Here is a 144,179-nt window from a genome sequence, read left to right on the forward strand (position 1 = left end):
ATCTATTTTTTATCTGACTATAATATTGAATGTAGAATTATTATGCAATGCAAATTTTAAACCAAAAATTAATAATCAATTAATTGAATTTACAATTTAGGCATAATACCTAAAACTTTTACAGTCTGATGAACTCAAGTTTTCAGTAAATATTACTCATTAAAAAATTACCAAATGAGCTATAAATTACGACAAAAATGTATTTATAGCTACAAATAGATAAAATCTCACAGGACTGAGACATGTGCCTAGGAGTGGTATGTGAGGTCATTTTTAGCCCCTGTTACTACACTCTATAATGGGTCACTTTACAGCCAGGGCAGCTCAGGGCCCCTGCTGTTGGGCTGATGATTAATAAGGTCAATGACACTAGTAATGATAAGCACTGCTCTGTAGTTGTACTAGCTGCTATATTAACATACTGTATTAACACTCGTGCTGCCACTGTTATTGTGCTCTAATAATGTATTTAATACTACCCAGGTTAATTTGGGCCCTTGAGCAAGGCCCTTATCTGACTCTATAGACTCTGTATGTTTATATACAGCTCTGGAAAAAAATAACAAACCACTTCAAATGATGACTTTATTTGATTTTACCAAATTGAAAACCTCTGGAATATAATCAAGAGCAAGATGAATGATCAGAAGCCATCAAACCAATCTGAACTGTTGGATTTTTTGCACCAGGAGTGGCATAAAGTTATCCAAAAGCAGTGTGTAACACTGGTGGAGGGGAACATAAAAACTGTGATTACAAATAGGGTTATTCCACCAAACATTGATTTCTTAAAACGTTATGAATATGAACTTGTTGTCTTTGCATTATTTGAGGTATGAAAGCTCTGTTTCAGCCATTTCTCATTTTCTGAAAATAAATGTTCTAAATGACAATATTTTTATTTGGAATTTGGAAGAAATGTTGTCCGTAGTTTATAGAATAATTTTTTTTTGAGCTTGGTTTGATGGCCTGTGATCATCCATCTTCCTAATGATTATATTCCAGAGGTTTTCAATTTGGTCAAATTAAAGAAATTCATTATTTTAAAGTGGTCTCTTATTTTTCTCAATATAATTTGACTAGGCCACTCCTTAATTCAGCCTTTTTTAGGGGACTAACAGTGCGTGTCCACTGATACTTGCCCTGATGCATCCCATTCATTTCAATGGAAAGAGCCGCCGCATGTCGCGCTGCATGCTGGGTTGCATTACGTTGAGCACAGCCCCACCCTCCAGCAAAAAAGTTCAACAGATCTCACCTTTATTCAAATGAATCCAGCCGCCACGCTGCGTCCAGTCAATCAGGGAACAGCAGGCTGCCACGCCACACACATACGAGCCTCACACACACAGAACAGGCGCATTTCAAACAGGTTTACTGAAAAGGTTTACCAAAATTGGAAATTTTAAACTTATGATAGATCCAAAGAAAAGTGCACGTGGACGCGCACCGTTATGGTGTGCTTCAGATCATCCTGCTGCAGAAACCAATTACACCTGAGATTAAGGTCAGATGTAATAGATGAGCTGTACATCCTTTTGGAGTAAAGTCCCAAAGCCTTAAAATTACCTTGTAACCGTTTCCAGACTGATAGATGTCAGTGACTTTATTTTCTTATATGTTTTTGTATTTCTTCAGATCAGCATAATGTACTGCTTTTTGAGATTCTTTTATCTTAGACGAGATCTATTTAAGTAAATGGTTGCTTTCTTGTCCTTGAGTGAGGGACAGTTAACTAAACAACTCCTTACAGTCAGGGTTCCAGGCTATTCCAAATACACCATAGAACTCATCCAGCTCCTATCCAGACCGAAAAAACCTGTACAAACACATGAATACTGGTCATGGCTTATAGCTGGCCAAGTGACACAGAGTAGCCAAAACACAGTCACCAAAAACAAGCATTTATATTCAATGAGGTACATGTTGTTCTGCCAATCACTGTCAACCGTGATGCCTGAGAACGGAAAAAAACATTCCTAGCAGCTGCAGCAGGACTGAGGGAACAAGTCCCAGCAACTCTCCGGACACTGGCTCATAATTTTCCTAAATGCCTCAGTTCCAAGGAAAAAGTATAATAACTATAATTGCTATATGTTTATTTATGCTATGTGGAGGTTCCTCGGGGTTCTTCGTATTAATTTACAGTAATATATTTGCCAAATCTTTGTAGGTTATTCAAGATGCTCTTCTTGAATGAACATGATTACTGATCACAGAGCTAATATGGCTCCACATTTGAAATTTGATCATTTTTGCATGGCCCATTACCGTTAAATTACAAGCCAGACAGAATGAAAATGTACTGCTGTCAGGATTAAGCAGGGAACAAGGAGAGAACGCAAAGAGCAAACGCAAATGCGAGTATATTTATTTACAACACAAACAAACCATAAAACAAAACTTAAACAACAAAGAAACACTGAGTTAATAAGAAAACACACACAACCTGAACTGATGCAAACACGTACAAGAACCGACAAAGAAGAACGAAAACACATAGACTATAAATACACATGGACCGGAAACACAGGAAAGATTTCATTAATACTACACTGTAACAAATGATGTATTAAATTACTTATATATTAAGGCAACAATTTGCATGGATCTTTTAAAATGAGTTTTATTTAACAAACACAAATAAGTTACATTCCACGAATATGATTTTAAACTAAATTAATGTGATCATGCCTAATTAATTCATTTGGTGTAACTTTTATATACTATTATTAATATTGGTTTGCCTACAACAATTAAATGCACAATGCAAAGTTATTAATGCACTGCAGTAGGAAGTTACACTTTGAAGTAAATAAAATGGTAATATGCTCTCACAGCCTAAAACACTGAGACCAGGCACTCAACCTTTATATAAAATATACCTGAATGCCCAAGAAAAATGGGTGACTGAAGGGGGAGTACAAACCTATTATGCAAATACATGATGCCAGAGGCCAATAGGAAATACATTCATTTCAAGTCAAATATTTACTTACAGCATAAAAATCATAATAATCAGCATAAAAATAATTGTATTCTGGGCATAATAGCATTTGCTTTAATTTAGTTTAAGTTTTTTTACAGTGTATTTTGCACCAATATCATGCTTCACATGGTGCCCCAAAACATTTTTAAAAATATCCTAAAATATCTTCTTAGATGTGTTCAATCCTAGTGAACATTGACATCAAAATTTACATTCAAACATTCTGCAAAATTCTGAACACATGAAACTGCATTCTTTCAGTTTCTCACAAATTTCATAAACAATCATTTATGTAAAGTATCCTAACTTAATGAACAAAATTATTTTACTAAGGAATATTTTTTGTAAAAGTGCATAAGTGAATGTACATTAAAGTTAAGCTACCCCCAAACCTAAAGTGTATGGTCTGACCTTGTACCTTTTATTATCTTTACAGAACTGAAGACTCACTACGCTAATGTCTTAATGTATTGTTAGTACCGTATATATTTTACTATAAGGCGCATTTAAAATCCTTTAATTTTCCCAAAAATAGTCAGTGCACCTTATAATCCAGTGCACCTTATGTATGAATTCAACCAGTCAGGCTATAAGGAGCAGTTAAAGCTAGTCCACTGAAGTGCAGAGTTATACAGGAGTTTCAGAGGTGAGTATTATCGTCCTGTAGCCTGCTGCTAACCCCAACTAGCACTGCTGGAGCAGCATTAACATTAGCTGCTAACCGCGCTAAGCAATAGCTCTTTCTCTGTTCAGAGGCAAGTATATTGGACTGTAGCCTGCGTGTTTACCGTGTTAAAACAAGCTATGTGGGAACAACCACAAGCTAATATTGCTCTGGCTTACCAGAACACTCAGGGTTCCTCGGTGCAGCTAACCCTAATGCTGCTGGACCCAGCCTTAGTGGAAATCTGGAAGCTTACTGTAAAATAAGGAAAGCGCTTTACTCACCCAAATAAACAGATATCAGGAGAAAAATCTGTGCAGATTAACATCCAGTGCTCATTTGACTTATAAGAAAATGTTTTTTTTAAGAATTACATTTGGGCTCTGGGGTTTACCTCAAACTTTTAAATATTTAACATTGAAAGAATAATGATGAATTTAAGATTGATAAATGGCTCACCTTAAGACAATCGCTGAGAAATTAATCATCCTAGTGGGAAGAGTTTCTTCATTTTAGAGTGGAACTGCTGGCATTATATGGTGTGTCAGCGTGTGGTCATGTTGTTTCTGTAATTTGAGATCTGAGGTTTTAAAAGTTCATAGATCATCAAAAACTGTGTGGCGTGTGCTGTTACCCAAGAGTCCACACAATTCAATCTTACCCTGCTTTCAGAAAGAACTTAAATGTGCGGGTTTAATCTAAAAAATAATACTAAGCTACACTTAAACTCAATATTTTAATTTGAACATGATTAAGATTTCATTAATACTACAGTAGACTCCTAATACCACACTGTAACAAATGACAAGTTAAAATGACTTAAGGCAATAGTTTGCATGGATCTTTTTGAATGTGTTTTATTTGAGGAACACATCTAAGCTAACTTTCAGTGACATGATTTTAAACTTAATCAATTTGATCCTGTCTAATTATTTATTAATTCATTGTTGTTCATGCACTGCAGTTCTCAGCATTTATTCTGAATTGTATCATTACCTTACAAAACACTCAAACTGCTAAGCTAAGCTGGTTAGATAACATTAGCACTGTGATCCAAATGTTCAAAACTAAAGCTTATTAGGCTGCATTACTATTACCTATACCCTCCTTGTTCTGTATCTCTATAAATCAAATACATATTAATCTGTCATCTAAGAGCACTACTGCATATTATTTGCACTACTATTACATTCATTAGTCTCTCTGAATTAATCGTGTTTAATGTTAACTGTCAAAGCCTCAGAAATAATATGTTATGGCATGTTATTTGGGTAGCTGGAGCATATATATAAACATTTTTGTTTGAGTTTGATGACAGAACTGATCAACCTGACAAAGCTTGATAACCAAGCTGGTTGACCAGCAAGACCAAGTATGTTGATCAGCATGACCAGTAAGACCAAGCTGGTCAGCTAGAATAATCAACATGGCAAAACATGACCACATGACCAAAAGTAAATGCGAAATACACACTGCTGCTCAGGAGCTATTTAACCAACTAAGTTACCAGTATAGGGTATGTTTTCATCTGAATGATCTTTTCAACTACCATGGCCACAAAAAAATAGCTTAGACCAGCAGGTCTTGAGCTGGATTTTACAAAAAATGTAATAGCTTTTTAACCAACTGGACACAAAGCATCTGCTGTACATATAGCTAGTTTGGATGGAATCAGGATACTTTTAAGTCTCTGTGATGTCTATATAGCTCCATTTTGCACTTTAAAATCCTTTCAAAAAATGTTAGAAAGGATTTTCATTCTTATTTGTTCTGGATCTACCATGTAACAGCTTTTTAGCATGTTTGCTAGTTAGTTTAAAACCAATAATGAGAAATCTATAGAATCACAATCTAACTAACTAACTAACTAACTAAATAAGTATTATTAGAATTAATAATAATAATAATAATAATAATAATATATTATTTTGAATATTTTTAGTATCTCACAATAACAACTTAGTATGTCACACTAAAGACTTTCAAAACAATTACATCTCAAAATATCAACTTAGAATCTCAAAACAATGACTTAGCATCTCAAAATAACGACTTATTCTCTCAAAACATTGATTTAGCATCTCAAATTAACAACTTATTCTTTCAAAATAATGATTTATCATCTCAAAATAACGACTTTGTATCTTAATAAAATGAAGTAGCATTTTAAAATAATGATTTATCTTCTCAAATCAATGAGGTAACATCTCAAAATAATGATTTAGTATTTTTAAATATTGACTTATTCTCTCAAAATAATGACTTAGCATCTCAAAATAACGACTTTGTATCTCAAAAAATGCCTTATTCTCTGAAAATAATGCATTTTCAAATAATGACTTTGTATCACAAAATAACGACAATATCTCAAAATAACGACACAGAATCTCAATATAATGAGATAGCAATTTATAATTTGTGATACACAAATTCAATGCGTGCGTTTTTAATATCGTAATAATATCGGTGGTTATGGAAATGAGCTTCCATACATTTCAGTGGAAAGTGTCCAGTTGTTTCTCCTTGCGGCGTGGGCGTGGCCTGAGCGCGCGGTGTGTCTGTGTGCAGCAGCGTGGTCTGCAGAGGGTTAAATGAGCCTGAGCTGAAGGCGGCGGGCGGGCAGGCAGCAGTTTTGTGGGGGAGTTACCGAGTCTCGGGCTGCAGTAACATCACAGCGCATTCCAGAGCAGCCCAGAGCTGCCAGCGTCTTATTAGGAGCCGGTGGAGGCTGTACGGGAAAAGCAGTCAGCTCGCCCAGCCTGTCATCTAGTTAACGCTACGGTATTATCTGCCCTATCCGCTCCACTGCTTCAGGAGGAGAAATAGGAGAAGAAGGCTATGGTTGGTGGTGAACGTGTTGCTGCTGTTTAACTTGATATTATGGGTGAGTGCGGTGGTTTTCAGCATATTTTTAACTGGATAAGAAACATAACGTGAGCTAAAACGTCTGCATGAATTTAAATGCAGCTAGCTTACTAGCTTAGCTAACTATATATTTAGCTATGGTTGTCAGTTGGGATTTTTAACGGTCATCAAAATTTTGTTAAGATTTAAAATCCGCTATTACCGTTGATTCCGTTATTTTCGTGATTTGAAAGATTTCAACGTCGTTTTTCTCACTTAACGTAACATTCTCGCATTTTTCAGTCCTTTATATCATTAATTATACCTTTTAACAGATGTGACCTGTTGTCATTTTCAGTCTGTTGATTAGTATTTAGCTATTAACCTGAGCGTGACGGCTGCCCCCACCCCCCTCCCCGTTTCTCTGGGGGCTTATTTACATGTCGCACGCTCTCACGCCGACACGAACGCGCGAGCGAGCGTGCTGGTGGGGTGGCCTGTTTTTTGACACCTTCTGTAGCTAGCTAGGTTAGCTATGTTCACGCTCCGGCAGTTTGACGACGTCTATAGACGTTCTCGAGGCGAAACGAGCCATTTTGTTGGACTGAAGAGTGATTGCAGTCGGTGTTCCTACTAGTCGTCACCTCGCGTTGGGAAACGTGTGGGCTGGATTCCATCAGCTGAATACAGACAGTAATGTATTCACTAAAATACAGCTCTGTGTGGCTGTGTACTGGCATGTACTGGAGTTTTCAACTGGAATCATTTTTGAATCAGTTGTGAGTTTGAAGGAATGTCACAGATATCATTTAGCTTAGGAGGGAAATATATATATTTTTCTAAACATGTTCTATTCTGTTTATGTACACTATAAGCCTAAACATGAAGTCTTTGTTGTGTAAAGTAGGATATTCCAGGCTTCAATTACTCAACTACTCTAAGTTGAGCCCTATCTGGACAGGATTAGTTTCTCACGGGGTCCTGGGGTAATTTTCTCTTTTATGAGAGATCCTCATAAGGCTGAATTACCTACTGTTTTTTACTTAACTCCATGGTCCTCCGGTGATTTTAGTCCCGTTCGGATGCACATCTCTAAGTTTCGTCACCTCCCATTTAATAAAATAGTTATTTGTCCACTGCCACACACCGCAATTACACTTTGGGTGCATGTTCCATGAAGATCCACGTAATTACAACAACGAGTGAAATGGAGGAGCTTTTGAACGCGATGTACTGTGACCAAGAAAGCCCAAAATCTTAACAGTACTGCTTTCAATTGCAGTCAGGATGCAAGAGTTTTATCACTGAGTAGAAGTTTGAAATATTTTTTAAAGACGTCCCCCTGAAAAACTAATCCTGTCTGGATAGGGCTTTAGTGAACATTTGTAGGATCTTTGAGTTGTATCATCTTTAATAATAATTGTTGTAACATTGGTGTTAGTTTGGTTTGTTACTACAAGCACCTTGAAGCTTCTTTTCTTTTCATTGGCATTTGGCTTTCCACCTGGCATCCTGGGTGTGTCCCATTGGGATAAAATGGGATAATAAAGATTGTACATCTTTACATATTGAACCTGCCAGAGGAAATCACAATAGATGCAAAATTGCTTTTTCATTTTTTTTTCAGTTTTTCTTAAGTGAAATGCAAGAACGTTATATTTGCATCGTGTTCAGCAGCAGTTTGTGCTCAAAGAATGAGGTCATCAGACTACCTGACTATACTGAATGACCAGGTTATTCCATCAATGGATTTTTTCTTCCCTGATGGCACGGGCAAGATGACAATGCCAGGATTCATATGGCTTGAATTGTGAAAAAGTGGTTCTGGGTGCATGAGACATCATTTACCTTAACCACACTGAGAATTGGGATGTGCTGGAGAAGAGAAACACTTTTTTATGCAGTGGTCAACTCTGCCATCTTTGTTGCAAGATCTCAAAACATACTAATATGTTAGCTAGCTAGGCTAACACACTTACCAGCACTAACAAGCTACTGTGACATGCTAACCATAATGCAGTCTTAGTCTACATAAGAAGCTACTTAGTTGGTCCAGTGTAGTGGGAAACAGGTAGCATCACATTCCATGGTGTAGCAGACCTGGGTCCTTGGGCAAGATTCTTAACAGTGTCAGCCAAATGCCATAAATGTAGACAGCTATATCATTCATTTACATCCTATTCTTAAATATGTTCATCCTTTTCCATTGAAGAAAATTGTCTCAATAATGCAAGCTTTGTCATACTTTTGACATTACTATCCAATTTTTTTTGCCCTTCCTATGCTATCCATATACACAAGGCTGCGTTTTGAGAGTGAAGATGTTCTTTTCAGGAGAACATGTGTACAAACACTTACCTCGTGAATCCAGGTATGATCTCAGTCTTCTGGAATGTGTGTGTGTGCCATTATAGTCCTGGGTCATTAAGACAATACAGGATGTGGAGAAAAAGGAGAAAGAAAGAGAATGGAGGAGAGTAGAGAGAGAGTAGGAGGAGTGAGAAAAAATCATGGCCTTGAAATAACCATAATTATAGCATTTTTCTCCCTTTCCCCACTACCTCACCAGCCTTCGTGTAATGTCTAATGGAGGAAATGCCACTGTAAACTCATTCCACTTCCCTTCGTAAGCCATGCAGACACAGACTAAACGCTCTGTGGAACTTGTGAGCCTTTTGAAGAGAGTTGACTTACAAAAAGTTTAAAGTCATGTATAATGTAAACTTTGCCAGAAATGTCTGAAAAGAAAATTGTTGTTTTCCTGTCCGTGACTCTAGAAATGGTAATGGAGGTGGAGACAAGATTTAACTTTAACCGGAACATGGAGAAATGCCTTTTTTCTGTCCTATTTGTGGGCTGTAGGCATGCAGTTTGATGCGTGTTTAACTGTAAATGTTTTTAAAACGTGTGTTCTTCACGTTTTAGAGAAATAACTACAACATTGAGGCAATTTTTTCTTCTCTCTGCTGGTACAATGTGTGCTGTTTTATTGGAAGCAGATGTTGGCCCTCGACTTCATTTCCCTCCTTCTATTTCTTCAGTTCTGGCTACTCAAGACCGCTTCTTCTGCTAGGCTGTCTCCCTCCCTCTCTCTTCCTCCCACCTTCCCTCCTTCCCTCCCTCTTTCCCTTACTCCCTCCCCCTCTATAAAAGGATGAAAACGAGAGTTCAGCAAGGACAAAAGGAAAAGAGAGTGAAGGTCTCCATTAAGAATATGGATCTCCACAAATGTCTTCTCTTCAGCCCACTTCTCCTTTCTCGCCTTTATCCGTCGGTGGAAGGGTCAGCTATTGTATTTCACTGCAGACATATACAGGTCACTAGAGAAGTCATGGCAGCTCTTTTACGTGGAGAGTGGTATTTCACTGCGGTGGTCACATGCTGAGGTAAATGACCTTTGCTCCGGGTGTTTGTTTGTGTCCCACTTTGCCCCCTCTAGTGAAGAAAAAAGACTTAAATCTGGTCAATCACTTAAAGCTCTGCGTCGCTCCTCAGTCACACACAAAAAAGAGAAAGAAAAGAAAGTTAAGACCAGATGTGGAACCATTTGTTTTCTTCGCTTTAAAGCTGGAATGGAAGATGACACTTGACCCCCATTCCACACGAAACCACACGTGAGGGCTTTCCACTCATAGGCCTGGTTAATTCGAGGAATACTCACTGCCAGTCTATGAGATTTTCTGGTGTTTCCTGGAAGTTACCTGGTGCCCCACCTTGACCGAGTGTCATTACTCCACAGTCACTGAACCCTGAACTATAGCACACAGTGCTAATTCAAACATATGCAGTTAGCACTGCTGATCTTTGTATCAGTGCAAATTGTAGTCATTTGTCAAAGCTCATTCTGCCTCCTGGCTCTGGTAATGATGTTCAACAGGTCCCCATGCTGTTCACCCATTAGGCTGTTTGACCTTAATCCCTTTAAACTGCAAGGACTCATCAACCGTAAGATTAAAAACTGTAGAATATGTGTGAGGCCTCAGTTCAGGGGAAGACAGTTTAACTTTACTTATGATAATTGTTTTGTGTATTTTTCTCTGTCATCCAGCTTTTTGTAGTTTGATCCACCAGAAAATAAATACTTATTATGACAAGGCCTATCACGATAGTTACATTATAATTACTTATCGTACAATAAATGGACATGATCTAAATAATATTTGATAATTATGATAATGTCTATTGTGTTTAATTGTATGTTTGTTCACATATGTAACAGTGAACTGTATTTTAAACAGTCATGCATTACCAGATAAGTGCTTCAGTAACTGCGACATCGTGTGGACTGCACAGTATGGGGAAGAAAAAAGTATATTTATATATTTCCCAAACTACAATAATTGTAATTTTTTTTCATCTTTAAAAGGGTATAATTGCTTTTAATGCTGTTGTCGTTATGTCAGTGGCATTTAATACAGATTTTTTTTTTCATTTAATTTGGAATTCTTCTTAAAAGTGAGTTTTCTAAATGATTAGAACAAAAAATCACTTTAAATCCCTAAATCATAGGTAATATGTTTGGGAAACAGAAAACAAGGTTCTAGTGCTCTTATTTATGTTAGTTTTGATGACTACTAAGGCAAATCTTTACACTGTCTGATTTTATATTTTATAACAAATGTTTTAACACTACCTTAACACCGATTACACCTATAAGACCACACATGATTGTAGCTTAAGGTATCACTGCACTCACACAGTCTTCGACATTCCATAACCTCAAGCATCTACTTACTGCGTGGAGGTTTTTTGTTCCTTAAACATTTCCCATGAGAAAGGATTAACTTAATTTTGTTGTATGTAAAAACAAGGTAAATTCATGGCAATTACATTAAACAACTGTTTTGGAAGTACGCTAATACTGTGCTTATTATCAGTTTTGCAGAAATGATGTTTAATCACTTTATACTTGACTGTAATTGTTCATTAAGTGCAGTGGATACAGAGTAGCCCAGAGTCCATACACTACAATTACATGGTGTTTATGATGGGTAGTTACTGAGTGAGGGGTAGGGGCTTGAAGGGCTTTTACCTTGGCTTTTCTTGGAAATTGCATCACAGATTAGGAATATCAGTATTAACTGCCTGATTGGCAGAGGCCTAATATGTGTGTGATTAGAGATTTGGAAGCAGTACAGTTCACACATTTCACAACAGGTCATCCTGCTCTGTGTGTGAAAAACAGTTGCAGCTTAGTTAAAATTCCATTCCTTTTTCAATTTTTGTACAGATGCATGAACCACTATGGTACAGTTTTCTGGAACTGAAATCTGGCTTATTAAAGATATATATCAAATTCCTCTAAAGTATTGTTAAATATGTTAGAAAAAGATAATGCACTTAAAGAACAACTAAAAAATATAGATTAATATAAATAAATAAATACACACTGATGTAGAAATATTACTTATCAGCTGCAGGTCATCATAACATGCTTGGAGAGAATTTTTGAGTATGTCTTGTTTGTCACGGTGCGTGAAGGAGGGACGAGGAGAGCGGATGCAAATGCGAGAGATTTTATTAAACAATAAACAAAAGACAAAAATAAACAAATAAACTGAAACTAAACTGAAAACAAGAAACACCGGACACAGAGACGCAACCATAACAGGCTAACAAAGCACAAGAACCGACACGAGGGAAAGGGAGCACGGACTATAAATAGTGTAACACACACACACGGGAAACAGAAAACACCTGGGGCTAAGGGGCGGAGTAACAAATGAACACAGGTGAGAACAAGAAACACTGAGGAACACGGATCACGTGGGAGACACACTCACAGTCACAAGCAGAGACAGGCACAGAAAAGGTAAATAAACACAGAAACACGAGAACAGACAGGGACCACGTGACAGAACCCTCCCCTTAACGCGCAACTCCTGGGGCGCGAAAAAACAAACCCCCAGGAGCCGGTCAGGAGAGGGTGGAAACCAAAAAAAAAAAACAGAACACAAGACTAGGCCAGAGAACACGAGAGAGGAGACTGAGCAGAAAACGGGGACTGGACATTACTGGGCAAAGGGACCGGGATGAAAACAGTAAGAGGGACAGAAACAAACACGGTGACAGGGACCGGAACAGAAAAACCACCAGGAACAGAGACTGGAACATAGACAGAGACAGGAACCATGACAGGAAGAGACAGGGGCACGAAAAACATAGATGGGTACCCAGGGCTGGAAAAAGTCTGTGGGGCTAGCCTGGGTACACCACAAGGGGCAAAGTCAGGGGGCCTCAGAGCAGGCCTGGAAAGGCGGGGCCTGGGAGTGGGCGTGGCGGCGGGAGCCACGGGCACAGGAATAGACGCGGTGACCGCTGGTCCGCCGGTGAAGTCCGGCGCGGGGGCGCTGGCCCGCCGGTGAAGTCCGGCGCGGGGGGCGCTGGCCCGCCGGTGAAGTCCGGCGCGGAGGGCGCTGGCCCGCCGGTGAAGTCCGGCGCGGGGAGCGCTGGCCCGCCGGTGAAGTCCGGCGCGGGGAGCGCTGGTCCGCCGGTGAAGTCCGGCGCGGGGAGCGCTGGTCCGCCGCTGAAGTCCGGCGCGGGGAGCGCTGGGTCGCCGCTGAAGTCCGGTGCGGGGAGCGCTGGGACGCCGCTGAAGTCCGGCGCGGGGAGCGCTGGGTCGCCGCTGAAGTCCGGCGCGGGGAGCGCTGGGTCGCCGCTGAAGTCCGGCGCGGAGAGCGCTGGGTCGCCGCTGAAGTCCGGCGCGGAGAGCGCTGGGTCGCCGCTGAAGACCGGCTCGGAGAGCGCTGGGTCGCCGCTGAAGACCGGCTCGGAGAGCGCTGGGTCGCCGGTGAAGATCGGCTCGGAGGGCGCTGGGTCGCCGGTGAAGATCGGCTCGGAGGGTGCTGGGTCGCCGGTGAAGACCGGCTCGGAGGGCGCTGGATCGCCGGTGAAGTCCGGCTCGGGACCGCTCAGGAACCAGGGCGGACAAAGGCATGCGGGAGGCAGAACTGCCCCTGGAGGCAACGGCCGACGGGCTGGTGTAGGGAGGTAATCTCCCTCCTCCTCCTCCGAGCTGGACGCAGGTGTGAGGAAGTCTACATAGTCCCAGAAATAAGACTCCTCACAACCTGCGTCCCTGCCAACACGGTGCGCCCCCCCAAAAAGTGCTCCCCCCTTGAGAGGATCCTCCTCTGGCGAGCGGGAGCGCTGAGAACGCCGCTGCCGTCTTTTCCTCCTCCGGCGCCGGCTAGCTGAGGAGTTAGGAGAAGGCTGCTCCTCCAGCACGCCGCGAGAAAGGGAGGTGCGGCGGATCGCCAATCTGGAACCCAGGTAGACGCCACTCGCTGCATCCATTGTTTGGTCGGTTCTTCTGTCACGGTGCGTGAAGGAGGGACGAGGAGAGCGGATGCAAATGCGAGAGATTTTATTAAACAATAAACAAAAGACAAAAATAAACAAATAAACTGAAACTAAACTGAAAACAAGAAACACCGGACACAGAGACGCAACCATAACAGGCTAACAAAGCACAAGAACCGACACGAGGGAAAGGGAGCACGGACTATAAATAGTGTAACACACACACACGGGAAACAGAAAACACCTGGGGCTAAGGGGCGGAGTAAGAAATGAACACAGGTGAGAACAAGAAACATTGAGGAACACGGATCACGTGGGAGACACACTCACAGTCACAAGCAGAGACAGGCACAGAAAAGGTAAATAAACACAGAAACACGAGAACAGACAGGGACCACGTGACATTGTTAAACCTCTGAGTTTGATTTGCTTTTAATTGTTAGCCTAAATGTAGATCACAGTGGCCAGATCAAAGAAGCTCTCTATAGGCACTTAAGTTTGGAAAGGCATTTACAAAAATAAAACAAACATGCCCTGTGTAGGAAGCCAACTAAACACTTTTAACATTACTAACCAGATACCAATCAAAAGCACATTACTCAGCCTAGTACAGTGAGTATCTGATATTGAAGAGCTAGCAAACACCACTAACCGCACAAAACGTCAAACAGTGCAGTTTAGTTATGTTATGTTTCAGTTATGTTTCTACTGTGAGCAACATTATGCAGATCTGTACAATGATTTGTTAATTCTTTATAGTGTTTTTAAAGTGATTGATTCTAAAAATCAGGCCATCAGAGCAATTTCAGCACAAGAGCAGACCATAAGATGCATAAAGAAGTCAGTTTGAAAAGGTATTTACAAAAATAAAACGATGGTGCCTAGAGAAATATAGCAGAATAAAGATTTTTAACACTACTAACCAGATATCCCTCTCGAGAGTACATCACTCAGCCTAGTACAGTAACTATCTGACATTGCAGAGCTAGCAAACCCCACTAACCATTAACCCAAACAGCACACAGTACAGACCACATTCAACCACCACCAAAAGTACAGTTCAGCATCAGTGAAAAACAAAAGGAGAATCATATGATGGATTGTAAGCAGGCCTTTTCAGCCGTGCTTCCACTTTGAGCAACATGATGCATGATTAGAAGTGATTCTTAAAATAAAGTCGTCCAAGTTCAGCCCAAAAGCAGACCATAAGATGCATAACGAACGCTCAACAGTCCTAAAATATCATCCCAGGACCTACATGTAGTTCTTACCACAACTCTTTCTGTTGTCAAAATACAGCAGAAAGAGGCCGAGCAATTATGATTCTCAAGCAACTCATGCTGTTGAGCTATTTAAAGAGTTCCGGTTTATTTGGTTTATTGCAAACAACTGAATGCGTATAAATTTCGCTAATGAACATAATTGACTTGTGTGGTTTTGGATGCTGTAGTGGAAGCTGAACTGTTAACCCCTTGTGTGCTTTTCCTCCTGCTATTTTGTTTGATCATGTGTCACTTGATGATGGATTGCATGTTTGCTGTGCAGACTCTGCCTATAGATGTTGGCCAATACCTGTCTCAGTGGCATGTGGGTGTCATGGCAACCACCAAGAAGGTGGACTGCATCTGTGGCAGTCGCCTTGCTTTATTTTCTAATTAAAGCCCACATGCCTGTAGATTTCTCTCTGCCAGGGAAGAATGACTAATCACTGACTGGAAATCAACTGGGAGTTCTGGCCAAATCACATACTTGCACCTAAGCTTAGTAAGAACTATTTTAACATGCTGTTTAATGATTCTACTTTATTTTGACTTTTCGTTCCAGATCCAGTAATTGCGCTGTCTATGTGAATTAAGTAGTTGCGAAATGTATAATTGCTGTTGTTTAGAGTATGCGTATCAACTGCAAACGTACTTTAAAAGTAAATAGTAAAAGAAACACAACATAGACAGCTTTCAAGAATATTGCTATTCGTACAATACTCATGTAACACTCATGTATCATGTCAAAAATAGTTGTAATGCAATTTTGTATGATATGATATGGCACACCTCTCAGTTACATTTAGTAAATGTGTAAAACTGTCTATTTGCTGAACTATTACTGTAGCAGTGGTCCACTCTATATATATATATATATATATATATATATATATACATCCATACATACATAGTATTTGTATAACTGAACACAAACAGCCTCACATGTCTTTGTCCCCTTTTAGAAATGTGTACCCGGTGTACCTTGTTGACTACCAAACCCTCATCCCTGGAGATACTTTTTGTACCAAAAAGTTGTCCTCAGAGCCTGGCTTGGGCTTTAGGCGGATTGCACTTTGGCATGCAGCCATGTTTTGATGTGCATGTTTAAAGAGCTCCATTGGCCTGTGTCAAGAAACTGCTGTGGATCCAGGGAAGAGGAAAGATGGTGTTTACTGTACACTCATTGTTCTCGCTGTCCGAAGGTATTCACCGAGTTTGCGGCTCCTGGCCCACCCCCCCTCGCTCGCTCCCCCCTCTCTCTGGCACCGGAGAGTCAGCAAGAGGGGAAGAGAGAGAAAACGAAGAGCTGGAGGTCCTCTCAGGGCAGAAACCAAGCGTAAATATTGATGTTGGTTTTTGAGCTTAGCTTCGTCCAGGAAGTTTTGAAGTCATCTGCACTGGGGCTGGGGGGAGATGGTTTAAAGGTACAGGATGTCTTGTACTCTAAAGAACTTAAGCTAAGGAATGTACAGAACAGCTTGAGGCTATTCTGCTCTCAAGAAGAGGAAGAACTAGGCTACAGGCCCGGAAAACCGCTGCGTGTTCCGTTTGGTATTGTTCAGTCATTATATGGACTGTGTGAACTGTAATGAGATCCTGACAGTATGAGTTGAGACGGCATGGACAACAGCACATTATGAATCAGTGAATAATTTAATCTAAACATTATGTAGTTTATGAAGGCAGTGGCTGGAAGCTAGAGGTGGATTTGTTTTGCAAGCCCAGTTGAATAAAAGTGGATAAGTAAATTAGAGTGTTTGGAAAAGATGACTTTAAGAATTTGAATAGCCTACTTAAATGACTACTTTTTTCCATTTCATTTTTAAATTTTCATTAAATCTTTCAAGAAGATCTTACTTTTCATACGCTGTCATCATCCTCTGCATAATATTTAAAGCCTTTCAAAGACTCACTTTCAAAAAACCTCACTAAAAAAGATGAAAAGGAAGTCTTTGAAAGAATATATATATATAAATGAAACAAGCAGTGTGTTCTGTAGATTTAAAAATAGATATATTTACTATAATAATTTTGATTTCTACTTTTAAAAAGTTCAGTTCTGTTTTACAAATTACAACTTTGGGTTCTAGCATAGTTCTTAATTATTTGTTGAATTTTAATGTACATATGTATGAAAACGTGACAGCCTTTGTGGTTATTTTGTTGGTACCAATAAGTGTCCATGGGCTAAACACCTAGTTGATGCCAAGCCAACTACTTTGCATTCTACTGCACATGCTTCATTTGACTCTTTAGTTGAACGGGGTCTACTGAGCATTTCTGCAGGGGTTTTTACCTGATGATGGTCATGATGGGTATGTTGGGCATGTTGGGTCCTTCTACATCTCAGTCACAATCAGGGTGTAATCATTCTGGCTGCTGCCTTTCCTTATCTGACTGGCATCAGTGTTGTAGGCTACACAGCACGTTGCTGTGTTTATACAGTGTGCTAAGTGTGATTATATGCTGGCCCACACCGATCACATTTGTATTACTGCAAGCTTATATGACTGACAGTAAGGCAGATTTGTAATAGTCATAATCCACATCCCACATCCTAGTTGCTAATTTAAATTAACAAAAAATATAGTGTTTGCCCACTACAATAATGTGATTAATAAACAGCAAGGATAAACAGCAGAACTATTAAAATGGTGAGACTTAATATTTTAAGTTTGTATACATATGAAAAATTAATTATCTAAACTAAAGATGTCTAGTTTGCACAACTGCTGGTTGTTTTCTTTAAAACTCAAAAATCTATTTTTCTCCATTTTTACAGGTGCATTTACCTAGCTGTAAAAGCATTTTATGAATGCTTAATTATTGTATACAATTAAAATGGTGCTTAATTTAGTAGGAAATTAGTGGATTTCACAAGTTTTCTGTATGTTTTATAGATTAAATTGCAGCACCTCATTTGTATTACTGCGTTTCAAAGAAAGTACAAAACCACAGTTTAAAAATATTTTTTGATTACTAAACATTCTAACATCCCAGCAGACATTCTAACAGAGCACAAGGACACTGATTGTCAGTACAGACTCACCCTGCTTAGACTCACCCCTCTCGCTGTCCTGTCTCGCCTCTGTTGGGTGTAAACAAAGCATGCAGATACCATGTGCACACAGCTGGTAGTACACATGCACTGGGTGGCTGATATTAAAATGAGACTTAGTTTAAATGTAATTGTTTTTTCTGAGCTGGATTACACATTGGCACTTGAGGACAGGTCAAAGGCAACATGCTATGGTGAGATAGGTTTGTTAGATGAGTCTCTCTGTCTGAACCTGAGATAGAAAGCCAAGGGAAGTGCTTAGCCATCGTATTGGTATTTTGAGCTGGATTATTCAGACACTTAGCAACAGGTCAGTGTTATCTGACAGCCTAGATAGGGTAAGTCTCTTTGTTTGATATGGTATGTTTTGATATATGTACCTTATTCTGATCTGGAGTTATGAAGCTCAAAATACAGCCTGTAGTCTCCTAGCACAGCATGATTAAAAAAAAATAATAATAATAATAATATAGCCTGCAAATGCTTGTGGGACAGTAGGCTACACTAGCTGATTTAAACCACACATTGTCTGCAGCCTGTAACCTTAAGAGACAGCATCACTGATTTACATTCTTATCTGTTTCAGTCTTTCTGCTTCAGGAGAGTATAGATGAATTCTTAAACCATATGTCTGCTTTGTTCCCACCGCATTCGCATCGTTATGCTTATATGTGCTTTTCCAATCTTGTCGCAGGCTGGTACCGGCTCTCGGGCATTATTTAGGTGCGTGCACTGGCAGTGGGAGTTTTACCAGAAGCAGGTCGTTTTTTTCCTGCTCTGCTTTGTTGACAGCTTTAGAGGATCAGCGCTATCAGACAGATAGATTCCCCCTCAGGACTCCTGCTTAGAATATGGAGAAGAATGAATCAGGCAGAGGAGCATAAATATTCCACAGCTGGCTCCCCTGCCTGCCAGCATGCTGCATTCTTTTGATTTCTTTCATCCTCTCTTCCATTTTTTTCCTTTTTTTTGTTGAGCTTAGAAAGTGGATGTTGACTCCTTGGACGGTTGCTTCTCACGGAGGCCAGCAACACTTGATCTTAGAGCATTTAAGGTGCTTTCACACTAGGGCTGCTACAAACGACTAATTTAGTAGTCGACTAATCTGGTGATTATTTTTCAGATTAGTTGATTAGTCACGATTATTTTTATCATGACCTCCATTTGTGTTTCTTATGGGTGAGGCTCCACATCCAATAATTAATATTTACCTTTGTATTGCACGCTTGAATTGCCTTTGTAACCCGAGATGCCATGTTCACCATTTTCCCTCTAAGTTTTGCTTGTTTTTTTTTGTTGCAGGTGAAAATTTAACAAAAAAGGTATGCATTTATTTGTCGCAGCTGCAAAAAAGCATTAATTGCAAACCGTTCAAAATGAAAATGTACTGTGTTGGGAACATCTGTGGCAACATAAGATATTGGGCTGGTAAAAACTTTTGGCTGGACCTGGCAACACTGGCTGCAGCTTGTGGTAACTCGCTCTAACTGTCTGCTTTCTGTCTATAACTCTAAAGACAATACTTTTAATAGTAACCGAGTTATAGTAACCGAGTTATAGAAACTACGTTTACACATCCAACTTTACTGGTAAGTTTGTAAGCAAAAAAAATGGCAACATGTATGTTTTAGTGTGAAAAGTTCATATTAGGGCTGGACAATATGGGGTTAAAATAATATCACAATATTTCATGGCATTTTCGCAATAATGATACTCTTGGCGATATGACAAAACACTAAATAAAACAAATTATTTCAAAAATACACTACTGCAACAACATAAGAAATGATACTAATAATGCACTCCATATATCTCCATATATCCAGGATTAAAGTAAAACAAATGATACTGGACAGCTGTCTCTAGTAGATATATAATGGGAAATGAGAACAGTGGTACCCTGATGTGATAATTAGGGGTGGGTGATATGGGACAATATTTTAGGGTATAATATCGTTTATGGTATTCAAAAATGTTTGCAGCATTATTGCATACGATACGATTAGTTGTTAGCTGTCTCTAGAATGGAAAATTTCACTATAAACCACTCAGATCCACTTTGGTCAACAGTTAATTGATGCAGAACAGGAAAAGGAAGTTGTGTAAATACAGTGGTATTTATCAGTGTCTGAGAACAGATCAGGTCATCCCCAGCTAAATCCATCCCATCCCAGTCAGTGTGCACTAAGGTCACCACAGCTGTTCTTCTGACTGCCTTATAATAGAATCTTCTACCACTAATGGTCTGGCAGTTCTATTTGCATGCATTGCCAGCTGAAAGTGGGGTCAGGGATGGGCCGCTGGTCTGCAAGGTGGAGGTGATGACAGAGGAAGCATTAATGTTGACAGACAGGGTAAAACGTGTTAGCCTGCCTGAAGCTGTGGGAAACCCGTTTACAGACTGGGAGTGCAAACACGTTGTTAGATAAGGAAAGACTGCTTAGAGTTATGGGAAATTTAGCTGAATGTTTGGGTGGTTAGAGTATATGAGCTCACTGTGGAATTACTGACCTATAAACAAAGCTTCTTCAGACAATGCAGCGCCGCAGGGCCTGTATGGTGTACTGTGTGTCTGTAACTATCATGTGTGCTGTTGGATTAAGATGAGGATTTGAAAATCCTGCTTCTTAAATCGCTTGGGAAACAACTTTCTCTCGTTGCTTATAACTCATAGTGAGACACACTAGACTGAAGGTGAGCAGTGTGGACAAAATGTAGCATGTTTTTAAATGTTTTTGCAATAGAAAAATTAGTTGCACAAAGTATCGAAAGCTTTAAGTGTGGGCTTTAAAATGTGACAAGTATGTTATACTTGTTATACCATAGTTGTGTAGAGTTTTGGTGTGTTACTATATTTTTGGGGACGATATATTGTCACAGAAATTATTGCGTTACACGATATTGTTTTTATTTTAGAGCTACTAAATGACACTGACACTGATGAATGATAACAAAATAGCATAAAAAAACAACTATATACTTTTTGAAGACAGCAAAAATGTAACTATTCACTTATTATAATTACTTAGAAAATTGTATACTTATTTATTCACCTACCACACTGTGTCCTCCACACTGTGTGCATGTTATGGAGTCACAGTTATTGAAGTCTGACTGACTAAAATACTTGTTAACTGTCATATATGTGAACAAACAAACAAAATAAACACAACAGACGATATCAGGATTATCAAAAATTATTGAGGTCATGTTTATTTATTGTACAATATATCGATATTACAATTATTGTGACAGGCCTATCTGCAAGGAGCTAGAGTGGCTGCAGGTTTTCATTCTACACTGTAAAAAAAACGATTCATGGGAGTAGTAAATATAACACAAGTGAATTGTGTAACGTTTACACAAGATGATTGATTAAGCAACTGAATGGGGAATTTTGAGTAAAACAAAAAAAAGTTAAAAAAAATCATTAAAGCCGTTAAAGGGTTGTAGGCCATAAGAACAAGTCGTAATTTCCTTTACTGCAAAGTATAACTTTATGCTGGATAACTTTTTCATTGTAAAGGGAAAATCATCTGGCAAAAGAGTGGCAGGGTGATTTTATCCAGTAATAAGTAGTACAGTGAATACTGGCAATCCTGTTCCTTGTTCCTTTTTTAAACATTATTTGAAATCCCAAAGGAAAGTAAGCTCTGGTTGACAAGACTACACACTGACGGTAATTTAGGGGTAGGGGACATGCCTATTACAGTGAGTCCAAGAAGTATTTGATCCCTTGCTGATTTTCTTCGTTGGCCCACTAATAAAGACATGATCATTCTATACTTTTAATGGTAGATGTATTCTTACATGGAGAGACAGAATATTAAAAAGAAAATCCAGAAAATAAATCTAAGGAATATATATTAATTTATTTGTATTTCATGAAGTGAAATAAGTATTTGATCCCTTAGTATTCATTAGCAGTTCTGGCTTTTACAGACCAGTTAGACACTCCCAATCAACTTGTTACCTGACCTGAAGCCACCTGTTCTCACTAATCACTTGTGTGAAAAACACCTGTCCACAGAATCAGACAGATCACACAGATTTCAAGTCTCCAACATGGGTAAAACCAAAGAGCTGTCACAGGACCTCAGAGTCAGAATTGTTGACCTTCACAAAGTTGGAATGGGCTACAAAAAGATTAGTAAGGTGTTGGATGTGAAAGTAACAACTATTGGTGCAATTATCAGAAAGTTTAAAAAGTATAACATGACAATCAATAGACCTCGGCCCGGTGCTCCAAAGAAGATTTCGCCTCGTGGGGTGGCAATGATGCTGAGACGCTGAGGCGTGCCTCAAGTATGCCAGTGATCATTTGAAAGATGAACCAAGTTATTGGGAGAAGGTTTTGTGGTCAGACGAGACCAAAATTGAACTTTTTGGCCTCAACTCCACCCGCCATGTGTGGAGGAAGAAAAATGCTGCCTATGACCCCAAGAACACTGTGCCCACCGTCAAGCATGGAGGTGGAAGCATAATGTTTTGGGGGTGTTTCTCTGCCAAGCGTACAGGGCTACTTCACCGCATCACTGGGAAGATGGATGGAGCCATGTACCGCACAATCCTGAGGGACAACCTCCTCCCCTCTGCCAGGTATCTGAAAATGGGCCGTGGTTGGGTCTTCCAACATGATAACGACCCTAAACATACAGCAAAGGCAACAAAGGATTGGCTCAAGAAAAATCACATTAAGGTCATGGAGTGGCCCAGCCAGTCGCCAGACCTCAATCCGATCGAAAATCTATGGAGGGAGCTGAAGGTCAGAGTTGCCAAGCGACAGCCCACCAACCTTCATGATTTAGAGAGGATCTGCAAAGAAGAGTGGGCCAAAATTCCCCCTGGTGTGTGTGCTAAACTTGTGGTTAACTACAACAAACGTCTCACCGCTGTGCTTGCAAACAAAGGCTTTGCCACTAAGTATTGAGTGTGTTTGGCAAGAGGGATCAAATACTTATTTTCCTCATTGAAATACAAATTAATTAAAATATATTCTTTAAAATTATATTCTGGATTTTTGTCTTGATATTCTGTCTCTCCATGTTAGAATATATCTACCATTAAAAGTGCAGAAGGATAGTGTCTTTATTAGTGGGCAAACAAAGAAAATCAGCAAGGGATCAAATACTTCTTGGACTCACTGTATGCAAATAAATGATATCAGAAGCCAATAGGTTTGTGTCATGTACTACGAAATGTTAAGTAAACTTTACCTCACGTTAACTTAACATTTTTTTGTGTTTTAACTGTTCAGTTTAGGTAATAGTTACTTAAAATGTGAAGTAAACTCTGCTCAAATAAAGTGAGTGCAAATTGTAACCTCAGTTTTATTAAATAAATTAAATTGAGTATGAGTGATTTTGTTTTTTACAGTGTAGCCAGGTAGAAGCACATGTAGTTGACTAACTGATTAAACCAGCAGAACCAGGTGTGCTGCTGATTGTTTTGGGAAAAAAAAAAAAACAGCAGCCATACCGGCCCTTAACTGATAAGATTGGACCCCCGTTTTGTAGGATATTGTTCTAACGATCTAAACGCATTAATATTTCTTTATGACAGTTAAAATGGCCTTCAAGAAATCATTAACAACTCTAATTCAGATGATAGTTAGTTTTAGATTAGATTAGTTTTTATTTTACTCTACTCTTACTAAAGGCAGTGTTTTTTGTGGGGGTTTTTAACGTTTAACCAGTGGTTCTGGCTTTCGTTCCCCACAGTTATAACTTAGGAACAACAAAGTTTGTCCCTTGCATTGCTTTGCATGTTGCAAATTACAGATTATTAATCTAGGGTGCAATAAAACTTGAAGAGCACAAAGCGGGAGTTAAAGGTCTTTTTTGCACTGTTTGAAAACAGTTTGTAGATGAATCAATGTACCAAATAGCACCAAAAAATGTTTGTAATTCAAATTATGAAGCTACAGTAGTAGTATGACTTTTGCCATGTTCCATCAAAGCTAAACAATGCTGTGTGATGTTCATGTAGGGTCTTCTGCATGTGGCTGTGGATTGATTGTGGAGTCGCTTGTCTGTTCACACCGAAAAATCTAGCCAGATGCTGCCGGTTACAATTATTACCACCCACTGTGCTGTCTACTTTTGGAAATGGAATGTCCCTTCCATCCAGCACTCACTATCAGGCCTTGCCATGAGCACACTGGCCACAGTTTATCCTTACTCCTTACTCCTGCACTCAATATTAATATGAAAATTAACATTGTACATTTATGATAACCTGTGCAGTGCAAAATGTGCAAGGATTTTACATAGTTTATTTAAAAAATACTAACAAAACTATGATTAGTCTATTACCTTTCATTTGTTTTTCATTTTATTTAAGAACCAGAAGTAAAAAAATGAGTAAAATAAAATAATAGCACAATGCACTGAAATCTTAGTTACTCAGTACTTAGTTGCTAGTTTTGTACACAGTTCATGCAATTGCTGCACTCTTTTTACATGTTTTTAATGGAATCTGCAGTTGTTTAGTGTTGTAGAAAACCTGGAGAAACCCATAGCTTACTGAGAAAGTGTACTGTGATGTCATTCAACTTGCTATACATTCATTCAGCCCCCCTTTTACTAGGCCTCCATATTTCCAGCCTCAGTGATGAATGAGTTTGGTCTGATTTTGTTTTGAAGGAAAGCAGCTGAGAAAGGTGAACATATTTATAGACCTCACCTTCATTTCCTGCTCTTGACTAGTGGACATGGGGGGAAAAAAGAGGAAAAATATTCCAAATATTTGCACGAGGGTCCTGTTCTGAGTTGAGCTAGTTTCCTAGATCGAAAAAAAACATGAAAATAGGCGGGTCGTGGTCTAAAGAAGGCTGAACTTATATGGATCCCACATGCAGGGGAAGCTCCAGCTTCCTGTTGCCACATTTTTTTTTTACTGAGGGATGGCTGGAATGCCAAAACTTGTTCCCTTAGGAGAGAGACTGAGGATATTGAGGAATAGTATCTCTGGTTGACTTTGAAAACATGGTCTCATCTACTTTCCCAGCACTTGTCTGACGCTCATATCCAGAACGCATATGAAAATTAGCCATCTAGCTAAATCTGGCACATTTGCATTATGAAATAATGATGTTGATTAATGTGCATTGTCCCTGTTATTTAAATAAATGAATCAAATCAACAACAACATGGGCTTCATGTCTCTGAGCACTGTTCAGTTCCTCCTCCTTTTGTTTAGAGAGCTAAACAAATAATGACCTCAGAATTATTCTGCTTATTACTTTTTTAATCTATAAAACAGTTGGTCTTGCTTTCGTTGGAGTATACTATCCAGGGAACGCTTTCTACAAGATTTTGGACAAGCACGTTAATGAGGTCAGGATGTTGGATGATCACAACCCCATCCCATCCCTAACTGCATAACTGATCCCCCAAGTACTGGGTGGAGCACCATTATTCTAGAGAACACAGTTCCAGTGCTGCACAGCTCAATGCACATTTGTGTCTGTGGCAAATTTGTGCAACCGAAATGTAAGAAATGAAAGCATTCTTTGGAAAGGAAATCTTTGGGTGTCGGTACTTACTAACAGTCTAAAAACATGGAATCAGTACTGACTTTAAATGATTTTAAACTCATTAGCATGCTATAGAGATGTGGAGATACAACAAGGTGACTCAGTGCTTTAAGAATAGCGAACACAAAAAACAACTATACTTCAGTTTATAGTGAGAGAAAAAAGAAAAGAATGAATGCAGCTGTGGCACAGTTAGTCATAGTTCAGAGAATTCAGCACCGCTGAGGTGCGTTCTCATTAAAAATGGCCTTGTTAGGAGTGGAGGAAGTATTTTTTGGAGATAAGCAGGCTGAGTTAAAGCCAGGAGGTTAGGTGGAGTGTAATAAGCAATGAAAGGAGTGTATTTATAGCTCTGCTGGGCAGGCAGTTGTTTTAGGAGAAAGTGCAGGATGTTCATTCAGCTTTTGTTTTTGCACGGCCACTTTTCTTTCTGACATTGCTTATGAGCTCATATGCTGAAGCCTGGTGCAGTGAGTGGGTGATGCTGTGAGGTTCATTGCTGATGGAAAAGTCTGAAGGTTAGCACACAGCGACAAATTGCAGTCGTGTGGAAATGAACAAATCTTTTAGATAGTTCATTTAAAATGGATGTGTCCTTGCTTTTCCACTTCCTCAGATAAAAAGCTTTTTAATGCTTTGGGTTGTATAACATTAAAAAGCGAGAAAAAATGTACTGAACGACCTTACTGGGAGTACACTAAGTGTACGATTTGAGGATTTGAGGACGTTGCTCAATATAGTACCCAGTTGGGTCACAATACAAAAGTTGAGCCTGAATATAAAATAATGTACAGTTTGACAATGGAGGCATGCAGGTTCCTGTATCCTTCCCCCTTTCTGCAGAAAATTTGCTCACAGATGTTGCAGCTGGGCCTGTAGATTAGGTGTGGGACAATATATCGATATTGTGATATATTGCATCATTTCATTTGTTGCAAATAGATATGTGGCATCAGATATAAGTATATTTATTGAAACGTAGGCTCTCAACACAGGATCTTCTGCACATACAGTATATATAACTGAGCTGTTAGTTTTCCTCAGATCACTACTACCGGTGATTGACTGTTGTATGCAAATGCTCTCCAATTTATCATCACACCAGTTGTGGAAGTGGGGCAGTGTTTGTCTCCAAAGCGAAGGCCAGATCGAAGCAGTTACCACAAGGCCTTTATTTCATTTCATTTTTTTTCACATTAAGAGATGTTATTTTATTGCAAGGAATGGTTCCTTTTCTCCTAAATTGTTTTACTGACCTTCTCTCTCTCTGTCTCTCTCATTCTGTAGCACACGCATAGCTGGACATGGTCCATTTCTGAGTCAGCCTTTGGTGAGCACACACCAGAGAGGAAAGAAAGAAAGAGAGCTGCTTTCGATCGCCCCGTCACGTGAGGCCGGCCTACCAGCATGTCTGCAGAGGTGGAGTCCAGCACGCCTCCGGCCGAGCAGGCACCCGTGAAAACGCCATCCAAAAAAGAGAAGAAGAAGGGTAGGTGACAGTGTAGAGCTTTTTTTACTGTCCTTTGCACCTATCTGCATCTATCACACACACTTAATATCCTTCAAATTTGACTTTATGATCCTCTCTAATCTGTTGCATCAAAATAGCAATGTGTAACATAGCATAAACCTAAAGGCTGCTAAAACTACTGGGTCTATATGCAGAATGTGCAGCACAGTCAATGTTTTGCATTCTTGAAAACAGCAAAGGTTCTCAGCATTCCTCTGTTTCATTGCCGTGACAGTGTTTTTACAAGTGCCTTTGATAAAATACCAATCAAAATCATGTTAAAGTTAATGAGGTAGTACATTTTAATGACCAACACTCAGCTCCAGTTTGGGTGCCAAATAGGACAGAAAAAATTAAAATCAGAGTTACAGATTATTAAAAAAGCAGCAGTAGCAGACCAACATTTAGTCAACCACAATAAAATATACATAAAAATAATATCGGAGCTCCAGGTAATCCAGCAGACTAAGGCACTTTGCCAATATGATCTAAGGATTGCTGATTTGAATCTTGTAGCATGCTGCTTGCCATCATCAGCTGGAGTCTGAGAGAGTACGATTGGCCTGGCTTTCTTTGGGTGAGTAGATGTCACTCTCTCCCTACGTCACTTCCAATGTAATTTTGGTCAGCACCGGCATCTGTTAGCTGATGCATCAGAGCCAGGTCACTGTGCTTTCCTCCACATCTGTTGTATATCCATTGTATAAACTTAAAAATAAAGGATTAGTTCTGTATTAATGTGCATAGAAACATTTTGGGGTATTTGGCAGGTGTCTTATAGATCTCTAATTGTATTTGCTTCTAATGCAAATGAAGCCATCATTTGGAATTTCTTACTGAATTTCCACATTAACAAAATATACTACATCAACATCAATTTAACATCTGGCAGTGTACTTACTACTACTAATTTTTGGCAGTAATCATGTAGATATAGTATATTTTAATTATGAAGGAAATGAAGCATCACTTTCATCATTACTGAACTGGAATAAAATGATGAAGGGCAATATGAGAGATGACTGAAACAACCTGCACTGTGGAGAAGTTAATTTAATATCTTAAATACTGTGAATAAATATATGTTTATATAAGCATTATGTCTGGTGTTGTTGGGTGTGTTTGTGTGAAATTCCAAAATGTCATGTATGTATGAAGTTTTTTGGGAATATCATTGCGTATGATACAATATGGCACACCCCTAGTGCTGATACTATCAAAACATCAAAATACATTTTACTGCATGTTTGACAGTGCAAGGGTGTGCCAAGGTGTTAGGTTAGCAGCAAGTGATTGGGCCAAAATGTGGGTTTTCACAGATGGTTACGACACTTTCAGGCCGTTTGTTTTTCTAAAGCAGCTTTGCCATTCACGGCTGGGAGGCTTCTAGCCATGTGCTTAGGTCTGGTTTATCTCAACCCCTGTGTTTGTCCTCCTTTTTCTGTTTTTCTTTTTTTCTTCTGGGATTATGGAGTTTCTCGCAGGAGTTCTGGCTTCGTGTTGTGACGTGCCTCCTCCTTCTCCGCAGAAAGGACAAGAACTTTGTGTTAAAGGTTGGCTTTGTGGTTTTTAAAAAGCCATTATTCTGTAAGCGTGTCATTAGAGAGATGGCGACTGGTTGAAAGCGAGCTGCTTCTTCCCAGAGGACAAGTCTAGCTGGGAGCCTGGCCCAGTGTCCACGTCCCCATACTAGCCAACAAAGCCAGGCTGACGCCACAGTAGACGTCCATATAACCGATCCTCTGAAGTAAAACGTGGTTCTCAGTTTGGGATTTTGCCTCAGAACACATCTTTTATCCTTTTTGCTTCTTTGGATGAAAAGCTTCTCTCAGCACTGAGTGGTTTGGTTTAGATCAAATTTAAGGCCAGCAATGATGTACTGACAAACCTTATTGTGACTGAGATTTACTTTGTTAGCCACTTGAAGCTACTGGGGTTGCACATTCTTGAACACTAGCAACCACTGCTCCATAGATTATCAATCACATAATTGTATCGTATAGAACAGGGATTCTTAACTGGGGGGGTCGCAAACCTCCAAAAGGGTTCCTGACATGTAGTTGTAGAAATCAGTAGAAATCTTAGCACAGTTGATCATGTATAAAATGTACTACATTTTTTGCACTTTAAGGCACACCGGATTATAAGGTGCATTTTCAATAAACATCTATTTTCTGGTCTATTTTCATACACAAGGCGCACCGGATTGTAAAGTGCATTATGCAACACTAGTAAGGAACAGGGGTGTCGTCATGTTTTCCTTCTAATTCTGCAGGTTTTGCTGCTGCGTGGAGAACTAAACTAAAACTTATGTATAATGCTGCACTTCAGCAGAGTGGCTTTACTGTTCCTTACAACCTGACTGGTAGAAATCATACACAAGGCGCACCAGATTATAAGGCGCTTTAATTGAAAGTTAATTGTGTGATGCAAGTGTATTTCCAGCCCTTGGCTTGATTTTCAGCATTTACAGGCTAAAATATCTCCAAACCAACAGCTTCCATAAATGTCAGCTTGCTGGCTAGCATCCTGGTAACACTACTCTTTCATGTGAATCCTTTGCAGGTGCTTAATTAAACTGATTAAACTTAATAAACACAGCTGTGCTCCCATCCCTCAGCATGGGTCTTTACTTAAATTGAAAGGAACTGTGCTGCTCTAAAATATTTCCAAACAGACGCCAATATAGTCAAACCAGCAGCTCTCTGTCAGTGTAAGATGTGGAAATGGAATCTGGATCAGTAAAGTTTCTCATGTTAATGTTACAGTGGATTTATGACCCAGTGCAAACTGAAGCCTGGAATATGGATCAGTAAAGTTTCTCAGGTTAACGTTACAGTATATGTTCCTCATTTGTAGTGCATATGAATGGGCACAGTTGTAATGTTTCACAGACCGCCCATTCAGTCTGCTGAATAAGGGACTTTTCTTTTTTTCTCTTTAGTGAGGAAAAAAAAAATTGAGAAGGATTATGTTTTGCCTGGGTACACTTCCAGCTAAATCATGTAATAAGAATAATCCACATTTAAAATTAAAATAAATTAAAATAAGATCAAATGAAGGCAAAACAAGACAGTTTTGAATATGTGCCAGTTTTTCCACAAGTTCTGATCCAACTGTAGATTAAGTCCAACTGTAAATGATGGTTAATGAAGTGGAGGTGATGGATGAACGTGCTAACTCCCACTGACATGCACACTTGGCTCTGGGAGGCGATTAAACCCCCAGTTTCTTGACGTGTTAACATTGCTCAGCGTCTTCAAAAGTAGGTCACGGTGGCCTACAGAACACTAAAGGTCTGTACGCGGCACTCCGCAAGCCTCCTTGACCCAATAGTTCTCTGGATTTATTTTGCTAAGCTAGGCTCTGTGCACAGTGGTATTGTTTGTCTTGCCTGGCTTGCTCATACCAGAGGAGCACACCGGCGATGGATTCCATTACGGCTCTGTTGCTGTTTCCACAATACCTTCCAGCTGTGACTGCGAGGCCTTCTTCACCACGTCTGTTTGTGACCTTCTTCCACAGGCATGAAAATAACCCGAGCGATTCTCACAGTCCCACGCTGAGGAGCCTACGGTGACTCAGGCTATAAAGTGCATCTGGGGAGGGGTTGTTCACACTGCAGTGTATTCCCCATTGAAGCTTCAGGCTTGTGTGACTTGTGGAGTGCAGGGAATGATTTTTAGCTAGATTGTCCTAATGCATGGACCTATGTTCTTATCCAGTGGATAACATTTGCTGTTAATGTTTGATCGTTACTCCGGTCATTGTCTGTGAAGAGTATGGCGTGTTCTCCACATGTCCATGTGGGTTTCCTCTGGGCATTCTGGTTTCTGCAGACTTCCCAAAAACACATGGTATGTGAATTTGCCATAGTAAATTGCCACTAACTAAGAATGAATGGGTGTGTGGTGCCATAGTATACAGAATGGACTGCTATTCTGTATACCAGGGGGTATTCGTGCCTTGTACCTCCCCAGTGATTCCGGTTAGGCTCTGGGCCCACAGCCACCCAGAGCTGGATGGATGGTTGATTGAACTTTGTGTTTTTCTACAGGTCTGTAGTGTTCTATTGTTCTTATTGCCACCCCTTTACACCACTTAACATGTTTGAGTTGTCTTTAGGATCATTATCCTACTGTTGAAGCCAACCCTATTTCTTAACACTTAGCTTTAATATTTTTTCTCTACTGTTTAAATGTTTCCTATGCCAGTGGTTGCAACACAGTCTTCAGGTATAGAGGAAACAGTTGGAAAACAGTCTTCAAGTATAGAGGAACACATGTGGAATAATTTAGTTTTATATTATAGATTATTTTAACTAACCAAATTTATCTTTGAGGACAGATCTGCACACTATTGGTATTTTCTCATTGGCTCCATAAGGTAGAGTCACCTGGAATATTTTTTTTCAGCTCCTTAACGGAGTTTCTCTGCCTCTTTAATTAAACCAAAAAACTAAATCTCAGGAGAGTCTAGTTTAGCCTTGTACTGTGCCAGAAGTAGAAGTCCAGTGTTCCAGGCTAGAAATAAACAGGGGAAAAATCAGTGACTCATACAGTCCTGTGGAAAACAGCCCAGTTTTCCGGTGGCCGTCTACAGCATTCCTTCATGCTTACTATCCCTAATGTTTACCAACCGATCAATGCAGTTTTACTACTGTGTCTGTTCTTAGACTGCTCTGTTCTGTTTTACAACTGTGGTTATTTGTTTAAGCTTTGTACAGAAATTGAATTCAGAGGGAAGGCAGGGCTGTGAGTAGGGTTGCCACCTTTCAGAAATTAAAAAAGGGATACCCACCATGGCTCCTCTGGGCCATGACCACCATGGGCCAACTCCTGTGGGCAAAGGTCTGTTTTATTTTGTGCTGGTGTTTATAGTAAAGGAGTGATCAACATAGCAAGTAGTCATACTGAAAGACTGAAAGCTTGAAATGTTTTTTTTTTTTTTTTTACCAGTGAACACATTCTATTATAAAGTTTAGATTCAATCTTATTCATTCTGTTGGTGTGGAGTGTGTAACAATCAACTTTTGCAATATAAACTAAATACATTTAGAACTAAATGGAACTTTTTAATGCGTAAATATAGGGCCTCTCTTTGAACCCTGGGGACATTTTTCCTTAAATCTGAAATGCCCATATAGTAAATATTTTTTGCCTAATACTACTGTATATTGAATAAATGATTATGATTTAATATTAATGTGTGTGTGACTGACGTGTTTTGGATATATATGGAAAACAGATCAAGTCTCATCCCCCTGGACAAGTCACCAATCCATTGCAGGTCAGACAGACAAACAGACACGTTTTAGAGTCAGTTTACGGAAGTGAAAAATGAATTTACCACCGTGGTGCTATTCTAATCAAGAATTCATCTCAGCAGTGCTATTCTAACCATGAATTTACTTCTAATCATGCATAATTACAATTCACAGCCACCCTGTCTACTCACACATATCGGCTGTGATTGAAATTGCTAGTGTTCCTGTGACAATTCTGCTAAAAGAGTCAGTTACACTGGAACTGTATCAGTTGAATAAGGGGCTCGTTTGTAAGTGGCCGGTGCTGTAAAAGCCTGTCTCTTGTTAACGTCAAAGCACACCTCATATCAGTAGCCCAGCAGGAAACCTCCAAAAAAATGCTCCAAAAAACTGCTGTCTTGGACACAAGCAGCTTAATGGTCACAGGTCAAGCTTTAAATGACGTGTGTGGTGAGGTCACACAGTTGCCCCCTAATGTTTAACTATTTTAAAGCCTCATACCAGCTGCTGGAAGCTATCTAAGGGAGGATCTTAGCTTTAACCCTTTAGAGGTCTAGACTCATTACTAAGCATTTTGCTGTAGTTTGCTGTAACCTTGCAAACTACAACAAAACCTTTTGTTAAAAAACATTAAGCAGACAAGCTTTAAACAGACAAAACCTAACTCAAGTTTCTTTGCAAGCTCTGCTAATTTTATCCTGAATTTGCCTCAGCTCTGCTATCCATTTATCTAGTCATAAATGTTCCTTAGTAGTGCTATTCAAGTAACATGTGGATGGCCTGCTGCTTTTTAAAAAAAAAAAAATCCTAATGTTACAGGAAACACTGCAATATGACTTAAAATATATTAGTCATTGTTTAGTATAAATTATTCTGTCTTTGCATGATTAAATTTAGTTTCCAAATATTTAGTGGATCCAAATAATAAAATTAAGAAATGGAACGAGATAGAAGAACAGATAGACAAGACTTGGGAAGACTTGCAAACTTGGGAACTGTTTCCGTATCACACCACATTGCAACCATTATTTCTAAACCTTCTCATTTGCATTGATTTAAGAGTCTGATTACAGACTTCATTTATTATAATTGGCCATTAACCAGCCTTAAAGCTTTCAGTCTTCCTCCACCGAACAACAACAGAGTCAACAGAGTCAATTGTGTCTGACCTATTCAGATGAAGAGGAAGCGAGTGAAAGAGGCCTGCACATTTGTTGGCGTTTCGTGTTAGTGGGGGTTGTCCTGTGTCCTGGTGCTAACAGGGGGGGAACCTCCAGCCTGCTGGCTCTCTCTGCATGTTGTGAATGTCAATGGCATCTCTTAGCTTTTCCACAGCACGACTAAAGTCTGGGCCCCTGCCTGGAAGTGCCCACTCTTGCTGTGCCTCTCTCCGCCCCTGCCATCTACTCAGGGCCAACAGCCGAGTGTAACACCCTGCCATTGACAGTGAGGAATGGTGGAAAGTTCAGTTCAGCTTAACAAAATGACTCTCTCCTGGTTTTGCAGCAAACCTGATTAATTAAACATATTAATTGGTAATTTATGTAGAGTGTATTCAAGCTTTTAGGTCAAAAACTGTCCAATAAGAGGTTATTTAGGGAAGGCAATGCAGCTCTTCTATGGCATCACTCCAAAGAACCCTTTTGGACGCCTTTATTTTGAGACAAGCTTTGATTGATAGAAAACAGCTAAAAAGCTCAAGAGGCAGAAAAAGAGCAAGTTGTCTTTAAAGAGAAGAGTAATAAAGAGGAGCTTAATAGGGATAATGAATAGGGCCGCACCAAAATTTAAATAATTTAGGGTGAATACTAAACACAATTTATTTGCCAGTTTTCAATCATTTTGACGTTTTTGCCTCTAATAATTAAATAATTAAAGCACCTAAATTAAGTCTGTGTTAATATTTTTATAAGAAATTTACTTCAGCAGTGCATTCCTAATCATGAACTTACTATAGCAGTGCTCTTCTAATCATGAATTTACTTCAGAAGGGCTATTCTAATCATGAATTTACTTCAGAAGTGCCATTCTTATTATGAATTTACCTTTATGGTGCTATTCTAATCATGAATTTCCCTTAACAGGTCTATTCTATTCATGAATTTACCTCAGCAGTGCTATTCTAATCATGAATTTACCTCAGCAGTGCTTTTCTAATCACACATTTCCCTCAGAAGTGCTATTCTAGTATGAATTTACCTTAACAGTGCTATTCTAAACACAATTTACCTCAGAAGTGATATTCTAGTCATGAAGTTACCTCAATAGTGTCCTTCCAATCATACTTTTTCCCTCAGCACTGCTTTTTCTAATAATAAATGCACCTTAATAGTGCATAAAGGTACATGTGGAGAGTGAACAACTTAAATGTTAGAGGAAACACTGCAATATGACTTAAAGTATATTAGTCGTTGTTGGGTATAAATTATTCTGTCTTTGCATGATTAAATTTCCAAACATTCAGTGCAAATAATGAAATTAAGAAATGGAACGAGATAGAAAATCAGATAAAAAAGGTTGTGAAGAAGCAAGATCACATACACAGAGACAGAGAGAAAACAATGGAGCTAAAGCTAACAAAACCTACAGAAGAAGTAGAGTAACTGATGTCAGGGGAGATTAAAAAGAAGAATGGACTCCTCAATCTTCTCCAGAGGATTAGGTTGATAAGAAGGCAAGAAGGAAATGGCAAGATTCAGTCTTAACAGATGACCACCGAGATAATGTGCACTACTAAGAAGAGTGTGAAGAGGACTATCTTAAATTGCTTTAGGCTTCATCATGATAGTGATGTGCTGTGGCAAGCAAGCATCCCTCAAGAGTTTTCCCAACTGGCACGGGAGTAAGAATTAAAGCCATTGTGCCACAGTGTTATTCCTGGCCGTCTCTGAGAATGGATATCCTGACAGCCTGACCACTGTATTCCCACTGCCAGTCATCATAACAGAGCTGTGGATTAATAATGGGCTTTCTGTCACCCACGCTGTTATTAAGTGCTGCGTTTGTGAAGCTTGATTTAATGTTGATGGCTAGAGGAAGTTAAATCACGTTGAGACTTTGAAATGTGAGAACCCTTTTCTGAAGCACAAAAGACTTAATAATGGGTTGTGTTGATTGAGAAAGGCCTGTAATTGCTTTTGACTTGCAAACCTGCTGAAGGGACACTGCTGAGAGCAGTTTTATTCTGATGTATACACACATTACATTAGAATTTCATCTAGCATTGTGTCTAAACTTTTCTTTCACTCAGATTTACTCAGGTATTGAAATTTGATTTTGAAAAAAAAATCATAATGGCATATTCCTGCTGTATCGGTGCCATTTCTGTCCCCAGGATATGTATATGTATAAATGTGCGCACAAAATAACTTTAAAATACATTTTATTATTAAGCATAGTGTCTTGTACATTGACCTAATTGCAAAAGTAAGGTATGTAATCAAAATGTTATTAAAATAATAAAAACTACTTAGAATACTGAAAAAAGAGCATTTGTTACCTGTTCCCTGTTCTCTAACTTCAAACTTTACCATGAAATATAATTATTAAAATCCTTCAGATATGTAATTTGTTTGCATTATTGTGTGACTCCTCTATCTAAGCTTTACGAATATTTTTTTCATAATAAATCAATCAAGCCCCCACTTAAATATTGCTTCTTTTTACCTTTAAACCAAAACAAGCCAATGCTCACAACTATGAATTAGCTCCTGGCTAATATACAGTATCAACTTTTATCTAGTTTATTATCATGATATTACATTATCACTGCAATTTATCTGAATGTTCTAAAAACTACTTAAATTTCTTTATAAACTATAGAAATATTAATTTAAGGCACATTGTTATGCGGTTATTTTTGTTACTTTTACTTTTGGTTATTTTTTTATTATTGAAAAATACAATCAAATCAAGACTACTTATATTGCACTGAATGTAGCGATATACAGTTAAAAAAAACATACTGTAGTTTGGACCCATGTTTGACAGCTGATGTCATATTGTGTGGTTTAGGTCAATGTGTGATCTTTATGTTTTCTTTATCTCTGCTCCAGCTGCATCCAGCCCTGAGAAAACAGACGAGTTCCTGCTGGCCAGGTTCAAAGGTGATGGCGTTCGATACAAGGCCAAGCTAATCGGAGTGGACGATGTGCCTGAGGCCCGAGGGGACAAAATGAGCCAAGACTCTATGATGAAACTGAAGGTTGGTTAAAGGGCAAACATTCATACTTTTTGATGAATCCTGAAAGTACTGAAATAAAAATATACAGCTCTGGAATAAAATAAGAGACCACTTAAATTTTTTATTTATTTTTTCCCTAATTGAAAACCTTGGTTTGATGGCTTCTTCTTGGTTATATTCCAGAAGTTTTCAATTTGGTAAAATTAAAGAAACTCATCCAGAGCTGTATATTATTGTGTCTGGAAGTCAGAGAAAAATATTTTCTGAAATGAGTCTAAATGCAGTGTAAAAATGTTTCTGATAAGTTAACGTAGCAACTTTAGTTTAAGCTGTTTTCTAGCTGGTTCTATATTTGATCATGTGATCATTTGCAGGGCAAGGCGGCGGCTGCTCGCTCTCAGGGCAAACACAAGCAGAGAGTTTGGGTGAACATCTCTCTCTCGGGAATCACTATCACGGACGAGAAAACGGGGGTGAGTGCGCTTCTCTATCCAGAGCTCTTTACTCTACGCTCATTATCATCTCACTTATAGCGAGACATCTCCTGTTGTTTGCTTTAATTGTGTTTAATTATGCATGCTGATTCCTCTGCAGGCAGTGGTGCTGGAACACGCGGTGAATAAGATCTCCTTTATTGCTCGTGACGTGACTGATAATCGAGCGTTCGGCTATGTGTGTGGCGCCGAGGGCCAGCACCAGTTCTTCGCCATTAAAACTGCACAGCAGGTCTGCTGGGGTTCTTTTATTGAGCACAGTTCCTCATCTCTTTCTGCCTCTCTCTCTATTTCTTTTACTCTCTCTCTATCTCTTTCTGTTCCTCTCTCAGTCATTTCCACTTGAAACTTTCCCCCACACACGGACATAGTGTACATATGCGTATATAAATGATTTTGTCACCGTCATAAATTATTTTAGTTCTAAAATTGGTAACTTTATAAAAAAGGCTTAGTGGTATGAAATGATGTAAAGAAAAAAAAGGTTGGCTGTCCAAACAATGTCCAGACAACATTTAAAATAAAATGACAACGCATCATAAACAAGAGTTTTTTTTAAAGTTTCTATTGTTAAGTTAAATCTAAAATAAAAAAAAAACAGAAAGAAAATAATAATTTAAAAATGTAAGTTAAATGATTTTTAAATATTTCTATTGTTTAGTTAAATCTAAAATGAAAGAAAACCAAAAGGAAATAATCATTCAAAAATATTAGTTAAAAGTTTTTTTTTTTAAGTTTCTATTGTTTAGTTAAATCTAAAATGAAAATAAAAACAGAAAGACAATAGTTTTGCAAAAAAAATATGTTTTAACAGTACTTTTGCATGAAACATTAACCATCGGCACACATTTTAAATTAATACCTTAAAAAAGTGTATCTGCAACTGGGTTTTCTATCAACAAACTGTAAAACATTTGTAATTTGTAAGGCTTGCTTGCATATAACATATGTCAGTGCTGCCAAGGCCAATGTCCTCATAATGATGATTAACAAATTATTTGCCCTAACAAACACATACATAAAGACTGTACACAGACACACACTACTCTTTTTTACCTTTTCCTTTTTTAGTTAGCCGTATTATTAAGAGTCTTTGTGCTTCTTTCAGGCGGAGCCTCTCGTCATTGACCTGAAGGATCTCTTTCAGCTCATCTTCAACATGAGGAAAAAAGAAGCAGAGGGCTCAAAGAAGGTACAGGAAGTTTTTTACAATGGAGTACTGCAGCTTTCTCTGTCCACAAAACTGCAGTTATGGCATTATGGGGTTAGAGGCTAATGGCACTTCTGACCTCAGGAAGTCACTTTTATAGTGTCAGTGTTAACAAGACAACTGTAGTGTAGTTATCACGTAATATGACACTGTATTGTCCTACAATGACAAAGAGTAAGAATGAAAGTGAGATGTATGACTGAACTGTCATGTGAAAAAATCAGAAATGGCGTTTTCCTGTAAGAAAAAGGGACACATGTATCTACACCATTTTTGTAAAGGTTTTAGAGGTTTCATAGAGCTTTGGAAAGAAGCATTTTTAAATGTTAAAATAAACGAATATTACTGTCCCTATATGACTGGATAAAATACTGTTCACTGTAATAAATGTGAACAAAAAAAAAATACAAATAAACACAACAGACAATATCGCAATCATTAAACATTACTGAGGTCCATTTTTATTATCGGCAATAATCGATAATGTAATTATTGTCACAGGCCTAGTTGTTTGTTTACAGCACATTCTGATCTCTATCTGATCATTTGATTAAGGTCTTTCATCTACCAAAGTTTTTAGTTGAAGAAAATTATATTTATATCAAATCCATTTATGCAGTGATATAAAATGTGCAGTTCCACATGATGCCTCAATATATTCCTTCCAACCACACCCACACATTTATTGCTCTAAACAAACAGTCTAAATGGATATTTGGGAAGATATTTGGGTTTGTGAACTGCCCGTATTATCAATCTTATAATGTCTTTTTATGAATTTATATACCTGTATATTTGGCTGGACAAGCTTTTTAAGAAGTTTTACTGCTCTTTGCCTTAGTTGGGCAGTTTAGCTGCTAAGTGTATTTGCTTGTATCCAGATTTTTTTGAGTTTGCACAAGTCTAATCCTAAAAGCTTTATTGGCACCAGATACTCAAATAGTCTCATTTGTAGTCAGTTATGTTTACGGCACTCAGTTGTGTAATGCCAGCGTGAGAATTGAGACAGGATTCACATTTTTGTGAATTTCAGAGTTGTTTAACTGACGTACAAGAGTAAATACCCTGTCTGCCTTAAGCTTTTGAGTAACTGTAATGGTAGCAGGTCCCACTAATAGAATAATAAACTGTAGTGCTGTATTCTGTTCTGTTACAGTCTATAGCAGTGGTTCTCAAACATTTTAGACCTTGTACCACCCATGATCAAATGTAATATCCAAGTACCGTATTTTGTAAGGCACACCAGATTATAAGACACACTATCAATAAATGTCTGTTTTCATACATAAAGCACATTAAGCAACACTAGTAGGGATGGCAACATTGAAGTGAGCAAGGTTGTTACCATGTTTCTCTTCTAACGGGGACATTGGGGAAAGTGCACAAGTTAACAAAACTGTAATTCTTAAAAAAAAGAAAAACATTTTCTTTTAAATGAGTGCTGGATGTTAATCTACATAGATTTCTCTTCTGAAAACAGTTTATTTGGGTGTTAAAGCACTTCTGTTTATTTACAGTAAACTTAGAATTTCAGTATTTTGTCCAAGGATGAGCGCTAGCCGCAGTTAGCAGCATAGCCAGCTGCGGTTAGCAGTGCTAATCAGCCCTGGTTAGCAGCGCCAGCCAGCCCGGTTAGCAGTGCTATCCATCCCTGGTTAGCAGAGCTACCCAGCATAGTTAGCAGCATAGCCAGCCCTGGGTAACAGCATAGCCAGCCCTGGTTAACAGCATAGCTAGCCCCAGTTACCAGTGCTACTTAGCTCCGGTTAGCAGCATAGCCTGCCGCGGTTAGCAGCACGAACCAGCCCTGGTTAACAGCATAGCTAGCCCCAGTTACCAGTGCTACTTAGCTCCGGTTAGCAGCATAGCCTGCCGCGGTTAGCAGCACGAACCAGCCCTGGTTAACAGCGCTACCCAGCCCCAATTAGCAATCTGTTATTTTTAGGTTAGGTTTGTCACAGTCAGATATCTCCTAGATTTGCTCTGGTTGCTGTAAACGTTTGTCATCTGTGATCTTTTTGCTGTATTGCTAATTACATTCTGTTTTATCTGCAGGAAGAACCAAATAAAGTGGTAGAGGTAAGTGTAGTTATCTGTCATATTCAATAAATAATAGCAACTAGTGTGAAGTCAAGTGTTTTATAAATGTACAATCATTAATCTTTACTAATTTTAATGATGTTTTAAGCTGTAATAATAAAGTATCTGAATGTGTGTAAATTTTCCTTTCAGAATGGCAATGAAGCTTCACATACCAACAATACAAAAGTGAGTATTTATTCATGACCACAATTTTACCTTTTACAAGACAAAGAAATTAAAGTTTACTATACTGTGGCTTGCAAGTATTCATACCCTTTAAAATGTTCACGAATGAAATGTAATTTATTGATCTATTAAGTGATAGACCAACAGAAAGTTGCATATAATTGTGAAGTGGAACAAAAATGTTACATGGTTTATCATTAAAGTGTTAGAGAACACTAGTGAACAAAAAACATTTGAAGGCAAAGGAACTCATCAGACAGGTCAGAGATAAGGTTGAGGAGGAGTTTAAAGCAGGGTTAGGTTATAAAAACAGATGGACAAATTATTAAAATAATTAAAAAGGTCAAGGGATATAAATACTTTTCTAAGCCACTGTGTACTGTTTAGCATAATACAGTGGATTTAAAGTAGACGTTTACTGAAGAATCAGATTTAAAGATAATTACCACATTGTCTATTCCGTAATCTGCCACAATAACCATCACAGACCACAACTATAATTATCCTAAACAGCAGATTTGAGTCTACAGTATATCTGCAAATGTTGAAGGACACCTTCAGAATGTTATGGTGGCTAAACCGTCTCCATGCTATATACCAGCCACTCTTGCCATGGTGGGCTAAACTAATGACGTTAGCAGACAGGAAGTCGCAAAGCTGTGCCAACAGCAGCTATTCAGACTTCTGTCTCCGTGAGAAGACGTGTTAATGAATCATCTACACTTTAGGCTCACTCCAGCTTCTCTCAGTGTTATCACTGCTTTTGGCTACTTTGTAAGAAGGCGTAGTTGTAGTAGTGTTTTAAAGCATGAGATTGAAAAAATGATTTAAGATTAAAAAAAGGCTATACAGTGGCTTTGCTTTAAACATTTCCCCCTTTTTTTAACTTACAACACAATCTGAAAAGTGTGACATGCAAAAGTATTCAGCCCCCTTTACTCTGAATCTCCTAAATAAAATCATGTGCAGTCAGTTGCCTTCAGAAGTCACTTAGTTATTTTTCTTTCTCATCTCATTTCTCACAGGGTGTTGAACAGCTGGACTTGTTTGGAGACATGTCGACCCCACCAGACTTACACTCTCCCTCGGTAAGACCAGATATAAACAGTATCATCCAACGCACCCCGCTCTGGCTAACGTTATAAACATTCTGTAAGACAAGCATTTTTTTATAATAATACAATGCTGTCCAACTCAGCTTACCCCCTAGAGCAAAATACCTTTGTATCAGTGATTAAAATCTAAATTAACACATATACTCAAACAAAAAAAAAATAAACAGGATTTTAAACATCATATCTTGGAACAAATTCTGAATCCCCCGAAGAATCAAACCTTCATACGAAAGTTATTTTTCCAAAACTGGTTAGTGCACCTTATATTCCGGTGCGCCTTATTTATAAATTTTACAAGTCAGGTTGTAAGGAGCAGTAAAGCCACTCCGCTGAAGTACAGATTTATAGAGGAGTTTCAATTAGTTTCAGGAGTAACATTAGCATTAGCCGCTAAGTGCTATTTCCCCGTTCAGCTGTGAGTATTATTGGCTTGTAGCCTGCTGCTAACCCCAGCTAGCACTGCTAGAGCAGCATTAGCATTAGCTGCTAGGCACGCTAGCTCTTTTGCCTTTTGGAAGTTAGTAAATTGGACTGTAGCCTTCCTGTTTACCATGTTAAAACAAGCTAAGTGGGATGAACCACTAGCTGATATCGCCCTGGAACACTCAGGGTTCCTCAGTGTAGTGCTGTCAGGCTCCCTCAGTGCTCCATCATTATCTAATTAAAGGCAACAAAACCAGCATCTATGAATGTGTTGCTGATCATGCAATAGATTAGACAAGAGTCAGTTCTTATATAAGAGACGAGTCATGTCCCAGATCTGGCCGACACTTGGAATGACTGGGTGTCATAACACAATCACAGCTGGCTACAGTTGGGCCAGTTTATGCAGAAATGCTGAATAAACATTTTACATAATGGTTTGCAAGGGTACCTCATAAAACCAAGGGCTTAAATCAATAAATTATAAACTTAACATGTGACTTCTGCAGCTTTAGCCAACAATACACTCAGCATTGCCATAGCTGACCAGTAAGGGCCTTAACTGTGCTATACTTTCCCCAGAATCATCTGCTTCCTCACTTCATTCTTTTCCAGAACAGCATTTTGAGTTAAATAAATGTTCAAATAAAGTACATAACCGGTACCATTGAGTCTTAGCCCCATCTCTCTTATCAAGCTGTGAAGCTGGCCCTTGTCATAGAGTTTCTGCTCTAATTGACCTCAGCATGAAGGAAATGGGGTCTCTAGGAATAGAGGAGCTTGGCTGAAGCCAAAAATAATAGCACACACTGTAACTTTTACACAAGGCTCAATTGTTGGTGGTGCGGAACAGCTCAGCAGAGGTGCATTCTGCCCTATGAAGCAAGTTTTTCTCATCATGACTGATTGTAAGAACAGTAAGGTGTAAGGTGTAGGCCTATAAGAAAGAGCTCCAGAGGATTTAAGGGTTGTGTCAACTTTCAATATGGAGACATAGAAGAAACAACATCCACAGCAACTGACAGTTTTTGATTAGTAGAACGTTTTCTAGTAGTTCATGTTTTTAGAATGCTCTTTCTGACTAAGTTTTCTTGGAGTTCTTAAATAGTGAATGTTTTTAGTATATTTCTTGTAACGTCACAGTGTTGTCACTTGTGTTGGTGTTGTAATTTTTGGAAATCTTACTTTTAATGCTTCCATAATATTAGTATGTCTAGATCGGACTTTTTTCTAAACTTTCCAGAAAATCTTATTATTTCTGTAATGTTACAAGCTAACTGTACTAGAACATTTTCAAAACTTTACTCTATGTTCTTATACTGTTCTCTGTTATCACTAAACTCTGCAGAAAGTTGGAGCACTATGCACGCTATGCTCCACAGCAACCGCTGACTCCCCTTTGTTATTTTACAAGCTTTCGTTCTCAGTCGTTTTTAATTTGTTATAATATCAGTGACAGTTGACTATGGAATATTTAGTAGTGAGTAGCTTCTGAGAGCGACCCATTCTTTTACTAATGTTTGTAGAAGCAGTCTGCATGACTAAGTGCTTGGTTTTATACACACGTGACCATGAAAGTGACTTCAATTATTTGGATGGGTGAAAGAATACTTTTGGCAATACAGAGTATGAGCATTTTCCAGCCATCATGCTCATGTGAGGCTCACGTGGGTAGACAATGGTCTAAGTGGGTGCCAGGTGGGCTTGTTATCTGAGTTTTAATCATTGTTTTTAGAATGTGTTACTCATTTCTGTTGGTTTTGACCTAGTATCTTGTTTTTCTCCAATGAAATGCAATATCTGAGAGTTCATGCTCAGGTAACAGCATACTCAACACAATATTCGTTCATGGTTGTGAAGTGAATACATTCAGCCATCAGAAGCATGTGCTCTGCTGTGTTTTTTGAGGTAAAAAGTTCCAGTCATGACTGGATATGAGTTTTATAGGGCAACGCTCATTGGTCAGTTGACATAGCATGTCGGTGTCAGTGCTCTCCAGCCATGGAGTGAACATTTCTCTCATCTTGCTGCATGTCTCTGTTGCATTGCTGTGCCTTTTCCAAAAAAACATACTGCATCCATTCGGTTGTTGGGAAACACTTTGCTTATTGTATCACACACAGGGTTTGAAGTATTCTAAACAATAAATAATCCATTCTAATTCTAGAGGTAACAGAACTTGCAAATTTGCAGTGAAATGGTAGCAGAGGGAAATATGGCAAAAAAAATGATAATACTCGAAGATATTTCCATTATAGATCATTTTTAAATTGATATTTTGACACATTGCAAAAATTCACCTACAGACAAAACACTTGTTTGCCACTGACTAAAAACAACCTAGACAACAGTCAATCATAAAAGTCCATTCCTATCTTAGCTACGCAGGTGTGCTCGTTGAACACACACACACACACACACAAATGACTTTACCTCAACAATAAACAGAATAAGGGGTAAAAAAACATTGCTGTTCCCTTAAATGGGCTGCTGGCGTACCTTCACAGCATGAATGTGCAGGTCTGTATCTAGTATCCCTTGCTGAGATGCACCTGCATCTTAAAGTAAATGACAAGTGACACATGGATTGGTTTATTTCACCTTACGCCCAACAACACACTCATGATTAATTTGAAAAAAGTTAGTACGTGCCTTTTGCGCGTTTTAAGCTGTATTTTTGGCACCCTCACGATACCAAAGACACAAAGACACGCCCTAAATCCAGCTGTACAGTGTGCAATTGGCGTGATGCCTATAGATCACTGAAATACGGCCCCTAGACCTATGGCCAATCACATTTCAGGGCATAATATTGTGTTTTTGTAAAGTTTTATTTAAGTTTAGATTTCCTGTTGATGAATACATTCACAAGTGCTTCACTACTAGTAGGCCTCATTCTTTAACATCTCCTAAATGACTAATTATACTGGTTGCTAACTGTGTGTGATGTATATAAGCAAACTGTCCTCGTTGTGAAGAAAATAAATTGCTGTTTGAATAACAGTAAAATAATATATATTTCTTTTCTCTCTTCTCTCAGGAATCTGAGGACATCCTCTTGCTGGATCTGTCCACTGAGATAGACAGCAACCAGAACTGTGTGAAAGGAAACCCTTTTACCGGCTGCTCCTCTTCCTCTGCCCTCAGTGTCCAGTCCAGCCTCTCGCCTGAAAACCCCTTCTCCTCCCAGCACAGCTTCTTCCCCACCCCCAGCCATGACCCCTTCAGCGACGACCCCTTCTCCAAAAACGGCGGCCGCTCAGCGACCGCTGCGCTCAACCACAGCTCCAGTCACTATTTCAACGGCGGCCCTGCCAACGGCGACTCCGACTATCTTGCCCAGCAGTTCGACCAGCTCTCCAACAGGACAGTCATCCAGGCGCTCAGTAACGGCCAGTGGCCACTAGATGCCAGAGCAGCGGAGGTGGACGCCTGGACTCAGAATGGCATACCTGTCAGGGAGCAGAACGGCCATCACGGGACCCCAAACCCGTTTGTAGAGTCTGGGGAGAAGAACCAGCCTGTGCAGAACGGAGTGAAGCACGAGAACGGAGTCAAGCCCGAGCCGGCCACCAAGCAAACCAAGGATTCAGTCATCATAAGCCCACCTCCGCTCAACACGAAAGCTGGCCGGGGCAGGAGGGCTGTTAAGGTGAGAGTGGGACAAAGTTCTTATTAAAGCTTTTAGCTGTGAGAGGCTTTGAGTTGAAGGGATTTTAACATGGTTGAGAGGGTTTTTGTTAAGTGAACAGTGAACAAATATATGTTACATAAGAAAATGTTAAATAAAAACAACACAAAATTCTCTTGTATCATATATCTTGTATAATAAAAATGTATTTTCATAATATTTAAGCATTTATTTACCACAGTTAGTTCCGACCCTGCAATGTGATTGGCTGAGAGTCGTTCTATGAGTGACACAGATCAGAACAGCAGTGCCAATATTACACGTTATAGCACAAACCTCACGTGTATTATTGTGATTATTCCACAGTTCCATTATAGCATGAGAAAATAGGTTTGTTTGGTTATAAAAACCCTGCAAGTTAAAATAGTTGCATTGCTGCTCTATTTGTAGCTGTGCTGTTTGGCTTGTAAGCGCTGCATTGTTGCTAGGTTACCTGTATGTGACGGAATAATAAATGAAGAGCTTCAGGTACAGTGCATTACCGGCTGATAACGGCACTCATAGAACGCCTCTCAGCCAATCACATTGCACTGTTGGAACTGTGGTATAATGTATATTTAATCATTTCAGACCTTTAGTCCTGCAAGCTAGGCCTGTCACAGTAACATTTTATTTGGACAATATATTGTAATAATTGCAATAAGTATCAATATTATTGTGATTGTACCGCACTAATGCACCAATGACACTGTATAATAAGCATAACAAGTTAAAAAAATTGTAAACGCAGGGGTCAGCAATAATTATTAAAGGTTATATGTTGCATGGTAAATCGAAAATGTACTTATTACTGACAATAGGGTAGGTAGGTTGTAAAGAAACAGACAGAAATTATGTTCATAATAAAGGGCATAACAATGATGACACTGTTCAGTATCTTTTGAGGTGCATTTAGGCTCAGTGCAAACTATGGATATGAGTGAAGCCTCCTGTCTATACGCTGCATTCATTAACACAGCTATACTGACAGGATGAAGCAGTTTACACCACTTACACAATTTACTTTTTGTAGTATTAAGTAAATGATGATGATCTCCTCCAGTATGACAGTATTTGCTGTTGGTAGAAATGTTAGAAATGACTCTAAACTGCTCTCTAGTGGATATATTACTTAATGGATGACCCAATATATACTGCCCTCTAGTGGATACATGACTTAATGGATGACCCAATATCTGCATGGTCATCCATGCTGATATTGTTTTTAGGAATTTACTCTGGAAAAAAATAAAAACAATCCAACATTCCATGAAGCCAATAATAATAATAACAATAGTAATAATGCCCAATAAGGGTGTAAAATAAATTATGTTGGGCTGATATAATCTGCCTTTTGTGAATATTTCATGAATATTAAGCAACCATTTGTTTTTTTGAGAACCTAAACTTAACAAAATTAAATATTTGGCTAAATACTGACTAAACACATTTGATTAGTGGTAAATTCATTTTACCACTTAAAGCTCTCTAGATAGAATGCGACAAATAATTTCTCTGCGGTGCAACTCTGAAAGTTTCCTGGAGTTTAACAACAGACACACATTTAGGCCATATTGTAGACCAAGCAGACTTAAAATATGTCATTGTGTGGTATAAAATATTGTCTACTTTTTTTTTTTTTTTACAATTTTTTGCCATTTTCATCTGAATAATTTTGTTTGCTAAATATACGGTGCATCCACCGTATGTTTGTTTTGTAGCAGGCAAGTTGCAACATGACATATAAAATAATTTGCCTAATATAACATTGCACTTCCTGCAATGTGACTAGCATTTATTCATGGGAGGTTACAGTTGCAATCAATCTGTAGATATGATTTAGAAATCTTTATATATCCCTGTTGGGAAATTATCTTGACTGCTGGTACCAGTGCTTTCACTCAGTGTTCTAATACCCTGACTTTTGTTTTAATGCTTCAGTGATTGACAAAGTATAGGTAAGACATTATTCAATGTTTATTAATAAATGTGGTTTTGTGGTCCTAAAGGAATGATTTTTAAATATATATGTATATATACACGAAATACATTTAATTAATCAGTCAGTACGTGTTTGGTCTGTGAAGTGTACATACCACAAATTAGCACAATGTAAACCCCATTAATTAATAAGCACATTATAAACTGTGTCCTCATGCTATTTATTTAAAACAATTTGAGTTGTTGTATAATCTGTATTGTACTGTAATTGTTTAAAACAGAATTTTCGTTTTTCAGATTGTTGGCCTAATTTAAATAAGAAGTTTGTGTGACGCTATTCATTTGAGGGTGATCTTCTCTGCTGCTTGTTAGCTATTATTAGCCATATATTAAGTACAAACTATATGATAACAGTTCTGTCTATTTCTTTGATGTCAAATCCTGTTTTAGTGTTCAGTGATTTTTTAATAGCCAATTACTTTACAAACTTCTCTCTTTTCTCCTCAGTCCCCAACAAACGAACAGGCTGCAGTAGATCCGTTCACTTCCTCCAGCCAGTCAGAATCACCACCATCTCCTCCACAGACAGACAGCACCCCAGCAAACTCCACCCCCTTTTTCAACAAGAGCCCCAGCAGCTCATCAGATGCCATTGCAGGCCTCGGTAAACTCCTCACAACCAGCAGAGATTAATCTTTTGATATTTTCTGTTTGAATGATTTGACCTTTCTGTTAGTCTAGCACTTTGGAAATGGCATTAAAATGTCACGGTTTGTGCGTTCAGGTGGAATGGAGCGTTACGGCTGAATACGTAATTAATATCAGTAGCATCGCCTTTTTTCTCACGTGTGGCGGTGTCTGGTGTTTCTGGATGTTTAAGCACATTATATTCTGCCTCAGTTCATTTTTGTATTGGTTGTGATAGGAATAGTAAAGATGATTTTTATCAGTGTTTCAAAATTTCTGCATAATTAAACAATCTGAAGTGTTAAATGTCTGCAATGGCTACATGAAACAACTGATATGGGTAATACATACATGGTGGAGTAAACATATAAGATAGAAAATATTTTTCTATATTAAGATTTAGCTCCAGTTTACTGTTATAAGCATTGCAATTTGTCCTGGAATTCTCAAAAGAATTTTTATCTTTTTAAAAATGTCACACTCACAGCTTTTTTACATCATGCAAAATGTATGCCTTTAATAAGACAATGAATTTTTCTTTGTAAGATTAAAAAAAATGTCCTACAGTACATGGTTTTTTATTATTTTAAAATTACTTGCATTTTACATCAAACCTAAAGTTATTATGCTTTCAGTTAACAGCTGTGCTGAACTTCTTAAGAATGAATTACTTAAATATACAGTGAATAGCTCTATTTGAGTAATGTTTGTTCCATATTATGGCAAGAACTACTCAACTAAGTAAAAAAAATACTTTAAGAAATGGCCATTCAATCCGAAAAAATTCAAGAACTTTGAAAGTATCCTCAAGTGCAGTCACAAAAACCATTAAAATTGTGAAACAAATGATGAAACTGGCTCTCATCAGGAACACCATAGAGAAAGAGTTAACTTTGTAACAGAACCCCAGATAAGAGAACCAAAATGTATTTTTCTTTGTTTAACACTTTTAAGTCACTACATGATTTCTTATGTTTCCTTCATAACCTGGAAGACTTAAGTATTTATTATTTAGCAACATTAAACTTGTAGCTATGCGCCATTGCAAAACAGAAAAGGAAGTACACGAAATGAATGTAAAAATACAGTAGTACATATATTTTCTCATTTTTTAAAAGTTTCTGTCACTGCTTTCTCTCTACTCCAGGTGGATTGTCTCTTGGACCCCCATCTTCTGTTCCCACTCCTGGTGTAACTCCATGGAGTCAGCCTCTCTCCTCCATCTTGCCCTGCTCAAACAACGTCTCCCAGCCTTTCGTTCAGCCTCCACCCTTATCCACCTCTCCAGTGCCCAACTGGGGTGGCAGTTCTGGTGTTTTTGGGACCTCCTCCACTCAGCAGCTGCCATCCTGGGGCCAGACAGCCACCCCTGTCACTAATGGATCCTGGACCCAGAACTCCACTTTAGGAAATCCTTTCCAGACCAGCATCTTCCCTCCTCCATCTTCAAACCTTATGCCTGGGGGACAGCAGAGCCCTAGCCCACCTCCCCAGATCCCACCTCGAGCCGCACCTGGTAAAGAGCCCCCTAAGATTGACAGTAATGCCTTTGTACACCTGGATCCCTTGGGAGAAAGAGAAAAGAGGGACATCAAGGACATGTTCAAGGATTTCCAAATGGCCAAGCCGCCCAATGCTCCATTGAGGAATGGTGAGATGATTGAGATGAGATGACTGAGTCTGTGCTCAGCAGCTCTGGCTTGTTTAAGCTATTCTGTTGTGGTGAATATGGTCAGTTTACAGGTGTTGATGACTGATGTTGTTTAATGTGAGGTCTTATCTTTACAGAGCCAATAAAAGTTGGTGGCCAGAACCTTTTTGATAACCCTTTTGGAGCTGGTCTGTTTGGAGGGCCAACAACTGCTACAGTAAGTATGATTCTGCTCTATAGTACTGTTTATACACCATGGTCCTGAAACAAAACAAGACTCATATCCGAGAGTACATATGTATATATCTGCCGATGCCAATACCGATATGCCAATATTAATAACTTACTGTATTTTTTTTCGCACATTAAGGTGCACTTAAAATCCCTTCATTTTCCCCAAAATCATCAGTGGGCCTATTCATATTTTACCAGTCATGTTGTAAGGAGCGGTAAAGCCACTTCAGTGAAATACAGCATTAAACAGAAGCTTCAGTTTAGTTCTCCAGCAGTATAAGCATTAGCCCCTAACCACACCAAGTGCTAGCTCTTTCGCCGTCCAAAGGTGAGTATAGCGGACTGTTGCCTGCTTGTTTACCTGGCTTGAACCGCCAGCTAGTCTCGCCCTTACTTACCGAAACATTGTTTCTCAGTGTAGCACTGTCAGGGGGCTAGCACTAGCGGTTAGCTGCTAATGCTAATGCTCTACTTAGTGGAAATCTGGAAATCTTAGCTTAATATAAATAAACAGAAGCGCTTTACTCTCCCAAATAAACAATTTATAGGGGGCACTATTTGACATAATGTTTAACTAACATTCAGTGCTTGTTTAAAAAGGGTTTTTTTAACAATTACAGTTTTGTTTACTTAAATAGCTTAGCTAAGAATAAGAAGAAAGACATGGCAACACAACTGTTCCTTGCTTGTGTTGTTTAAACCAGCCTCAAGTCAGTGGTTTTCATCTTGTGAGCCACCGCCCCCCAGTGGACAACAGTGATACTGCTTGAAGGCTCATTGATTGACTTGGCAGAGTAGAGTCGCATGATTGGCAAATGCCTGAACATGCAGCTCAAGGGTGCTGAAGATCCATGGCTGAGAATTCTGCTACATATAACATGCACATGGTACAGTGTCTAAAACATTTTTTGAGAAAAATAGATTTAGTTTCTTTGGATAGCTTTGCTGCTGAGTTGAGCTAGCCAGAAACATTGCTGTGAATATGTCCACCTCCAAACATTTTACAGCTTTTACAGTTTTTAATATATGATTGTGTTCTTTAAGTTTATCAAGACTAAGTTTCAAGAAAACAGAAAACATTAAATCATTAATTAAATCAGTAAACATGAAAAGACAAGAATGATCATTAAGGACAGGTTTTGTAATCTGTATTTTTGTAAGGTTTTTGTAACGGTTTGCCTGTTCTGTATTTTACAGACTGCTCCTGCCATCAAGGCAGTGGGATCTGATCCCTTCAGAGACCCATTTGGAAACCCCTTTGCATGATGGCTATTCTTGTCCATGTGTCCACAAGGCTCAAGTAAGTCAAGGGAAATTGAGATAACCTCAAAGAAAAACTGAGAAAAGTCCAATTCAAAACATAATTTTCACCCTTTAAACAACATTAGTGAATGGAAAAATGGAAGGAGCATTTTAGTAATACCACATCTGTTTGGGCAGGTGTAAACACTGTGCTTGCATTTAGATATGGATCTTCTTTCTGTAATTACTTTTTCCTGCTCTTTCCCTGACAGATCTGACATTTTAGGACCATAGTACCATTTCTACCACGGTCTCAGACCTTAATTAACTTGTTAGATTATTGTTTACAACATTATTAATTACATATTTAGGTGATGCAAATTCCAAAGCATTATAAACACTTCATGTTGAAAAACTTAATTTTTGAATGTAGTGTCCCTTTCTATCAAATTATTTTACAAATCCCGTTCATGCAGAGCTTGCCATCAGCTGCCAGAGCCCTGAGAGAGCACAATTGGCCTTTTTCTCTCTGGGTGGATAGATGGTGCTCTCCTCCCACATCCCCACTGTGTTAATCAGCACAAGGCGTCTGTGAGCTGATGTATCGGAACCGAATCGCTGCATTTTCCTCCGAGTGTGATGTGATGCTACTCGGTAATGCTGCATCAAAAGCAGTTTGAAAAGAGGGGGTGGCTGACTTCACATGTCTCAAAGGAGGCATGCGCTAGTCTTCACCCTCCTGGTGTTGGGGCATCACTTGTGATAGGGGGAATTGTAATGAGTGGGTTGGCTAATTGGCCTTGTAAATTGGGGAGGAAATTGGATAAAAATTGAAATAAATAAAGAATGTATATGTATTTTACTAATATCATGTCTTCATTATTGGCAGGGGCTCCTTTTGAACCACAAGGCTTTCCCCCAAAAATGCGACCTGTTCCAGAGCAGATCTCCAAGGCCTGGTGCTGCAGCCATCCATTCCTAAAGCTCCCCTTTAAACTCTCTACCCGACCCGATGAAGTAGCACACAGACTCAGACCAACCTACATGCAGTACTTGACTCCATGACCATGTCCTGTCTGGGAGGTAACTGGTAGTGGTTGCTTTGGATTATATGATTATATGGCGCTCTGCTAGTGGTTACCGTAGCCACTGCCAAAAAAGCACAAAGTCCAGCAGAGGAGACGAGTGAGTTCTCATTGCACAAATAAACGGAAGAAGACTTTGTTTGAAGACAAGTGGACAAACAGGAGCATGCCTTACGTCACTCTTTTGTTCTTCAGTGCAGTATTATTCCTTGTTTTTGTGTAATCCTTGTTTTTTTTCCAGATGCTTTATGAGTTTGTGTTTATTTTAAACTGTGGGGTTTATGACAGACATAATCAATGATATAGTAGTGAGATTTCTTCAGATGAGCTGAACTTCCCATTAAACATTAGTCCTTCACATTACTTGGTAATTATTATTATTTAATGATATCTAAATACCAACTGACATGATTTGATTTGATGATGAACTCTGGACTGACAAATAATGTCACCTTGGTTTAAAATGCTTTCCCACCAGTCTGCTCCACATTGGTGACACCTGCACACACACACACTACTGTTCAAAAGTTTGGAATCGCCTGTCATATTCAACATTTTCTTATTTATATACAATGTTTTAGACAATCCAGATATTCATGTTGAAATAAATACCAAAAGAATATTTTATTCAAAATTTCTGTTTGGGAGGGTGTGAACACAGTAATTGCACTCAGATGAGGACATTCTTCCTGTATTTACTTTTTTCTGCTCTGACCCTGACAGATCTAACAAATAAGAGGTGAGAACATTCTCACAGGGTTCGTCGTGATGTTTTTTGGTGTGCTTTGATTTTTCCGGTGTAAAAACAAACCAGACCAGGGGGAATACGTTCGAAGTTTACAAATTGTTCAATGATTTAGCCAATGCAGACTTATACAAAAATTGTGAAAAAACCCAAAGGTGCTTCATACTGCTTCATAAATATGGTTCTTTATTAAATCAAAATGGCTCTTCCATGGCTATTGCACAGCTTCTTTTATCATTCTGGCCACAAAATTCATCCCAGCTAACAGAGAATTCGATATATATTAGAAAGTTTAGATATTTAGATAATTTAAGGTTCCAGAAAGGTTAGTCTGTAACGTTACAGAAATAATGTTCCAGGAATGTTCTGAAAACGTTGTGGCATAATAGTAGTTTGCATCACAGCTTCATTTTTAGAGCGTTTCTCACATAACGTTCCAAACTAGTCGAATAGGGACATTATGGAAACATTAAAAGTAACATTCCCTAACCTCCTAAGACCTGAACAGTTGCATGGCATGCATTTTTTTCTCTTTGCAATTTAGGGCTAATTAGCACCTGATTAGTGTAAAAAAAACAAATATTTATTATCTTTTTACATGATGGAGTTTCTGAGAAGAATGATGTCCACATATGAGGACTTTAGTTTTATATTTCTATAAAACACAATGAAGTCGCAATTAGTGTTTAACTGAAACACATTTTGTGCTTGAACATTTACTGTATTTACAGTTCATTTAAATTTCTGAACAAAAATCTTTGAAATTTTTACGTGCTAAACTTCTGCCACCACTAGGTGACAGTATAATGGCCTCATGAGAGGACAAGAGGCCCTTGTAGAGCAAACATTTTGTGTTGTTGTTTAGACAATCCAAAATGTGATGTCCACACAAATATTGAAACATAGACACATGTGACATTGCAGAGACATTACCAGAACATTAAAAAAAACATTAAATAAAAACAAAATAAATAAGAAACAAGAACATCCTGACAACTTAACAGATTGAACGTTCTAAGAAAGTTTGCTGTAACGTTCAAATTTTTTTTTTTTTACTAACCAAAAATTCTTTGCTGACTACATTGATTCCAAACCATTGAATGGTAGTAAACCCAGTTTCTCACCGCAGCCACGATCTCCATTCACTGCTCTGTTATTCTGTTATTTAATTCAGTGGACTGAGGTGTCCTGTTCCACTCTGTACTCTGTGACTAAGTATTACGAGTCTTAAACTTCTCTATTCTGTATCTCTATTCTCTATTTGTGTTCATTTGTTTTGCACGGACACTTATCAGTCCGAATCCTTCAGGTAGTGCTTGTACGATACAAGGACAAAGCCGACGACTCAGCCTGGGTTTTGCTGCACTGTGTGTCGAGCTGAGCATCGAGACCCATTACAATACTACAATACGATGTTCCACCATGTTACTCTGTCCAGATGACATCAAAAACACGTACGGGAAGAACGGATGCAGCACTGGGAGGTGAAGCGACTGGAGGCCTTCATTAATCACCGGCGTGCTTTCACCTCTGTGACTTTAGGGGTCAAAGAAACGGACGGAAAAGGATCCAGATGATCCATCCACCTGTACTGTACTGGAAGTTGAAGCAGGCCTTGTCATAAAGAGCTATTAGTGTGTTTGGAACTGTGCGTACTGTATTTCTGTGTACATATATAAATATATTTACTCTATTGTGCACTATTGCCATTTATCTTGGATGTTATATAACTGAAGCCAATCAAAACTGTAGTTGTTGCAATAAACTGGAATTTCAGTTAGTGGAATCTGTGGGCTCTAAAAAGTGCTCTATTTATCTGTAACACAATTCCTATTGGAGTATATTCTGATATGCCTTAGAATAAAGTCATGACTGGCTCTGTAATAAAGGTCTGCGTGTCAGTGGTACCGTTCTGAAATTTTCATTGTTTTCATTGTTTTATAACTGAAGTTTAAAAAATTGTTAGCGTTATGTCTGCGGTGTGATTAAACATTTGAAATGTTCTTTGTTAAGAAAACAGTGGAATGAAAAGGTTTGTTCATCCCTGATAATTTTAATGATTTTTCTTTATAAATCATTGGTTGTTTGTTTCAGCAATTTCAGTTAAATATATCATATAACAGAAGACGGAACACAGTGATATTTGAGAAGTGAAATTAAGTTTAGAGGATTTACTGAAAGTGTGCAATAATTCTTTAAATTAAATTAGACAGGTACATACATTTGGAATTGATCAATTCATCAAGGAATTTCGACACAGTGTAAGGGACATTTTCTGTGTTCAATTTTTGTAGTAAAATACAAGGCAACAAAAATGGAGACACTTGTTTTATATTGGACATCAATGGTACATAATTACTGTCACGAAAAAAAAATGCTGTATTTTACTATTTGACATAGTTTAAATTTGCCAGTTATTTTTTCCCATGTCAAAAATCATGATTAATGGACCAATTAAAACATTACGTAGAATATTTTTACATTAACTTGCGTTTATGTAATTTTACTTCATTTAGATGTATTTTATTAAATCTGGTGCAGTTTCATGAACCACCACCAGGAGGCATTACATCGCTAAAATAACCGTTGGTCTTGTTTCAATACTGTGACAGCAGGGTTCATCCATTCATTAATGTATTCGTTTATATATATATAATTAATCCTGTTTGTGTGTGTAGATATATTTATTTATTTACTATATCAAGATTGATATAATAGATATAGATCTAATTCCTCTTTCTAATAGGAACAACAGATTTCGGTGAACCAAGATTAAACACACACACCATTGTTTAACCTGATTTAGCTTGTGGTTTTGAGTTAATTTGTATTTTTTATCAGTTTTTTTATCTGTTTAAAACTTTTAACCACTACTTCTTTAAGCTTAACTCTCAAAGTTGAGGCAACAAATAAAACAGTTTTATTAAGTGAACTTAATGTGATGTTTGGAAACATTTTGTAGCAAAAAAGAATGTGCAAAAATTAAAAATGTTATTAAATTAACCAAAAATTAAAAGTGATGTTTTGGTACATTTTGTGACAAAAAATATTACAAAACATTTTTAAAAAATGTTAATGTTATTAAATAAACCAAAAACTAAATGTGATGTTTTGATACATTTTGTGACAAAAAAGAACATTACTAAAAAAATTAAGTGAACCACAAACTGTGAGAATTTTATACATTTTGTGACAAAAAAGAACATTAAAAAATTAAAGGAATGGTGTAATAATCAGAAAAGTGGTTTGTTGCTTGAGGTCATCGTGCCATAGAGGGTTACATATTATATTGCCTAATTAAAAATATGCATTAAGTGTATGCGCTAAACAAAGCTCTATTTCTGGTCGTGGTTATGGACTTTGTTTAGCGCTGGTTAGGGAAATATTCTCGGTATCTCGGTTCATATGGGCGAGTCATGTTGATAACAGCTGATACACGTGTGTGAATGAATCCGCTGACTGGCCTTGAGTCCCTGCGCATGCGGAGAGCGCGTGTAGTTTTTTTCCTCGGGCGGAGGAGAGGAAATGGGAGCCGCGGAACTACATTACCCATAATCCCGGGCGGTGCTGAGCCGGGCAGTATACCGGCGTGGTTGGTGAGTGTGAGGCAGTGGGGCAGAAATGTGACTGCAGGAGAGACTGTGATATTTCATCACCAACACAGTGAGTGGACCCGGGCTGTAATTTTTCTGTGTGAGGGGATTTAGCGGAGTGTCACCAGCTGTCTGTCTGTCTGTCTCTCTCTCTCTCTGTGTCTGTCTGTGTGTCTCAGCAGTGTGGAGCTGAATCAGTGTGTGGGGTTGGGGCGCTAGGGGTTCACTGTATCACGACTAGCTGATTAGTTTAGTAGTTGTTTATTTAGCTTTAGGGGGAATAAGCTGTAATTTAATGGAGTTTACTGGAGTTGTTGCTGCTTCCTTTTTAGCTGCCAGCAAAATTAATCCTGTTTATAATGTGTATAAATTTAAGTTTGCGGTTTGGTGAAAGCTTTAACGCTACTCAACACCTCCACCTCCTCCTCCACCCTGACGCAGGGGTCACCGGGTCTCAGCCCACGTGTCAGCTGTTCAAACTTCTGTTTTTAAAGTAAAGAAAACTGCTTCTTTTTCACAGTAATAACATTAGTGTTGAATAGACTTTCCAATATCATCAATCCTTTAGACCATATATTGTGCCAGAATAGTTAACTATTAATTATATTATTTTATATTGTCAATTGCTGGTCATGTTATTCCATTCATAAAAACAAAAATGAAAAAAAGCCATGATGAAGCAGTTGCCTAAGGAGCTTAAAAGCTGATATAAGTATTTAAATATACCGTTTTTATATTTGTATTTTAATAAGCTTAAATTATTATTAAATGGTGTGATGAATAATGCATGCGTTTTATTTGTAATTTGCTGTATCTACCGGATGTTTCACCTATTTTTTTTAGTAACAAAAATAATCTTTTATTTAAAAATATTAAACAAATATATATATTTTTTTATTTGAAAGTCTTTAGGTATGCTGAAAATCTATACTTTATTCTATAAACTACGGACAACATTTCTCCCTAATTCCAAATAAAAATATTATTTATTTGCAGAAAATGAGAAATGGCTGAAATAATAAAAAAGATGCAGAGCTTTAAGACCTCAAATAATGCAAATAAAACAAGCTCATATTTATAGTTTTAAGTTTTCAGAGTTCAAAAGTCAATATTTGGTGGAATAACCCTGGTTTTTAATCACAGTTTTTATGCATCTTGGCATGTTCTCCTCCACCAGTCTTACACACTGCTTTTAGATAACTTTATGCCACTCCTGGTGCAAAAAATGCAAGCTTGGTTTGATGGTTGTGATCAAATCAATGAAATGTGCTAATAAAGTTTATCAAAAGTTAGATAAATGTAGCTGAGTTTTTAAGCTTTGTGATAACGTTGATTTGTAATGTCCTTATAGTATTCTACAGTCGGTTGATCGTGTAATTATTGAGACAGACCTGGTGCTGTATTGGAGTGATTGGGGTGGTGTGTTATTATATACAGTGATTGTTAGTTATTGGGTCATTATGTTGGGTCTGCAGCAGTTCATGCAGCTCCTCCCATTAGATACCAGAGAATCTGTAAAAGAGAGGAAAAAACCTACACGAGAAAGTGTTCTGGATCTGTTTAAACACCAGAGCAAAATACATAATTCTACTTTCCAATTAGATAGTAACAATTTTTGCTTATTATTTTAGGCATCCCAAAATCCCCAAAAAAGACTCAATTTGACTGAAAGTTACTGCTTTATTACTTCACATGGTGGCACTATAATCAAATGAAATGGGGGAACCTGTGATGAAGAATATGGGTTGTTAAATTCTGGGAAACTGACAATAATAAATCAATTTTTCTGGTGTTTTCTAATGTAGATTTTTTTTTTATTCTTTTCAGTAACACAGATGTCGTGAAGTATCATAGAGAGTTTTCTTACGATATATATATATATATATATATATATGTGATATATATATGTGATATATATATGTGATATATATATGTGATATATATATGTGATATATATATGTGATATATATATGTGATATATATATGTGATATATATATATATATATATATATATATATATATATATATATATATATATATATATATATATATATATAGCCGAAACAGAGTGATATTGTGATATCATCGTTATCGTGGGTAGGGTATTTTTATTGTTAATAATATTGTATTCTGTGATACCCTATGATTCCCATCTCTAAAGTTTTCTCTTTTTTAGCAGAATACATCATTTTACTTCAGAATCGAATATTTTTACTTATTATTTAGGCACCCTAAAATCTGTAAAACTTATCCCCAATTAGACTTAAAGTTACTGCTTCATTACTACACATGGTGGACCTATAATCAATTGAATAGGGTAATTGTGCAGTAAGGAATATTGGTTTTTAAATTCTGTAAAACTGACACTAATAAATCCATTATTCCTGGCATTTTCTTATTTAGATTAACAGAGATATCCTGAAGTATCATAGTATTTTTAGTAGAATACATCATTCTACTTTACAACTGAATAGTAACTATTTTTACTTATTATTTTAGGCACCCTAAAATCTCAAGTACACTTAAAGTTACTGCTTTATTACTCCACATGGAGGCGCTATAATGAAATGAATTTTGTGAAACTGACACCAATTAATGTATAATTCAGTAACAGATGTTGTAAAGTATCGTAGAAAATTGTCTTGTAATGTATCGAGTATCACAGAATCATAGCGATACTGTGATATCCTTGTTATCGTGGGCAAAGTATCGTTATCATTAATAATATTGTATTCTGAGATGCCCTGTGATTCCCAACCCTAAAGTTTTTTTTTTCAGCAAAATTCATCATTCTAATTTTCAGTTGAATAGTAATTATTTTTAGTTGTTTAGAGTGTCATGCCGTTAAGCTCCATTCACTACATTCATTTAAGACTCATTCAATGGCTCTGTCTATTGATTTCCAGTCATTTTCTGATGTGGGTAGGTGCTCTAGTAACCGGCTCTGTTTATTCACCTCTGAGAGTCAATTTGTTTCGATGTCATGTCCAAGTAAGGCCCTGTGGGTTTAAGTGGTTTTTTTAAATTATTTTTTTAAAGAAAAATTGCACTGTGGTGAACAAAGCTGTAAGATGTAGTATATACTAATGAATGTATTGTGTATGACCAGCATTTAGGAAATTTGCTGTAAAATGTAGTTAGAAATGTAATCTTTATTTCCTCAGGACGATGAGAAGAGCAAGAATCGCCATTAAACCCAACATCAGGCCTGGGGGTCGAAGTGTTACCGGTGGAGAGCAGTCGTCACAAGCCCCCACAGATGGAGCCGTCACAGCTGAGAAAGCAGCCAGACCCTCACTCTCTCCCTCTCCCCAGCCGAGCCCACCGGAGGAAGGGCCGGCCCAGGCAGTGGGTGTTAAAAACACACCCACCTCACCTTCAGAGAAGGCCTCCACTGACCTGTAAGTGCTTACTTTTACTTTTATTAAACATAGACGCCCTAAAATCTTTAAGACTTAAACTTTTTAAATAGCCTTGGTTTCAGAAGAAAAAATAAATAAGCAGGGTATCTTGCTTTTGCTGGAGTAACATTTCTATGAGGATTTGATTGTATGTAGTTACAAGAATCTTAGTGATTATAGGATGTTAGATGATTACCTCTCCACACTCAAAGTACATTGTTTGGTAGGCATATTATTTGATGTTTTTATATAGTATTAAACATGGCAGGAATAGAAGTCAATCATTTCACATATTTCACATCTTTATTTAAATAGCACCTTTCATAATACATACAATGCAGCTCAAAGTGCTTCACAATAAAATAAATAAAACAGAAAATCAGCAAGTAATATAAAACAAATAAAAACAATTAAAAGGCTTATGTTTAAAAAATTAAATTGTCGCTCTCCAATGAAAAACAGGCATCTCCAAAACAGCAACTTTACAGAAGAGAGAAAAAAACTTTTTAACTTTGAATTGAAGTCAATGTAAAAATAATTTATTTCAGGGCATTTTGGAGAATTTCTATTTGTCCTTTCATCAAGAAATTTTGACACAGTGTAAGGGACAGTTGGTTTGTTAAAATTATGTAGTAAACTAAAAAATCAACAAAAATGGAGATACTCGTTTTTCATTGGACAGCAACGAAATACACTTGATTCCCGACTAATATTTATTTTAAAGCATAAAAATCAGAAATCTGCTTCACGAGTCTTCAATATTCTTCTTTTGTGCTTCATCCTGGCAATATTCAGTAAAGCAGCTCCTGATGATCTTAATACATGATTTTAAACATATTCTGTCAGACAGTCTGAGATGTCTGTAGGTGGTACCCCATTAAGACATTTATAAACCAGTAAAATAATTTTTAAATCAATACTGAATGATTTTGGCCAAATATGACCTGCCACTGGTGGTTTTGGTTTCTGATTAAGAAGGTTTATGAGTCTGATAGTCCTTTTCTATTGACAGTACTTTTCTAAAGATACTACAGAGCTGTGTTTGTGCAGTTGCACATCTTTCACGTCACTCTGTTGAAAGTTTTATTTGCTCTACATTTGATCCAGAAGTAATGGAGCGCCCTCCAGTGGCACCACTACCACCCCAGCTCCAGTTCCACAGAGAAGAATGAGGATCTCAGTCACTCCAAAACTTGCTGGACCCAAAGCCACATCCACACCTCGACTGCCTACCAGAGTTCCTCGCTCTGTGCCGCCCACATTACCCAAAGACGCACCTTTACCAGTGCCTAATGCACAGTCTGAGACCCCAGCTCCTGACAATCTGCCTGAACTCAACATCTCAGGCTTCACATCCCCCACAGAAGGACCCGGACAGTCTTCCCATACACATCCACCTTCTTCTCCATGCCTTCCATCAACCTCATCAACCTCTGATCTTTATAAGCCTCTCGCCCATGAGAAAAAGTCATCAGTGGAGTCATCCAGCTCTCCATCCTCTCCACAGCCTGGACAAGTACCTCAGCAACCTCCACACGAGCCAGAACCTCACAAATATCCAACATCAGGATCCGATATGCCTTCTCCCGGCGGGAACCTCTCCTGCTGTGATGTTCCAGGGTCTCCCCAGAAAGGAAATGCAAAGGAATCAGACAAAGAGAGGATCCTGAGGGCCCTTAAACTGAAGGAACTGATGAAGATTGAACGGAGAAAAGATATTAAGGTTAGAGGCTTTTGTCTAGTTTTTCTGACAGTTCTAACAGTTTCACGAGTTAGAGGGTTTGTAGACAGGTGAAGCATGTGGCACCTGTATTTTCAGTCCAACTGCATGATTATTCTCAATTTAAAAACAGATAAGAGTTAAATGCATAAAATGATGACACCTATATGTAGTACCTCTCCTAAATATGCTTATTTTAACGTTTCACCTAATATCAGTTCAATAATAAGTTTCTTTTAAAGTCTCAAAATATCATGTATCATATCATTTGATACTCATAATAACTCATTCTAATTTCTGTGACTGAAATAATAAATGCTCATAAAGTATGAGTATGCTTGATTATGGTATTTTTAAAATAATTCTGTCAGTTTAATGGGATTTATAGGTAAAATAGGTCTGTTAAGTAGAGTTAAGATGAAGACTGTAACCACTAAAGCAGAAAAATATGAGCTCATTATTTACACATGCTCTTAAGTAATGCATTATTATCCCATTACACTTCTGAGAACTTGTTTAAAAAAACATTAAGCATATTAGGAATATTATTTAGGATTTTTAAACATCGCACCACATGACGTGATGGTTGGAAAAAAGGAAAAACACCAAAATTATGGAATTTTATATGTTGTGTGTATTTAAACTTTAAATCTTATCTTAAATCTTATTTCTACTGTTTAATATCAAAAAATACATTGAATAAATGTTAATGCATTTAACTGTTCACTGTTATCTGTTGACTTGTCATTGACCCATATATCAGATTTTTTATTATTATTATTATTTTTTTTTTATTTATTTTTTTTTTTTTCTTTTCATATGGTCACTGTCCAATGCAAAACCTGTATCTCCAAAATAGCAACAGGAGAGAAAGAGAAATCTTTTTTTTACTTTTAATGGAAGTCAGTGTGAGTGACTTGAGTTTAAGTCATTTTGGAAAATGTCTATTGGTCCATTTATAAAAAAAAAAACACAGTGTAAAGTACATAACATAATGTTTTTTTTTTTTGTATTGGACAGCAATAATATTAACAAGGAATTTGCATTAGTTTTTGTAAAAATAATTTAATATTGTTCTATAATGTCACAGTCTCGAGTTGTAATCAAATAAGTTGTACAGTAGTAAGATCTGCACATTTAATTAATATCTGAACAGTGTGGAAGCATATGCTTTCATTTTACATTTGATTGAGTTAAATTTTCATTTTGCTACATTAGAAGGAGAAAAGAGGGTCCCGACGAAAGCAAGAATACATTTCTGCAGACCGCAGTAAGATGACCATGGGTGACCTCATCTACTACCTCCCTAACACCAGTCCTATGAGGTAAGCAACATTTATTACTAAAATAATTCATTTCTAAAAATTAAATCACTCACTTTGGTGATTTTTTGTGTATATTTTCATTTTAGTAAATATAAGATAATCTGGTCACTAACAGGAATTCCACTGTCTGTGAGGGGACTGAAGAAGAGATTGTTGTTCCACCGTCTCCCAAGTAAGTTATGCACCAATAAGAACACATTTACTTAATTTTTTTTTTTACTTAATATATATATATATATTATAAACTACTATTATAAACTACAGACACCATTTCTCCCTAATTCCAAATAAAAATATTGTCATTAAGAGCATTTATTTGCAGAAAATGATAAATAGCTGAAATAACAAAAAAGATGCAGCACTTTCAGACCTCAACTAATGCAAAAAAAAAGGGCATAATTATAAAGTTTTAAGAAACCAATATTTGTTGGAATAACTCTTTTTATATCTTCCTCTTGATTATATTCCAGAAGTTTTCAATTTGGTAAAATCTAAGTAAATTAGTTGATTTTACAACCCCAAATCAGTAAAAGTTGACACACAGTATAAAAATACTAATTAAACAAATGCAGTGTTTATTACAGTCAAACAGGTGTTCATTTTAATTGGAAGATTTTCATTGACCAGTTATACAATAAACAGCAATGAGCACCTACCAAGGAGCAAATGAGAAATAGATCAGTTAAACTGTGAATTGAATTCAAATGAACATGTATATCTGTTTATTTATCTCAATAAATCACTATTTATCTTCATTTTATAGCCTTTTACAACCATGTTGTACAATAAATTAGGTACAGTACAGCTTTGTTGATCTAAGGAAAATGAAATGTGGGGTATTTAATGCTGTTTCTTTATTTTAATTGCGTTAGCATGAAGTAGCATGATTTATATCTAGTTACCTGCAGGTCGCAAAATAAATAGATAGCTAGCTGGCTATAATATTGCTATGACTATGGAGAGCTATGGAGAGCTACTGTGTGCCTGCTTTATTAACCTCTGGTAAATATGTGCACTATAAGACCCTGTGGCGCGGCCTAAGCTTTTGTTCTTAATGGCATTTTTTTCCCCCTAAATTACTTTTATACTTTAAATAGACTTTAAATTTGAAGTATTTTTTTTCACTTTTACTTGAGTAAAAAGCTTGAGTTGATATAAAAGTATAAAATCTTCTCATAAATCTTTCTCATAAAATTTATATTGTAAAGGTTGAATTTCCTGCACCATGTGTAACCGTATGTTCTTTAGATGTAAGAATTGTTTATGCACAGCAAAAATAAACTTTTTTTATTGACATTTTTTCGTAGCTCAGTAACAGATTTGTAGAAAATTCGTAACAAAATACAGTACTTCAGAGTAACAGAGTAAAATTATTATATATTTAAAAATACAAAAACATTCACATTTAACACAAACAAAACAAAAAAAGAAAAAACACCACATCACAGTTAACTGTGTGTAAATTGTGCGTGAATGGGATAGGCTAGTTACACCTTTGGGTTTCCCCAGGCCTGCTTTTTTGTTTTGTTTTTGTTTGATGAATCTCCATTGTCAGCTGCTGGGCAAAAGTGCATATAAGGTTTATTGTTTCCTGAAGGTGATGCGATATTACGTCATTTGTTATGAGAATATGAAACTGGTTTATGCATTTAAAAAAAGAAAAATGGTAATAATTGTTTCCCACATCTTTATTCTTTTTAAATCAACCAATTAATTTATCCTCATGCTTTACCTGGATGCGGAACTGAAGGCAGTAAACAAATTGCATTCTTGTAAAGCATAGCTTTGCGTGCAGCAGCTCAGTTTATAGACACGCCTTACAATAAGCCCAGAGGATCAGGTTTCACACTTCCTCGTTCTTTACAGTTGAATGAGAAGTGAGTCCAAATTAAGTACAGAGAAGACTAAAATAATAACAGAGCGTTTTTTTCAGGTTTTTTCTTGCATCCAGCAGAAAACAAGCAACATCTTATAAAATTTGCCATTCATTACATTGCATGCCCTGCGTTGTGACTATTGCATGCCCTGCGTTGTGACTATTGCACATGTCCATATTGCGCCGATGATGCTGAAGTGATATATTGTGCAGCCCTAGTTTTAAAGCAGCTGGGTCATTATCAGAGTATTGTGCCTTTTGGTCCTCAAAACTTTTCAAAAACTGACTTAATGTTTTTTTATTCTATATCAATGAGCTTAATCACTTATTGTCTGTTTCCTGTGATGTATGTGTCCACCCTGTTTTGGTAAATTGTGATTTTCTTTTTTATATTAATTGTGGTATTATTTTACCACAACAGGTTGGACAGCTTAAGCTTTGTCTAAGCTAAATGGGAGACAAATATAAGTAAATATATAAATAATAAAAATAAGTGAAATTAGTTTTATTAATTGTTGAATATCAGCAGTGTCAGCAGTATCAGCATTCGCTTGAAAACAAAACACTGTATAGTTTTCTTAAAGGGGGGAGGGTTGAAAGAAATATATAAAATATCATTTCTTTTTTTATGTGTTATTCGAATATATATATTCAATTTAACCAGGCGGAACTTTAGACAAAGCAAAAAAGCGCCTGCTATAACTAAACAAAAATATGGACGGGTGTTGTTTTAAAGTAATGGTATCAATCAATAATAAAGTGAAATCTTATTAATCACACATTGTCCTTTTCTTAAGACATTTAAAAAATAATGCAAAACAATTGTAAATAAAAATTATTAATTAAAGTTTTTTATTTGGCAAAGTGGAAATATATCTATTATAGCGGGATTAATCTCTTTAAAAAAACTGTATTAATTACAACAATAATCTTTTATTAATCATGGTTAATATTATGGTTTAAAACATGTAAATCTGGTACTTCTTTGTATTTTGGGAGGAAGACATAAATAAATGTTTAACAGATACTTTATTTTCATGTTTTCTTTATCATAGAAGTAAAAACAACAGTTTCCAGATTAATTGTGTGTGTTAATGCATTAACATGGACATAAATAGTGTGCTAAATCGTACTGTGCAACAATTAGTATAGCTAAAAAAATTGTATTAAAAAAACCCTGTTATCTCATTTTGTGATATTATATATACTGTTTTGCCTATAATATGTTTGCATTTTATATGCATACATTAAATATAATGCACCTTATTTTAGTGGTAGATTTATGTAGTAATTTTCTTGTTTGTTTTATTTTGTTTTACATTATTTAAGCCAAAATCAGGGTCTTGGTAAATTACTGCTGCCGTATTGTTTATTGTATGGAACTCATTTATTTTGCTGCGGTAGTATATTTTTAAAAAGAATTTTTAAATATATATTTTTTTCATATCGCCACTAATGTTAAATATTAGTATTTCACAAAAATTCCCTCAAATATTGTAAGGAAATTTATCATTATAGGGATTTATTGCCCAGCCCTAGTTGACAGCACTATTGTAAAGTGAAGCTTAACATTCTTCTCTATTTTGTTGCTGCCTAATGAAAAAAACATGTATCTCTAAAACAGCAACTATATAGGAGAGAGATACAACCTATTTAACTTTCTATGGAAGTCAATGTGTTTTTTTTCCCCCTCAGGTCTTTTTTTTTTGTCGCTCCCTACACAGTGTAAGGGACATTTTATGTGATCAAAATATGCAGTAAACTAAAAATGCTTGTTTTTCATTGGAGAGCAATGTAATTCAGAGTAAATCTTGAAAAATGTATATGAAATTTGAAAGTATTTTAACCATGCTGCTGACACAAAAGGCGCATCATATTGATATTGACCCAGATACAGGAAAAGCAGCTAATCAGGTAAGATTATTTATTGGTGTGGAATTCTTTGGTTTCAGAACTATTGTGAATATCTTGGATAAAATGAGTCCACTCTTAGTACCAGGAGTACCATTGTGGGTCGTTCGCTGCCATTGTGAAGGTCTCTCCTTGCATTGGTTGGTAAATAGACTTAAAAATGCCTGTTTAAAGCGATCACCAGCAAATGTGTACAGAGCCAAGTTGAAGATTGTGTTGAGAGCTGCCACTGGTCTTGAGATGATATAAACAGCGTGCACCCATTTGCACATCATGCAGCAAGTGCCTGGCATGAGTCTGGTGTATATTCTCAGGGCACGCATCACATGGAAGGGGAAAAAACAAACGGCAAAGCAGATCATAACCAGAACGATCAGCCTCCTGGCTCGAACTCGGCTCCTGCTTTGAGTGTGTGGACCCATCGCTAACACCTTGGCTATCCGCATGTAGCAAATGAATACAATCAATAGGGGCAGTATGAAGCCCAGCACTGTCAGCGCCCAGCTGTACTTCCACACTGTTTCTGGATCGTTGCTGGCCAAGTCCAGACACTGGGTTATGTTGTTCTTGCTTTTCACAGTGGTGAACACATTGAATATGGGTGCGAGTAGACCACCTGCTAAAATCCAGGTCAGAACACAAGCCAGTATGCCCCATCGCCTTTTCTGAATCCTGCAAGCTTGCAGTGGGTGCACTATAGCCACATAGCGGAATATAGCCAGACAGGTGAGGAACAGGATGCTGCCGTACAGATTGAAGTGGAAGCCGAAACGCACAAAGCGACACATGAATTCCCCCAACATCCAGTTGTCGCCTTGGGAATAGTAGTAAGTGAGAAATGGCATGCTGAACATGTACAGGAGGTCAGTGAGTGCCAAGTTGAACATGATGATGCTGCTGCTTTGCCAGGGGCGCACCTTTATCACGTATACCAGTAGTGAAGTCACATTACCCAGTACACCCAGGACAAAAATTGTGCCATACATGAAGGGCAGGTAGTGGTGCTTCATGAGGTCATCGATATTGGTGCAGTTGTCCAGGGAATCGTGGCAAGGTGTTGTTTTATTTGCCATAGTTGTTTTTTCTGGAGCTGGAGAAGGTTAAACACAGAGAGAGTTAGACACAGAGTGAGTGAGACAGTAGCTTAGTAATATATGGCAAACAATTATGTTTTAAAAATTACCACGTTCAATTGCTCTAGCTACAACCAGGCCTGATTACTGACAGACCTGTAGAATCAAGAAATCATTTAAATAGAACCTGTCTGACAACAAAATAAACATAAAAAAAGAAAAAAAGAAAACCACAGTGAGAGCTGTTATTATTATAATAATAATAATAATTATTATTATTACTATTATTTACAAATAGAGAAAACAGAACACATGTATCGGAGGAGGCACTAGTGATAGGGGGATATATAGTGGTAGATTTTTGTTACATTTTTTTTTGTTACTACTGAATAAATGAAACTCTTATTTTTATACTAAATAAAGCTTTACATTTTTTTTTGTTGCAATAGTATATTCTTAAATTCTTTCAAAAATTAAATGTTTTGTCATATCGCCAAGAATGTCCTTATCAGAAATATAGTGATAATATTTTAGGGCCTTATCTCTCACCCCAAGTGTCAATGAATTATTAGTTTGGACATTACTGAACCATTTATCAATGATTATTACTGTCAATTAAAGTACCCTTATTGTAAAGTGTTAACCAGATTCATATCAACAGAACCAACCATCCATTCAACAAGTGTGTATGTATATATATATATATATATATATATATATATATATATATATATATATATATATCCCAGCTCTGGGGGAAAAAAAACTTCAGTTTCTGAATCAGTTTCTCTGATTTAGCTATTTATAAGTATATGTTTATGTAAAATTAACATTTTTGTTTTATTCTGTGAACTACATACATTTCTCCCAAATTCCAAATAAATTGCAGAAAATGAGAAATGGCTGAAATAACAAAAAATTCAGAGCTTTCAGACTTCAAATAATGCAAAGAAAACAAGTTCCTGTTCATAAAGTTTTAAGAGTTCAGAAATCAATATTTGGTGGAATAACCCTGGTCTTTAATCACAGTTTTCATGCATCTTGGCATGTTCTCCTCCACCAGTCTTACACACTGCTTTTGTCTAATTTTATGCCACTCCTGGTGCAAAAAATTCGAGCAGTTCAGCTTGGTTTGATGACTTGTAATCATCCATCTTCCTCTTCCTCCATTTTTATTATTAATTTAATTTACTTTTCTTTAAGTCACTGCTTTTAATTAGATAACATTAATTGAATACAAATGGTGTGGGTTTAAAAATTACTACTCACCTCACTGCCTGATCTTGTGCGGTAATCCTCCTGTGTGTGTGCTGAGTGATAACACTGTCACCTCGGCCGGCTCTCGCATGGTTTCTTTTTCTCTGTGGTTCACTTTCCAATTAAAATGCTGGTCCCGCCCTGAGAACCTCTATTGTTCTACCTTTCCTTAAAATGCTGTGAGGTTTTTCCCGGTAGCATTGTCTCCGGCATTTCTTTTACATGTACGTACAGAAATTTCCCCATTGCTGACTTCCCCCATACAGTGATTATCTAACCAAAGCAAAACTAAACAAATGACTCGTGACACATCTGTGTCATCACTGAACCATCTGATGTATGAGAGAAAAGCATACTTATTAAATAGACCAGGAAAAAAAATACATATGTATGATAAGTCTTCTGGGAAATGCGCTTTAGAATTAATGAGGAGGAGAAGGAGGATGTGAAATATAATATTCAAGCTAATACAGATACAGATTAGGTGCTAAAAACAATGAAGGATTAGGATACAGTTTCTGTTCAGTCACGCAAATAAATGTTAAGGTATAACATTGCATATTTTAAAAAGCACAATTCCCAGAAGTGTTGATCAGACACGACCCTACGCCATAACAGACCCAGTCTGTATGCTTCTTAATACTTTTAAACACATTTGACAAAGACAATAACATTCATTACTCTTGCACTGAAGTTTGTGTTAGAGTTTGGATGAAGGGGATTGGTGTGGTCCTGCTCTTGTAATAATTTGTCTCATGAGTTTTTGTAGACGTCTGAGTACTTGGCAGTTGAGGCACGGACCATGAACATAGTTCGCTATGCTTCTGGATTCTTGTCGAGCCAGTATCAGATGGTAGTGGTTGCTGTGTTCTGCTCAAGCAACTTATAATGTGATTTATTGTGTGTGATTGTGCTTAGGTAAGTGTGTTGTTGCCATAGTTAAAGGAAGTGAGCTTAGATTAAGGAGGGATTCTGTTTGTTCATAGGTTATTTTTTGGTAGGTCTGTTACTTGGCAGTTGAGGCAATGGACCATGAACATAGTGTTAGGCTGTGCTTCTGGATCCTTGTCGAGCCAGTATCAGATTGTGGTGGTTTTGCTATTGTTGTTAGTTGAGTGAGTAGTAGATCCTGGCTGAGCCCTATGCATAACCCCAGCTGTTAGGTGCAGGATTTGTCAATTTCCAGTATTGTATTACTTACTTAGGTAATAGGTAGGTAGAAGTATACAGCTCTGGAAAAATAAAGAGACCACTTCAGTTTCTTAATCAGTTCCTCTGATTTTGCTATTTATAGGTTTATGTTTGAGGAAAATTAACATTGTTGTTTTATTCTATAAACTACAGACACCCCCCCCCCACCCGCCCCCAAAAATACATTTGTCTAAAAGCCATAATGACTATAATGTTATATTAAAATGTTATTTTTTATAATTTTGGGATGCATTAGGCTCCCTGTTTCAGCTGCATGTATGACCGTTTAAAATTTAATTTATTTTTAATAAAATGCAAATGTATAAAAGTTAAACCTTTTAAGACCTTTAAGTTAAACATTTCAAGATCTCGTGTTCTCTTCTCTCTTTCCATACTAGGCTGCATACGTCTGCTAGTTGGAGTGTGTGCAGGTGTAATGGATACACATGTATAAACCAATAGGGTGTTGGAATGGTATATTTAGATTCACTCTGGATAGAGAGATTTATCTGGATATGGGTTTTATAGAACGATAAGAAGTCAAAATGAAAAGAAGCTGAAATGATATAGGACTAACGAGGCTATTTTTAAAATGTAAGGAGTAAAAAGTTCCGATAATTTTGTGAAAATGAGTAGAAGGAAAAATGTGTGATATGGTCACTTTTTAGAGTGGATTAATTTGATTCCAGGTTATATTCAGTCAGAGAGGGAGTGAGAGAGCGCTCAGTCAGAAACTTCACTTCTTCTACACACTTTGTTTTAGCTTACAGTGAATGAGCTACTAAATTCTGAGTTTCCCCTTGTGAAGCCGGATCCTTTTTTTAGAGGCTGTATTTACATTACATTACATTTGGCAGACGCTTTTGTCCAAAGCGACTTACAATAATGAAGTACAAAAGTAATAGGAATTAAGATAACCCATTTTTAGATAGGGCTTAAAGGAGGTCAAAGGGAAAAGGGATAGAGAAGTGAAGGAGGGGAAGAAGGAAATGGGGTTAGAAGTAGTTATTGTGTTAGAGGTGTTAGGAGAGTAAGTGCTCTTTGAAGAGCTCTGTCTTCAGGAGTCTCTTAAAGATAGCGAGAGATTCTCCTGATCTGGTAGTGGAAGGTAGTTTGTTCCACCATTGGGGAACTCTGTATGAGAACAGTCTGGATTGCTTTGTGTGAGTGTTTGGCAAAGCGAGGCGACTCAGGAGTGAGTGCAGGTAGGAAGGAGCCTGTTCTGTCATCACCTTGTAGGCGATTGTAAGAGTTTTGAATTTGATGCGAGCATCAACTGGTAGCCAGTGGAGCTCAATGAGCAGCAGGGTGACATGTGCCCGTTTTGGTTGGTTGAAGACCAGACGTGCTGCTGCATTCTGGATCATTTGGAGTGGTTTTACTACGCAGGCCGGGAGGCCAGTTAGCAGGGCATTGCAGTAGTCGAAGCGTGAGATGACGACCGCTTGTACCAGGAGTTGGGTGGCCTGTTGCGTCAGAAACGGTCTAATTTTCCTGATGTTATAAAGTGCGAAGCGGCAGTATCGAGCAACTGAGGCCACATGGTGCGTGAAGGAGAGCTGGTCATCAACCATGACACCCAGGTTCCTAGCAACCTTTGTTGGTGAGAGAGAGAGAGAGAGAGTCGATGCTTATAGAGAGGTTGTGTTGAAAAAATGGTTTTGCTGGTATGACCAGAAGTTCAGTCTTTGAGAGATTTAATTGAAGGTGATGCTCTTTCATCCAAGAGGATATGTCAGAGAGACACGACGATATCCGTGCAGAGATTGAGTTATCTTCAGGTGAGAATGACAGGTATAGCTGGGTGTCATCAGCAAAGCAATGGTAGGAAAAGCCATTTGAGTGGATAACCTGACCAAGAGAGGCGGTGTATATTGAGAAGAGAAGGGGACCCAGTACCGAACCCTGGGGAACCCCAGTGGATAGGGAGTGGGCTGAGGACAGCTGTCCTTGTCACGACACCTTGAACGAGTGCCCAGTGAGGTATGATCTAAACCATGACAGCACATTGTCTGAGATTCCCATGTTTGAGAGTATAGTTAGGAGGAAGTCGAGTCGTATTTGTGACGTAAGTACGTAAAGACGCGTGACATGGCCAGAAGAATTCCCGCGAAAAGTGACCTGACACCCCAGTTTTCAGAATGAATATATAAGGCTTAGCAGAGAAGGTGGTTCCAGCACACCTGTACCATTAAACACAATATTTTATCCCTTCTTCACTCAGAAATGCTTCTGCTTTCAGTTTAGATACAAAATAATAAGGACTGCCACTTAAGAATATTCAGACATTCAAACTGACATAAAACATTTCTCTAATATTCCAAAAAACCAACATCATAAAGTGAACATTGTGGCCATTCACATTAATGTGCTCCTTTTGCTATTAAAGAAAACATAAAATGTATGTGACCTAGGGTAATACACTATTAATCAGTACTTTATCTTAATCAATATTTAGAATGATCAATCTGTTATCCAGTGATCTCTGGTTATTTTGTTTTGAGTAATTCATATGTAACCGTGGGTAAAAATTCAAATGTGCTGTTTTTACCATGGCTAAGACAGTCTTCAAGGCTTCTTTTTAGAGCTCTCTTTACAAGAACTGTACATTTTAATCAGTTCTTTGTGACTATTTGAGAGATGTGTGAGCTTCACATGTGCTGACTATGTATCTTAACAGGTGGAAACTTGTGTTGCATATTGTGTTGTATATATATAATTGAGGTTGTGCAGATATATTGTTTGATTGTTTGATAAGTTGATAATGTAATTATCGTGACAGGTCTAACATAAAGAATTTGTTTTGCACAGTAAATTTTAAAGTGGCATTTGTATGGAAATTCCTGTTATTATGCAAATTCTTTCTAATCTATCTTCTTCCTAAATGTTAGAACCATAAGCTTCTATTTTGCATACCAATGCAGAAGTATTTTGTGTAATTATCACGGAACTGTTTGCTCTTTTAGTACTTGCTTAATGATGTGTGAACATGTGGAAGTAAAGTAGTTCCTATGTGATTTTATTTTTCTCTCAGGGTCCCAGAGAAAAAAGCTCCAGAGTGGGAGGATGAGGAGGAAGAAGAGGAAGAGGGTGAGGATGAGGGGATGTTGATGCCGAAGGTCAGAGTTGCAGAGGATGGCTCCATTGTTTTGGATGAAGAGAGGTACGTACTACTGTCATGCTACAGTCATTTATAATTTATATGCACTGTATTGGCAAATATTTTCCAGTCACATCCATGGCCACAGGTGTATAAAACCAAGTACCTAGTCATGCAGGCTGCTTCTACAAACATTAGTGAAGGAATGGGCCACTCTCAGGAGCTCAGTGAATTCCAGCGTGGTGTTAGGACGCAGCTCCAGTCCCGAAATTTCCTCACTGCTAAATATTACACAGTCAACTGTCAGTGATATTAACCCTTTGATGCCCAACATATGCACACCCCCTCCAATGCGCAACATGGGTGGTTAACAGGGTGGTTAAGCAGGTAGACCCAAATGCAGACGCCACAGGCAGAGTTTAATTGAAGCATCTTTAATATAACGTTACAAGTTATTATTATTATACTAACTTCTAAAGAAACCCTCAGCCATTCTTGAATTAACATAGAAAATGAATGCGGGTCTTTTTTGACCCATGTGTGCATTAGAGGGGTAGTGATATAAAAAGGGCTTTTATTAAAAAAGTTGAAAAGAATAAAATAAAATAAGGATGTACTATATTTCAAAAACAAGTTAATTGAGGAATACCTTGAATACTGAATGATTAAATTAATTTATTGCAAGATATAGAAAATTAGTACTCATACGGGATATTTGATGTTGCACATCAATGGGTTAAAACACAGTTTCTGATGATCAGTGATTGTGTGGAGAGTTTACAGACAGAAAAATAAAGCATATCAAGAGAAGAAAACACTCTCCTACTGTGAAGCATGGTGGAGGCTCTGTTATGTTCTGGGGCTGCTTTGCTACAACTAGCACAGGATGTCTTGAATCTGTTCAGGGTACAATAAATTCTCAAGACTATCAAGGGATTCTAGAGAGAAATGTGCTGCCCAGTGTCAGAAAACTTGGTATTAGTCGCAGGTCATGGGTCTTGCAACAGGATAATGACCCAAAACACACAGCAAAAAAAAAAACACCCAAGAATGACTAAGAGGTAAAAAAAACACTGGACTATTCTGAAGTGGCATTTTATGAGCCCTGACCTAAATCCTATTGAGCATCTTTGGAAGAAGCTGAAACATACCGTCGGAAAAAAGGCTCACTTCAAACCCGAGACCGCCGGAGCAATTTGCTAATGAGGAGTGCATGGGCCAAAATACCTACTGAAAGAGGTAAAAGAGTCTCGTTGACAATTATGGGAATCGTTTGATTGCAGTGATTGCTTTAAAAGGTTGTGCAACAAAATATTAAGTTAAGGGCACAATCATTTCTGTCCAGGTCTGTTTCATGAGTTTCATTCATTTTTTTTTAAATAGTTCTGTTGAAAAATGGTTGAAAAGCAATGTCTGTCTTTCATTTGTTCATTTTCATAGCATTTTAATTTATTATGACTTTTGTCAGATTCAAGTTATTTCTGAGAAAACTGTGGGTTTTTCTTTCATTAACAGAAGGGTACCAACAATTTTGCCTACATGTGTATGTATATACAGCGTTTGTGCGTTTGTGAGTTTACAGTAAATAGCTTGAAGGTGTGTGATTTGAATGCTTAGTTTGAACTAGTAATAAAGTTTAGATACTTTCTTTTTAGCTACATTAGCATCATTGCTACAGTGTAAACTAAAGAGAGAAACTTTAGACACGTTTAATTGATGACATTTGAGTTAGGAATAGTGATTTAGTGATTTTAACTGATTTAACGTTGAATTCAGTCTGACTGTGCGAGTTCAGAGGACCTCTACAACCAAAGCGGTGGAGAACTCCAGCGCCCAGTTTGAACAAGGATTTACCACAACCTACAGAAGCTTCAGAAACTGGACCCATGTGAAGAGCTGGTCAGTTAGAGGTGGGTTACATCGTTACTCCAGAAAATGTACAGTATGTAATTTGAGTTGTGGTGTTGTTGCTGTTGAACTTTTTTTTGGTCTACTGTTTCTTTTTCTGAGGTCTACTGTTTTGTGTGTTTTAGAAACAGACATGTTCTTCTTGGCCATCAGCATGGTGGGGACTGATTTTTCTCTCATTGGTATGCTGTTACCTCACCGTAGCCGCACAGAGATTAAGGTAACTTTTTGTTGTTGTTGTTCATATTTTAATGTTTTTTTTAATGAGCAGAGTTTTCATTTCAATGTATTTAATGATTTATTGATTTGAGTGTTTTTCATTACAGAACAAATTTAAAAAGGAGGAGAGAGCAAATTCATGGAGAATTGACCAAGCATTCAGTGAGTGATTTTTTTATTACAAGCAAAACATACAAAACAGTTTCAGTTTCAGTTTAAATATCATTAATATTCAAATTCAAATTCAAAACTCTTACAATCGCCTACAAGGTGATGTCAGAACAGGCTCCTTCCTACCTGCACTCACTCCTGAAGGCTTACGCTACCTCCTGGCCGCTGCGCTCCTCCAATGAACGTCGCCTCGCTTTGCCAAACACTCACACAAAGCAATCCAGACTGTTCTCATACAGAGTTCCCCAATGGTGGAACAAACTACCTTCCACTACCAGATCAGGAGAATCTCTCGCTATCTTTAAGAAACTCCTGAAGACAGAGCTCTTCAAAGAGCACTTACTCTCCTAACACCTCTAACACACTAACTACTTCTAACCTCATTTCCTTCTTCCCCTCCTTCACTCCTCTATCCTATTATTCCCCTTTGACCTCCTTTTATCCCTATCTAAAGATGTTTTACCTTTAAACTTATTTTACATTGTACTTGACTATTGTAAGTCGCTTTGGACAAAAGCGTCCGCCAAATGTAATGTAATGTAATGTAATATCATTGCATCCTTAATATGCCATACTTGCAATTATAAGTGAACATAATCGACACTTGAGAGAGGCACATAATTGGGGCACACAATCTGTTTGCCCCTTTGTGTCTCCAAAATGTCTAAACACATCAGATAAGAGACAAGATATTAGTCTTACTTATTGTACATTTTAACATTTTTTCAGCGTTTAAATCCTATGTTTAGTGCGTTCTCTGTCTATGGAGTGATTCAGAAAGCAGAGATTAAGTTTATCGTGAGTTGCTGCTGCACTGAGAGAACAATATTTACTTATGGTCATTGATGGTTTGGAGAGCCATGTCATCTTCTGGTGTTGATCCACTGTGTTTTATCAAGTCTAAAGTCAGTGCAGAGTTTTCCCACAAAATCTTACAGCACTTCATGCTTTTCTCTGCTGACAACTTCTATGTGATGCAGATTTCATTTTCCATCAGGATTTAGCAAACTGCCCACACTGCCAAAAGTACCTATTGGTCTTGTATAGTATTCTAATTTTCTGGGACAGTGACTTTTGAGTTTTCATTGGCTGTAAGCCATAATCAACAATAAAAAAAATGCTTAAAATAGATCACTGTGTGTGTAATACATCTATATAACAGAGGTGTTTCACATTTTGAACTGAATTACCGAAATAAAGTAATTTTTAAATAATATTCTATATTTTGAGAACCACCTGTATCTCAAGCCTTTGACTTGAAATGTGGTGGCATTCTGTTTTTTATACTGAAAATTTTATACTGAAAAAAATCTGTTATCAACAAACGTTTTATCTACTAAATAAAATAAAAAAAACATATAAAGTTAAACCTTATTGATATAAGTCTATGTTTTCATTAAGAGTCATCAAAAAGCTGTTAATTCTTTAAAATATATCTGTTGAATGGGGTTGGCCAGCACAACATGCTACTGATTGCTCATCCTATTTTAATACACCAAATACTTACTGACTTTTTTAATCTTTTTAAATGTTTTCTGAAACAGCGCACCTGCCAAGTCCAAAAATATATAGTAGGCTACATATAATAAATTTAGTTCTTTAAGTGTGTGTGAATGCTAATAATTTTTTTCTGCTCACAAGGAAACAAACGACCGTATGACAGGGAGTTCTTCAGCTTTCTGCTGGAGAAGGTTTTGGCCAAAGACAAAGAAAAGGGAAAATCTGTCAAATTGGTGCTGAATACACCCAAGAAACGCCAAAAAGCCAGAGGTGATACTGTTTTACTACAAACATTTGTATTAATAACAGTACCCTGTTAGCAGTGGGGTTTAAATATCTTCGAGTTACTTGAGGAAAGTGAGCTTCTGTTTATTTTATATCTTCATCCACCAGGAAAGAAAGCTGCAAAGAGTAAAGAACAATGCCTCACTGTTTTCAGTGATGATGAAGACTTTAACATGGAGGATGGAGACCATATGGAAGCAGAAAAGGAAAATGAAGATCTTCCTAATGTGAATGACGCTGAGGCGTCAGTCCCTGCCAAAAAGAAGCGCAAGCGTACAAGAACTGTTGGTGAGGGTACAGACAAGGAGGATTGCTGTGAGGATCAAGACAGCAAGAAAACAAAAAAGAGTAAACGAACCAAGAAGAGCAAAAAAGGTAATAGTTTTCTAATTTTACCCCCCGAGAAACTAATCCTGTCCGGATAGGGCTTTAGACACTTTTATTAGTCGCGGACCTATAAAAAGCTGTTTTGCTGAGATTTTGCTGAGATTTTACTGGGCTGCTTTAAATAAAAGTCAAGAGTCGGAATTTACTTTTAGTCCTTTGAATATCATTCCAGTATAAATCGGTCATAGCATTGTTTAACAAAATGGCAAAAAAAGCCATTATGGAACTGTCAAAGTACTTGTACGTTGTAAGATTTCAGGTTTTGCTTTAGTTTTGTACATTACCCGTTAAAAGGTTTGGAACCTATGCCTCGGTGAGTGTCTTTCAGCAGTACACACTACATGACTGAGTAAACATAGAGTGAGTGCTGATTTGTCCCTGGGCATTGTTTTTTGTTGACAATCCTCAAAAAATGCAACTGAAAGCCCGTTCTAAAATCAAGCAGTGTGAACTAGGCCAAAGCCGATATTTGGACTTCTTTTAAAATCATATCTATTTCATATTATGGGTGTTAAATGGTCTTACAATTACAGTAATATATTTTATCATAATTATTTTTTGCATAATAAATAGTTATTGTGACAGGCCAAATAACAACACGCTCTTGGAAACTTACTTGGCGAAATATGAAAAGGTCTAACATACTCCAGTCCACACCAGCATCAGTCATTTCTGAGACAACACCTTGTGGCAACATCTTGGACCAAGTCTTAGTTTGAACTGTGAAGATAAGATAAGAAGACTTGCAGGATGTACAGGTTTGACAGGTGAAGTGTCAATAAGTCATTGTTTAAGGCTGCTGTTTCATAACTACAGTGAAGGTGGACGCGTCATGGCCAGAGTGATGTAATTGCAGTGGAAATGACAAGGTTTGAGTACCATTGAAAAATGAAAACAGGGCCAGTGTGCGTGAAGACGCAAACATACCTTTATGATTCATTGTCTAAATTTATGCTTTCACACTTTTCAGTCATAAATACCACCACCCACATCCTCTATCAGCCAAATTCAACTAAAGCTTCTTTTCTTTATTGACTACAACAACCAGCTCCATGGTGCTTGTCTGTGTTTAATCAGTGTGTTTTTCTCCTAAAAACTTAAAGAAATAGTGTTTATAGTATTCCAATTCACATATAAAAAGGCTTCTCTTCACTGCACTTGTGAACAATTTTTAAAGTTGCAATATTTACAACCCCAAATTAGGGACAAAGATTGGGACAAAAGTATTCGTACCCCTTGAGATTTTTCACATTTTGTCAGCTTACAACCACAAACCTAGACCTAAGGAAGAATCTGTCCATGGGACAACTGTCTTGCACTCTATAAATCTGGCCTTTATGTTGAAAGAAATACATAAAAAGTGCCATTAGCAGTTTGCCACAAGACACTTTGGGGACAGAGCAAACATGTGGAGACAGGTGTTTGAGTCATATAAGATACAAAGCGCTATGTGTGGCAGAAAAGTAGCACTGCTAATCACCCTAAACACAGCAGCATCATGCTGTGGGGATGCTGAATACTTTTGCATGTCACACGTTTCTTTTATTTGATTCAAATTTTGAAAACCAAGTATAACTTTCATTCCACCTTACACTTATGTGCTACTTTGTGATGGTCTATCTATTCCAATCTCTTCAATACATTTAAGTTTGTGGTTATAAGGTGGCAAAATGTAAAAAAAGTTCAAGGGGCACTTTACAAGTTTTGCAAGCCACTGTGTATTTCAGGCCTGCATAAGCATTTAGTGGTGGCTGAGCGGCTAAAGCACTGCGCAATCAAACACAGGGTTGTGGGTTCAGTACCCAGGTTTGGCCCTTACTGCTCAAGATTATTTTATAAAATCTTAAACACAGTCTGCCTCTAATGCAAAGTTACAGCCAAAAATGCTGAAGAGTGGCCAACACCTATGGGTTAAATAACTAAAATCATACAAAGCCTTTTGTTTATTATTTCAGAAGTGCCCTCTCCTGAAGATGATTCTGAAGGTGTTCATATAGTCGACGACTCTGTTAGTGCTGATAAAGAGAATGAGCCTGACTTGAGTGCATCTGCTCTTAAAAAGAAACGTAAACGCTCGAAGAAGACTGAAGAGGAGAAGCAGGATGAAACACCAGTTGAAGGAAGCAAGAGCAAAAGAAGCAAAAAGTCCCTTAAAGGTGGTGCTTAGTGTTTGACTTTTTTAACTGAACATGTTCAGCATTTACCTGCTTCTTAAAACTTTTCTGAATTTTACAATTTACCAATTGAACTCTTGTGGTAGCTTTCCTGTCATAGAAAATGTTTGTTTTTAATAGTGCCATTAGACATATTTTGACATTTTAGGCTCTAATCAAAATGAACAGAAAATGGGGTTCTGAGTCGTCCAGCGGGCTAAGAGCTGCCACTATGTATGGGAGATCGCTGGAACGAATCTCGTTCATGTAGTTTGCCATCCGCTGCCGGAGCCCTGAGAGAGCACAACTGGCCTTGCTCTCTCTGGGTGGGTAGGTGGAGCTCTTTCCACTCATCACGCCAAAAGGTGATGCTGATCAGCACCAGGAGTCTGTGAGCTGATGTATCTGAGCCGAGTCGCCACGCTTTCCTCCGAGTGTGCTGTGATGCTACTCGGCAATGCTACATCAGCAGCAGTTCAAACTGAGGCAGTGGCTGACTTCACATGTGTCGGAGGAGGCACCTGCTAGTCTTCACCCTCCTGGTGTGTTGGGGCATCACTAGTGATAGGGGGAGTCCTAATGAGTTGGTTGGGTAATTGGCCTTGTAAAATTAGGGAGAATTGGGGGAAAAATTTAATACAAAAAAAAAAAAAAAAAAACAGAAAATAGGAGAGTGTCTTAAGTTTTCCTTTTTATCCGGCTTGAAATTCACAGTTAACGACAGCCTTGAAGATACCACCAGTGCTAATGCAGAAAGCAGCATTGTGGATGACGGTGACTCTGTGACGGTGACTCTGTGGCGTAGACGCTCTCAGAAAGCTGACCTGAAAGAAGACACGCCTTCCACTGAGAAAAGCAGCAGAAAGAAGAAGTCGCAGAAAGGTAAAATTTTTTCAATAGTGATGTCAACGTTAACATGTCAATGCATGTTCCTCATCTGAAAAATTCATCATGACATGTTTTTTGGGGACATAAATAATTGAACCAAGTTTAACACCCAACATCCACCTGTAAATTAAATCAAATCAAATGTATTCTTATAGAGATTTTTACAACTGATACAGAGCAAAGCAGCTGTACAGAAATGTGGTAGCAGGACAGAGAGTCAGACAAAACACTAAATATACCCCTTCACTGAACCTCACTGGAAGAAGAAACCTTGGGATCAACCAAGGCTCATATGTACCTTATACTGTCACATGTACCATCAAGGCTAATATATGAAGGTGGACCCATCCTGAAGCAGCATTACAATTACTCGCTAACCACGCTAACTAGCTCTTACGTTGTTCAGAGGCGAGTATATCAGACTGTAGCCTGCTGCTAACCCTGACTAGCACTACTGGAGCAGCATTAGCCACTAACTCCAGTGCTAACTCTTTCACAGTTCAAAGGTGAGTATTATCTTCTTATAAAAAGTACTATTTAAGAACTACAAATCTCACCCAGCGGCGAGACCAGCAGCGAGACCTGCTGAATTGAAAGGAAAATATGGCATCACCTCTATTTTACTAGTGTTTCGTAATGCGTCTTATAATCCAGTGTGCCCTATAGTGCGAAAAATACAGTAACTAGTAGTTGCTCTTTTTACCCACTCCCTCCTCCTCCTCCTCTTATCTCCCTGTCTCTCACTCTCTCTGTCACAATAGTCAGCACAAACACACACACACACAAACACACACACAAAAACACATTTCTGCTGCTGCTGCGGTCAGGTGTATCTTCAGCACGTGTCATCTGTTGTCTGCTTAATCCACCAGTTTATCTGTTATCGGTTTATCTGTGTATCATTTTAAATGTTTGATATGCAAGCTGCTCTGTGGTAGATTTAATTCTAATTTAAAAAAGCATCAAAACTACTCTGTGATATTATAATAAAGTATGAAAGGCTCTAGTCTGTTTGCCAGGCATACCACACTACATGGAAAGAAAAAACAAATACATTTCAGCATTTTATTTTTTCAGTCATGATTAATTACAGCATATATTTGTTTAATATATTTGACTCATACAATTATTTTTTTAAGGGATTAACACCACTAATATACATTTTATTCTGTTATGTTGATCTTGCAAACATTTTATTTACATTTAAAAATAATTTTTACATCCATTATTAAAAGCTTCAGTCTTGCCAATAATCATAATAATCACAGAATATTGTTGTGATTCATTTTGTGCTTCATTTCAATTGACACCACTAGTCTCCACTTAAAGCAGAATTATGGAGAATTGGTATTTCTTGATCCTGGCCTCCCACTAAAGTAAGGAAATGTAATTCACACACTAAAACACACTCTTTACACATGCATTTCTGGACAAGCTTAAAGATACCAATAAAAAAGAAAGTCAAATTACAGGATTTTACAGTATAAGAATATGAGTCAGGTTATTCATTTTTATGAAGCTGAATGCTTGTTGAGAATAGCATTTAATTAATTGTAATGCTACTCTTTGCTGCTATTATTTCCATCCAAAATTAAAAAGAAAAATCTAATAAATTAAACATTGACCTATTTATGACTGGTCATGTGTAACGATCCTAAACTCTCTAACAGTATTGATCAGATTGCCAAAATCATTGGATGGAATATCTAGAAAGAAGTGTAGTATATGATATCTATTAGCTTTAAGTATCACATAAATGCTTAAACCTAAAAACCCAAACCTTTATGTGTTCAAGTCTGCAGTATATTCCAGTATTCTAGGCCTCATAGTGAAATACAATGTTTGTTGTTTTCTAGTTTGATCATGAGATTATTCAGATGGCTATGATAAGCGAAAGTTCGGGCAAATGTATTTTTATCAGTCCTAGTGAAAAAGATTGTATCTGATTTTTACCGGAACCAGAAGATACTTAAGGATTCAGTATCGGTTTAGAGCCACTCCTAACTATTCTAAATATTCACCGCTTTAGACATGTGAAGGCCTCTGCACACTATTTACTCTCAAACAAATGTAATATGATTTTCTATCTGTTTTATAGATATTATCATGGCCTGTGTTAGGTTATATTTTGGGTGCATCAAATTGTTCAAAATCTCTTGCTATTCTGAAGCATTAGAAGTTCCTTTTATTTCAACAAAGGGGCCTAGCCCAACTCCTGAAAAATAACCTTTCACCATAATCCCCCCTCCACCAAACTTTCAAGTTTCGTTCTTCTGGCAACCGCCAAACTCATCCTTCAGATTGACAGACATGAAGACAATGAAGGTTATAAAAAATGAATTAAATTATTTGGATGAGTGAATGAATACTTTTTAGCAATGTAGGGTATTAAGACGAAAATGAAGCAAGACATAAATGAGAGAGTTTGGTGTGGAAGATAAAATAGAACTTGATAGAATGTCTTTGAGATGCATTAGTTCTTCTCTTCCATCGTTAGTGTCTGACCTCACAAATGTGCTTCTGAAATATCCGTCCAAAATTTTCATAGCCATAACCATCCATGTGGAAAGCCTCCCAGAAAAATTGTAACTGTTATAGCTGCTATGGGTGATCCAACTTAATATTCACTTTAAACCCTATAAATCAAGCTCATATGCGTGTGAAGGCAGATGAGCAGCGAATACCTTTGGCTATATATATAATATTCTGCTAGGAAACCATTTTTAATCACTATAAACTGCACTTTAAAATTCTGTAATTTTCCCAAAAATCCTTAAAACAAGCTACTTGGAATGAGCCGCTAGCTAATATTGCCCTGACTTGCTGAAACGCTCATGGTTCTTCAGTGTAGTGCTGTCAGGCGGCTAGCACTAGTGGTTAGCCGCTAATGCTAATGCTAATGCTGCTGCTGCACCCAGCCTTATTGGAAATCTGGAAATCTAAGCTTACTGAAAATAAATGTAAGTGCTTTACTTCTATTTTTTTTTTATAATGTGGTCTTTTTTTGTTTCTCTTGAAAGGTTTCCTACTAGACCCCCCACCCCCTCACTATTAAAGCTTAACCCCCTACTTAAAAATCTCTATTGGTGACCCTTAATAACAGTATGTTAATCATGTGATTTGAGACACTTCAGGTATGCAGTTAGAGCTCCAGGTTAGTTGTGACAGCATTCACGTTTTAATGAAGACTCTATTTTAACACTTTTCTTTAGGAACAGTCACAAATGAGAGACCTGCAGAAGATGGAGAAGCCAAAGTAGCTGCAGAAGATGGAGAAGCCAAAGTAGCTGCAGAAGATGGAGAAGCCAAAGTAGCTGCAGAAGATGGAGAAGCCAAAGTTGCTGCAGAAGATGGAGAGGTTTCAGAAACGAAAAAGTAACAAAAGTTTCTCATTCTGTCACCAAATTTAAAATTCCACCTTTTTTATGTTTTTTGTTTAACTAGTCTTGATATTATTCTGCATTTTGTTTAGAATGGATACCATCAGTTCAGCTAAAGAGAAGGATAAGGCTCCAAAAAGATCTACCAAGCAACCTAAGAAACCAACACCTAATTTAACTAAAAGGAGAGTTTTGAAGCCTTCTGAATCAGAAACCACAGCCAAAACTGATGAGAAGCTTCAAGAGAGTCAAATTGAAGAGAACAGTGAAGCTGTTGTGGAGGTATGCATCAGTAAAGACGAGGACCTATGTGTTTGTTTGTTTGTGTATGTTTCACTGCATAGATGAATGAATGCATGATGCACGTCAAACCAAATCTATGGTGAGTATAGGTGATGAGAGCTCTCACGGGTAAACTGATGGTCTTTTTGGGTAGGCACAAATAGTAGATGCAGATATCACTGTAAATGAAGATAATCTCTGCTTTTTGCCCCTTGCTGCCGGACTTGGCTGCCCCTTAAGGTGTATGAGGCTCAGCTGGTCAGGAGTTCAGCTCTAACTGTGTTTTCTGAGCTGGATTACTACGCTAAACTATTGACAGACTGAAGTCTATATGTGTGTCCTTAGATTGCTCTGTAGCTAAAAGGATCACTCCTGTCTTTATTTTATTTTTTAATAGATAACTGTAATGTCTGTTTGCCTCAGTCTTGTGTCTTGGAATCCAGTGAAGTGTCACTGCTGTTCAAAACAATCCTAAGATTGGAGTAAACACTGCAATATTAGAGAGAGTCGTTGTTAGGCTAAATATTTGTGGTTTCTAAGTATTTTTCAGAGTATTGTTTTTATTGTCACCACTACACAAACTCACCAGGCACTTTTTCAAGACAGGCTTTCTTCTTTACTATTTGCTGCCCCTCATCCTGATTGGTTGGATTCCCATCAGTAGTTCCTGCCTCCAAAAAGTTCTGATTGGCCTGAGGAGACTAATAAAACTGTTTCATTAAAGAGGCACAACTCTAAACCATAGTTTTTCTATTAATATCTGAAATGTGTTTCTTAGGAGTAATGAAACATACCAGTGCTGCTTAACATTTTTATAATTATTTCCCTTTTTATTTCTGCCTCTGCATCACCCTCTCTTTAACTGTGCTATAGGCGAGGATGATGTGTCTGTGTACTTTGGGACGTAGACACATCACAATATGCAGATCAGTCAATCAATAATACTGCCCCCTGCTGACATCCAACCATCTGTGTCCCACCGCTATCAGAGGCACAGTACTTAGCCCAATCAGCTCTCCCTTCTGCCTTGCCCCTAAACCCATACTTTACCCAGTCCCCCCCAAACTACCTCTTCCGTTTTTTTTTTTTTTTTTTTTAGCTTTTTTCAAATTTGAGCTTAGGGTGAAGTCAGCTAAAATCAAGGGGTTTAGTGCCCCTATAAGAGATCCTGTAAAGATCCTTTCCCACCTATATTTAGACAAATGTTCTAACAATTAATTCTTCTCATTAAACTGTCCTACTAGTTCACCTGTCAGTAATGTTAAAATGTTATGGCTGATTGACGTATATTGTCACAGTCCATTGAAAGACGTATCTCCAAAACAGCAACTTCTCAAAAGATAAATATTTTTTTTTTCAATCTTTATTGGAAGTCAATATAAGAAGAATCATTTTGGAGAATTTCTGTTGGTCCGTTCATCAGGAAATTGTAATTGTGACGCAGTGTAACGTAAAATTCAACAAAAATGGAGATATTTACTGGACAATGATATGCTGCTTGTGTTAATATTGATATGTGCAATATACTGGATATAATGGAGTCATTTATTCAATTAATTCGTTTTTGTAGAGAGAGAGCAGGCCTTTAGACATCGATAAACTTGAGAAACAGGCGGTGGTTCCAGTGGAAAAGACTCCTCCAAGGTATTTGGTCCACTCATACATTCAGCCATGCTGCAACAAAGCGAGTTTATTTATTAGAACAAGTCATTTTTATACGTTTATTGGTCATTGTTTGTTTTTGTTTTTGTTTTTTTGTACAAATTTTATAGGATTGCAAACCTGTCTAGCCCTTCTAAAGTCAGACACAAAAGCAATGAAGAATCTGAGGATCCTCCTGCTCCTCCAGCTGACGGTGAGAGTTCCTCTGGCCAGCAGTTACGGAGGCGAAGAGCAGAAAGAGTGAAGCGCAGTTTGACAACTGAGGAAAAGAAGAAGAAGAAGAAGGGGAAAAGAAAAGCAGTGACGGATCAGGATGAGTCTGAGCATGATCTAGGAGCCTCAGCAGAGGATATGAGGAGTCCAACAGATCTGCTGGAGGAAATGGTTTCTCAAAGATCTGAGGAGACAGAAGATGGGAGCCTCTTGGACGAGGTAAACAAATAGGCCTCTGTGTAGTTTATCATTAGCAGAAGCAGAAAGCAAAAAGGTTCCCTCTCAGATTTCCTCACAGGCAGGGAGAGATGATTAAACCCCAGGTTCAAGTTTATTTATTCAGTCTAATTAACATAAATTAAAGGTGAAATCTAGTATAAAATGGCTTTGTGTTGTAGTGAAACATGATAATGAATACAAACCTTTGTTAAACTGCACACTTAAGTTCACCCCTAACATTCCCAAATACAGTGCTTTTAGCCAGTGCTTCCAGTAGCGTTACAATGCTGTCTAGAGAAAATAAAATATGATTTAATCAGGTTAAGCTAAAATAAGGAACTTGATAAAAAAAAACAATAAAAAATAAATACCAAATATAAATAGTATTATAAAAACAAACTATTTTGAATTAATTAAGAAAAAATAAATCACAATAAAAGCATAAATGAAAAGGCTAAAATTTAAAGCAGTCAAAGAAAAGTAATTTAAAAAATTAAAAAAATAATAGAAGACTAAAACATGAAGTAAGATTATTATAAAGAATATATAAAGAATAGTTTTCTGTCTTATTTTAGATTTTTATTTGTTTAGTTGTTTTTATGGTCCAATGTGAAATAGTTCCAGACTGCGAACTCAAAACTAATAGCATTTATTTGCCCTCTGAGAACTCTCTTCAGTGCTGCTGGCTGGGCAGGATCCATTAATGGCACCTTGACGATAACATTGGGGTGTGCTCTAAATGCTGTGGTTATGATAATGCCTTAGAATTGGATTAGGATTAGACAATGCCGATCTATTGAAACATACTTTGAAATGGCTTAATTAAATGCCGTCATGTCAAAATACTGTGTGGTGTGTTGTGGTGAGCTGAGGAAGTGGATGATTGCTGCTGCAAAATAGGTTAAGTATAAATGTACAGAATTTTCCCCATTTAAAAATACGGTCAACCAAAACCTTTTTGTTTAAAATTTTGTGCTAGAGCTATGAGGCTAATAAAGGCATTTTTTTTTTTTTTTATCTTTTGCAGAACCTGATTGACTTCTCATGTCTTCATCATTTAAACAGTGAGTTCACCCCACTATCAACACACGTCTTTGTGATTTACACATGCTCTTCTTCTAAAATAAAAAAAATAATAATTCTTTCTCATTTTAAGGTCCAGTTTCCCAAAGAAAGCCAATGGTGGTGTTATCTCGTGAAGACGTGTCCATGATCCTTAATGTTGAGAACCCAACAGATGAAGAGGATCCATCTGTGAGTCCACTGGATTTGTCTCTGAACACAGAGCTGTCCTTTCCTCTCCAGTGCAGCAATCTTCTCATGGAGGAGAATGCTGAAGCAGCTCAGGTTAAGCCTGGGGTTGATGAACACGAGAATGCTCCTCAGGAAACACCATCAAGTAGTTTTGCCTTGGAGGAGAAGCAATATGAAGACTTGGGACTAACAGAGCTTTTATCGGTGAGCAGGAAAGGCTTGATCTTAGTCTGTACGCATGATGACATGTTTCTCCAAACCATCACAGATTATGGAAACTTCACACTAGATCTCAAGCAGTTTGGACTGTGTCTCTCTCCACTCTTCCTCCAGACTCTGATCCCTTGTTTTCTAAATGAAATGCAAAATTTACCGATGATCAGTGATGGTTTGGAGAGCCATGTCATCTACTGGTGTTGGTCCACTGTGTTATATCAAGTACAAAGCCAGTACAGTGTTTTCCCGGATTAAATTTTCCAGCAGGACTTGGCACACTGCCCACACTGCCAAAAGTACCAATTGATCTTATATAATATTTAGATTTTTTTTGGGTTTTCATTGGCTGTAAGCCATAATCATTAACAATAAAAAAATTAATGCTTAAAATAGACTATTATATAGATGTATTATACTCTATGTATAATACATCTATATAATATATCGTCGCTGTCCAATGAAAAACAGCAGCTTCACAGGAGAGAGAAAAAGCCTTGTAAACATTCATCAAGAAAATTTGGCACAGTGTGAGAAACATTTTGTCTGTTCAAATTATGTAGTGAACTAAAAATAGACAAAAATGGAGATACGTTTTTTTCATAGGACAGCGACAATATGCTTTTCACATTTTGAAGTGAATTACTAAAATAAACTAACTTTTCAGTGATTTTCTAAATTTGTGAGAGGCACTAGTATTATTATGGATTAATTAAGTTAGTAAGTAATTAACTGTATGAAAATATAAAAGCATTTTATATTACAATAGTGCAGTCTATACTTGCAATCTATACTTCAAATCACAGTTTTTGTTTTTAGTTGATAGTTTACATGTAAATATTGGTGTCAGACAGTGGTTCATTTTGTGTTGTGTCTAAACGCTTACCACTAGATGACAGTGTTATACTCTTGTCTTTAGATTTCACTGTTTTGATTGGATGAAAAAAATATATATATTTTTTTTAATTACCATGACAGTCACAATATGTTGTATTGCTTATTGTATCGCAATATATTGTATATAATCGCAACCCCTGTAATATAATGCATCATATTTTCACAGTTCTTGACAATACACAGCCCTATTAAATTATGTTTCTTTTTTTTTTTCTTTTCTTTTTTTCTTTTTAGGGCTGGCCTGCTAACTCAACTACAGGAAACCTTCCCTCTTTGGCATCAGATGGTAAGATATTTGCACAATATGTCCAAAAATACATACAGTTATGGAAAAAATTATAAGACCACTTTAGTCCCTGAATCAGTTTCTCTGATTTTGCTATTTATAGGTATATGTTTGACTAAAATTAACATTGTTCTTTTATTCTTTAAACTACAGACAACTTTTCTTCCAAATTCCAAATGAAAATATCGCAATTTAAAGCATTTTGTTTTGCAGAAAATGGGAAATAGCTGAAATAATAAAAAGACGTACAGCTCTCAGACCTTAAATAATGCAAAGAAAACCAGTTCATAGGCACTAAATTCATTCAAGTTCAGAAATCAATATTTGGTATAATAACCCTGTTTTTTTAATACAGTTTCATGCATTTTGTCACCAGTCTTACACACTGCTTAACTTTATGCCACTCCTGGTGCAAAGATTCAATCAGTTCAGCTTGGTTTGATGGTTGTGATCATCCATCTTCCTCTTGATTATATTCCATAGGTTTGGAAAATCAAAGCAACTCATTATTTTCAAATGATCTCTTTTTTTTCTAGAGCTGTATATTGCTTGTTTAGTCCCTGCCAATTGAGTAGAACTCCCTGGAGCAGATAACCATGAAACTATTGGTAACCACTAAGCCTTTGGTCTTTTTTTTTTTTTTACAGATGTTCCAACATCAGCAAAGGATCTTAAAGGCTATCCACATGCCGCAGATCTTGAGACCATGCCTTCTAAGTATTCCGTCTACACCAAATCTGAAGCACCTGAGCCTCTTGAAGCTGTGAAACAAGGTGCTTCAATGCCATACCAAGGAACAATGGTGCAATCAAATACCTGTATGATGGAAACCTCAGAAATTAAAGAGCGATCTCAAGAATCTGTTGTGGCAACCTCTAAAGTCATGACAAGATCTCAAGGCTCGGTGAAGATAACACCAGAAATCAAGGAAGTACCTCAAGAGTCTTTTGTGGAAACCTCTAAAATCATTATGAGATCTCGAAGCTCTATAACTGTAACACCGGGAGCCTCTGAAGCTTTGAAGAGCTCCCAGGATTATAATCTGGAAATACCAGAAATTAAACAGGGATCCCAGGAATCTGTTTTGGCAACTTCTGAGGCTTTGAAGAGCTCCCAGGATTATAAACTGGAAATGCCAGAAATTAAACAGGGATCCCAAGAGTCTACTTTGGCAACCTCTGAAGCTTTGAAGAGCTCCCAGGATTATAATCTGGAAATGCCAGAAATTAAACAGGGATCCCAGGAATCTGTTTTGGCAACTTCTGAGGCTTTGAAGAGCTCCCAGGATTATAAACTGGAAATGCCAGAAATTAAACAGGGATCCCAAGAGTCTACTTTGGCAACCTCTGAGGCTTTGAAGAGCTCCCAGGATTATAAACTGGAAATGCCAGAAATTAAACAGGGATCCCAAGAATCTGCTTTGGCATCCCCCCTCTTGACGAGGTCAAGGGGCTCTGTAAAGCTAACACCAGCAATCAAGGAAGCATCTCAAGAGTCTGTTTTCCAGGGTTCTACACTGGAAACACCAGAAATTAAAGAGGGTTCCCAAGAGTGTGTTAAGAAATCAATGGACTTGCAAGCATCTTCACTGGCAACGTCACGAGGGTCTGTTGTGGCAACCACTGCAGTAAAGACTATATCAGAACAGGCTTCAGTGGCTGCGTATTTGGGAAATGAAAGTTCTCAAGAAGAAAAGAAACAAGCCAACATGCCAAGGTGTGTATCTAATCATAATACATTCATTGACAAAGAAATAGTCCCACCCAGAAGAATGTAATGTTATCGGAAAGGAACATAAAGGTTGCCAGAAAATGTAAACTGGTTTGGGCATCTGTTGACATATTATTGAGCAACACATAAAGAAGTAGTGCATTGAATAACTCACGAAACATAGCATTCCATCTCAGTATGAAGAAGTAGAGGTTCCTAACGTTGTCCTACAGTAACTCCTCTCATGCAGCTTGAATATTCTTACACAATTCCTGCTAATGTTGTGGCAAGTGGCAAGTCCAATAGCGTTCAACACATTTTTAATCAGAATAGGCCAGCCTGATGAGGTGGCCATGGCGTAGTATCTGTGTCTTAAATGCAGGCTCTTGAGATGGCAGCAGTATCTGAATGAGCATTGTCCTGTTGTTGGAATAGTGCACCATAATGTGCGTTCAGAAAATGTAGATCCACTGGTTGCCTCATTAAAGAGCCACTAAACCGTAATCCATATTTTTCCCGTAGACACACCACAACATGTAGATCAGTCAATCAATAATACCACCCCCTTTGCTGATGTCCAACTATCTGCATCTCACTGCTAGAAGAGGCCGATCAGCTCTCCCTCTTCCCTAAACTCATACATCACCCAGTGCCCCTCCCAAACGACCCCTCCTATTTTTTTTTTTTTGCGTTTTTTTTTTTTTATTTGAGCTGAGTGTGGAGTCAGCTAAAATCAGGGGGTTTAGTGCCCCTTTAAGAACCTCATAACATTACATTACATAAAATAACATTGGTCTATATTACACATGCCTGTTATGAAATTGCACCCAACGCCATGGCATTTTGCACCTTTGTTGGTTGTCCCCACCATAACCAAAGTGGGACACGTCACTGAAGATGACCCGCCTCCATTTTACGAGTCACTCCATGACGGTCTTGCATGACTACTCAACACGTTTTGGGGTTTCTTATTGGTTGATTTCTTCTGGGCGCACCTATTTTTTGTGTTTTTTTGCTGCCTTTTGTTAAACTATCTATGCCTTATCTTCTACCTTTATCTTCTAGTGCCTCCTCGTCTTCTCTACTTGGTCTCAGCTTAAAAAGGAGCAGGTTCACAAAGCCTAAGCCTAATCTATTTGCCGTGACCTCCAAAATTAGGCACAGTTCTCCAAAACAAACAAGTAAGATATGCGTGAAACATAAACTTAACTCTGTCTGTAAAAAAAAATATATATACACAATCTTCCTGACCAATCCTCTTTGTCTTGACGTTCAGTGTCCTCTGAGAAGATCTTATCTCATAGCACTGATGTGGACTGTGATGTTGAACACTTGAGGAAGAAGATATCTTTCAAAGAACAAGAGAAGAAGGCTCAGCCGTGCTCTGTGAATATGGAATCAGAAGAAACTCCTGTTAGTGCTTTAGTTCCTACTCAAAGTACTGAAGTGGAAAGCAAGCAAGTCTGCAGTGGAAAGCAAGCAACTGATGGTACGTGGAATGTACTGTATCAATTATTGATGTATTAAGAATGCTTTATGTTAAATGTGAAATCATGTTTAATACGGTTAGTTTGTCGTCTATTCATAATTCCATTAATCCATGATGCATCTCCACCAGTCTTTGAGCAGGAGCTTGTCCTCTCCAGTGTTTCCAGTTCTGAAAAAACACATCTTGCGCCTAAAGAAACAGGAACCACTTGTGACGTGGATAGGTATGTACCCTATTTTCTTTAGAACCTCTACAATCTATAAAATTCAGCTATGTTATGTTGCACACACACAGCTTAGTCTAGCTTAGGGCCTGTAGAGTAAAATTGCTAATACAAAAGAATTTGAAAGGTGCTTGAAAGTTTGTGCACCTTTTAGAACTTTCTATATTTCTGCATAAATATGACTTATAACATCATCAGATTCTGAAAGTCTTTAAGTAGATAAAGAGAACAAAAATATTATACTTGGTCATTTATTAAATGAGGAAATTTATCCAATATTGTGAAACAGGGTGGTGGTGGTATCATAGTTTGGACCTGTTTTGCTGCATCTGGCCCAGGGTGGCTTGCCTTTATTGATGGAACAATGGATTCTGAATTATATCAGAGCAATTTAAAGGCATTTAAATACCAGGATATCGGTCCATATACTGTACTAAATCTTAAGAGAAGGTGGGTCATGCAGCAAAACAATGACCTTAAACACACAAGTCGTTTTACCAAAGAATGGTTCAAGAAGAATCAAGTTAATGCTTTGTAATTAAGCTAGAATTAGTTAAGGCACATCATATTTTTCAGTTTTTGGTTTTATTCATAATGTTCTAAGATATAAAAAAAAGTGGATGACTGAAATGCAAAAAGTTTCAGTCATCCAAGTTTATATCAGCATCTCATTACCTTAGATGTTTTTTCCACTATGTTCCAATAGGAGACCATATTGTTCACCTGAAGCAGAAGACCTCCAGAAGTTTTATAGCTGCCCTCTTTCCACACAGTCTGCAGAACAGGAAACCACAGTGCAGATGGTGGATAACACTGAGGTTAGTGACCTACATAAGACCTGCAGCGCTGTATATTTTTAGATTAAATCAAACAGATGTGTTAAAAAGTGTCCTGAATGACTGATTCAAAGTGTCCTGAATGTTTTGTATTCTGTAACAGGACATTTGTACTCCTGCAAAAGTCATCCAGCCAAGTGAACGTGAGCTTATTTACACTTTACACTATTCGCATATGTTTGTAGATGATCTTCTTTGAAACACGTGTGAAAATTGATTTACGTTTTATCTATTCTCAGATGGCAACAGTGGGGAGGAACCCACCTTCATCTTGACTCTGTATGAGATCCCGGTCACTGAGGTCTACCCAGCTACAGCCACTAATAACGACACTGTGATGGTCCCACCTACTTTACCATCTGGTAAGTGGAGAGGAGAGGAAAATTCAATGTCAAAAAATGTTTGCACCCAAAAGGAATTAACCGACAGTAGTGAAACTTGGTGGGTAGTTGTGCCAGACTCTTATGGAGTGACTCAAAATGGTAGCGAGTCATCTTCAGTGATAAGCCCTCTTTTTGTCTTGGTGGAGGTCAAGTTGTCCAGAGATCTAAAGCCCTGCCACTATTATCGAAAGAGATCACTGGTTCGAATCCCAGCTATGCAGCTTGCCATCAGCTGCCGGAGCCCTGAGAGAGCACAATTGGCCTTGCTCTAGGGGGGTAGATGGCCCTCTTTCCCCTCATCACTCTAAAGGGTTGATGTCGATCAGCACAAGGCGTCTGTGAGCTGATGTATCAGAACCAAGTCGCTGCGCTTTCCTCCGAGTGCGCTGTGATGCTACTCAGCAATGCTGCGTCAGCAGCAGTTCGAAGAGAAGTGGTGGCTGACTTCACGTCATTTATTGGAGTAGGCATGTGCTAGTCTTCAACCTCCTGGTGTTGTGGTAGCTGAGTAGCAGATCAGATAAATAAGTGGGACAATTGGCCTAGCTAAATTTGGGAGAACATTTTTTAAATAAATAAATAATAAAAAAAACACACACACACACACATTCAAATAACGTCCCACTGTCAAATCCCACCCTATCCCCTAATATATTAGATAAACTCTCACTCCACTGTAGCTTAGGTGGTACTGTAAATTGTATCTGTAAATTGAAAGTACACTACCGGTCAAAAGTTTTAAAACACCCTCATCCCCTAATGTTTTCCTTTTATTTTTGCCATTTAAGCTCTTCAGGTTCAGCCAATAAGTGGTACAAAATAGGTATTTTTAGTAGTGTCAAAAATTATATATTTTAGTATATTGTAAAAGTACATTGTAAAAAAAAAAAAAAAAAAAAAAATGAAAATCATATATTGTTTAAAAAATGCGTGGGTGATTTTTAGATAACTATTTATTGTTTAACAGCTTACAGATGGTACACAGCAAATTCACACTGAGAAACACTGAGAACTCTGTAACTATTAAAAGTATAAGTATTTTCTTTAGAGAAGTTACAGATGGAGTCAGAGAGTGGTGAGTACTGTTTCCTACACCTTCAAAAGACTCTCGGAAACTGGAGAAAACTGGTACAGGAAGAGTCAGGTCTGGCTGACCCACATGGCAACAGCTTTAGCCTTTAGCTCAGCTTAACATGATTGGACTGAGTCTCAGTTTCATCAGTGAAGAGAATTAGAATAATTAGAAATCTGAGCAGTAATAAAGTAATTGCTAAAATAGGAAAATAAAAAAAGCATCTTGCATGGACCATACAGCACTTCTACTGGACAAAAAAACAACAGGGGTCTCCACTCCACCCCTACATCAAAATATGCAGGAACTCCTTGACAATATTCTATCTGCATGAGATGCTTCATCACAGGATACCATTAGGGACCTCTGCGACTTCATGCTGAGACATCTGGCATGCTCTGTCATACATGCCATGTGTCACACACTACTTTTGTATGTAGCTCAATAAATATGATCAAGAAGTGCCCATATCAGTCTTGAATAATTCTTTTTAAATTATTTATTGTTCCTGGTAACCTTTATCTTCCTTCTGAATAACATTAAAATCTGACACTTCCTTCTGGGTGCAAATTGTTTGCAATTTACAGTCATGTATGATTATATCTTCACTATAACTGGAACAGCTTTATCTTTTAAGTTTATATTTTTAGAAGTGCCTCCACCCCATATCAGCTGATCTCCCACCCACACTTAATAAAAATGCAGGGAGGTCAAAAACCTGAATGGAGAGGTGGGGCTTAGTGAATAGCACAGAGCAGAGGAATATGACCAATCAGATGCCTCTCTGATTCAGTTAAACATTTAAACTGAGAGACAAATCTTCTGTATTTTATCATCAAGGGAGGTAAAGTTGCAGATGCAGCAGAACTGAATAATTTGAAACTACGAAAACTTTTATTTATCTGCTTTAATTTCTTTTTTTTTAAGTTTGTTCTACTCAAATGAAAATGTAAGATAATGGTTGCAAATTAATATTTTAATAATATTTAACCTAAGAAATGTATGTTTGCAGAAATATAATAAAAAAAACAACTAGCTACAAGTGTCTCTTAAAATACTTTGTATAATACTTTTTATAAGTTTTTAGTTAATATGTGTAAACAATTATTGTATTTACCTGTAAATTGTAACTTTTATATGTTTTTTTTTTTCAAACGTTTCTTATTTTGTTGAATTTAGGTAAATTTTTAGTGTTACGTAACACCATGCCTTTCTTATCTCTAGGGATAACATCAAAAAGATTGGCTAAATATTGACTGAAATCTGGCTTCCGATTCAACATTTTGCAATATAATTATCACTTTTTAGGCCAGCTGTCCTGTATACTGTGAACACTGTTGCTTTAAGTTTCATAATAAAAATCTAGGTTAAAGATAGGATCACTTTTTATTCAGTCAGAACGATGCGTTCTGAAGTTGATTTAAGTTTTAAACCTATTTCCGTATTTTTCGCACTATAAGGTGCACCAGATTATAAAAAGCATAAGGAAACACTAGTAAGGAACACGGGTGGCACCATGTTTTCCTTCTAATTCAGCAGGTCTCACCACTGGGTGCGTAACTAAGTAAAAAAAAAAACTAATTCTTAAAAAAAAAAAAAAAAAATCTTTTAAAGTTAAACGAGCACTGGATGTTAATCTACACAGATTTCTCTCCTGAAAACTGTTTATTTGGGTGAGAAAAGCGCTTCTGTTTATTTACAGTAAGCTTAAATTTCCAAATTTCGACTGAGGCTGTATGCCGCAGAATTAACATTAGCATTAGCGGCTAACCGCTAGCGCTGAGAAACACTGAGGAACCCTGAGTGCTCCGGTAAGCCAAGGTGATACTACCTAGCGGTTCGTCCCACGTAGCTTGTTTAAACACGGTAAACATGCAGACTTCAGTTCGATATACTCACCTCTGCACGAGGAAAAAGCTAGAGCTTAGCCCTTTTAGCCGCTAATGCTAATACTGCTCTGGCAGTGCTAGCCGGAGTTTGCAGGCTACAGGCCGATAATACTCACCTTTGAACAGCAAAAGAGATAGAGCTTAGCGCTGTTAGCGGCTAATGCTAATACAACTGAACTGAAACTCCTGTATAAAGCAGTACCTCAGCTGAGTGGCTTTACTGCTCCTTAGTACCCTACCAGTAGAATTATTACATAATGAACAACAGATTATAAAGTCAATTGTCAATTTTTGGGGAAATTAAAAGATTATAAGTGCACCCTATAGTTTGAAAAATACAGTTTTAAACGTAATATTGTGATTTTGAGAATTAATACAGTTTTGTAAGCACAGTATCTGCAGTATCAAGAAACTTGGATATATCAATATTTTTACTTACTTCTAATTTCGAATGTTTAAATGTCCAAAATGCCAGTCTATACTATGCTAGTGGTGCTGGTAAATTACCCAGCTATGGTTAGCAACCTTAGCCATCTGGTTCACTTTGAATGCTGGTGTTCTCTGTACCTGGCAACCCAGGGTAAGGATATCAGACTTGGCTCTGGGGGATTTGCAGTGGGCAGAATCAGAGACTACATCTCGCACAGATTTCTGTGACGTACCACACAGTTCATATGATAAAATACTGGCTGAAGCTCTGTTGTAAGAGTTGCCAGTGCTTAAACTCTGCATGTTTCCTTAATAATTGATGATACATCCTGATCATGTTACTAAAAAATATCATCCTAATGGTATATTAAGGATTAATGTTAATATTGGCATCTTATGTGTTGATTGTAATGGCACTCATTTGTCCCCTGAAAATCAGAACCTGGCGGAGAACTTGCCCAACCAGCCATAACACAAGACAAATCTCAGCAAACCGTAAGACCTCAAGTAAAGAATGAAGCCAGTGAAGATGTGTCAGATGCCTCAAAGGTTGAGAGTAAAGAAGATCCAGAATTGGTTCCACTGCAAACAGAAACAGAAGATATTCTAGATGTTCCAATAAAAGAATCAAAGTCTGAGAGTGAAGATGATCCAGGATTGGCCCCACTCGAGGGTATGGAGCCTCAATATCAGAGCACACCAGTTCTAATCCGGGTTTCAAAATGGTAAGTGAACAGAATGACAGAACGATCATTTTTTTCTGCAGCAATTTTGTTTTACACTGTAAAAATAAAGCTCCATATTGTGATATTCTTGAAAACATTTACTTTATTTACTTTTAATTGTTTGATAGCAGTTTATATGCATGCAATAAATATGCTGCATATTAGTATTGTGGTAGATTTTTGTTATGTTTCTTTATTTTTGTTCCTTTTTTTTGTTTTTACTGAATGTATGAAACAGTTATATTTATACGAAATTAAACTTTAATTGTTGCATTTGAGTATTCTTACATTTAAGAATATTTGAATATTCTTAGTTTAAAATGAAATTTAAAAATGTTTTGTCATATTAGCAAGAATATTGTTCTCGCAAAAGTTCCCTAAAATATTGTGATGTTATTTTAGGACAATATCGCCCACCCTTAAATAACATTTTTTTTTTTTTACTTTGCTTTAGCGTCGCCTCAAAGAGTAAAGTCGATGCTTTACAGTGTAAGGATGTTTCAAAAGATGACACTCCATATGAAGAACCAATAAAGGTATTTTAATTAATAATAATAAAACAATTTATTTCAAATGATGATTATTATTGTTCTGAATTCTTAGTTTTAGCTCTGAGATTTCTCCAGTTCCCTCATTTTCTTCCTCTTCTTCTTCCTCTTCTCCCCCTCATCCTTCTTTTCCTTCTTCTCCTTTTACTTTTGTCCTTTTTTGTTTTTTTCCTTTCTTCCTATCCGCCTTCTTTTTCCTTACCTCATACTTCTCATTTTACTCTTCCTCCCCTTTTTTCCACACTAGTACTAAAATATCTACTTCTCCAAACAAACGTGTTTTTCCTTTTTCCTATTCTAATCAAAATTAAAATCCAACATTTTCTTCAATAGGAGCAAATGACAAATATTCCAAGAGCATTACATTCAACAGCAGTCCAGAGTGACTGTAAAACAACACTACCTGTGAAGAGAAGAGGTGAGGAAATGCAGTTTGTCCTCAGGTGTTCAGTATGTAATGCACTCTTTAATTATACAGTACATTGTCATGACTGTATTTATTCAATCTTTTCTTAAAAGCCAAGATTCAGGTGAAGCCCAGTCTGGTAGAGAGAAAGTCTGTTAGGAAGGAATGCCCTAAACTGCCACAGACCAATTCTCCATCATCAGCCGACCAAGAAACTGAGCTTAAGACAGAGGCTGAGACCTCAGCCAGGCGTGTCCGTAAAGACACTACAGTAAAACATGACCTGGAGTCAAACACCAACATCAATAAAAGCCCCCTACCGACTGCCCACAAAGAGGACAACGAGAAGAGTGCTTTAAGTGTGATGCCAACAACCACAGCTTCATGGTAAGAGCATGTTAGATAGCATGCATCAAATGCTATTGTCCTGTAGAGGTTTACAATAACTATATGGGCTATATGTGTGTTGCCGATATTTTAATGCAGTTCCACACCATAATAACTACTTTATATAACCTGTGTAATAGAATCAAATAAAGGTTTTAGATGATGGAGGATAAAGCCGTATAATTTCTGTGATGCTGAGAACGGATTTGTGCATCAGATACTTAAAACAGGTTTGGATGACATTAGACATAAAAAAACTAAAAATTAGAAAACAAAATCATGAAAATGAAGCAAAATAATTAAATTTAAGTGCAAACCATTTGTAACTTCTATTGTTGCATGTAATGCAGTTTTCCAGCAAATAAAGTTAATCCAAACAGTGAGATGCATGCCTATTATAGATTGTTTCTTAAAAATAACAAAAAAACGGAACAGAATTGTGAAGTATAATTTATAGGCTTGCCTAACATAATAGTTTATAACTTAAATCATATAAAATTGCTCATTCTTGGCTCTAGTCATTAATTAGCCAGACACAGCTTATTCTCCAGTGAAATTAAAACTTAGACCAAAACCAAACCAAAAATCAAATATTTAGATGTTAGAAGTTAGAATAACAAAACATTTTTCATTCATTTTTCACCACATTTAAAAATGAAGTATCCCAAAGTTTTAATAATTTGTCTTGCCTTTTAATAGGAAAAGCTTTTGCAAAACTAAAATAAAATATGTATTTGTAGTACTGCTGTTCTAATCCTACATTTACCTCAGCAGTGCTTCTCCAAGGCACATGTGAGTTTAAATGTATACAGAGAAAGGCTACGTTAACTTGCCAATTTCCGCCAATATTCAGTGCATTACCTTTTGCTTTTTCCACTTCATGATTAATGAGCTAAAGATCACATGATGCATTGCTGATTACAGTTGTTTAAACCCTTGTTATTCGTTTATGTATTTTTTTTTGTTATTTCCACAGTTTTGCTTCTCTGGATTCTGAGGCAGCTGAAGCTGAGGACTGTGAGGGAGTTTCTCACATGCTGTTGGCTGATGTCTTTGTTCCAGTCTCTGAGGAGTTGGGTCATGATTTAAGTCAGGACTGGCAAGTACCTGGAGAAAGTCGTCTTCATGAGGAGAAAGTCAGCCTTCCAAATATTCCAGATGTTCAGTCTAAAAGAACTGAAAAGGTAAGGCCATTTTTAAGGTGTTTTAAGGATTTGTTGTTCTAAATCCATTTGAATTGGAGATGCACTGATTTGGGAATGTTGGGCTGATGTTCAAAATAAATGTATTAATAAAATCAATATAATACAGTCCCCCCAATGTTTTATTTACCTTTTTAAAAAAAATGTAAATTCATTGTAAACATGTACAAAATTTAAAAATAAAACAAACAGACAAAAAAAAATACACACAGGTGAGGTGTAATAGATGATTTATGATAAGAGACTACCCAGGTCCTTCTTAAGAAGGTGTGGTAGGGGCTTGAAGACAGTAAAAGGTGACCAGCATCTATAGAAATTGTCTGTAGAACCTTAATCAGTTTGAAGCACAAGGAGAAAACAAAATCTCTCAAGCAGAGACAATAAGAGTAAAAATAATAATACATACTTCAATAATAAATCACTATTAATAATTAATAATATGTACTTCAGCTCTGCAGCAACAGAGCAAAAACATTGGGATCCAGTTCTTTAGAGCTCCTCTGGGTAGTGCCAATAGGGACCGCAAAATAGCCAGTAGGGGGCATTAAAAGACTGCAGAAAGTGTAGAGTTTATAAACAATGCACAGATGTGTTAAGGCATTTATAGACTTGTATATTTTTTGCATTTGTGGAATCAAATATTATATGCAATATTAAATTGCATATTAAATATCGGACATTTTTTTGACGAATGTCTTTTATTCTTTAGTTTTTGTTATTGTATGTTTAAATTCAGACCATGCATTTTCTCAATTGGATTTACTAAAGGAATTCAATCAAGTGCTTAATTCTCTTTCTTTTTAGGAGGAAAAAACTAAGCATGCAAAGCAAAGACGTGTCAAGACTGGCTCCACAAAAGCAGCAAAGAAACAGAAAGTAGACGTCTTGAACATAAGTGCCACTGAAACGGTAGCAGGTCTCAAAGCCAAAGAGAAATCAGATTCTGAGACTACAGAAGAAGGCTTGCAGACACAGCCGAAGATCATGCCATGCGCTGTAAAGGTCTCAAGATGGTAAGAATACTGCAAATTTTTATATTTTAAAAAATCACTTTGCTGTAAAATCGCTTGAACATTCTAAAATATTGTTAAAATATCAAATTCAGTATTCTATAATGAGAAGAATTACATCATAACATGTGGCCACTCTGTGCTTGGTATGCTGCTAACTGCCATACGAGTCTTGGTGAGTTCAGAGCACCTGCATAATCCATGGTCATATTTGTGTGAAAGGACCTGTACAAGTACTCTACTGCATATAGTCCACATGATGCTTTCAATTTCAAGGAAAGTTCTGTATCTCTCAGCTTGTCCAGAAATGCATGTGTCTGTATTCTTGCCCAGGAGCAAGAATACAGATTCTTACATGATTCTTGTTGCTTTTTTGCATTGAATTGCATACTGTATGCTAGAAAGCAATTCCAATATGAAGACTACTGTGTAGAATTGCTTGTAAATATTTTTTTTTATTATTGAGAGCTACTTTTAAACCTGTTGTTGTTTTTTGGTTACATTCTATAGTACCGACTTCCAGCCAACTGAAACTGAAGGTGTTTCTCGGGTGTTTTTGCCTGACGTATTAGTGCCTGTGTCTGATGAAGAGAGGGAAGATGCAAGTATGGATTTGATGGTAAGACGGGAGATTCCTCTTTGAAAAAGATTTGGAAAACTAAGCAGACTAAGTCGCTGACACTATGACTCTAGTGTCGCAAATCTGAACCCTGGATCATGCACGCATCAACATCCGGAGTCCGAGAGAGCACAATTGGCCATGCCCTCTCTGGGTGGGTAGATGGCACTGCCTCCTCCATCATACATCATTGTAATTCTGGTCAGCACAGGCATCTGTTAGCTGATGTATCAGAGCTGGGGTCTGACATTTTCCTCTAAGGGAGGTGTTGGCTGCATGGTGATGCTGCATCATTGGCAGCTTTTAAAGAGGCAGTGACTGTACTTTACATGATTTAAAGGAGGCATGAATTTGTCTCTTTACCCTCCTAGGGTCTGGAGCATTCATTGCAATGATTGGGGGGTCCTAATGAGTGGGTGGGTTAATGACTCAGCTAAGCTGGGGAGAAAAATTATAAAGGGAAGTAAGTAATAAAGGAATAATAAAGAAATACAGTGATGTCTTATTATTGAATCAAGGACACTAACCTTAACTAAAGCAAGCCAACATCATTGGAGGAAATCTTCGGATCCCCAGCTCTAATACATCAGCTAACAGATGCCTGTGCTGACCAGAAATACAATGGGAATGGTGTGAGAAGGAGCGCATTTGAGGCCTACAGTTCTTTAAATGTTGTTCTTGGTTCTTTGTGACCTCATTAATAAGTTGTCCATCCCCTTTTGGAGTAATTTTGACAGGTTGGTCACTCCTGCTGTTCCATGTTTTCTCCATTTGTGAATAATACTCCCACTGTGGTCCACTTTAGTCCTAAAGCTTCAGAAATGACTTTATAACCTTTTCCAGACTTAGATGATCAATGATTTTGTTTCTCATCTGTTTTTGAATATTTTCAGATTGGGACATAATGTTTAATTGCTTTTTGAGATCTTTTAGCCTACTGGTACTTCATGTTGTCTGGCAGGTTCTATTTAAATGATTCCTTGATTACTTGATCCTTGATAACAAATACCTTTTTATGGCCCTGTATGTCTTCATAATTAGAAAGACCTCTTCCTTTTGATTGTGTCCGTTATAATATATTATACAAAATGTGTTACAGCAGTCAAAACAGACAGAACTTTTCAGTCCACCATCAACTTCATCGAAAAAGAAGTCGATATTGAAGGAGACCAAACCAAAAAGGAAAGAATCCACTACAAGAAAGAAAGGTAAGGATTACAAACGTTGCAATGCCTTGGTTTTTATCCATCTATTCATGCTTGCCTTTGTTTCTTAATGTTATAATCTTTTAAAATTATAATTCTTTAACTTTACAGCTGGCAAATTAATGGGTAAGGTTCCATTTACTAAACAAGATGTCAAGCAAACCAAATCTTCAGAAAGTGACGCACCTGAATCAGAAGACAGTGGTTTAAAGCATCAGCAAACTGCTCCGGGAATGCGCCAGCTAAGGATAACCTCTTGGGTGAAGCAGTCCGACCAGACTGGAACAAAACTAGAAGTACTAGACCTCTCGAAGACCTCCCGAATAGAGACATCAAGTTTACGAACCAAAGATGTGGCTTCCTCTGAAAACGAAGACTCTGTTAAGAAAGAGGAGACCTGTGGAGAAGTTTCTCAGACTGTCCTACTTCCTGCGTCTGAGGACACTGCTGGGGAATCAAGCACCATCACCACCAAGACTTGTAAAGTATGTCACAGTTTTTTGTGCGCATATTGCTTGTTGTATAGTAATTGCTTGTTCATTTAATATGAACATATTTAGGACTTCCTCCTACACTGTGGATTAGTATTGAAGATCTCAAAACTGCAGAACAAGGAACAGACTTGGAATTATGTTGTAAACGAAACAACTAGACAAACAAATATATGTTTTATTTAGGGCTGTCAAATTAACATGTTAGTTTCGATTACTTAATCACAGAAAAAGTAACAATATTAAAAATGAACTCCTGAGGTGCTGTCACTTTTATCCGAGGATCACCAGTTTAAATCCTTGATCATGCTGCTGATCACCATCAGCGGACGGAGTCAGAGAGAGCACAAATTGCCTTTCTCTCTCTGGGTTGGTAGATAGCGCTCTCTGCCCACATCACTCCCAGGGTGATGTTGGTCAGCACATAGCTGATAGCTGATGTATAGCTATGTTTGCTGGCTATCCTGTTCAAAAAGTCCTAATGAGAGAGTTGGGAATTGGCCTTCTAAATGTTGGAGAAAAAGGATTAAAATTTGAAATGCATTTAAAAAAAAAAGAAAAAAAAATGAATGCAGATTAGACACCTTCATTGGTGCCTTCTGACCATATCAGTTCGATTTATGTCAGGTGATTGTGGGGCCTAACTGCTTTTATTTTTATTTACTACATAATTCCTAAGTTCTTACTTTATAGTTATTATATCTTCTATATTAATCTGCAATATAGAAGGTAATATAAAGGAAGAAAAAAACATTGATTGGTAAAGTGTGTCCAAACTTTTGACTGGTACTGAATGTTTTTTTTTTTTTTTACAAATATGTGTTCTAGGAGGAACCATCAGTCTCACAGAAAAATAAAGCACCCGTCACACGGAGAGGTGGGAGGGTTTTCTGATCTCATGGTATTTGATATTAACCCTGATTGACATGTATAAGAAGATGTGAAGGTCCTTCACAGTACTGAGAGCTATTTTTATGTATAATCATATTTTAATATGAGTTTAACTTGATGACAAGATGCAGTTCAGCAGCGATTCGTAACTGGTTAGTCGCAGGCATCTTCTGGTCGTGGACAGCTTTAAAAAAATAAAAAATTAAAATTAAAATAATAATTAATACTCATCTGATTTTGTACTCATCTTTTATATTGTGGGAAAAAGAGACTTTACTGCAGGCAAACTGGATTATAAGGTGCACTAGTAGGGAACAGAGGTGGCACCATGTTTTCCTTCTAAACCCAGCGGCAAGACCTGTAAAGCTAAACTAAGTTAATACTCACCTCTGAATGACAAAAGACCACTTAGCGTGGTTAGCAGCTAATGCTAATGCTGCTCCAGCAGTACTAGACGGGGTTAGGAGCAGGCAACAGGCCAATAATACTCACCTCTGAATGGCGAAAGAGCTAGTGCTTAGCGCTGTTAGTGGCTAATGCTAATGCTACTCCAGAGAGAACTAAACAGAAACTCTTGTATAATGCTGTACTTCAACAGTTGTGGCTCTACTGCTCCTTACAATCTGACTTATAGATCTTACATCTCTTAGATAAGATGCACTGGTTTTGAAGGCGCAATGCCGTATTTTGTGACCTCATTTGTTTGGTGCGGTTTTGATTCCTCCTCAGTTTCTTAAAAAAATGCTCTTAAATTCACTTTGCATGCATATATACGGTATGTTAAAAGGTTTTTTGAAGGTTTGATTGGTTTGTATTCTTCAAAAGTGGGTCACGACGATATGATCATTTGAAAATGTGGGTCCCGGGCTGAGACCAGTTGAGAAACCCCTGCTGTACAGCCCAGTTCTTGTCATCACATTTAAATGTAACCAAGGATAGTAAATAATTATAGCTCTAGACATCTAAGGTATAACCTGCTTTCTTTTTTCTCCACAGCCAAGCTGCAGGTGAAGCCCACAATACCAAAAACTCAAACACGCACTAAAGATAAAGGTGACTCCTCAGAGAGTGATCAACCCAAGTCATCCCAGCCGCCCTCCTCACCCCTCCGGCAGCGCACCAGGGCAGCTTTATTAAAGAAAGAGTTTGAGGAAACATCTAAGAATAAGCCAACAGAAGATGCATTTAAATCAGGCAAAAAGAGTGCTAAAGTCGGCCAGCCTCGTGAAGAAGGACCTTCTTTTGAAGCAGGGGTTTTCTCAGGCTCCTCACCCCCGACTTCCTCAAAAGTAAGGGTCTGTACACGTACATCCCCACCAGAAACTTCTCAACAGGTAAACATAAGGATCGAAAACAACAAAAATCCCTAGTTCCATTTAAAGGACCTGTATTATATGCAGCTCTGGGAGAAATTGAGACCACTTCAGTTTCTGAATCAGTTTCTCTGATTTTCCTATTTATAGGTATATGTTTGAATAAAATTAACATTATTGTTTTATTCTATAAACTACGGACAACTTTTCACCCAAATTCCAAATAAAAATATTGTTATTTAGAGCATTTATTTGCAGCAAATGAAAAATGGCTAAAATAACAAAAAGATGCAGAGCTTTCAGACCTCAAATAATGCAAAGAAAATGAGTTCATATTCATAAAGTTTTAGGAGTACAGAAATCAATATTTGGTTGAATAACCCTGGTTTTTAATCACAATTTTCATGCATCTTGACATGTTCTCCTCCACCAGTCTTACACACTGCTTTTGGATAACTTTACACCACTCCTGGTGCAAAAATGCAAGCATTTTCCTCTTGATTATATTCCAGAGGTTTTTAATTTGGTAAAATTAAAGAAACGTATAATTTGTAAGTGCTGTATTTCTCGCTCTTTAAGATGTGAATAATTTGAATGGCTTATGAAATGTCTTATGTCTCATGTACCAAGTAGATATCACACGCAGGTCAAATGTGTATATTAAACTATTTAGATAAAAAGAACTGGACTGTACATCCTAAATAACAAATCCACAACAAATTGTTTAAAAATAAGGTCCCAATAATGCAAGTGAATGTAAAAAATGCACTCAGATTTCTAAGATCCGATTAAGACCCAATTATAATCTGATAAAAAAATTCCCAGTGCATACCCTTACTCTGATTATTTCAGGAAGTTTGTAGTTTTTTCACATGCTTTTGTGACATTACTGGCTGGTTGTCAAATAGAAATCTGAGCATTTCCTGACTCATTTAAACATCCATTATCTGATTACCCAAATGTATGTGAACACGTTTATCGGATTGCTGCAAAAATATGCTTTTTAGTGATTGTTAGTTTATTAAGGGCATGCAAATACACTCACTGATCCACTGATTCTGTTGGGATCAGCCTGATATCAGTGCTGAGCATCATATCTGTGCTGTTTGTAATTCATATATTAAATGCAGATCCACTCAGTAACCAATGTTGTTTTTGTCCCCTTCCCTTTCCTTTCCTCTACATGAAGCTGAAGACCTCTCCTGGCATAGCACCCAAAGAGGATTCTCCCAAGTCTAGTGATGACACTGAAGATGAACCATCCAGAGTATCTCAGTTCTTCCTCTGTGATATCTTCACTGAAGTGGAGGATGGGGACTAACTGATATACTAACATAAACACTGTGATTTATACACCCTCCACCCCCCCACCCTACATCAACATAAACAGTTACCAAAGCAAGTGTTTCAGTATGTTTAACTGAAGTATTATATTTAATATTTTTATTTGCCATGAAAATGCTGCAGTATTATTTTAAAGATGGTCTATAATTACTAGAAGGTTCTGCTTATTTCTGTTTAGTTACACTTGCTTCATATTTATTTTGCTGTTAGATATTGGAAGCTTTTATTTACAGTTGCCTTATCGATATTATTTTCTCTGTTGGTAAACATTATTAAACTAAAGTATTACGGGTGATTTAATATTGAATGTAATTGAAACAGGGACTGATTTTTTGTTTCTTTTTCCTCAAAGTGCAATGTGCCTAATATTTATGACCATGAATGTGAAACTGTGGTTCCTTGTTATGAAAATTCCTTGTTGCCTTATTTATTTCTTGGTTATTTATTTTTAAACACTGCACTACTACATGCAATATGTGGCACACTTAACTAAACATTAATTTCCTAACGCTTCACATTTTCTCCAGTTTTATTTTGTCACTAAATAATAAATAATGCAATTTTTTGGCTTTTGGAATCCATTATTTGGATTGTATTTCATGTTTTTTGTTGAATAGGGCTATATAAGACTGGGCCTGAAATGTGCGTGCAACATCTCACGAACTGTGATTCATAAAGAAATACTTGCTGTGAAAATGAGCGTATATTTAAGCAAGGTTTGAGGGATGCGTATCCATTCAGAAGATTGCGGAGAGAGCGGGAATTAGTGACATCATGTGGTAAAGCACGGAATTGCAGGTAAATGCGTAAACCTTCCTCACGCATATTAATACATAATGCAGAAATCAAGACTAAAAACGTAAGATTAAAGAAGTTAAAATATATTAAAATATAAATATACTTGTTCAAATATATTTTGTCTGCATGTATAAAGTTTTAATGTGCTCCATATCTTATTCGCCTTTTGTTAGTTAGTTATACTTGTGTATTTCACTTGTAGTTTATTTCAATTTTATTTGTATTATCTGGTTTATTTTATTTTACAATTTAAAATCCAAAGGTGCTATATATAAATATTAGTATTTCTATTATTATTAATATTATTATTATTATTATTATAGCATAAAGATTTTTTTGCGAATGATTGTTTAATGGATCGGTTTAGTTTTCCAGTAGCCATTCTTATTGAACTGTGGGATAAAACCACCAAACTACACCTTCTTCCTCCTCGACCTCCGAAACAAGTTCTTCTACTGCGCAGAGTCCATCATTTCACTTCTTTGTGCTGCATTTTTTTTGGGCGTAAGCTATTTCATGGTTTTGTGCATGCACACACTTTCACTTCAGAAGCTAGGCAGAGTTTTCTAAATGAGGCCCAATATCTGGAGATCATGCTCCCACCAAAACTTGTTTCACCTCTGACTACTCTAAAGTATATCCGTGTCTGGTATAAATAAAAAAAATGACTCTTGCTTGCCCGCTCTAGAGTTTGTAATAGTGACTTTAGCATTGCCCACAGGGGACTAAATGATTGCAAAAGGCATGTTGAGGTGAGTTAATTTAACTATATATAACTGCTAAACTTCAGAAACATTCAGTTTCTGAATCAGTTTATCTGATTTTGCTATTTATAGGTATACGTTTGAGTAAAACAACGGAAAAAGTGAGAAATGGCTGAAATACAAAAAAAGATGCAGAGCTTTCAGAACTCAAACAATGCAAAGAAAACAAGTTTATATAATAAAGTTTAAGAGTTTAGAAATCAATATTTGGTGGAATAACCCTGGTTTTTATTCACAGTTTTTATGCATCTTGGCATGTTCTCCTCCACCAGTCTTAAGGTGCTTGCACACTGAACGCGGTATGCCGCGCGGCATTCCGCTGTGCTGCCGCTCTGCTCTACGCTGGTCAGTTGCGGGTGCGTTGCGCTGCTGCTGACGCCAAGCGTCTCCTGCTGATAATAGGCGGAGTTTTCTAAAACCCATCACCTCTGTGAGCGGTGTTTTGTAGTTTTGAGTCTCTACAGCCTCTGTGGATCTGTATATGTTTCTCAGCCTCAGAACAAAGCTCTGATTCTTCTCTTCCTCCTGTTATCTCTATATGAGTGTAGGGAAGTGATGTACAGCTGAGGGGATTCACTAATCGCTATTATTAGTCTCTCGCGCACGTTTATTGTTGTTTGGACTACAGTTTCTCTCTAGTCGCGTGAGTTCACGTCATGCGTTTTCTGCCGAGGTACCGCTTGCCGCGAGGTCAAAGTTGAACCATGTTGAACTTTGCCCGCGGTAAGCGGTAGCGCGGTGGAGGCGTGGTTATGGGCGGGGAAACGCGCCGCTTTCCGCTCTGCTCCGCGGCAGCGACGCACCGCTCTACCGCTCTAGACACTATTGAATCCTATGGGGGTCAGCGTACCGCGCCGCACCTACCGCGTGCAGTGTGCAAGCACCTTTACACACTGCTTTTAGATAACTTTATGCCACTGGTGCAAATATTTAAGCAGTTCAGCTTGGTTTGATGGCTTGTGGTCATCCATCTTCGTCTTGATTATATTCCAGAGGTTTTTAATTTGGTAAAATAAAATAAAAACTATTGTTAACCCCACTTCTTGCTAGCTAACTGCTTGCTCTGGAACCCTTACTGCACGTGTGTGTCAATCAAGTCTCTTCAGAAACTGGGCGTCAGTTTTTCTGACCGTTTCATTGGATAGACTTTGAAGGGGGCGTGGCTCCACCAACTCGGTCACCCCTCCAGTGGTTCATTCAGTTGGGGGAAACATTGGACGGTTATTTCTTATTGTTAATGAATAAAATGCTAAATTTATAGTGACAAAATGTTAATGCAAGCTCTCAGACCGTCTGTCCCCTTTATCCGGAGCAGGAGCGCTCTGCTGCGGCTCTACCATGCGGATAAAGTCGCCACTCTGGGCTCCCAGGCTGATGTGCAGTCTCCGGTTTACCAGGTAGGCCGAGACGAAAGCCCCGGGCTGGAGTAGCAGCGGCTCGGTGGAGGAGTGCGTCTCTCGCGGGGGGACTGGGATGCCCTTGGCGGCTTGTGCTGCTGATGCTTTCTGTTGACATTTAGCTGAGGAGAATCCTTTAAATATGTTGTAAACGATTAAAGCATTGCATATTACCTCAGGTTGGGTTAAAACTAGATCAATATTGGATATAAAGCAAACATATTTAAACTGTTTTAGCAAGTATTATTTAAGAAGCTGACAGTTGTGTGAGTTAGCTAGCTAACATAGCTAGCTAACGTTATAGTGATCTAAAGCCCTTCACAGAAAAACAACTGCCAAAATGCAGCCATTGGTTTCTTAATTTTTGTATTAAAATACTTTCTTTGTGGAAAAATTAGTTGTTTGTGTCATTTTAAGGTATTTAAAAGCATTCTGACATGTTGATACTTTGCCTGTCACTTTAGGAAAACTATGAACGCATGCAAGCTTTGGTGAAGGAGCTGAAAGAGCGATCAGAGAAGATCAAACTTGGTGAGCATCTTTTATCTAGGTCATATTTATAATAGTAATTAGCTAAGCTATAGAACTAGAATTGTAAGACGTGGCTGATGTTTTTGACGGTGACCTTAAGCAGCAACTTAACCTAACTGTAGTGGTTTGTTTACCCCTGTGATCACCAGCCTGATCCTGGAGAGCAACCTTCATGCAGGTTTCATTACCAACTAGGAGTGTAGCAGTGTGTAGATACCTACTGCAGTCATATTGCAAATACACTAATGCTAAAATGTGGAAAGGCTGTGCTTCCATTGATTGTATAAACACCAGAATTTGGTTGGCAGTCAACAACAACCCACTTCCCACACATTTATTCACCCTAAGCATCCATCCTTTAAAAATCCTTCAATATTCAATCCATCCTTTTAAAATCCTTCATTAGTTGCATGAGCAGTGTTTAGCTTGGTTAGGAGTTTTAATCTGCAAAATGTAACTAAACGTAGCACAAAAAAAGTAAGAAGATTTGTGTTTGGTAGATTATTTCTTTGTTGTAAATATACTATTTGGCCATGTTGCTATTGACGCCTGTTTTGAGCTTCTGGTACCTCAAGTGCTGCCAATCAGATGCCAGTAGCACCTGTGAGCATGGAGCCAGCTACATTGGTCAATGGGTGTCTGCTCCAAGAATAAGCATGCCATGTTTGACTGATCTAGATGGGGCAAACTGGTGAAAAATCAATATGCAGCATTATTTAGAGTGAGCCCCAGTACCATCTCCAAACTGAAGGCCAAGTTTCATATCACAGGGGATGTTGTGGGAGTCCCAAGAAGATGAAGATGACACCCCAAGAATATAGTTAAAACACCAGTCAACAGCTGAATACACTGTTTGGCATTGGCAGAGGCATTTTTTCTTATATATAAATTTAATCCATTTAAAAGCAAAAGTAACAGGATTTTCCAATGCCTTGTTTCCAAGAAGCTTTATTATCTACATTTGTTATCTACCAAAGACAATTTTCATTATTTTTTGTGCTATGTTTATATATCAAGGAGGATTGATTGATCACCAATGGTTTGAAAAATGTTTCCATTCATTCTCACAGGTGGAGGAGAAAGAGCAAGGGCCTTACACACATCCAGAGGAAAGCTTCTGCCTCGGGAACGAATTGATAGACTCCTAGACCCAGGGTAAACAATGCAAGACACATTAACTATACAATTCATTTTACAACATATACAATAAATATGTAATCATGTAATGGATTGTAATATCTAGACATCAGTCAATGCTGGTGAAAATAAAAGGCAAATTAGCAGATATAATTCCGATATCATCATGCATCCCTAAATGTAATAAAACTCAGTATGCAACACTGTAATGTAATATATAAGATTATCAAGCAGTTATGTTCACTTTTGTATGTTACGGTTTGTGATAATTGACATAGCTAGCATGCTAATCATTAAGATGGCTTCTTGACTAAAAGAGCCAAGTTAAAAATCATCCACTGCAATGCTTTTGCCAGTGTTAAGGTATAAAATTAAATGTATTTACTTTGTGTTTTTTGACTGACGTATGGTTCCCAAATTAGTAAAATTGCAATAATGAATTTTAACTTTACAGTGACAATAGCTCTACCTTGCTTTTATAAATTTATCTACATAGTCACTGTTGTGTAATAAAGTGCTCAGTTGCTCCCTAACTGTTTTGTCTCTGGGTGCAGCTCTCCCTTTTTAGAACTGTCCCAGCTTGCTGCTTATGAGCTGTATGGTAGTGAAGAAGTTCCCGCTGGAGGCATCATCACTGGCATTGGTCGAGTTTCTGGGTAAGTGATGAATCCTTTTTGATATTAAAACGGAAAAAAGTGAAGTGGTGACTTCATTATTCTTAAATTAAGGAATGATAATGAATCATTGTTTTCTATACATCTGTTCATCACAGGGTGGAATGCGTGATCGCTGCAAATGATGCCACTGTGAAAGGAGGTACTTATTATCCAGTTACTGTAAAGAAGCACCTTCGCGCTCAAGAGATTGCACAACAGAACCACCTGCCATGCATTTATCTCGGTGAGTTACATTAGTCATGCATTCTTGTCGTGATAAAAGAATGTAATATATTCCACATTTTTACACTGTTGCAAGTGTATCTGACATACATACATACATACATACAAGAAAAAAATATTTAAATCAAAATGTGACCTCAATGTTGTTTAAGTAGGCCCACCCTAATTAGCTGTTTTGTCTACAGTGGATTCTGGGGGTGCCAACTTGCCCAGACAGGCAGAAGTGTTTCCTGACAGAGATCACTTTGGTCGCATCTTCTTCAACCAGGCACGTCTGTCCTCACAGGGCATTGCACAGGTAATGATCATCAGCTCTACTGTATTCTTTTGAAAGCATTTCCTTACTTAAGGAGATCTCTAGACTGTGCTTGTTTATAAGGGCTAGTAAAGCACTGTTAAAGCAATTTCATTATTATTTATATTAAATTGCATGTGTTAAATATATAAATATATATATATATATATATATATATATATATATATATATATATATATATATATATATATATATAAATTAGTGTTTGTTTTTAAAAAAAATAGAGAAAATCATTTTTATGTATATATTACTTTGATTACTAAAAAGAACATCTTATGCGTACATGTGTGTGTAAAAGAGAGAGAGAGAGTGTGTACGTTTGGGCTATCTGTTGGCAAAAAAAAAAAAAAAACAGATTTTATTATTATTATTATTTTCAGACCTGCCAAAATGTACACATTTTGCATAGTGGAGACGCAATTGCCAAATAGGTATAGACAGTTAGCAAACATGCTAATCCAGCAAGTTACCTATTGAGCCCTTTGCTACTTTCATCTGTGCTTTATTTCACTCCAAACTGTCAACACAGCAGCCCTCGGACTCTCTCTCTCTCTCTCTCTCTATCTCTCTCTCTTTCTCTCTCTCTTACACTCTTAATATAATACAGTAAAAAATGTATCATTATTTTTATTATTTTTTTTAATTGACACCACTACTATTAATATAATTTCATTTTGCCAATTTAAATACCCAATAATAAATGCTTAAGAATATCTAGAAGGTCACATGGTTTACACAAATGTGCACTGGTGATCTTAATGTTTTTGTTTGTTTTAAACTAAATAAAAAATGCCTTAAATATATAATTTTTATACAATATTGTTTTCATCAAAATGAAATTATTTTGTATTGTTCCCTGATGGGGTATTCTGAGAAACATTGTTTGTTCCCTGACTTGTATATTTCAGATCGCTGTAGTAATGGGATCTTGTACGGCAGGGGGTGCGTATGTCCCCTCCATGGCAGATGAGAGCATCATTGTTCGCAAACAAGGGACAATTTTTCTGGCAGGACCTCCATTGGTAGGTTTAAAAATGGAGAGTTTGAAAGTCTTTAACAGAGTTGGGGAGTATAACCTAAAAACGTATTGGAGTAATAAAATTGTTTCTCAGGTAAACAATGACCAGTGGATTAAAACATATCAGCTAAGAAACATCCCAAACAGTATGTTCCTTGTAAATTCAGAGCATTGTTAATTCAGCATCTAAGTTTGTTGGCAATTTTTTTTGGAACTTTTTGATTTAAAATCAAATTGTTAAACTTGTAAAGTGCCTGTGCAACAAGTGTAGTCGTGCAATTTCCTCACTACTGAATATTCCACAGTCAACTGTCAGTGGTATTATAATAAACTGGAAGCAACTTGGAACGAAAGAAAATTGCTCTTTTAATGTAAAATCAGCAGATGCTAAGGAACATGGTGTGCAGAGTCAGTCACTGCAGACTTCCAAACTTTGTGGCCTTTAGATTAATGCAAGAACTGTAGAACGTAGAGAGCTTAATGGAATGGATTTCCTGGTACTAGTGCTTTACACTTACTAATCCATAAGTATTAGTTTTCTACATAAAGTACCATTTTTGTGTTCGAAGGAAAGATAGTACGGTGTTGCAGCAAAATGAGTGAAACTGAATGGGTTTTGCTGTATGTGTTTATGATAGGTAAAAGCTGCCACCGGTGAAGAAGTCTCTGCTGAAGACCTTGGAGGTGCTGACCTTCACTGCAGGTTTAACAACTTATATTTAATTGAATATGTATTTTAATTAATTTAAAAAAATAATAATTGAACTGTAGTGTCTATATTTATCTTGGGTAAATTGAGAATGTATACCTTAATCGGTTTCCCTTTCTCTGCAGACATTCTGGGGTAACAGATCACTATGCCTTAGATGATCTCCATGCTCTTCATTTGGCAAGGAAAGCTGTGCGAAACCTGAACTACAGGAAGAAATTAGATGTAAGTTGGTTCTTTCAACAAATAGATCTAGGATTTGGTTAAATTAGTGTAGTGTTATCAGTAATACTTGTGAGAGATGATTTTCATTATCTTCATATCACAGTGTTATTCAGCATATTAAGAAACATTTTAACTGTCTGTCAGTTTAACTGTGCAATGTAAATATATCTATTAAAAAAATAAACTAACATCCAGTTGACATTTTTCTTCTCAGCAATCTTAATGCTATTGTGATATTGCTGGTTGTCACTCACATGCTATGAATGTTCAGTCTTAAGGCTATATTCACATTATCAGGCTTAAGGGACTCTTTGGACCCTATCTTAAAACCTTGTGTAAGATCTTCATTGCTATCTTACTTTGCTATTACTGTAGTAAAGACACACTGACCTAGCTCCGACTGCTCACCTATGGATCGCTAAAATAGGGCCCTTTTTAACCCTACTTCAATCGCAGTGTATTTAGCAAGCTAAAGAACTCAGTCATGTTTCTAGTGATTGGTCTTCTCATTTATAAGTCTGTGGAAGAGATGAGCATAAACCCATCAATTTGTGCATGCTTGCTGTTTCAGAGACAGATTCATTCACATTACAGATTACAGATGCATCCAATCTAAGCAAAAAAGTTGATTGATATGACAAATGTGAACATGTAGTTGGTTAAAGTTCTAGAAATACTGAGACTATCAACTGCCAAAAGAATCCTTTATTGCAATTAGATCTCCATATTGCAAATCTAAAAACTTAAACTTTTAACTTAAAGCAGTCACTAAACAAACATTTATTTCAACACAATGCCAGGTCACTGTAGAACCTCCAGAGGCGCCACTATTCCCAGCAGATGAGATTTACGGCATAGTGGGGGACAACCTGAAACGAAACTTCGACGTAAAAGAGGTACGGTCTGTTCTCTCTTTGGTTCTCTTAGATTATTTGATTGTGTAGGTAATTGAACATTCTGATTGGTCATTTAATTACAATTACAGGTGATTGCTCGAATTGTTGATGGCAGTAAGTTTGATGAATTCAAAGCATTGTATGGAGACACACTGGTAACAGGTATATAAGCTTATTATATCTATTATGAATTAATAACTTTATTTCTGCGTATTTATGTTACAATTATTTTAACATCATGCTACATGTTTTGTGTTTTGTTGCTTTTGTTTGTTTGTTTTTAAGGTTTTGCACGAATATTTGGTTATCCAGTAGGAATCATTGGAAATAATGGAGTACTGTTTTCAGAGTCAGCAAAGAAAGTGAGTATTGTGTTCGTGAAACCACTTTAAGACAGGAAAGTGTTCTGTGAGCTGCCCTGGTGTTTAACCCCATTTACCTTACCTAATCCAACTTGTGAGAGTTCTCATTTAGGTTCCACCAAAGTTATATAGTCTAGTTGTAACAATCTAGATTGGAGGGATTATAATCAGATGCCAGTCAGTGAAACATGAAATTTAAAGCTTTAGGTTTAAGGTACAGTTGCTACTTGAAGTTATTTCAACTAATAACTACTTTTTTGTTTGTTTGTTTGTTCGTTTAGGCAACACATTTTATTGAGTTGTGCTGTAGTCGGAACATTCCACTGATCTTTCTGCAGAACATCACAGGTAAGTGATTGCATTCATATTACATTAAGAACATATGCAAGTCAACATAAACACAGTAAAAATAGACTTAAATTTCTCATTTTACAGAAAGTAGTTGATCTCTTGAGTTTGTTTTTTGATTTCTCATCCATGTCCTCAGACAATGATTTAACAACCCGAGTGTTTAGAGGCTTTAGATGATGACTCTAAATATTACTAGACTTCTACAAGGAGAGCTTTGGAAATTTTTTAATAAACAAAGTGAAATAAAACCACTATTTTTAATGTGGTGTGTATTTATTTTAATAATAATATTGTATTTAGCACTTTCTAACAATTACTGCCTAGATTAAGGGTGTTTACATCCACCCTGGCAACCAAACACTTCCTGTAGCTGTGCATCATACCGGAACATTGTTCAGAATTTTAGCCTATTCTTCCCGGCAGAACTTCATTACCTCTGTCATAATCCATGGATACCTTGTGTACGGCTTTTTTCCACACCAGCACGATTTGGTCTGGTTAAACAGACTCTGGTTTGTTTGTACCGTTAGTGTGGTTTGATTGTGCAGGTGTGAAAACAGTTATTGGACTTGGATGTTGGATCAAAACAACCGGACTGAGACCTGCTAGTGGACCATAGAAACAATTTACAGATTGAAAACACTGTTAAAGTTGGTCTATAGCATCTCATAAGGTCTGGAGGTCTGGGCTCTGGCATTATCATTCTGTTGTGGACTTGCTCCAGTGTTTTGGGTCATTGTCCTATTGCATCACCCAACTTCTACAGAGAGTCACCTGATGTACAGACAATCTCACAATATCCTGTAGAAAGTTTTGATACAATTGGGAATTCATCTTTCAAACAAAACAGCAATGTTCTTTTAGTGTGCAGAGGCTTTATTCATGATGTCCTTTCACATACACCCTGCTTGTTTAAGGTTTTACAGACTGTAGACTGATGAACAACTAAAGCCAGGCGGACACTGTGCGATTTTTTTTTAATCAGATGCGTTCTGGAGAGCTCAAACTGCACGTTTGAATCGTTTGTCGTGTATGAACAACGTCTGCGATTCATCTGCACACACTGTATGGTCCGACTGACCTGCTGCAACGGGGGAGCTTACACTGCACGTCTAAACGCAGCCTGTAGACGGAGCTTTCTTTGCGTACAAACTCTCGCTTCAACACATGATGTCGCCTTGCAAAAGAAAGCGCTTAGCTTTGCTTATTTGTGCCCTGTTGTGCGCTGAAAGTCCACGGAAGAGACGTACATGGACTCGCAGGTGGCTGAGGCGACGTGGACTCTGCGGGTTGTCCGTTTTACAGAAGGAGTTAGAGGTATGCTGTAGAGGTCTGCGCGGGACTGCTTTTTTAAACCCGCTCCTGCCCGCTCCAAAAATAGCTGGGTTTAATCCAGCTCCCGCCCGCCACTACACAATCCTGCCGTGCTCCCGCCCGCAGTCCTAAAATGAATTGAATTAATAACATTTAGTGCTTCAAATTTACTTATGTATTTACTAAAACAGCAATTTAGCGCTGAATGGTGCTGTCCCGTTTCTTACCACAGTCCAAACACATGCCGTGAATTTTGGGAAAACAGGTCGTGACGTTAAGAAATCGGCCCGCAAAAAAAGCTCACACTGTGAGACAAGCGACCAAAATTCCTGGCGTGTCAGAAATCCCTGGTCGCGTCCGACTGCTCATTCGCAGCTCGTATGGGCAATTAATCGGACATCGCTTCCCCTCTCACACTGCACGACAAACGACGCACGATCAAGCTAAAATTCGGCCCGATCATGAAATTCAGTCGCGTCCGACCAGATCGGGCTTAAAATCGGGCTAAAATCGCACAGTGTCCGCCTGGCTTAAATCAGCCTGTACCACAGACGCCTTCAAATCAAATCATTGGCTGTGACTCGGATTTGATTGTCTCTTTACCTCAGTAATGCATCTCCACTGTGCTATTTAGCATGGAAACACACTCTTTAGCAGAGTAGCCACAGTTAGAGATAATGTAGATTGTTTGTCTTACTGTAGCCTGGTCTATGAAATCACTTTGAAACCCTCCCAACATTTTTGACTGTAGATTCTTTGAAAGCTCTTTTTGATGAGGCTTTGCTCAAACACACATTCTTCTAGTTTTTTTAATTCATAATGTTTTTGTGTTCTCATTTTTAGGCACATTATTATATTTGTCAATAACCTTGACTAAGATAAATATTAAATCACATTTTATGACAAATGTATGCAGAAAACCATGGAATTCCAAATTGTCACTGTGTCTTACTTATCTGACCATTTAAAAACATTGCCGCCATTGCTGTACCAAAAAACTACCACTGCAATGTATTGTTTATTATTTCCAGGCTTTATGGTGGGGAAAGAGTATGAAGCTGGAGGTATTGCTAAAGATGGAGCCAAGATGGTAACCGCTGTGGCCTGTGCCAATGTGCCCAAGATCACCGTCATCATCGGAGGGTCTTATGGGGCTGGAAACTACGGAATGTGTGGCAGAGCTTACAGGTGCTTTATGCTATTAATACATTGTTGACAAGAATATCTTGCTTTACACTTGCTATGGTATTGTGTTTTATTTATAGTTAGGAGGACAAAAACTTCTGTCACTTCATTCTAATCATACAGCTAGCAAAAGTATTCATACCCATTGGATTTTTTTTACATTTTGTCACCTTACAACCACATATTTATATGTGTATTATTTAGATTTTAAGTGGTAGACCAACACAAATATAATTGTGAAAAGAAAAATTATTTATAGTTAAAATATTTTAGTCAAATAAAATGTTGGAAGACTGTGACATGCAAAAGTATTCAGCTAGTCTTTTTGGGTGTATCTCTTCAAGCTTTGCTAAAGACTGAGAATAGCTCAAGCTCAGCCAGGTTGTTTGAAGAGCATCTGCGAACAGCAATTTTAATGTCTTGCCACAGATGCTTAATGGGATTTGCTCCTTGCTCCTTGCTTAAACTGTCAGTTTGGGTTGACGGCCATGACTTTGTAGGTTTACAGTTGTGGAACACGTTTTCCATTTTTGGATGATGGATTGTACATTTTGCTCCTGTTTGTTCACTAGAGTTCTCTCACAGTACAGATGTATTTCCATGAGACTAAATTACACACAGCTGTCTCTGTTAACTAATTACATGACTTTTGATGGCACTTTACAAAATTTTAATCAAATAAAAATCTGCAAACAATGCATCATTTTTGTTTCACTTCACCTTTACATGCTACTTTGTGTTGGTCTATTATTTAAAATCTCAATAAAATATATTTAAGTTTGTGGTTGTAAGGTGACAAAAGGTGAAAACGTTCGAGGGCTATGAATACCTATGTAATGTATTACCTAAGTTAAGTCAATTTTTTCCCTCTTTTGTGTTTTAGTCCCCGATTCCTGTACATGTGGCCTAATGCACGCATCTCAGTGATGGGAGGAGAGCAGGCAGCAAATGTGTTGGCCACCATCACTAAAGACCAGAAAGCCAGACAAGGAAAAGAAGTAAGTAATCAGCTTCTCTCCAGTTGCACAGTTGCATACTCAAAAATATATTTTAAAATAAATTTTAATACAAATATTCCTGTAGTTCACAGCTGAAGAGGAGGCAGCTATGAAGGATCCCATTATCAGACGGTTTGAAGAGGAAGGAAGCCCTTATTTCTCCAGTGCCAGGTAAAACCTGCATTAAGTGCAGAGGAAAATCCCACTGTTTTTCAGTTATTGGCTTTTTGAATTAAAAATCATAAATTAACAATGTAAGTTAGAGTATAGTGATGATGAATATACAATAAATATAGAATACATAGAAAATAGAGTGTAAGTTTGCAAAGAAGGCAGACGTATCTGAAAAAGGAGAAAAAACACTGCAAAAAGCACAATGACTTTTGTCCCCAGTTGGCCTAGCATTAGCGTTTAGCATTTTTTAGTTTAGCTTGCATATTTTACCAATATTTTTTGGTTATGCTGGCTTTTCTTTTGAATGAAGAAAGTGTTCACACTGTCGCATCCATGAACTCTAACTATTCAGCTATACCAAAATAAATATATATTTTTTTATTCCAGGGTACCTAGTAAATGATTAATAGTTCATTCACAGTGTTAAAAACCTTTCTGTAAAAGTAAGTATACTTAAGTGCATTAAAAGTATCAGTTCAAATCAAAGTAAAGAATACGAAAAGTGCATTGTCAATTTAACTTACTTTATAAAAATACACGTTACATATACTTTCTCTGTATTTCCAGAAAATGTATTTTTAAGTAATGCTTTAAATATTACATTGTGTTGATAGAAAAAAAATATATAGTGGCAATAAAAACATTTTAAAGTGCACTTTAGTGTAGTTTTTCCAGAGTTAAGGTGTACACTATGGGCTTCAATACGCGAAGTGGTACATTTACAATATACTTCAAGTGTATAAAAAAAGGTGTTTAAAAACACCTCTAAAGCGCTGCCACTATGAGCTGGAGGTCGCAGGTTCAAACCCCCACTCATGCAGCTTTGCCATCAAGCTGTGGGTGCTCAGAGGGAGCAAAATTGGCCCTTGTTCTCTCTGGTTGGGTAGATGGCTCTCTCTCCCCACATCACTCCAAAGGTAATGTCTGCAGCACAGGGCGTCTGTGAGCTGATGTATCGTAACCTGCGCTTTCCTTCAAGCATGCAGGCTGCTCTGCAATGCTGCATCAGCAATGCTGCATCAGCAGCAGCTCGAAAAGAAGTTCGCAGAAGTTAAGCAATCAAAAGCACAATACTTTTATGTTATAGTTAAATATTGCTGAATTACAACTGAAATATAATTAAGTTGCCATAAGTTGTTCCAAAATAGTACATTTAGCATGTATTTAATTACATATTTTAATTTTAAAAAGTATGTACTTTTCCATGTTCAGTGTACTTTTAAAAAATATACTTAATACACTTTTCCTTTAACGAGAGAAACCTTAATGTATCTAATGTCCTTTTCTTCACCTTCTGCCTGTTCAGACTGTGGGACGATGGAATTATTGATCCTGCTGACACGCGCCTCGTCCTGGGCCTCAGTCTGAGCGCTACTCTCAATGCTCCCACACAGAAGACTCGCTTTGGCGTCTTCAGAATGTAATATTAAACAAAAAAAGAAAGAAAGAAAACACCATGTTCCTAGAGTTTGGATCTTGTTAGATCTTTTTGGGGCGAGAGGAAACACTAACGTTTTACTGTGGGCAAGTTACTGTTTTGTCTTTTATTCCATGTGAGATAAAGAGTAAAATGTATAATGTTTTTCAGATGATTTTGTCTGTTTGGAAAATAATTAAAATAATTTACTTAATGTTTATTCCTGAAATGCTTTTTTTTTATGCCAAGGTGACAACAAATAGACACTTCTTTACAATAGAATGACAAGAAATAGTATTTTGTAGTATTCCCACTATTGTCTATTTGACTTCAATTCCAATCTGGCCATTGATGACAAGTTGTTGCAACCCTCTTGAGAGTTGCCAGGCCCAGTATTAGAAAAGAAAAAGTGGAATCATGCCATCTTTATTTAAAACATTTTTATTCAGTATAAAACATAATTACTGTTTTTAAGACATGTAATTTTTAAGACACTCCTGTACAATTCAAAAACAGCTGTTATACAAATGTAGAAAAATGTAAATTCTGGTATCTTAGAAAAGGGTATTTTTATGCTTCTACACTGACTTTGTGCACCGAGACGAAATGATCATATCCAGAGATGATGAGGAACCGCAAGTGTGTTGCATGTGAGCCATCAACCTGAAACACACACATACAAACATTAAATGTTAAATCTTCAAAAGCAGTTTCTTTGCATTAATAAGAAGTAAAATAATATGGACTTACAGAAATATCATTGGTTTGTAGACTGTTCTCTGTTTGTTCAAACTCTAAAACACAAAATTCATGTAAACGTGTTAATTGGATTTCTGACAGTCTGATTTTGTGCAGTTTCAGATTATTAAGTGAATGTAAACCCTGTGCACTCTGTGGGTTTTTACCTTTCTCTGCCATGACTTGAAACTTATCTGCCTCTTCTAGAGTGTTTTTCTCTATCCTTAGATGTTTAACTGTAAAGAAGGAAATGCAGGTTGTGAGACGATGCATGTACATGACTGATTTCCCAGACTCAAATTTCATCTTAATTATAGACTAAAGTTGGTGAAAGCCAACTGACATCAGCTAGAAGGTTATCAGAACTCTAATTACCAAAGGTGTCAAAAGTGTTTATATTCATTGCTTGGGTAGGAGAATAGATAGTACTTTTCTACATTTTTCTGAAAGTCATAATGACTATAATGTTATATTAAAATGATATTAAAAATATTAAAATAATGTTGATGAATTTGGGGTATTCTTTTTATTTTAGTAAAATGTAAATATATTAAAGAAGCTTATTTGGGACATTTCTAGAGCTCATGTTCTTTTGAGTCTCTGCACAGATCATCAATCAGATTTACTTTATCTGGATGGAGAGATTTATCTGGATAGGGGTTTTATTTTTGAATGATGAGAAGCTGGAATAAAAACAAGCTGAAATGAAATAGGAGAAATGAGGTGATGTTTAAAATATAAGGAGTAGAACATTCAGATAATTGTGTGAAAATGTAAGGAGTAGAAGTAAAAAGTCATGAAAAATAATTAGTCCAGTAAAGTACAGATAACCAAAACTTCTAGTAAGGTAACAAAATATGTGTAAGTTACTTAATAACTTGACACCTCTAGTTAATATAATTAAACAACACTTACCATTAAAACTGTGAACGGAGATAAGTGATACTTTCATATTATCTGGGAAGCGAATGATGAACTCTTGGGGAAACATGCCCGTGGACAGCCAGAACGTCTCCGTTTTCCTACAATAAATGATCCTACAGTAAATTATAAAGTCTTAACAGGATTTTCTTTTTAAAATGCCCTTTGCTCTCAACAGTAGGTACACTTCCCAAAAGTAGCCTCTGAGAGCCTCTATAGGACAGCATTGGAAGCACTTTACATCCAGTGTCTAATGCCTAAGAAATAACTCCCTGTAATTAACAATATAATAAGACGCATATGAAGGCCTGATGTATCTAATGTGTCACTTTTTTTTGAGGCCACCTCCCCTGTCCTACCCAGCTGGCATATCAATGTTGAATCAACGTTGGCTTTGGTGTTGATTTTAAAAAGTGATTTAATGTTGATGTTATGGTTGAATCAACGTTAAATCAACGTTGAAATGGCAATGTTGTTTTAACGTCGTACGTTTAACCTTTAATAAACCATAGCTCACATTTGGGATGCTCAAAGTTGTATGGAAAAGGGAAAAAAACTGTATGCCATGATAAAATATACATGTTATTTTTATTTTCTTACTCTGTCTGAATATACAGCTCTGGAAAATAACAAGAGACCAACTAAAAAATGATGAGTTTCTTTAATTTTACCAAATTGAAAACCTCTGAAATATAATCAAGATAGATGATCAATTAAATCTGAGTCACTGCTCTGGGTTTAAGTTTAGGCTACACTGAAATTCTGCTATATGGATTAACGTTAGCTAACCTAACCTAACTGCCTTCAGCAGCTGTGGGAAGCTCTGCTGAAGCACTGCTGGGTAGCCTAGTTAGCCAATATGAGCTATTAGTTTAAGCTAATCTCATATCTACACAAACCCGAACACACAGCTGATCTCACCCGTCTAGTATGTTTTCTGGTGGGTGATTCTCATCACTGGACGTAGCCAACACGACCTGAGCACCAAACGAGCTGAGCGCGGTGTTAATCATCCTGGTTTTACCGAGATAAACAGGTTAAATAACTAGTTAACTCACTAACTAACGGCTTCCTAAAGCCAAGCCCGTGTTACTGTCCGGACAGTAAATATAACGCTGAGCGCAGAGCGTTGCTAAGCAGCGGCTGTGTCCCAAACGCAGTGAACGCTGACTTGATGCCTTGCTGCCTACACTAGCTTAACTAACTGTAGCACAGCCTGTATTCTGTGTTCTGGCTCATAGACCTGTATACATAGACGCCGCATAGCTTGCCTCCTTGCGTAGCAGCTGACCTCTATATTGGAGGAGTCAACCATGCATCCCCAGTGCGTTTAGTTACACTGAGGAAGGTGTTTAATACACCTTTAATACACCAGTGTATACCCATATGTTTTCACACGGTTAGGTTTGTTACAAACAGCAGAGATCTAGTAATAATAAAGGGCGCTGTCACACATTACAAATATGTGCTTTCATGCTAAAATACTTTGTTTTATGCTCTTTAGCAAAGACAGTATGTGTGTGTGTGTGTGTGTGTTTGTGTGTCACCGCCTCATTTTCAACTGTTGCTGATGCAGCATTGCAGAGTAGCCAGTGCGCTACTCGAAAACGCAGCAACTCGCTTCGGATACCTCAGCTCACAGACACCTTGTGCTGATCGACATCACCCTTGAAGTGATGAGGGGAAAGAGCAGCATCTACCTTCCCAGAAAGAGCAAGGCCATCTAGGGGCTCCGGCAGCTGATGGCAAGCTGCATGACCGGGATTCGAACCAGCGATTTTCCAAACATAGGGGCAATGGCCCGCTGGAACTCAGTGCCCCAGAAATGATTTAGTTGTGAACATCTATTTTTCATTGATTCAGCATTGATTAAACTTTATAGTTTTATGTGTATGGTTTGTATTAAACCTCTACTTTCAGGAACACTGAAAAATTTAGCACACATTTGTCTGTACACTACATTTTGCAAAGCATTATGGAAGGTTGAATTACAGTGCCCCTATACACTATAGTTCAACCATCCCAGACAGCAGGCGACTCACATCCGGATCCGTTTTTCCTACAGCAGATCCGCATAACAGTTGCGTCCGTTTAGTGAATGTGGCCCGGATACAGTCCGGGTCCGGTTTTTGATAAGATTCCAATAATTTATCTAAAAAAAATTGTTTGTAATATTTATAATTTTAGGAGATGCAGATCCAGGCCAGTGGGCATATGGATGCAGGCCTGAGGAGATACAGATCTGGGACAGAGTTGTACGCCTCCGGTCCGGAACTGATCCAGATGTGAAATGAGGCTCCGGATGTGGGCAGAATTTGGGCCATATGAGTAAGGAAATCGCTTTGATCTGGCCCGGTGCTGGGCCGGATTTGTCCCATGTCTGCAAACCAAATCTGTACTGGTATTGGACCACTATGCAAAAGGACACTGGGCCAAAACATTTGGATAATTTGCGCCTGATACTGGCCAGATAATTTTTGCTATCTGCGATCTTTCAATTTAGTGCTTTGCAAAATGTAGCGCACAAAGAAATATGTGCTAACATTTAAAAAAAAAAAAAAACATACACATAAAACTATCAAGTTTAATAAAATGCACTGTTGAGATTTCCAACAGCACTACTCTATATAGGGCACTATTTCTGTAGTAGGGAGAGATTCCAGACGCAGGTCTAAATGACTTAAGTTGGATTCAGACAGGACTGGGTGCCTTCCTGCATCAGAATCCTGCCTAAGTAGGTAGCACTCCGTACGTTTCAGACATACCCAGGGTTGGAGCCGTGTGGGTCGCGCGCTGTTAACGTCAGCAGCGTCACTGGGGCACGTTGTGTTGGGTCTGTGTTCTACTCCAGCAGTTCCAGTGACTGTGTGTGTTTGAGTAGTTGGGGGTTTTCATGGCTAATGGAACTAATGAAGTTGTGTTTTGTCGCGGAGCTGGACAGGTGAGGGGGTTAAGTGGACAGTAAAGAGTGTGTGAGGTAAAGTGGGAGAGCTAGGCTTGATTATAACGGAATGTTTATGTCATAATGCTGCTGCTGCTGAGGGAAGCAAGGCTAGGCTAGGCTAGGCTAACAGGTAACACAGAGTAAATAGGTAACGTAACTAAACTACTCTACCAGTTTAATCAATTTGCGAATGACACCATTATTATTATGAAAGGTTTGAGTGAGACTCCAAAAATTCTTCAACTTAGTAGGAGTGTTTTTTTTTTTACTTAAATAAAACTCAAATAAGTGTGAAATGAAGTCCATCCATGTTACTTATTTGGACTAACGTTAAGTTCATTGGTAAATATCCCAATCAAAATCTCTGTTTTTGGATATAAGTTATTTATTTCTAAAACTCAGAATGAGAGATATAATGTAACATCTATGTATGAAGGCTTATTGAGAAATGTCCATCATAACTCAATTTGTGGTTGTTAAGGGAGACTAGGTAAAATGCGGGATCTGGTGTTCTGATCAGTTGTGCTACCTTGTCAAACTGTGCTTCCCAAGTTTTAGTGCTGGGCACTTATTCCTCTGGTAAAATTACATTATTGAACCTTGAACCTCCTACATATCTGTATTGTAGTATAAATACAACACTAAATTCAGAAACAAAGCGTGAAAATAGTTTGTGACATTCGTGTGAAAATTATGTTTGTCAATATTTTGTCCTTTTTTTGAAGAGTGAAGATTCAGACATTTGGGATGACACTGCCTTGATAAAAGCATATGATAAAGCAGTTGCATCATTCAAGGTAAGTCAGCACAATAGTATTTACTATAAAATATAGTATATACTATGGCCTGTCATGATCATTACAGTCAGGTCAAGTCAAGTAGTTGTATTGTCAATACTGCATATGTTCAAGACATACAGATAATTTAAATTATGTTACTATCTTTCCCAAAGGTACAGCAAGTACAGCAAATACGATTATATATGTATATAAAATAATAAGTGACACTAAATGTACAATACAACGAGGTCAAAGATATAGACATATGTGAGGGGTGGGGGGAATCATGCAACATTTGCCTGTATAAGGGGATAAAAAAAGCTTTTTCTCTGTAGTAAATTAAGTTATTTACATTATGAAACATGTGAGGACTTTGGAGACTCTTGAAGAAGCTGCCTGTCCACTCTCTACTCCACCTAATAAATTCAGATAATTGGGAGGAATTAACCCATTTAAACTAGAACATCCGTAAAGACAACGAAAGGTTTTTAGGACATTAAATGTTTGATTTCTATTTAGAAAAATAATGATTTTAATGTGTAGTTTAGGAAATAATTTTTTCAATTATTACAGTTACAGCGTTTTTTTTAACATTTATTAAACAAGCCTTTTTCATGTAATTCTTCAATAGAAAATCATCTAGTGTCAGGCTGAAAACTGACAAAATATCTGCTTGTTTGGGCATTAAAACCACTTTTATTTATATTTGATTTGAATAGAATATTAAACATTACAATTGCAATTTCTAAATATTCTTAATAATGGAAGTTTTTTTGTCCTATTAACTACTAACTCTGCTCCTCTAATAAGTGCAGCCAAATCCCCCCTTTTTAAGTGTTTTTAATCTCTAACTGTGTGCAGTTCTTCTGAAGCATGTGGTGTTTTCTCCTATTTTCCAGAATGCTCTAAAAGGAGAGGATGAAATGGCTCCACTAAAACAAGAGAAGCTTGGAAATAAACGCAAAAATAACAAAAAGAACAAAAGCAGAAAGAGATGTAATGCATCTCCAGACAGAGAGGTACGTCCACAAGTCCAGATGTTTCCTCTATTTTCTCTTGTTTCTTGTTTATCTCATTGATTATGCCACTAGCTTTAATCATGTGTCTTGCAGTGGAAAGTCGGAGACGCCTGTTATGCGTTTTGGTCAGAGGATGGAAATGTGTACGCTGCTACCATTTCCTCTATTGACCCAGATAAGGGCACCTGTGTAGTGTATTACACTGAGTATGGTAATGAAGAGGAGCAGAATCTGAAGGACCTTCTGTCTGAACTGGAAGATTTGCAAGAGGAAACAAAAACAGATGTATGGTTCGTATTAAATGTGATTAAATAAATCTAATATAAAAGTGCATGTTGTCACTGTGAAACTGACCAATCTGCAGGTGAAAGAGGCCAAGTCTTCAACAGAAGAGAGTGACACATCTTCTGCTCCACACCAGTCTCATCAACAGAAGCACAAGCCTAAAGGCAAAGCTCCAAAAGGACCTCCCATGTGGGGTCCTGGCTTTCCCCCTGGACCCCCATTTGGACCTCACTTCAGAACGGTGAGCAAGCTTAGTTATTTTATGTTTTGTTACATCCAGTTTTAAATACTACCAATAGAATAGGTTCCTCTAAAGCACATAAACATGAAACTATTGGCACCATGCCTAATGCAAGGAGTGGGGGAAAAAGTGGTCTCTGGAATAATGATACTCCATCCAACACATTGTCTTTCCATTATCCTGACTTCACTAATGTAGTTAAATCCTCAAAGCAATTCTTCAAAGTCTAGTAGAAATCATTTCTTGGACAGCAGAGACAGTTACTCTATCAAAAGCGCAATATAACTCTTGTTTAATACAGGGAATTAGCAGGTATACCAATACTTTGTGCACATGTAACATATATATTGTTATAAATTAATGTTTGATAACAAAGTAGATAACATGTATCCATGTTCTTCTCAGTCTGATGGCAAAAGAAGAGGAGATTCTGGACCTGCCTTCCCTGGGTGGCCCCCAATGCTTCCACCTGGTCCACCGGTGAGGCACCATTTATTAGCACTCATGTTATTAGCAGTGATTTCCTTATAACCCCAATATCTGTTCCAAATGTATGTTTTTCTTCTTTACATAACAGATCTTATCGAGTTACCAAGACATGTTTGGTGCCTTTTCTTTTTGTACATTTGTAAGGAAGATTTTAAGTTTACGTACTTAAGTGGTCGGTGGGACGAGTACTAGCTGCATGCCTAAATCATCACACTTGCTGCTGTGTGGAAAAAAGTACTCTGTACATTAATAGCAGCTAATACATTACATCTCTCTCACCAAATCTGTGTTTTGTATTTGGAATAAGGGGGTAATATTTTCCCCACATTTCTCAGTAATCAAAGCTTTCATCTTCTTGTCTAGATGATCCCACCTCCTCCACCAATGAGTCCAGATATGTTGGAGGGTGATGAGGCCTTAGGCAGCATGCTGATCTCGTGGTACATGAGTGGCTACCATACAGGATACTACTTAGTAAGTGTCTCCAATTACATGCTTTTCACTACACTGGACAGAATTCCAATAAAACTGGGTTTACACTACACTGTTATTTCTAACAGATTTTAATTTTTGGATGGTAAATGCAGACATTCAACCTATATTAGTTCTGCAGAGCGCTTCATAGAACAGGACCGCCAAAGACGCATACTGGTACAGCTTGCTAGCTAACATTAGCCAGTTAGCATATCAAGTCACCACAGTCGGGACTGGAGCGAGGGTACTGTAACTCAGCTCTGTGGAATCAAACAGCTGCTTCCAGAGCATTATAGCTCTTTTGAATACTTTAATACTGTAGCTTGAAGAATAATATTAATGCACATTGAAATTTGAAATGTTTTTTTGTTATCTGTAGAGCAGAGGGACTTGTGACAACAGCCATTTTAATACTTAAATGCCTCCAATGGCTTCCAGGATAACCTATTGTACATTAATTTTAATCCTGTCTTGTGCAGTAGAACATTTTGAATTTTTTTTATAATAACTTGAGTATTTTAAATCACTTTATAGCATTTATAGAACTTAGTGTTAATTTGTTTAAAAGCTTTATTGTTCATATTCTGCAACTTTTTTCTGCAAATGCAGACTGATACTTTCATATATTGTCATTTTGTGGAACAAAATAACCCTATAATTATCAAAGTCGACATTTAAAATCTTGTTGTGTTATATTTTATGTACTCCTGGCAGTAGCATAAGTCAAAAACCTATATAAAAGCAAAATATTGCCAAAAAATCAAATATTGTGATATACCTTAAAACTGTGAGAATCTTAGAAAAAAAAACCATCATGGCATTAATTTATGGTCATAAATACAGCCCTACTGTATATTGCACAGGAAGAGGTAATCAGCAATTAATTGCTGCATATAGTGTTTTTTTTTTTTTTTGCTTCCAAAATTTAGTAATCTGGAAAGTAATGGTATTTTATTGCCCATTTGTTGCTTTACAGGGCTTGAAACAAGGCCGCAGAGAGGCTGCAGCAAGGAAGTCTCATCACAAATGAAGACGTCAGGAGATCATTTGGTAAATGTTACATTTTTCAGTGTTACAAATTCATGCATCTTTTTGCTTTTACTCATGCGCTACATGCTTGTCTTTGGTAGCCACACATCTCTTGGTGCAGCTGTGCAGCTATAGCTGCAAAAACAGCTAAAGCAAACCGCCTGTCCCTTTTTCTCCTCCTCGACCTGAGCATGTACTTGAGACCAGCTGTTTGCTCTCCACTCCAGCAAAAGATGCTCCGCATATGAGCTGCTAACAAACGCATCCATTTCCCTTTAGAAAGCTACGAGTCATCTCTTTTTTTTTTTTTGCTGTCGGTAAAGAAGCCGACATTTATACACATATCAGTGTGCACATGTGAGGCGTTTCAGGAACAGATTTGTTTACATTACACACAGATACAGATCACTTACATTTGTGAATGTGAACCATCAAGATAGACAAATCTGATCTTCGCAAAAAATTAGATTTGAGCAATGTGATTGTAATGTGACCGTAGCCTAATAGAGTGGCAGACAGTGAGTGAACACAGTGTTTAAAAATCTTCAGCAGCATCGAACAGCTGTGTCTGACCCACTCATATTGGCAAACGCACACCATTGTCACTGCAGTCATAGGCGTAGGAACCGGGGGGGATGTCCCACCCAATATTAGAAACAGGTGGATTTGTCCCCCCCCAAAAATGATATCAGTTCGCTCAGGTCAGCTGTACTATTAATGAGGAGACAGACCGGACCAATCACGGAGCCGGTTCAGGTATTAAGTCACGCCTCTCAGTAGAAACAGCCAATCAGCTTGCTGGTTTTGCGGCGCGCGGAGCAGAGGCAGTTTGCTGTTGGGGAAGCCCCGCCCCCTCGCTGTGAGATTTAGCAGCGGGATCGGGACGCAGCAGCTTCAGCTGATTTTAAAACAGATATGGATATACGGAGATTTTTCTAAAAGAAAGGTAACGATAGGCTAACCACTTCAACTGTGATGATATGTTTCTGATAGCTGGTTAAAAATACACGTCTCTGAATCAGCACACAGTTAAAACCCACTGTGATTAATAAACTGCAGTGTGTAAGCTTATCTTTGGAATTAGCTAGACTGGGAGTCAGGGTTAAAGGAAAAAAATAAAATATATATGTAATGTTTCCCTGTACCTGATCAGCTAATCACTTTAATTTTCAAACTGTTTATTCATTTAGGATTACAGGACTTACTGTGAGCTATAATGAACGAAAATTGATTTAACTAACTAGTTATCTAGGAGCTGGATGTAGATGATCGCCAGAATTTCGTACAGTACTTTAAGTTGGTAGTTTAAAGCAGTTACTTAACCCCGATCACTGCCCTAAACTAGTGTTTTCCATGAGTTTACCTGTTAAAATCCTTTAGCCCCCTATGGAGCCTAAATTAATCATGTATATCCACCAGAGGAAGCTCTACAATATTCAGAACAGTTTTAATATGCAGTAGAATATATAAGAACTGTGTTGAGAAACACTGCTGTAACGTGACTTCTGTTCATTTGTATTTCACAGTAAGACCACATATCCTGACGTTTATAAAAGTCTCTATGAAACGTAAAGTTACATTCTTTTACATAAAAGGACACCATCTTAAGAAGAGCTCTCAGTAGAAAAAAAATAAAAGTGCAGGAGAAAATGTAAATATACAACAGAATTGACATGCCAATACATAATAATAATAATAATAATAATAAGTTATATTATTTTAAATATTAGGTGATAACTCAGACATTGCTTGCATAATTTTTCTAACAACAGTAGCTGTAATGTGGAGTAACATGTTTAGGTTGTAAAATCACCTTATAATAATAATTTACTTTTAATTAAAAGTAATTTCCACAAATGTTGTTCTAGGAAACTATTGGGTGGGCTTGGGTTCATATTGGCAAATGTGTCCCCCCCCAATATCAAGCCCGCTCCTACGCCCTTGACTGCAGTGCTAAGAATTACCAACCACCCAAGTATTATATGACTGATTTTATCTTTTTCTTTCTTCTGCAGGTTGGAATTGACTTGGGCGATGTGTTGGATTCATTTCATGTTTTGTATTCTTTGTAAATAAAAAAAATAAAATCTGTTCTTTTTCACTTTTTGTCTAATGTTTTTCATTATGAGACAATAAATACACCAGGAGTGTCTCAACTAGGGTTGCAGCGGTAAATGGTTTCACTGTATACCATGGTATTAAAATGCACGGTTATCATACCGTGTGTGTTTGCTTATTACCGGTAAAACGCAAGCCAGCGGAGAAAGTCACCCGCGCATGCGCAACTCTGCTCCGCTTCAGCTACTCAGCACACAGCGGTGAGAACAGCAGAAAGTGCATCAGACTAAACAAATCTCCGTCTGCCTAAAGAAAGGCTAAACTAAAATCAGCAGTGTGGGACTATTTCGGATACCCGCCGAACGCACCCGAGGATGGTTATCCGATTTGTAATCAATGTGGCCGTAAATTCACAGCTAAAGGTGGACATACGTCAAACCTGATCTCCCATCTCCAAGAACACCACCCCGCTGTGCAGCGCAAAGTATGTGTTTACTTTATAATTTTACTCTGAACCTAAATAAAACCTCTTTGTAGTCGTGCACAACCCATGCGGTAAGCGCCCGCAAAAGCGCTGAGTTATCCGAAATTTGGGAACGCAGTTACAGGCGTGAAGTGCGTGCTACGATGGATTCACGTGTCCGTGTAAAGCACATGTGTCAAACACAAGGCCCGCCAAATGTGGCCCGCCACGTCCTTTTATGTGGCCCGCGAGAGCTTGTAAGATCTTAGTGTCTATAATAAATAGGTAGGAAGCGTGCTTTGACCAAAAACTACATTTCCCACAATTGTCGATTGTATTACCCGCGAAGTTACGGCTTACTGCCACTACACGGCAGTGTAATCATTGATGTGGAAACCGGAGGGAAGGCGTAACTTCGCGGGTGGACTTGAGACATACAAATGTTTATCCCATAATGTCCGTTTAATGACGTTAATAAACATCACTGTGACAGCGCTAGTCACAGTTTCACCGCAGCAAAGGAGGAGGACGTGAATCACTTATCTAACCAGCCTCTACTAATTTCTGCCCCCAATAGCCTTTAATAGTCTTCAGTAGCCTTCAACAGTCTAACCTTGCAGCCGTGGTGTGTCCACTAAACTCCGTAGTTATAAACATGCTGAGGTTAGCAGCGGCTAACTGACCTGTTTATAATGTAATCCGAGCAGTGACTCCGTGATGGCTGCTCTAAACTGCTGCTGTTAGCTGCTTGTGCTGAAAGAGCTGTATTATCCGTTTAGTGGGGTTAAAACCTTTTTTATTTTCTACACAGAAGAACTTTAAAAACTGTAAAAACGTTCCAGACTGGCTCAGCTGAGCCCTGTAGCCCGTGGCTGGGTTGCAGCTCTGACTGAGTAAAGACTGCGGGCTTGTGCTGCTGCTGCAGCTCCGACTAGTGGTTGGATGAGGAACTGCTAAATCTGAGGAAATGCTAAATCTGTCATGTTCTTAACAGCTCACAATTTTTGATTTTATATTTATTAAGCTTCTTTTCAGTATCAAACGTTTTGATCAAAGTTAATATAACTTGTATTTTATGTCATTTCTATTCACTTGTATAGTTTGGTTCTTGATTGATGGAGTTTTTGGATTTCATAACATGACAAATTAAAAGGATTTATGTTAATAGAGCAACAAGCAAACATTTTTTTCATGCAACTGTAATATTTGATTGAATTAATAATATATTGAGAGTTATTTAACATTAAGTAGTAATTACATTCATTTTATATTACATTTATAAGTTACATCTGGCCCTCAGAGGACAGCCAATATGCCAATGTGGCCCTCGGCCAAAAAGAGTTTGACACCCCTGGTGTAAAGGTTCTGGCCGGACTGGATGTGAAAGACGCCATTCATTTACATGCGTTCATTTTCAAATTCTGACGTGCCTGTTTTTCATATGTTAAAACCAGACTCTGTGTGAAAGCCTTAAAATAGAAATCTCTGTTGTGAGGATCATGTCAGAAATAAATCCCCTCTTTCTGCAGTATCTGGTTATATACCAACTTGGCAGTAAAACGGACGTTTACAACAGACACTGACCCAGGCTCAGTTTATCAGATATTAAATAATTTAAACTTAAATAATTGTACTGAATATTTTAAATACAGGATCTTTACTTCTTAGAGGACATGTAATGTGTGTTACGTGTATGTGTGTATATATATATATATATATATATATATATATATATATATATATATATATATATATATATACACTGCTCAAAAAAATAAAGGGAACACTCAAATAACACAATATAACTCCAAGTAAATCAAACTTCTGTGAAATTAAACTGTCCACTTAGGAAGCAACACTGATTGACAATCAATTTCACCTGCTGTTGTGCAAATGGAATAGACAACAGGTGGAAATTATTGGCAATTAGCAAGACACACTCAATAAAGGAGTGGTTCTGCAGGTGGGGACCACAGACCACTTCTCAGAACCTATGCTGTCTGGCTGATGTTTTGGTCAGTTTTGAATGTTGGTGGTGCTTTCACACTCGTGGTAGCATGAGACGGACTCTACAACCCACACAAGTGGCTCAGGTAGTGCAGCTCATCCAGGATGGCACATCAATGCGAGCTGTGGGAAGAAGGTTTGCTGTGTCTGTCAGCGTAGTGTCCAGAGGCTGGAGGCGCTACCAGGGGACAGGCCAGTACACCAGGAGACGTGGAGGAGGCCGTAGGAGGGCAACTGTTAGGAAATAGATGTTTAAAGAGATGTAGGTCACATGGTTAGGGACAGCCACTGATTTTCCAGGGGAGCTCAGATGACGTCACTTACCTGTGACCAATAAAGTCGTTCCTGTGTATCATGGCGGGGGACTGGAGTTTGGTGGTGTGTTAGGAGGCACGCTGCGGCCCATGTCTCCCTGCCTGTGCCATACTTTGTAAATCCTCCTCCAGAGCATCGTGTATGGATTTTCTTTCTTTGTGATTTTCCACCACCAACCTTTACAACACAAAACTGAACTAAACCACAGACGGACTGGCGTCGACGACTGTGCTGGCCCAACGTAGCGTCGCGTGGGAAAACCGCCGCCGGAGTAGGGCTGACCGGACCGGCCCCGGGTAAGCTGACCTCTCTCTGTGGCTCCAATAGATATTTTTACACGCAATTACATTAATACTGACGTTCACGTTTTTTACATCACGTAGGGACAGCTTTAATGTTATGAACTCACCTTGGTTCCCTAGACACGTAGCTATTTAATAGACGAGCTAATTAACTTAGGAGGACTAGTTAGCTTCCAGGTAGGTGGTTCGTAACAGTTGGGGGCTGCATCCGGGATTAGACTCGAATTTAGATGGTTTGGTTTGTGTGTAGATATAGTTAGTCGTGGTGTCGTGTTGGTTTCGGGGTATATTTTGTGTAACAAGCCGCTGGGTAGTGCTATTTGGATTTAGCGGTCCATTTATGTAAATATCGCTGCTGGATTGATTTTTTGAGCGCTCGATGAGTGTGGTGAATAGTTACAGCCGGCCTGTGATTGCAGCCGTGCGAGTTAATATGTGTGAAGGCTGTTACACGTTTGTAGTTTGTTAGCTAAGCTAACTAGTTTGTAATGAATGGCATCGGCAGGGTATATAATTACAGTGTGTTTTTCTCCTTCTGTTTAGAATGAGCTGCTTACAGGCTGCTTGTTGAGTGGTATTTGCCGTATTGTTGGGTGATCCTGGCAACATTGTGTATGTTTGGGTCAGAATGGCAGACTTTGATGTGGAGAAGTTTTTTTCAGAGGCATTAAGCCGTGTTAGGTTCGCAAGGCTTACAAAACCTCAGCTTATTAAAATTGTAGAGCATTATGATGTTGATGAGGTTTCAGATGAGATGAAAAAGTCAGAAATTGTGAACTGTCTGCTTTTATATTTCGGCATATCTGATGTGACGGCTGAATTGGCTAGGTCAGAAGCTATGAAAGAGCGAGAGTTTTCTAGAACGAGTAGAGAGAAGGAGTTGGAGTTAGAGAGGGCTCGAGTAGAATTGGAGCGTTCAAAGTTGAGTCAGCTCAATGGCCAACGCCAGCGTGAACATGAAAGTAAATTTGATATAACCAAGTGCTTCGCGCTAATGCCTCGGTTCAGTGCTGACTCGGTTGACACTTTCTTCGAAGCTTTTGAGCGTACGGCGAGAGAGAGAGACTGGCCTCAGTCTGAATGGGTTACTCTGGTGCGTAAAGAGTTTATTGGAAAAGCCCAGGAAGCCTATGTAGCGCTCGATGCTGTAGATTGTACTGAATATGATGCAGTAAAACAAGCGGTACTGCGGGCGTACGAACTGGTACCGGAAGCTTATCGTCAGCAGTTTAGAGCAGGTAGGTTGAAACCAGGTCACACGTACGTTGATTTAGCTAGACAGCAGGAGTTGGTGTTTGATAAGTGGCTACGCGCTAGTGAGACTCATACTTTTCAGGATATTCGGCAGCTAATGTTGATTGAACAGTTTAAAGAAAGTGTCCCTAAGCATGTTGCTGTGCACTTAAATGAACAGGTTATAGAGACCGCTAGAATGGCAGCCGAAATAGCAGATAATTATGTCTTAATACATCAGGAGCCTTGGGCTGAAGCAAGGAAGGTAAGTCTCCAGAAGCAGGATAAGGAAGAGAGAGCAGGCAGAGAGAGCAGAAGTCCAGGTACAAGGTATTTCCCCGGTAAGCCTCAGTTTAATAGTCGTCCTTTAAAGGACATTGTTTGTCATTTTTGCAAGAAGCCTGGGCACATAAAGCCTAGATGCCCCATGTTAAAAAGGGAGTATTCCAGAAAGGAGAATCGTCCAGTAGCTCTAGTGTCTGATGCTGTATTTTACCCTATGAAAGGTGAGTTAGAGACAGTGGTAGGAGCTAAGTCCCCTATTTACCGGAGTTTTGTGTCAGAAGGTTTCATATCTGTTGCTGAGGGAGAACCGGAGGTCCCTGTTACCATTCTGAGGGACACTGGTGCTGCCCAATCTTTGTTGCTAGGTAGTGCCCTTGATTTGCCCAGTTGTACTTCTGTAAAAACCTCTGTCTTAATCGAAGGTGTAGCAAGAGAGTATCTTTCTGTGCCATTGCACAGGGTATTCTTAAAGTCAAACGCAGTGACTGGTGAGGTTATTTTGGGGGTGGTGCCCTCCCTGCCAGTTAAGGGCATTAGCCTATTATTGGGTAATGATCTCGCTGGTGATCATGTTTGTATAACCCCAATGGTGAGTGAAACTCCCTGTATTAATGAGACAGAAACTCTTGAGAAAGAATTCCCTGAAGTTTTTTCTGCCTGTGTGGTTACTCGTGGTCAGTCTCGTCGGGCAGAGGCCAGAGCTGAGCCAGCTGTAGCTAAAGGGTTTGATCATTCAGATGGACCTTTTTTGGCACTAGCTGATACTTTGTTTTCTAGTTTACTTGGGGGAGGTAATGATAAGCAGTTTAATAAGGAGAAATTGATCCAGGAGCAAAATAGAGATCCCAGTTTGGCTACTCTTAGGGAAGCTGCTGTGTCCTTCGCAGAGATGCAGATAGTAGCTGAGGGTGTGTACTTGCGTGATAGTGTTTTGATGCGCAAGTGGCGCCCACCAAATCGTCCAGCCCTTGAGGATTGGAGTGTGAGAGAGCAAATTGTGCTTCCGCAGTGTTTTAGAGAGGATATTCTGCGTTTGGCACACGAATCACCAATGTCAGGTCACTTAGGCATTCGAAAAACGCAGCAAAAACTAATGCAGCATTTCTATTGGCCTAAGTTACACCGGGACGTTGTAGATTTTTGTCGTTCATGTCATGCATGTCAGATAGTGGGCAAGCCCAACCAGAAAGTTCCACCAGCCCCATTGTATCCACTGCCTGTAGGTGAGGAACCATTTACTCGGGTCCTAATTGACTGTGTAGGGCCTTTGCCCAAAACAAAAAAAGGCAATGAATACTTGTTGACCATCATGGATTTGACAACACGTTTTCCAGAGGCCATACCTTTAAGGAACATAAAGGCTCGTACCATTTTAGAAGCTTTACTGACCTTTTTCTCTCGTTTTGGCCTGCCAAGAGAAGTACAGTCGGACCGTGGGTCTAACTTTGTGTCTGGTGTCTTTCAAGAGTTAATGCATGAGCTTGGCATTGATCAGATAGTTTCTTCATCGTGGCATCCTCAGTCTCAAGGGACGATCGAAAGATGTCATCAGACATTAAAAACTATGATAAAAACCTACTGTGTACAGTTCCCTGGGGATTGGGATTCTGCAGTGCCGTTTTTGTTGTTTGCCATCAGAGATACTGTTAATGAGTCCACTGGATTTACCCCTTTTGAGTTAGTCTTTGGCTATGAGGTGCGGGGCCCCCTAAAGGTGGCCAAAGAAATGTTCCTGAAGCCTGAAAATGATGGCAGTTTGTTGCAGTATGTATCCATTTTTCAGGATCGTTTGTGGTCGGCATGTGAGGTTGCTAGACAAAACCTGGAAAAAGCACAAGGACGGATGAAATGTCAGTATGACAGGAAAGCAGTGCAGCGGTCATTTGCAGTTGGGGATAAAGTTCTGGCATTTATACCAATACGAGGCGGTAATTTAAGTTGTAGGTTTTCAGGGCCTTATTCTGTGATCAAGAAGGTCAGTGATCGCAATTACGTGATAAGCACTCCTGAACGGAGATTAAAAACTAGACTGTGCCACATTAATTTATTAAAGCCGTATTATTGCCGCTCTAAAGTGCTTAACGCTACTGAGTCTGCAGAGGGCTCGAAATTGCCTGTTGCTACAGTGTCTGTGGGTGTCATTGATGGGTTTTGGACTCCTCAGTCTGAGAGACAGTTGGAGGAATCGGTTGCTGTCACTGATTCCGTATGTAGAGTAGTGGAGCAGGATGACGGTGGACAGGTAGAATTGGTAAGCGTCCGCTTAAAGAATTCAGAATATTTGCTAGAGTTGTCCAAACATCTTTCTCATCTTTCGTTAGAGCAACGGAGAGATATTGAGAATTTGATTCAAGAGTTCCCGACTCTATTTAAGGATTCTCCTGGTTTAACCCCACTTGCTGTGCATGATGTAGATACAGGGGACGCGACACCCATTAAACAACATCCTTATAGGCTACCTCCTTGTAAGCTGAAGATTGTAAGAGAGGAATTGGCTTATATGCAGGAGATAGGAGTCATAGAACCAGGTCAGAGTGATTGGAGCTCTCCAGTGGTGCTAGTACCGAAGCCGGATGGTACAGTTAGATTTTGTGTGGACTACCGGAAAGTTAATCTGGTCACAAAGTCTGATACCTTTCCTATACCAAGACTGGATGATTGTATTGATCGCATTGGAAAAGCCAAATGTGTTTCAAAACTTGACCTTTTAAAAGGCTATTGGCAGGTGCCGCTGTCAGATCGTGCTCAGAAGGTCTCTGCATTTGTGACTCCCGAAGGTCTATATTGTTGCAAAGTTCTGCCTTTTGGAATGAAAAATGCCCCAGCGACCTTTCAGAGGTTAATGAATCAAATCACAGCAGGTTTAGCTAATGTGGTTATTTATTTAGATGATGCCGTGGTCCATAGTGAGTCGTGGCAGGATCATGTAAAGCACCTGAGAGAACTGTTTCAACGTCTGCATGAGGCTCAGCTGGTTGTAAACTTACCAAAATGTGAGCTCGGAAAAGGGCAGGTGACCTACCTAGGCCATCAGGTAGGCCAGGGTAAAGTAATACCTAGGCAAGCTAAAGTTCAGGCCATTTTAGATCTCCCATGTCCACGTACTCGTAGAGAGCTGATGAGGGTTTTAGGCATGTGTGGGTTTTACCGGAGATTCGTTCCAAATTTCTCAGCTGTAACAGAACCTTTGACACATCTACTGAGGAAAGATGTGAAGTTTTACTGGACAGAAGAATGTGCTAAGGCTTTTGATCAGATCAAGGCAGTGTTGGCATGTCGCCCCGTGTTGGTGGCTCCTGATTTCAATGTTCCATTTAAGCTGGCTGTGGATGCATGTGATGTGGGAGTCGGTGCAGTATTACTCCAGGCAGATGAGTCAGGAGTAGACAGGCCAGTTGCTTATTTCTCAAAAAAGCTTAACAAACATCAGAGAGCCTATTCTACCATAGAGAAGGAGGCGTTGGCTTTGGTTTTAGCCATTCGCCATTTTGAAGTGTATGTGTCCAGTGTCGTAGGTGATTTGGTCGTATATACTGACCACAACCCTCTTACTTTTCTAGCGAAGTTTCAGACTTCTAACCAGAGAGTGTTCAGGTGGAGTCTGGTTTTACAACCGTACAGCCTGGTAATACAGCATGTGGCTGGGAAGGACAATGTAATTGCAGACACGCTGTCTAGGATGCCTGCAGTAACTTGAGGAGAAACTGACAGTTGAGGACAAAAGAGTACCATAGTAGCAGATGTGATTGTAGTTTTCTTGTCAAAAGGAGTTCTGTAAAATTTGGATGTACATTGTGTGCAAGTCGATTGAGATGACTAGGGTATCTGTATAATATTAGTATTGTGTTTTATCCCTTAAAAAAAAAAAAAAAAAAAAAAAAAAGAAAAAAGTATAAATGAAAGATTTGTATATATCTATAAAAATGGTGGGAGAATTTGTTACATTAGTTTTTTTTTTTTTTCCCTTTAGGGCGGGAAGGATGTTAGGAAATAGATGTTTAAAGAGATGTAGGTCACATGGTTAGGGACAGCCACTGATTTTCCAGGGGAGCTCAGATGACGTCACTTACCTGTGACCAATAAAGTCGTTCCTGTGTATCATGGCGGGGGACTGGAGTTTGGTGGTGTGTTAGGAGGCACGCTGCGGCCCATGTCTCCCTGCCTGTGCCATACTTTGTAAATCCTCCTCCAGAGCATCGTGTATGGATTTTCTTTCTTTGTGATTTTCCACCACCAACCTTTACAACACAAAACTGAACTAAACCACAGACGGACTGGCGTCGACGACTGTGCTGGCCCAACGTAGCGTCGCGTGGGAAAACCGCCGCCGGAGTAGGGCTGACCGGACCGGCCCCGGGTAAGCTGACCTCTCTCTGTGGCTCCAATAGATATTTTTACACGCAATTACATTAATACTGACGTTCACGTTTTTTACATCACGTAGGGACAGCTTTAATGTTATGAACTCACCTTGGTTCCCTAGACACGTAGCTATTTAATAGACGAGCTAATTAACTTAGGAGGACTAGTTAGCTTCCAGGTAGGTGGTTCGTAACAGCAACAACCCAGCAGCAGGACCGCTACCTCCGCCTTTGTGCAAGAAGGAACAGGAGGAGCACTGCCAGAGCCCTGCAAAATGACCTCCAGCAGGCCACAAATGTGCATGTGTCTGCACAAACGGTTAGAAACCGACTCCATGAGGATGGTATGAGGGCCCGACGTCCACAGATGGGGGTTGTGCTCACAGCCCAACACCGTGCAGGACGCTTGGCATTTGCCAGAGAACACCAGGATTGGCAAATTCGCCACTGGCGCCTTGTGCTCTTCACAGATGAAAGCAGGTTCACACTGAGCACATGACAGACGTAACAGAGTCTGGAGACGCCGTGGAGAGCGGTCTGCTGCCTGCAACATCCTTCAGCATGACCGGTTTGGCAGTGGGTCAGTAATGGTGTGGGGTGGCATTTCTTTGGAGGGCCGCACAGCCCTCCATGTGCTCACCAGAGGTAGCCTGACTGCCATTAGGTACCGAGATGAGATCCTCAGACCCCTTGTGAGACCATATGCTGGTGCGGTTGGCCCTGGGTTCCTCCTAATGCAGGACAATGCTAGACCTCATGTGGCTGGAGTGTGTCAGCAGTTCCTGCAAGATGAAGGCATTGAAGCTATGGACTGGCCCGCCCGTTCCCCAGACCTGAATCCGATTGAGCACATCTGGGACATCATGTCTCGCTCCATCCACCAACATCACGTTGCACCACAGACTGTCCAGGAGTTGGCGGATGCTTTAGTCCAGGTCTGGGAGGAGATCCCTCAGGAGACCATCCGCCACCTCATCAGGAGCATGCCCAGGCGTTGTAGGGAGGTCATACAGGCACGTGTAGGCCACACACTATACTGAGCCTCATTTTGACTTGTTTTAAGGACATTACATTAAAGTTGGATCAGCCTGTAGTGTGTTTTTTCACTTTAATTTTGTGTGTGGCTCCAAATCCAGGCCTCCATTGGTTAATAAATTTGATTTCCATTGATGATTTTTGTGTGATTTTGTTGTCAGCACATTCAACTTTGTACAGAACAAAGTATTCAATGAGAATATTTCATTCATTCAGATCTAGGATGTGTTATTTGAGTGTTCCCTTTATTTTTTTGAGCAGTGTATATATATTTTTTTTATATACACTCTTAATGCCCTTAAGAGTAGAGGAAAAACCTGGTTTCCTTCACCTGGTGTACAGCTTTTTTTTTTTTAAGGAGACATTATCTATATCATTGTTCCAGGTTTCTACAATAAATATTTAATTGAACAAAAAACCTCTATTGTAATTTCTTTAAGGGTCAGTTTAATAATATATGTAACAAACTGTGATACCGTGATAACGTGGTATTTTCTGAGACGGTTATCATACCGTGAAAATCTCATACCGTTGCAACCCTAGTATCAACATGTAACCGGTAATAGACAGCATTCCGTCACCCAGCTTTAAAAGACAAATGATCCAAAATCCATGGCTGACTTAGTGGCTAACACTAAAATACCTAATGAGAGAGTTCATCACCTGTCTTATTCTTTTTAATTATCTGATGCACATACAGTGGATCACACCATTTGCTCAGTGAGGGGAGACTGTTGTACTTCATTTTTAAAATTCTGTTTAATTATATACTCTTAAGATTTTAACAAATGGAC

General features: G+C 38.0%; 6 protein-coding genes across 11 annotated transcripts; 4 read left to right on the forward strand and 2 right to left on the reverse strand.

The window, feature by feature from the left end:
• The first annotated feature begins 6,216 nt into the window (after positions 1-6,216).
• On the forward strand, positions 6,217-55,292 carry si:ch211-204c21.1 (disabled homolog 2). Its single transcript, XM_007258325.4, has 15 exons — positions 6,217-6,537; positions 26,944-27,145; positions 36,488-36,636; positions 36,990-37,088; positions 37,210-37,341; positions 38,218-38,301; positions 40,375-40,398; positions 40,552-40,587; positions 41,613-41,675; positions 45,166-45,777; positions 48,244-48,400; positions 49,571-50,074; positions 50,212-50,291; positions 51,506-51,608; positions 52,440-55,292. Exons 2-14 carry the CDS (start codon positions 27,064-27,066, stop codon positions 51,572-51,574), a joined length of 2,091 nt encoding a protein of 696 aa, XP_007258387.3. The 5' UTR covers positions 6,217-6,537; positions 26,944-27,063; the 3' UTR covers positions 51,575-51,608; positions 52,440-55,292.
• A 1,652-nt stretch (positions 55,293-56,944) lies between these two features.
• LOC103028704 (transcription factor TFIIIB component B'' homolog) lies at positions 56,945-108,500 on the forward strand. 4 transcript variants are annotated; one of them, XM_049470639.1, is made up of 39 exons: positions 56,945-57,043; positions 60,138-60,374; positions 61,482-62,097; positions 63,313-63,419; positions 63,535-63,591; positions 73,762-73,890; positions 75,604-75,737; positions 75,861-75,955; positions 76,062-76,116; positions 77,767-77,895; positions 78,019-78,285; positions 80,253-80,453; positions 81,165-81,332; positions 84,551-84,713; positions 84,811-85,000; positions 86,571-86,644; positions 86,773-87,094; positions 88,122-88,158; positions 88,251-88,552; positions 89,693-89,744; positions 90,392-91,460; positions 92,520-92,635; positions 92,731-92,943; positions 93,073-93,166; positions 93,873-93,984; positions 94,106-94,145; positions 94,242-94,364; positions 98,215-98,500; positions 98,955-99,036; positions 99,382-99,466; positions 99,568-99,841; positions 100,818-101,025; positions 101,848-102,056; positions 102,564-102,672; positions 103,772-103,880; positions 103,989-104,362; positions 105,197-105,245; positions 106,256-106,593; positions 107,762-108,500. In XM_049470639.1, exons 2-39 carry the CDS (start codon positions 60,142-60,144, stop codon positions 107,891-107,893), a joined length of 7,353 nt encoding a protein of 2,450 aa, XP_049326596.1. In that variant the 5' UTR covers positions 56,945-57,043; positions 60,138-60,141; the 3' UTR covers positions 107,894-108,500. The 4 variants fall into 4 exon arrangements, with proteins under 4 accessions (XP_049326596.1, XP_049326599.1, XP_049326598.1 ...); XM_049470642.1 differs by having other exon boundaries at positions 106,256-106,548; XM_049470641.1 differs by having other exon boundaries at positions 103,775-103,880.
• LOC103033910 (2-oxoglutarate receptor 1-like) lies at positions 64,748-69,713 on the reverse strand. Its single transcript, XM_022667466.2, has 2 exons — positions 69,549-69,713; positions 64,748-68,296 (listed from the first exon to the last, which is right to left on the reverse strand). The coding sequence occupies exon 2, from the start codon at positions 68,277-68,279 to the stop codon at positions 67,206-67,208; it is 1,074 nt and encodes a 357-aa protein (XP_022523187.2). The 5' UTR covers positions 68,280-68,296; positions 69,549-69,713; the 3' UTR covers positions 64,748-67,205.
• Positions 108,501-110,638: 2,138 nt separating the features above from the next.
• Positions 110,639-122,627, forward strand: mccc2 (methylcrotonyl-CoA carboxylase subunit 2). Its single transcript, XM_007258323.4, has 17 exons — positions 110,639-110,875; positions 111,340-111,406; positions 112,477-112,561; positions 113,098-113,199; positions 113,316-113,443; positions 113,628-113,740; positions 114,667-114,780; positions 115,415-115,479; positions 115,611-115,710; positions 116,511-116,606; positions 116,696-116,768; positions 116,892-116,968; positions 117,250-117,316; positions 119,665-119,821; positions 120,702-120,816; positions 120,902-120,987; positions 122,297-122,627. Exons 1-17 carry the CDS (start codon positions 110,747-110,749, stop codon positions 122,412-122,414), a joined length of 1,692 nt encoding a protein of 563 aa, XP_007258385.2. The 5' UTR covers positions 110,639-110,746; the 3' UTR covers positions 122,415-122,627.
• A 205-nt stretch (positions 122,628-122,832) lies between these two features.
• On the reverse strand, positions 122,833-125,213 carry hspb11 (heat shock protein, alpha-crystallin-related, b11). Its single transcript, XM_007258324.4, has 5 exons — positions 124,988-125,213; positions 124,061-124,167; positions 123,313-123,381; positions 123,158-123,201; positions 122,833-123,070 (listed from the first exon to the last, which is right to left on the reverse strand). Exons 1-5 carry the CDS (start codon positions 125,077-125,079, stop codon positions 122,978-122,980), a joined length of 405 nt encoding a protein of 134 aa, XP_007258386.1. The 5' UTR covers positions 125,080-125,213; the 3' UTR covers positions 122,833-122,977.
• A 1,635-nt stretch (positions 125,214-126,848) lies between these two features.
• On the forward strand, positions 126,849-133,425 carry smn1 (survival of motor neuron 1, telomeric). Of its 3 annotated transcripts, none has more exons than XM_007258321.4 (9): positions 126,849-127,007; positions 127,736-127,807; positions 128,689-128,808; positions 128,902-129,093; positions 129,173-129,334; positions 129,740-129,814; positions 130,187-130,297; positions 131,274-131,347; positions 133,342-133,425. In XM_007258321.4, the coding sequence occupies exons 1-8, from the start codon at positions 126,960-126,962 to the stop codon at positions 131,325-131,327; spliced, it is 834 nt and encodes a 277-aa protein (XP_007258383.2). In that variant the 5' UTR covers positions 126,849-126,959; the 3' UTR covers positions 131,328-131,347; positions 133,342-133,425. The 3 variants fall into 3 exon arrangements, with proteins under 3 accessions (XP_007258383.2, XP_015463618.2, XP_022523287.1); XM_022667566.2 differs by lacking the exon at positions 126,849-127,007 and adding an exon at positions 127,022-127,043; XM_015608132.3 differs by lacking the exon at positions 128,902-129,093.
• Positions 133,426-144,179: the final 10,754 nt, after the last annotated feature.

The sequence above is a fragment of the Astyanax mexicanus genome, chromosome 22 (assembly GCF_023375975.1).
Source record: "Astyanax mexicanus isolate ESR-SI-001 chromosome 22, AstMex3_surface, whole genome shotgun sequence".
Lineage (NCBI taxonomy): Eukaryota > Metazoa > Chordata > Actinopteri > Characiformes > Acestrorhamphidae > Astyanax > Astyanax mexicanus.

What these genes read in the sequence shown, in the direction of transcription:
- si:ch211-204c21.1 (XM_007258325.4), top strand. Translation starts at nt 27,064, where the DNA reads ATGTCTGCAGAGGTGGAGTCCAGCACGCCTCCGGCCGAGCAGGCACCC. An exon ending in CAGACTTACACTCTCCCTCG is followed by an intron (nt 41,676 to 45,165) that starts GTAAGACCAGAT and finishes CTCTTCTCTCAG; the next exon opens with GAATCTGAGGACATCCTCTT. An exon ending in CAATGCTCCATTGAGGAATG is followed by an intron (nt 50,075 to 50,211) that starts GTGAGATGATTG and finishes TTATCTTTACAG; the next exon opens with AGCCAATAAAAGTTGGTGGC.
- LOC103028704 (XM_049470639.1), top strand. Translation starts at nt 60,142, where the DNA reads ATGAGAAGAGCAAGAATCGCCATTAAACCCAACATCAGGCCTGGGGGT. An exon ending in GTTGTTCCACCGTCTCCCAA is followed by an intron (nt 63,592 to 73,761) that starts GTAAGTTATGCA and finishes TTTTTCTCTCAG; the next exon opens with GGTCCCAGAGAAAAAAGCTC. An exon ending in ACCACTTGTGACGTGGATAG is followed by an intron (nt 93,167 to 93,872) that starts GTATGTACCCTA and finishes ATGTTCCAATAG; the next exon opens with GAGACCATATTGTTCACCTG.
- LOC103033910 (XM_022667466.2), bottom strand. Translation starts at nt 68,279, where the DNA reads ATGGCAAATAAAACAACACCTTGCCACGATTCCCTGGACAACTGCACC.
- mccc2 (XM_007258323.4), top strand. Translation starts at nt 110,747, where the DNA reads ATGTTAATGCAAGCTCTCAGACCGTCTGTCCCCTTTATCCGGAGCAGG. An exon ending in ATCAGAGAAGATCAAACTTG is followed by an intron (nt 111,407 to 112,476) that starts GTGAGCATCTTT and finishes TCATTCTCACAG; the next exon opens with GTGGAGGAGAAAGAGCAAGG. An exon ending in TTTCAGAGTCAGCAAAGAAA is followed by an intron (nt 116,969 to 117,249) that starts GTGAGTATTGTG and finishes TTGTTCGTTTAG; the next exon opens with GCAACACATTTTATTGAGTT.
- hspb11 (XM_007258324.4), bottom strand. Translation starts at nt 125,079, where the DNA reads ATGATTAACACCGCGCTCAGCTCGTTTGGTGCTCAGGTCGTGTTGGCT. An exon ending in CCAGAAAACATACTAGACGG is followed by an intron (nt 124,168 to 124,987) that starts GTGAGATCAGCT and finishes CATTTATTGTAG; the next exon opens with GAAAACGGAGACGTTCTGGC. An exon ending in TACAAACCAATGATATTTCT is followed by an intron (nt 123,071 to 123,157) that starts GTAAGTCCATAT and finishes TGTGTGTTTCAG; the next exon opens with GTTGATGGCTCACATGCAAC.
- smn1 (XM_007258321.4), top strand. Translation starts at nt 126,960, where the DNA reads ATGGCTAATGGAACTAATGAAGTTGTGTTTTGTCGCGGAGCTGGACAG. An exon ending in TTTGTCGCGGAGCTGGACAG is followed by an intron (nt 127,008 to 127,735) that starts GTGAGGGGGTTA and finishes CTTTTTTTGAAG; the next exon opens with AGTGAAGATTCAGACATTTG. An exon ending in TTGGACCTCACTTCAGAACG is followed by an intron (nt 129,335 to 129,739) that starts GTGAGCAAGCTT and finishes TGTTCTTCTCAG; the next exon opens with TCTGATGGCAAAAGAAGAGG.